This window comes from Aphis gossypii, chromosome 1 (assembly GCF_020184175.1).
Source record: "Aphis gossypii isolate Hap1 chromosome 1, ASM2018417v2, whole genome shotgun sequence".
Classification (NCBI taxonomy): domain Eukaryota; kingdom Metazoa; phylum Arthropoda; class Insecta; order Hemiptera; family Aphididae; genus Aphis; species Aphis gossypii.
Window position 1 is genome coordinate 53,195,265 of NC_065530.1, and position 144,179 is coordinate 53,339,443.

General features: G+C 30.6%; 1 protein-coding gene and 1 long non-coding RNA gene across 2 annotated transcripts; one reads left to right on the top strand and one right to left on the bottom strand.

Annotated features, from left to right (window-relative positions):
- The first annotated feature begins 2,830 nt into the window (after positions 1-2,830).
- Positions 2,831-88,930, top strand: LOC114125199 (uncharacterized). Its single transcript, XR_007603117.1, has 3 exons — positions 2,831-3,746; positions 28,753-28,859; positions 88,082-88,930. It is a non-coding gene; the product is annotated as an uncharacterized LOC114125199 (long non-coding RNA).
- Positions 88,931-127,602: 38,672 nt separating this feature from the next.
- LOC126552817 (interferon-inducible double-stranded RNA-dependent protein kinase activator A-like) lies at positions 127,603-129,581 on the bottom strand. The gene is made up of 2 exons (XM_050207838.1): positions 129,391-129,581; positions 127,603-129,309 (listed from the first exon to the last, which is right to left on the bottom strand). Exons 1-2 carry the CDS (start codon positions 129,470-129,472, stop codon positions 128,948-128,950), a joined length of 444 nt encoding a protein of 147 aa, XP_050063795.1. The 5' UTR covers positions 129,473-129,581; the 3' UTR covers positions 127,603-128,947.
- Between the last annotated feature and the right edge of the window lie 14,598 nt (positions 129,582-144,179).

Consider the following 144,179-nt stretch of genomic DNA (forward strand, 5'->3'; position numbering starts at 1 on the left):
TTCAATTTGTCGAGATTTTAACAAATATCTGAATAAACAAATGTCTTGTGTTTATTTCTTTACCAATGATGTTGCATAAATATGCATTCAAATAAATCAATATATTGATAGAGGTACGTAATTTTTAATGATTAATTAGTACAAAAATTATAATTTTTTAGTTAAAATACTTATATAAAGGATATTAGACATCAAATTTAGAGACATCTCTTAATTAACATATTTTATAATAATTTAAGCTATTTATTGAACATACCAAAAATAATAATATTAAACGTATAAATATAAATCATAGATAAAACAATTTTTAATTATTCAACAACTTTATAGACACACACACTAAATAACTGTAAAAATATCACCGTATAATGATTTATTGATTTGTAGATAATATTTATATTTAAATTAGATTAAACATAGTTATTATTTTCATAAGTATTTTAAGTAAAATACAGCATGACTATTGAGTTGTTTTAGAAGTAAAACGACTAACGAGAAGTCAAAATTTTTACACTAATACTTGATTTTAAAATCAGAATTATACCTATTTACACATTATTTACAAATAACCCATTGTTGTCTTCTGTCCAAATTTCACAGCAGAAATAAACTTCATATTTTAGAAAGTCTAAATAAAACAATTTCCAACTATTTTATGAAATTAATAAAACTCTAATAAAAAAAAAAAAAGTGGAAATGTTCATTGTTCAAATTATAATCTAATGGTAGTATGTTAATCTAATACAAGCTAATAGCCTATCTAGTTCTTTAATATACTTAATATCTATCTATTTGGAAAGTTAATGACTGTATATAGGTAATTTACATTAAAGCGGGTAAATCGACACTGGATCGTAGTAAATTATATGAAGATACCTATAATATACATATATTATGTATTATTAAAGTATACAATTCTAAATTTTAACTTGAATGTTGAAAGTTGAGTATTTACTTCATAGTTATAGCATTTAAAAAATGATTATTGATTATTTATTTAGTGCACGTAATTTTGTTACGATGCTCTTGGATTTTTTTAACAGTCGATAAGGTCATAAGCATTCAAAACATATTTGTATATATTATAAGTTATATCTAATAGTTACTTCTCTGCTCCCACATGATGATCATATCGTAGGCATTTTTTATTCAATACAATTAATGCAATTTAATAAATAATAAACATATTATAATAAAATATGATATACTATAAACGTTTCGGTCCATGCTAATGTTTAGACAGATATACTTTGTAGGCGATACCTATACTTGACGTTTAAAGTAAGTCACTACACAATAGGTATATTGCTATAATATTATCATATATATGTGTTCATAAGATAGTATGCATCGTTTTATAATAATATGGTGCGAACGCAACGTTCTTTTCGCATTTACGCGATAGCTGCAGATACGAATATTGCGATCACCAATAATAATATAATAATATAATATAATGTGCTCGTACACGGACAATACGAAACGATGCGAAATCGCGTAACCCCCTAAAAAAAAAAAAATTGTTTTTTTTCCCCGTTTTCTCGCGGGGTGCGGCTCCATGGCTGCTGCTCGCGGTCATGTCTGGCGCGTATACGTACCGCGGCGAGGGTGGGCCGCCGCGCCACCGCTCCGTTCGCTGTTCACCGCGTTTTGGTCATCCATCTTGCCGGCAATGAATCATGGGAGCGGATGATGATAATAATAATAATACACACACAATATACGGCGACTGTGCTGCTGCAGCCGCCGCCGTCGTTCGCCTCTGTCGCCGCCGTACAATGCACGATAATATATAATATTACAGCGTTTCGTCTCTGACACTGTCCGCGACTTAAGTGGTTCCCAACGCCTGCAAAAATATAAACAGTCAATTATCGTTTTGGGTTTGATTACTATACATTACGTGTACAAGATTTATACATTAATAGGTATAATATTAGATATTTTCATATATATATATAAATATATATTATATACAGACAGAAAGTCACGATACCGCGCGTCGTCAGGCTAGGAATTATTGAATTCGAAGAGGGAGAAGGCGACTCGACGCCGATCGAAACGAAAACTCATGTAAATTCATCCCTCTTATTCGGATAATATTATATATAGCCGCGTATAACAACGCGAGCGATAATATTTATATGCACAAAATAAAGATTTTTTTTAGGGGATCCCTGAAAACGTGTTAAATATAGTGAATATAATGTATACAAAACAAAAGATATTTATAACTCTTTTTTTCTAAAGAAATGTATTTTGTATAATATGCAATATTATTTTATGGTATAAGTAAAGTCGATATTGAAAACTATTGAGATTGTTTTTGGAGAAATAAAATACAACAAAAGAATATTATATAAATAGGTATCTATATGTATAAATTATACATATATCTTATATTAATTATATTGAATAAATAATGACCACAATATCTATTTTAATAAATTATAAACACTGTATCATAATTTCATAATTGTCTTAACTAGAATAATCCTATAAGCACTATTAAGTGAACTACACGCCAATTAATATAGTCTTTCTATAAATTTGTGTGTATTATACTTCGTAATATGTCATAATGTTAAAAGTTCGTCGGTGTATTATTGTAATAAATAACTAATAATGCAATTATTCAACGGTTCTGTATAGATCCACTCTGAATTTTAGAGTACAAAAAAAGTACATCAATTTTTTTCCATATTAGTTATTTTTAAGTTATTAAACTTCATACACTATCTATGCAGCTTTAACATTATCCATCGTCGAGGTACTGTATTAAATGGATCAAGCGTGTCAAATAAATAGCTAAAACGAAGTAATAGCTACTGAAAAATATCGTCGGCGGACGTTTTATTTACGTTTGTGTGTACAAAATGTTTTAGGACTTAATTTTTCACTACTAAAATGGAAACATATGTTTTACATGCTATATATAATTGAATAACTCAATGTACAGTACAATAAATCGTTTGTACATAATTCTCATCATCGTCGTATATAATAGCCCATAAATATAAATTTAATATAATAATTGCTCGGTTACGGTCTAAACGCTTAAATATATCATATAATAGTATACGATAATATGCCTATTGTCACATGAATCATATCCTGAATGGACACAACCTTTTAATTTTTTTTTTTATCGTCCTATATTAAACGTGTCACACGGAATCTCTAGAGTTTTTTTTATCCGCGAAAAAAATATTTACACAATACCTGTAGCTCGTCTTGAGAGAAGAAATAAAAACCATCCGAATCGCGGGTGGTCTATATATTATAAATGGTATAAAGAACATAAATTGTATATAATATCGAAAATATGTGACCCGATTTTTACGATTATAGAAATTATTTATTGTAATACATACACACGCACCATTCGATTTGTATTATGTTGTTATTTTTTATAAAAAAACATCGAATTTTTTTATAGTTAGTCTTTAAAATAAAAAACATTTCGGGTCGGGTAAAAATTGCACTTGGCGTAGTCGAGACTCAACCTTCCAGCGTGTCGGACAATCGCATCGGAGGACACCGTCAGACGGACGATATAATATTGTGTATACTTTTGTGAAACGTATTCGATAAAATGAAAACCTTTGCGAAAGGGCTTGAATTTCTAGTGTGAAGCTGTCTCCGGAAAATCGACATCTATGTGTACATCAATTAGGCGTATGTCTATTACTTCCGACACGTAAATACCATCGATAACAGAAAACATTTTTAAGTGGTTTTTCCAGGTGAGTGTTTACACTATTTAAGACCTTTAACTATAGGCGCGCTTTGTTGGTTTTCACTTTTTTTTTCTTGATAAATATATATCTATATAAGTATGTTCGGAATTTCGTTCGTATTTTGGACGATATAGCTTATATTATCATACTATACTACCGTCTTGCGAATTAAGGTGTTATGATGCATACATTTTATGTCATAAATCATAAAAACAGCGGTGATGTATAAAGGGTTATTTCGACTATGTTTGTTTGCCATATATTATAATATGCATATGACACGAACGCGTCTTACGACACGTCGGAATGCAAACAATGTGGCTTGCACATTTAAGTAAATGTCACACAAAAGCTAGTATATAATATACGGTAGATATATTTACATGCTAAAAAATTCGGTTTCGATCTGAGGATCAAATCGACGCTATCCCATTTATGATGTATAAAACGGCATAAATGCATAATATATTAGGACAAAAGATAGATTGAAGTGACAACATTATAATTATCGAAATTGGATCTCGTGCTCGGGTTTAGTATTCAAATAAAAAACTGTAAAAAGTAGTCAATGAATATATAATAGTATATCTATTTAATAATCTATGATAAATATATAAATTGTAAGTATCTACACTTGAAGTAAAGTACAACTATTCTGTTGCGTTTACGTTGTATACATTTATACTGCATTATAATAAGTCGGTTACTTAGTTTTTACTTAAAGTTTATGTTTTATAAATCAGATACTATGTGAATAGGCATAGATGCATAGCAGACGCAGCAGTGCAATACAACTTCAAGTGACTATATAAGATAAAATATTAATTCGTCTACTTATTTTTTGTGTCATGGGGATTTTTTAAATATTAAAAGGTTTACCGATCACCGTCCATATAGTTTCAATTATTTATTTTGATTTAACTATTTCAGTCGTTTTTATTTCGTTTGATTGCGTGCAGTAAATAACGAATACAGAACAGAGTATATATTTTTTTTTTAATTTATAATTGTTTAACCGTTTGGACAAGCTACTCTAACTATTTAACTAAATATCAATTTTTCGAATTTTCCTTGTCACTTCTAACTGAAGTTTTTCTAAGCTTTAGATGTCTGGAAGCTAAAAATTCTATTACTACTAAATCTATATTACTGTACAATTCGACACAATTAATGTAGAACTATCGTCGGTCTTTTGAAACGTTAAATTGAACAAGTATAAATCAACATATAATATGATATTATACATACATATTTGCAATGATTCGAATACTATCAATATTATATTATACAATATCGTCAACAAAAAGTTTTCAATTTCGTTTTGTAATGAAGCGTTACAAGTATATATTTTTTTTTTTGTATCAAAATATTATAGTGTATACGATATTTTATCACAATAGTCATTTTTCCGCTCGTCGAGTACGTCAATCGTGATAATAATTTACATGCGCGTTTGTATAATACATGATATTATATAAACTATAGTGCAGTGTGAGTGTATATTGTGTAGACATAAATGAATAATATTATGTACAGACATGTATTGCTTGACCGGACGTCCGGACGTTCGTGTATATTATTGTATAGCTGCTTGCATATAATATATCGGCCGGATTTTTGACCAGTAGTGCATTGGGCGTAGTGGCATAACACGCCCGGACAACGATTTATCAAAATCCGTCAATGTACTATGTATTTTCTAAATATATGTATTATGCTGCTGTATAAATATATCACGATTTCAATCGGGAATTCGCAAACGTCACGCCATAGTTTTTGATCTATGAAATATCTATACACCCAATATGCGGTGTAATACGCGAATTTCCCAGGGTTTATATTGTCGGATGCGTTTGTTATATTATTTCGCGTGAATTCGATTATTTTATGATCATTCCGGTCGACGTGGTTCGCGACGTATTTATGTTTAGGTATATATATTTATAATTTATATATTATATTATTATATAATACACGATAATTTCTGTCAGAAATACTGATTCCCGGCAACAATAATTTAAATATCACGATTACGTTTTTGAATTTTTTTTTTTTTATTAATACGTTTTGCAATTTCAGACGTTCCGAAAATATTGTAATATTCAAAAGTGATCGATACACCGGTGAAGGTTCACTGGTAACATTTGTATAGGTATAGATATTCATAATATGTATAGTGTATACCTACATGTCAGTATATAAACGTTCAAGACAATCGAATTAATTATAAACGGTAGATTACAAATAATAATATTATGTAAATAATATTATTATCCTATAATATCTACATAACGTCGCATTACAGCAGTCTGTATTAGCTTAACCAATCGAAAAATCTCGGGATTGTTTTTTTTCCGATACGTTTTGTCGACGGATAAGTACGTGAGATCGATGTATCGCGTCGATATTATAATATACCATCGTAAAACACCCGTAGAGCACGTACCTATATGTATATTATTATAATGAAGTCATTCGGATTTCCGTATCTGTAATATAATATATATATATTGTATGCATTATTGCGTTTTATTAGTTTTCGTTTTCCTGCCTACTATTACCGCATAATTTATGTCTGGTTAAAGTATATAAAGCGTGCACCCGCGTTTGTTATTGCACAATATACAAATATATATTAGACGATAATTGATTATTTGTAAATGTGGTACACTGCACGCATGTATGAATAATTCGTAAATAAAAAGCTTTCGACGGGAATGGAACAAAGTACGTGTTCGGCTAATTTAGGGTTATAATTTACGACGAGGGTGGACTCGCGCTTTACATTAATACATATATATATATATATATACATAAGTGCACTATTCACGATATCCTGTTATTATTATATATGTGCATGCAAAGTATATATTTACAACCACGCGTATTGCAATGATTGAAACCTGCAGTGTAGAGTATAGGGCGTGTACGTCAATTGTATTATTGTATAAATAGTTACTTCTTATTCATTTCATTATTATCTTTTTTTTTTTAATTTTAAAAAACTTACGGCCTTTTTTTTAGCTTTAATCTACTTGATAGCATAGTAAGTGTTTACAGTTAACTGTATATAGAATATAGGTCGCACTATGCGAGAATAAAAGCATGATGTCGTAGAACATTACTCAAATTAAGTAATATTCAGTTAATTAACGAGAGTTTTCATTTGTGAATCACATAAAAGGTATTAAAGAATTGTACCTATGATATAAATATAGAGAAGAACAAGAAATAGAGAATATCTGATGAAGGGAACACTGAGGATACATGGTTTGTTTGTAGTGCTTCATAATGTAATGCTTTTTGATGTAAAAAGCAAATAATAAAAATTTTTAGTGTTAACATCACATTCCAATATTTGAGAGTAACTATTGTTATGTAATATAGTAAATAGACTCCGAAAAATAAAATTGTACATAGTGAACGAAATAGAGAATAAAAATTAAAAATATTTTTAAATAAGAAACATAATTTATATTCTTAGCCTTTTTATTGGACACATCTAAGCATTTTAAGCGCTCTAGAGATAATTCCTAAATATAATATAATTTATGGTATAAAGTGGGTGTAAAATATTATACTTACGTTGATTATACAAATCGTTATAAACTTATAAAAGTTACTGCTTAATCAATATAAATTCGTTAAAAGGATCTTAAAAATTATTTTACATCAATAACTTCATATATTATTACTCTATTATTATCATACAACAACCACATGTGTAGATTTCTGTTTTCTATAAAAAAATTAAATACAATATGTGCTTGTAGTACTAGACGAGTGATCGTAATCCAAAATAATAAAATCACTATCTGGATTCAATGTCTTTTATTCGAGTGTAATATTAACAAATATTAAATAATAATTATACATTACGATTTCACTTCGCGAATAACTGACGTCATGAATTAATTTCAAGATTTTTGTTGCCTGTTTAGTATGCAAATATATAATGCGGGGAAAAATAATAGAACGTATAGTCGTATCCTCACGGTAGCTTAGTGCGGGATAACTCTTGTCAAAATCGTCCTGCTGGACATTTACATAATATATACAAAAATCCACTTTCCGACACGTGTGACTGCTTAATAAGTAATGATATTATAATATATCATAGCTACAGTAAAATAACATGTACCTCAGACTACAATATATATATAATATGTATGCACTGTTGGTATAACGATATAATATATATATTATATATACACGGTGAAACTTTAATTTGTTAGAAGTCTGGTAGTATTTAAAAGAATGAATAAACTGGATATGCCTTATCTGTTTTATTAAATCCTATCTTAAGCAGTTAAGACGTTTGAATCATCTTTAAAAGTTTATAAAATAGAATAATTAAATCGTGTATAAAGCTAGGTTAAGATGTTGTATGGTTCAGTAATCAGTTGTTTCTAAATATAAAGGCATTACTTGAGTAAAATCGAGTGAAGGCACACATTGGTTAAACATTTTGACGGTGGAAAATAGCTAGATTTAAATAAAATATAAATACTTAGCATATATTTTTTTTTCTAAGAAACGCGTTGTGCGTCGATAAAAATAGTATATTAAACACGCATAGTACTAAAACGAATAATATTACCTATTATATACTACTTTTAATATGGTCGTATTCAAAATAATCGATGAAAACTAATTTAAATTATAACTTTGCTATACATTTGATAGTTTTTTATAGCTTCTAAAAACTTAGATATATAAAATAGTAAACTTACATGAATATAATAATATGCGTGTTATAAAAAAAATAACGTGAGAATTAACATCACATACCTACATTAATATTGCAGAGACACTATACAGTGTACACTACAATATTTTGTAAGTGTATCAAATACTATGTATGGATATAGTTGTAGGTACTAATTACGATTAGATACTAGAATTATATATTTTGTATGTGTGTACGAAGTAATATTGATATAATTAAGACGTAACGCTTCTATGGCTCACATATTTTATATACCTATATATAATATAATGTGTATTTAAGACGTGTGCGGAAAAACAACAGGTACCTACGTAGTAATTATATTATTAGAACATTGGTTTATTTTTTTTTAATTAACTCCTACTCGATTAAGAAATCGTACTGAATATAAAATGTCTATGACCTCGGGCCATATCGAAATAACTATATTATGGACTAAGTGTACAACATCGCACTTCTTATACGTATACCTCGATTTAGGTACCAGTGACTACCGGTTTTCGTTATCCGTGACAGCGATGGCGGTGGGTGTTGAACATTGAACTTTTATTCGGAGGCGGCGGCGTCAAATTTAAATAATACAAATCACCATAGGTTGCATACATTTATACCTATTTTTTGAACACACGTAATATAGTGCCTGTTTCCAAGTATAAAATGTTTTAGTCCTGATACTCGATTGATGGTGTTAATACACTATATCTATAAATTATAATAAATAGGTAATAATATAGCACTTCCGCTTATGGTGTACCTATACGTCACATTAAATTAAAGTAGATAGGACATTAAATAATATCATTCATCGCGTCAAGTCGTTGCTGTAAGAAACTGTGGTTAGTAATTTGGTAAAAATTCACTCACAATGTTACAAAGCGACAGGCGTGCTTCAACCCGTGCATAATGATACAAGTATACTATCGTTAAAATGTATTAATTCATATTAATTGTATGGTATGTAAACTTGTACAATACTGTAGCAATAGATATGACATAGATTCAATGTTTGAGCCTAGTCCATCCTAGGGTTGTTTTATGACTCAGGTGTGGCAACTATAGGGGTGTTGTAGCACCCCCAAAGGTATCACGATCGCCTCCGATTTTACTAATATGGCTTCGAGTTTTTAGTCAATTTTGAATTACTATGGAGGATTTGTTCTCATTCTGCTCGTATCATATTATGTAATACGTAGCAGCAACGTCTCATCATCTCTCAAATTATATTTTAAAATTTGATTTCCAAATTTCGCCTATCGGCTATCCGTATGGTGCGCGTAACTAAATCGGTACAATAATATTATATAATGTATTTATACGGCATGCATTACAATCGTTGTACTGCAGTTCGACGGAAGACGGGAAGCTGCGACGGCCGCGGTAAATACCTATATATAAAAGGACTATAAGGGTAGTCGTAGAATGCAGTGAGACGTGGGTACCTACCCAAGTATAAGGTTAAAGGTGCGCACACACACACACACGATATTATTACATATTTTCGTTTTTCTCTGGACGTTTCGATTCTTATCAATTCGACATACAATGTGCGCGCAGCAACATGTGGCCCGTTAATGATGGTTGCTCACACAAACGCGCGTATAATAGATTACGTAATGCAGTGTTTGGTATATATATGATACGTATATACGCATAATACACGCAGGCTATAATATCTTCGATGCGCAATATTAATGATGGTTTAACCGCGTTATGTGTGTCACAACAACGGTTCGAGAGAGACCATAAGCGTTGTATATTACATAATACGTGCGCATATATACAGACGGACTATCACGGTCGACCGTACAGACCAGACGGACATCATACGGACTGCTATGCGAGTGTTTTCAGTATTATTATTACTGTTGTTGTTGTTGCTGCTGCCGTTGTTATAGGCAGTCTCGTGATTAATGATCGAAGTATCGTATTGTACGCCGCACACACGTAGAATACGTACGTATATATGATACGCAACAAACGCAACGCTTTATTTTATACGCTATATCTTCGTATTAAAGTAATAATATTGTGTACGAGTGTGTATAATATGTTATTTCGTACGATGTGTGTGTGTGTGTATAGGTACGGGTAAATACGTTTGCGTCGCACACCGTACGAGGGACCAGTCGATGGGCTTGGCTTTTGCGTGCACGTCTCGCCAATAATCGCTCCGGGCAATCGGTTTTCCCTCGTGTGTGTGTGCAATGTGTATACATATATTTACAAGGCTCGCGCCGACAAAGAGCTGCTCGTAGCCATTGCCGTCTTTACGCGTCATATCGTATTGTGCAGTGTGTAATACGCGGGTACGTTGTACACCGCACACCCCGGCGAGATGATGGTGGCACTCGCGGTAGCCGGGGACGCATATTTTCCATTTTTTTTCAACTCCGCATAGAACTCAAAAACTACTCATCGAAAATGTTTTCAAACATAGTCGACCTTTTAGACATTTCCAATGAAAATGCATAATGTACCTATTATGTTATACTTGACTAGATAGTACCTACCTATAAATCATAGGAATATCGTCAAGACTCCGTTATCGTCCGTTATCGTATTTATTGATGTGCTGATATATAATACCCAATAATTATATAGAAAAGAAAAATGGAAAACTATTGTAGTGTGATGAGTACCCACTCGTTATCAACGCATTCAATAGGTACCACCACAAACGCGTTTATTCGACAATAGCTCGTTACACGACATTTCTAAATATGTACACCTATACCGTATATTTATCACACGCGTCTCATCCTCGCGCACACACCGTATAAAGGAGATAATTGTACATTTTAAATGCGTTTATAAGAGCTACGCGGCAGAAACGATTTCGAGTCTCGAGTTGTTATTCTGTGTTGCATTGCTATATATACTTATAGATAATGATATTGAAAAACGAGTACCGAAGAACTACGGCCCCTTCGTGTATCGCGCGTACACTTAACACACGTAATAGGATTATGCGCAAAAGAAAAACCTCGTGGTGAAATCTCATCGCACATTTATTATCTTACACAGTTTTTGCACCCCTCAAGCGGACTTTACGAAAACACATTTATAATTCGACCGATTTGTCGACGCGAGAGTAAAAATAACAACTATACGAAGCCACAGTCGAGTGTATAATATATATATACACAGTGAACGCTGTGTTGCAGTAATTGCGTTTCGTTGTATATATAATATTATTATACTGTACACGTTTGTATAAGTATATATTATAATATTAAATATTATCCAGCGTAGACCCACATAAAATATTATGTAAATTCTGGTGTGTTAGCTGTTGAGTAGAATAACAAAAAAAAAAAAAATAAAAATCCGTTTCATTATAGTATATTTTTATGAATTATTAATAAATCCGTTTGGAATCGAATTTCACGAGTTGGATGGTAAACATAATATATGTATATACGTTTAACAATACGCTACCGACTTAAATAGTAAACATCCTATCAAGGCGCAATCGTAAACACATTATTTTTAAAAAGTTTCTCCTATACTTTACAATATTATAATAATATGTTTAGATACAAATGCGTATAATAATATAGGCTATAAATATCACATAATATTATACAGTATACATTACGGTTATATGTTTTGCTTGTTGGACAAAATATCACTCTCATAATATGTAGCTATAATATAGTCTTTGAAAAAAAAATGTACCTAATAATAAAACTTTTAACTTTACCGCTACATCTCAAATTAGTGTTGCTAAATATTTATGACCTCCATAAACAGTTTGGTAAAAAATATTTTATTATTTTTTAAATGTTATTACGTGTGTACGATGTTTACAATGTGTATTATTTTTCTATTATATTTTAATATCCGTACTAGATATTTGAGACTCGATAAAAATCTCGCGTCGTCGGGACTTGGATTTATTCAATAGAGGTTGAGTACTCGAGTGAGCCAACAAACCCTTTCCACATTTCCTGTCGTGATCTGCATCAAGGGATGCGTGGAATGAAAATAGAAATATATTATGTGTGCACCGTGTTCAAGTCAAAATACATTTTGTAATAATCGAAAAATGGTGCGAGAGTCGTCGCTGAGTTTCGTACACACGAAATGTATATAATAATAATAACAATAATAATAAGGCAAACGGCGTATCGCGAGCGGCAAAACGTGCGATTTTGTCGCGAGATTAGTTTTCCGTTTTCGGAATTGAAAAATCGACACGACCCGTACACACACACACACACGAGCGCGTATACATAACATATACACATGTATTATATATATATGATGACGATATGTGCACGTTCGCGTACCTATATATCTATATACATATTACATAGGATGTACGGCGACGTAGGATAGGGGATGTGCCCGTAGTGGAACGTATTTAAATCACGTGCGAGAGAGGGTAATCGTATGAAAAAAAAAAGTAGTAGAAAACCCTCCCTCGACCAGCGGGTGAGCGGAAGGTCGCAGAGGTGCACATAGCTCGTCTCTCGCCGGTGTTCCACCCAGCGTTTCCGGTCGTACCGCTCGCCTTTCGGAAAATGCGTCGCCGTCGTCGTAGCAGTCGTCTTCGTACATGTGTGTGTATATATATATATATATTCTATACATTATACATTATATAGTCGCCGTCCCCCGCGCGTTTTCATTTCCGGTACCCGCCGACTACTGTACCGTATAGGCCTCCGGAGGAGTTTCGACTCTTTTTGCAAAAGTGTCACGCGTCGCCGCCCGCCCGCAAATACATCACGTCTCGCTGGGGGTTTTTGGATTTACGCGCGTTTTATGAATTCTCCGCGGCCCACCACGCCGCGTGGTCTCGTCCCGGCTAGAATACATACATAACATACCCCTAGAGCGATCGTTTTTTTTCCAGATGGGATAGCTCGCTAAACACTTTTGCCCGGCCAAAGTTCGGAACTCCGTGTATACACATATTACGTGAGTGCGTGTGAGTGTGTGAATGCGCGTGTGCGCGTGCGCCAAACTATGGAAGGATTACCACCGTTTTCGTTTCGGTTAGTGTTTGTTTTGGTTTTTTTTTTTCACATAAAAATATATACATCCGCTCTTCGACGACAAAGAAACGAACTGCGGAGAAAAAAAAATCCACAAAGATAGACCTCGACAAACTCTGAAATCCGCTTAAGCCGAGGGAAGACCACGCGCTCGAACCACCCGCGTACCGTCACTCGTCAGGCGACCAACCCCTCCCACCGCCAACGACTATATTATAATGTACACGCGCCTATATAATATAATAATATATTATAATGATCCATAGTATATACCCATCCATAATATATTTTATGTGACGTATTCTAGCGCATCCGACGTCTAAAGTTATCCGCCACGATTTGCATATTATTATAGCTATTTTATATATATTATAAACGCTACTCGGCCGAAGATTGTTAGTCGTTTTGCTCAAAGCTGCAGGCCACAGACTAAGCCCGAACCGTATAGTATATACATAAAACAAAAATATTTTTTCTGCTCCAAAAAAAAAAAAAAAAACAAATAAATAAATATAATAATAAATAAAAACGTTTTTACATAATATTATAATAATATACGCTCGATTCTTATTCGATATCGATAATACAAAAGTTCCTGCTGTTGTCCACCGAAATCTAAATTTTTAAAAATTGTATTTTCTACACATAACACCTATATTATGATATTATTATAAAAGTATATTTCGATTCTGTTTTTTCTGTTTCTAGTACCTCGTTTTGTTGATTTTTAATTTTTCAGTCATTATTATATTATATTCTTCTTATTAGTATTGTAATATAATATTTTATGCGTGCATATACTGCGGGTGCCTTCTGCTTTGGAGACAAGGATATAATTTACTTTTACTTTATTACGCGAAACGAAATCTCGCCGGTTTTTACTCGAATATTTTCGTGCGCCCCTCGCGCTAGCAACGGTGGACGAGACGGGTGAACTACGCCACGCATTTACAATTTACTAAAAAGCTTTTTAAAAACTTCCACTCTCGTGCGGCGTCGGCGATCATGACGACGAGCGCGACGAAACGACGGACGAAGTAAAATTCTGTCGTACAATTTCTTAAAAAGCTTTAAGTTCTCATCCTTCGTCTACTTGTCATTCGGAGGGGGGGGTTGTTGTTCTTTTTTCTGTGCTTTATTTTTTCTTTATCGCTGTTTGTTAAAACTTTCGCGCCTTGTCTTGCCGCCCGATGGAAGATTTAAGCAAAACGCTTTTAGCTAACTATATCAGTGTATATTTTATATTTATACACACTGAAGCACAATCCTCCTACGCGGTCTACAACGTTTAACCCCTCCGAGTTAAGTCGGGCATACGCTAAACGATGATAATACATAATGTATTATATATATACGCTCATTTTAGGAATTATATTTTAATTAGATGACGTGTTTTACTTGCGCTTGTAGACATTTTTATAATATGAAAAAAATCTCTCGTTTAACTGTGTTGTCATTGCGCTAATAGCGATAAATAATTCCGATTAAGTTTTTTTCCCAGACCCCGCCTTTTCAATATTACGAGATTAAAACCTTCTGACTGTATGACGTACATAGCAGCTGTCATACATAAATATATTTTCATTTTAATACACAGTCCAGTCACATTAGTTGTTTTTTTTTTTTTTTTACTTGGCAATAAATCGAAAATTCCTATACAATTCAATGTTTTATAACTTGAAAAATACATTTTTTTATTTACCTTTGATATTTCGCGTTATATTGTGCCTTGACTATCTATGTAATCATAATCATCGTATCTGATTTATTTTTCTACTCAAATAATAAATTACTATTTACAACGATCGAAGTTTTCACTGTGTATATGATACTTATATTTACTGCTTGCAAAAGCGATTATTACGTCCATTTAAATGTACCTATCTCATTTTAAATTATAAAATAAATAAATATGTACATAATAGAAGTAAATAATAATCGAGATAAGAGATCTATACATATATTATTATAATTGAATATCAGAAGTTCATCTGAAGACTCAAGGGTAAAATGAAAAAAAATGTTGAGTAGTAATTTTACCTATTTAAAATACCTTATTATAATAACCTACTGTTTTATAAATAATTTTTATGATTGTTGTAGTTTGTAAGTAATATGAGTAAAATTGTATATAATTTATAAAGAATTTAAAAATAAATTCTGTGTGAGACAACACATATTATATTATATAAGTACATATTACAGGCCGCAAATCACTATTGTACAACGCGTGGTTTGCGATATTGCGTTCTGACTATATTAATTCACAACGTTGATATAGTTTAGTAGTTTTATAGTAAAATAAATAATAAAATGTTAAAATATATTATAATATATAATGAATGAAATGCATACTAATGAATTTATGTTAAACGTCGCAGAGCGTGTCGTGTCCACACGGTTTATGCTATAATGTATTCGACAGAACACAGTTCGATGCATTAATTCATGCTCTATAGTACATAAGAATCGCCTAGAGGGATTGACTTTTTCTTCTTACAATAATTTATACTTATATGTAATCTTAATACAATGGCAATACCCCTCCTCGCACGAACGGATACAACACGTCTCATTATATATTACCGCGAAATCCGAGTGATGTCTTAGTTATAACAAATAATAATGTTATTATTATTATTTTAATTATATATTTTTTTAATTAAATTTAATAATAATTAGTGTTCAAGAGTTTTGACAAGTGCTTCCATTGCACATATTTTATTTTAATTTATTGCATGCACGACAACGTCGAATCTCTCGGTTCTCAGCAGGTACCTACTCACGGAGTTGAGCGGAACGGAAAAAAAACCAAAATATCCAAATTTTCTATATTATGCTGAAAACATGATAATTGTATAATGACAAATTGGTTGTACAGTTATATAATAATATTAATTAAAAATCATAAATATTCAAAAAAGTCATATTATACTGAATCCCCATATAGTATAGATATTAAATATAACTACCTAATATAGTGTTATAAGTCTTAGAGTTTAGGCTATAAGATGTTAATAGAAAATTCTATGATAGTTTATGTAAGACATAAATATATATTTATTATTGATCATTCAATTTTTTAGAATCCACACTAAAATTATGTGGTATGTCGTACTATATCTTTACAAAAATTTGTGATTACAGAATTGATTTGACAACAACAAAAAAAGTCATTTTTGTAAGTATTTTTAAATGAGAATCTCTACACGAATGACTTTGTTTGAACAGAAAAATATCGAACTGTTATTAAATAAAATATTTATCCAATCACATAAATAATATAGGTAGTACATCTCCAGAAAAATTTAAATTTATCATAAAATACAAAATGTCGATAATAATAATTTAATAATAAATAATACATATTATTTCTTCTTTAAAAATTGAGGTTTTGTATCATAGTTTTAAAAATAATTATAGTAATCGCGATAGATGTAAAAATGAATATCTTCAATTGTTTCTGTGCAGAATATCATTTATGTATGTGTGTGTATGATGGTTAATAAGTATCTTCAGAAACCACAAAAGCTATCAAAACCATATTCACATATTAGGTTCGGTTGGTGCTCCCATTGATTTTTTTTTATAAGTTAAAAAACATTTACGGTCAATATAATATTTTCTTTATCGACTAGTACCTATTACATTCCAAACGACCATTAAAATTGTCATTTCCTGTTTATCTTATATTTATAAAAAAAATAGTAAAACCAAAATAATTATACAATGATTTAAAAAGTTAAATAGATCATTTCAATTTGACATATTATTTCAAACCTATGCTAATTTTACTTAGATTTAATAAAATTACTAGTAGTCCTGTTAATAATACAATTTTTTGCAATCATTAATAAATTAATTTTGTTATTTATATACCTAATATATATATTTAAATCAAGATATATAGCATAATATTATATTGTACAATATACATGTTCATTGTATAGTGTATACTGTATACAGTGTAAATTATGTTTATTTTACGTTTATTATGACTTAGATTGAAAGACACGTTTGAAATTATTTTTTTTTTTATTCGTAGATTCAAAATTAATTATACTTTTATGATGTGCGTATATGTTATTATTTATTTACTTTGTTCACATTCATAATAACTATCAAATCGACTTATAAAAATTAACGTTTTTATTATTGAAGTTCGTTATATATTTTATTGGATAAATATTTAAAATACGTAACTGTGTTATTGTAAATTTAATTGTCGAGATTAATTAGTCATTCAATAATTTATTATACTGAATAATTCTGAACCAATGATGTAATATTGAATTAAGTATAATATGCACTATGAGTATAATTATTGCATACATTAATAATTCAATCAATAAATTAATGATTGCTTTATGTAAAAAAACTGAGTTGAATATTAGTTTTTTCTTTACAGTAATTGAATTGTATACGGTGTTTATTTTATATTTATTTCCCGCATCATATCAATAACCTATAAACACGTTATAAAATAAGTTTGAAGTAACTTCTTTTCAATAACCTACACAACTTTCAAGAGAAAACAATGTTTTGACCAAACGGCCATTCCCCTTCGTTTTTTCTTGTTGGGGAATGAAATATTAAAGATATTTTTTTTTTGTTTTCCCCAAAGAATATAACACGTGTACTAAATTATGTGCCCGAATTCCGGGGGGAGTGCGTATATATAACCAAGCTGTTCGGTCCCTAGTTATAATAATATATAAAAAAATGAGGGTATGTGGGTGAGGAATCGATCCGTGGTACAAATCTCAGATGCTCAAACAAACGATTAAAATATGCTGTCATATATACGTACTTTTTTATCGATTCGTTCCTCAATCGTATAAAACATAGATAAACAATTATAGTATTTTAAGATTGGCGATCTTTTCAGTATATTGAGCATAATGTTATGCGCAACGAGGGCGTTGACTGAAGTTATTAAATGTCGAATGTCAATACGAAATGTAGGTATATGATTCATCTTTATTACATACTGCAGTTGCAATACGTAAATATTATATTACGATATAATATAATATTTTCGTAGAAAATACGCAGTCTGTGTCGTCGTCACGTTTTCGAATATGAATATATTGTATATAATATATTTTTTGTTGCCCGTTCATCCTTCATAGTCCAAGTTTAATAAGAAAAAAATATATATGAACTCGACGGGTAAATAGAGGAGATTCATAGAATAATATACGATATTGTGATACCGTCGCCTCGACTTTGGCGCAGATCGAGACAACTAACAACGGCCGTCCATTCATACATAAAATCTTGTACGTAAATACTAAATACAAAGATCACTCAATATGTTTATTATATATTTTATAACATATGTATACTGCGAGAGGGACCGAATATATCATACTTACGGGTTTCGTGCTGGCTGTATATATTATATTATATAGACATTGACCGATGTTTATTAGGTGTGCAGTGCAGTGTGCCAGCAGTATTTTTTTATTTATTTATATATATAATAATGTGAGACAGTGTTCGTCATAAACACAGCTCATTGATTACTTCGGTAGCTCGTCGCAATACGGCTCAGTCAGTGTTGTAGGTAGCCGTTCGGTTCCTTTTCTCGGCGTATTTCTTTTTAACGACGTCCTTCACACGGTAGGCGACGCGTGCTGTCGGAACGGCGCGGCGTTCAACGGTCCGAATAGGCGGCGGCGATAAAACGAATTCGGATTTCTTTTCAAGCGAGAACGAATATAATATTCGCTCGTCTCTGCTCTGTCACGATTATAATAATTTATAAGACACGAAAATAGCACACCGCAATCGTGTGACGATTTTTTTCTCCGATCAGATCTATCAAATTGCAGTATGATGCCCGTCCTCCGCCTGCCCACATTAGAATGTAATAACACATATTATTTGTCATATTGTATAGAATTTTCCCCAACCCACCAACATTTAGTCCATCTATACTATATCGGAATGTTTATTATTATTTTTATTATTATTATTATTACACACCAGAATTTAATTAAATTAAATTAATCGGTGTGTAAAAATCCACAGCTACTGCAGTAATTAAAATGTATTCAAATCAACATACACGATTAATAAATCATCAATATTTTATATTTAAATTAATATAAAATTGTTTTAAATATATGTATATAAAGGTTTTGATAAAATAACGAGATCTTCTGCTAATACTCCACATCTGATATTCACCAACGATTAGTATTTTTCAAATCATATATTAGATTGATATACCTATATAAAACATTTAATTTCCATTATACTCATAAATCTTACAGAGTTAGTATAATTATACATATAAAATATATTCACACCTATGTTCTAGTTTGTAATTTGATTTGTTTAACCAATATTACTTATTCTTATTTAAAAATAGTTACATCACATCATAATTTAATCATAAAAATCAGTTTGTTTAAATATTATATGAAATATAGCTTTAAAATATATTTGTTTAAACAACAATTCAAACTGATCGACAGATGATGTACATATCATTATTTCTATTTATCCCTACTTTACATATAACAGCCGTTTGTTTAACATTAATGTATACACACTACAGATATCTGTCGTTAAGTCAGCTCTTATACTATTACAGTATTATATAATATATACGTCACAGTCGTGTCTATTTAAGCACGTTTGTATTTCGACTAAGAAAAGTGTTTTCATTTGTCGACATAAATCCATCTATTTCAATTTTGAAAAATATAGTTGCGGTATTCGGATCGAATATGTCATTTGAAATCTTGTAAACGAAAAACGAGAATAAATTATGGAGAAGATCTCTTTGGATATAATTCAAAGTAGGTACTTATACCTATACCTTTTATGACGTGCACTGAGTATATTATTTAATAGGTGTATCGCTTCAAAAACGATTGCATTTTTTTTATAATGTTTTCTAATGCTATGTTATATAATATATTTATACAGTAGATTCTTTTTGATTCGATAGTCCGACATATATGGGACCATAATGTCTATAGTTTTTTTGAAAACAAATTAGATATTTAAAATACAGAAATCAGCTATGGATTAAAACTTATTTATTTATTTTCATTTCATTTTTATTGATTTATGTGTGTAGATGTTATTATTAAAATCACCAACAAGCTTTTAATATTTTAATATTCCATTAATATCGAAAGATTCAATTACATTAAATTATTTAATCAAAAAAATAAAATTATATTTGGATGTGGTAAAAATAGGATTGGAAAATAGGATAGCGGATTGATGGCAGTGCCGGAATATCAATACCGTACATAATCATAATATTGTATTATAACTGATGATTATTTTAAATATTTTTATCGGTCTTTTTTAATTATTAATATTTGCGTTGCATCTACTCTATAATATTATAATACAATTTTACACATATTTTGTCAAGAAAGTTTTTCAAATTAATATATATATACATATATATAATGTTCATAGATAATAATTATTATTTCAGGTATGAAAATCGCGCGTGAAGTAAAAATAGTCAACTGTAGTAGCATAGAATATACATATACGTGTGAAATAATAAAATTCCGTGCTAACCACAACGCAAAGATAAATTAGTATAAGGTTATTATTGTTCTGGTTCATTATATATTGGACAATATACTATATTGTATATTATATACTCACGTATATGTTCAGCCGTATAGTTTTACGGGCCACTTAACCACAAATCCTTGACTTTATGACGTTTGTCGGAGTTTTTCACTATGCTAAGTTAATAGAATGTACTGCAGGACTTGCACCGTTTATAGTAACCACAATTCGACAATGGCAACTGTTAAAAAGCATAAAAGATAGACTTGTGTGCTTTACTACTATAAGATTGATGTTTTTATCGGTATAGATGAAAATAATGCATTTATTTCTGTGAAATACATATAAACGGAGCCCTGCAGCAGATGCAGTGGTGTGCCGCACGTAAATGGTTATGCTGTTGAAAAGTGATTTACTTAAATTAACGACAACGATGTCAAACAGACGTCGAGGGCAGCCATTCATTTTTCTTAAATACAAAACTTAAAGACTTCATTTCAGACAATTATAATAACTAATTTGTTCACGCGTCCACCCGTTTGTGTGTGGTCCGCTTCAAACGAGGGGTGTGTCAACATCTAAACAGCCGAACAACTTTTATACATAAAAAAGATGACAAACGACTCGCTCAAAAGTCAACCGACACTATCTTATTTACAATTGTAGTGCAATTTATCTACAGTTGTTTCTGTTTTGAATGTAATGAATTTCAAAATATGTTTTCATCTTCAGCCCCTACCCATAACTCTGATAAAATATACGTATACAACATGAAATACAAATTTGTGCGGTCTTTAACATGATTCATGTAGTTAAGTTATTGTTGAACCTAGTAAATATATATATATATTATATTACATATAAATATTTTTTTCATACTGCGATTATCGAATATAAAATAATATTTGAATATAATATTATATCAATACATATATATAGGTATACAAATAAAAATAAGTTCATAAATATATGTAGATATTATTGCCAGTGGTTCAGTGCGAAATGAAAATGTGCATTGTTTGCTGTAATTCAATGGGAAAAAAGGTCTATAGTTAGGTAAAATGAAAACGCTAATATTAAAAAAGTTTTATTTTTATTCATCGGGGTGGTCTAGTGAATAAAATTAAATTAAAAAAAAAAAAAAATGTATAAATTAAAACTCGCGTAAGTCTGTATTATAATATACATTTTTTAAGTAGCTATAGGTATACTACATAAGTATCCAAGCTTTCGTAAAACGTGTTTCTTTTTAATTTTTATTATAGACCACATGGTAAATTGGATCTAATTAATATGGGTTGGCGCATATTACTAGAAAGATTATTTTTTTTTTTGAAGAGTAGCAAGCGTATCCCGACACAGCTATTTTTGTTCACGTCATGCCACCGCCACCGTGGTCGTCGGGCTGACTTTGCGTGCCAAAGACATTTCTTAGTGAGAGAGAACCGAGTTTCAGTCATGATATAGCATTAATTCCGTATTATGTCACCTAAATCTCTGGCTGGAATTACGAGGCTAGGTAATAATAGTGATGGCAAGGAAGACGAGGAGGAAGAAGAAGACGAATAGGGTTAATATGCCATCCTTCCGCTGTAGTCGTTCAATAGTATACATACCTATTTTAACCTACAACTAAATTCTGTTTCTAAATACTTGCACCGTCCAGTATTCACCCTAAATGATTCGTGTAAAGAATAAAATATGTACTCAAACACTCTTAATGTTAATATTTTCGTGAATATATGATTTTGTTTAAAACACGAAATTCAACGTACACAATATATTATAAGATTTTCAACGAGTTGTAAGTGCGTTTTTCGAGCTCACTTTTAGCCGATTTACTGCAGCAGTACAAAACACGCGCAGTGTTTTTCATTTCCGGCGCCGGCAAGCAGCATCATCGGCAGTAGCAGCAGGTTTTTCCCGGGACATATCTCGGGACCAGAATTAACGAGCTGTGATTATTTGTCCACCGTCCACTATAGCACTACGTCCGTGTGTATATATATATTATATTTAAACGGTGCGCGTAAGCACACACACACACCGACACACACCACTTCTCCACCAACCCAGTATTACTACTTATACACTCGTGCATGAATACGATGTATGCGAGTGTGTACGGGGAAGGTTTTTCCCTCGGGGTAGTTTTCCACATTTGCGGGCCCGTTGAATATGACGAGTGCGCGTGGCACAGCCTTTTGTCATCCGTTAAGCGTTTTAATGGAATTTCAGAGTCCGAACAATCCTCCCTCGCCCGCCCCGTGCTCACCAAACTCCCGTTCCTCACTTCCCCGTCGTCTCATATTCACGTTCTACCCGCGCGCCGTCCCGAGCGGCGCACCTTTTTTGAAAAAGGCAAATGTATGTGTCTGACTGTGGCCATTTGTAGCGCGCCACCACCACCACTACCCTTACCTCTACTATATAGCGCCCCGCCGCGTCTATTCCAAATATCAGACTGCTGAAAGTTTCGCCAATGTGCAGTGCGTGCGTATATTATTTTGTATATACGACTACGACTACGACGACGACGACAACAGCGGTGGCAGTGGTGGCGGTAAACCGTTGATGCAACGCGCAGTGTCGAGGGGGGGCAAAAAGTAAAACGCATCAATTTTCCCGGCGAAACCTTTTCGTACTATAAAACGGATAAACGACCCACAGGAAACAAAACATAGATTTGGGCAGGTCGAAAAAAATAAACGCTGGAAGACATTAAGTGGTGGTGAGAACACGCGCGCTGTACAGCACACATTTATATACCTATATGTATAATATATATATTACATATAGACAGTGAGGAAAAAGAACAATAGCAGTGAATTCGAAAAAAAAATGTTTAAAAGATCTGCAGCTTTGACGGTAACGGTTTTTTCCTATATCATATATAATTATGTATTCCGACCTTTGGATGACAAAACGACCAAATGGTGTCCGGTGCAGGAGACAATTATCAATTATATAATGCTACAGCATACGTGCAGTATAATTGATTATATAACACGAGCTTATTGTTATCGTTTGTATTTGAATCCTGCTTTTTCTGTAAGTTCCTATACAGAAATATAGAAAATGGTAAATAGCTGGTATATTTATAATTTTCAGTAGGTATATACTCCGTATCAATATCCATCAACAATTTGTGATATGGCTAACATACAAGTTTTATTACGTATTTCAGTATTTTACGTTTGTATTATGATTATATAAGCCTTATTATATTATTACTGTACGCATTATAAGACTATATATTATCATTATGATCTATGATAAATTGTATAATTATCATATAGTTCAGAATATTATGTTGGTATAAATAATTTAAATTTTTAAATACATATATAGGTACCCACCAATAGGTCTTGATTTTTAACTGTAAAACTACTTTAATCATATTTTTTATAACTTTTTTTAATAAACGTAACAAATATTGTTACATAATTTATGTTTTTTAGATGTATGGTCGTCAGTTATAAATATTTAAAGTTTTGTTATGACTGAATAGTGTATCAGCGTTTAGCGGTGTACCCTTCTATCGCCCTACTCTGCTCGTCTATATTTTAAATACTTACATACCTAGCTATTAAATGGAACACGCAGTTTATAGAATTGCATAATATTATGAGTAAAAATAATAAAATTCTGCATTATGCATATGAACACATATTGACTATAGCTTATATTTACTATAATTTTACTTTTGTACATTTTAATTAATTGCATTTAGAGTTTTTTAATCATGAATATATTTTGTAGTATACCTACCTATAATGATTCTTAGAAAGACTATAATTACACAAAAATTAATGAAAAAGTTTATAATAATATTATGTAATTTTTACATTTATAAAAATGACAAATATTTTTTTGACAAATGTTAAGATTATTTAAAATTAAGCTATCGTCGTATCCTTACGAGGCTACGAATTAAGGTTAACAAATTCTTATACAAATGATCGATTGTTATTATTTTGTTTATTATTATTTATTTTCTGTAACAGCTCAATCGATTTGAAATGCATCGTTGAATCTCGGAAGAAAATAATTGACGTCCAGAAATAATTCGAGTCATTTGTTCATATTTTTGAACAAAATTATTTTTGAAATTTATATTTATCATAAATACGTGATAGAAATGGGCATTAACAAGTCAATAAGTTAATTTTTAATTTATCACTTTATGAATTTTATTATTTTTTTATTTTATTAGTTTAACGTATAAGCTACTTATATTTCATATACATGTTAACTTAATTTATAATTGGAGATAAATTTAAAATTCAAACTCAAAGTTCATTAAATACAGTTTTCGTACATTTTAAAGAGTAATTTTTAAAATGTAAATAATTATACTTAATAGTTTTGCTATTTAATTTTGACGTCCCTAATAAATTATTGTCGCCCGGCTGACAAAATCATGTGTAAGAAACTAAAATTAACGCAACTCGTATAATATAATATATGTAATTAACGAGTTCAAAAACTATCATTTAACTCGACCTAGTTAAAATAAATAAAAACTATTAACTCTACGCGCACAATATTATATGTTGACTTTTTACCCGTTTATAATACGTTTTCGTTCATCTGAAAACATAATATATTATACACTGTTTTATAATATTATATAGTTAATAATAGTTGATCGGCACGATAGAACGAACGTAGGTATCACAAATACGATATTACTCGTCCGTCCGGACAGCAGCCAGTAAACACGCGTCGCTTTAGTGGCAGCTATTATTATTACATTACATTTTAATTCAACCGTAATGCGCTTTTAATCTCAAACCACAATCGGACGTCACTATGTAATATATTAATATTATTATTGTGTATACAGAAAATGTGTACCTATATTATAATTTTATACGTCATGGCGATACACCGCCTGTGATTTTAATTATTGTTTTTCTTTACGACACGTAGCTGACAACCTCGAAATACGTTCAGATCGTATACGTAAGTATAGGTACTAAGTCTACAATATTATTAAGTAGTGGTCGAATGTCGTCTTACGTACCTGTATACACGGACGCGATTTAGGCATCGTTCTCGTTCGTATAGAGCAGACACATTGGACTGCACACACATGCACGCACTAGTCATATATACCCATATACGTGTGTATAATTTATTGCACCAAACCTGAGACTTATATGATCATAACTATATATATCAAACTTATTGTATGTGCATATGCATTATGGTAATATACTAGCTAGTGCGTACTATAGGTAAGCATACCATGTACATGGTATGTAGTATTTATTACGTGTATTATATATAGTGCTTTCAGTGGAATATTGCAGAAAATGTATATATAGTATACACACGCTGATAATTGAAATCGTTCGTTTACCAGTAGGTATATCGTTATCTGATTCTAACACAGGTTTGCATCTGTGTCGTTAAAGTCGATATTTTGTTTTTTAAGTTTTTCTAATGGAGCGATTTTATTGATTTGACAATGATTAGTGTAGAAATATCAACAACAACAACAAAAAACTGACGTTTATTACCAGTAGTATCGTTTTATGACTATTTTATTGGTTTTAGTCTTCATCGGTATTGTTGTTGTTTCATGTTAGTTGCAAACTTCCACACACTAAATTGTAACGTTATATTTCGAATATATGACCATCATAATTCATAAGATTTAAATAAAAGTGGGTACGCATTTATAACTATTAATATATATTTATTTTTAATTTAACGAGTGAATCCTACAATGTCAATAATTTAGCCTTTATATTCGAGTCTTGACTTGAGAAGAAAAATATCCGATCATTTTTCTAAAATATTGTTTTGAAAATTAAAGCCATTATTGTAATACCCCGAAAAGACGTTTTTAAGGATAGCTGTATGGTCATATAATATTATATTATCTATTTAATATGCTTCATATATGTACCTATATATAGGTGGACAGCCAGTGGATATAATAAAGTTTTCTTAAATTATCTACATCAGATTATAAAAATATTTATATTTTAAATTTAATAAACTTGATCAATTACGCGATATAATAATATAATATGCTTAAATTATTTTATTTTATTTTTTTTACTTGAACGTTGGAAATATTCTGTTTTTATCGATAAAAACGATTGACGTTCAGCTTAAAAAAAATATACTATTAAGATTTTTTAACATGAATTAATGATACAAAAAAATTAAAACGTATTACGTACGTACCTATATAATTTTTCTTTTACATAATGTTATCGTGCACTGTATAAAGACTTCGCTTATACGGGACTTAATTGCGGTATACGCCGAGACTTTGAATTAATATTTCGCATGTAAATGATGGCAGACTGCATTATATTTTTATATGTATATAATACTGTTTTTTATGGTCAAATGCATGTAAAATGCATTATTATTATAAAACTTGCTACAACTGACATTAAAACGAGCGCATATTAATAATGCATAACAATTTATACGTTGAAACAAACCGTGTTACAACCTAACCAAGAACAAAAAAAAAAGTTGCTATTTATAAATGTTTTGTCGGTAATATTTCCGTGTACAATATTATAAACTATATAATATCACAGTATGACCTACTCAATTTTTCTTCATCTGGTTATGAATTGAATACATTTGTCACCATTAAGATTCACAACCTAGAAAAATAGTAAATCATGTTTATTGTAAAATGTACGGTTACAGAGTTATGATTTCGTTCCCAAATTAAAATCACAGTAGTTGTGGTATATTAAATGTAGGTAGGTACATCATTATATTATGCTTTTATTTTTGAAATGGGCAATGCACCTGCAGTGGTGATATGTTTTATTTAATTTCTCAATGAGCCGATTTATAGTTCATATATTTACGAATCGATTACAAATTACAATACAAAATATATAGTACACAGTCATAACTCGTGATATTATTTTGTACTCACATAGTATAGGTATATACTATACAGTATATTACAATCTACACAAATCATATTTACCTCTGGTAATTTTTATTTGTTGTATGTATGATAGGTATGTGATAAGTACCTATACTACCTGCCTATATTATTTACGTTGTATTGTGAATTTATGACCAATTTTTGTCGAAATATTTTGAAAAGTTTAACGAATGAGACGTTGTGATCAAAATAAGAATTTTCGGTGCTGTATCGAAATACGCTCTATACTTCGTGAACGAATTTACGGCAGAATTATATTTAATAAATATATGACGATCACAACGGTATCGACGTGATTGTATTCTGTTTCGTAAATTCTCTGCTATTTCGGAACATATTTTGTACAGCTGGCAAGATACGAATATACATATATATGTATATATAGTTACATATAATATAGCTATAATATATAGGTTATGAATGCCAGTGAGATAAGACATTCTATAGGTACAAATATTTTTGTTTTTGGACGAGCAGAGTATAGTGGGATCAACACAAATCTGTGTCACTCCATATCATTCATCATTGAAATATTCATAACTAATTAAATACTTATTCAAAACTTAGTTTTTACTATCAAAATATTTCAAAATAAAATTCTGCGTCTGAATTTAAAATCAAAACTGTACGTTGTCAATCACAAAATAAAATTTTTAATAACCTAATATTATATACTAAAAATAAAAAATAATAAATAATATAATAATACTTTCAATGTTATAATAGTGTTAGTAGTTTTCGTATTAATGAATGTCTTACATTAAAACATGTATATGCGTTTTACAGGTCGTCTGCCCCGGCCGGAACAACTGAAGCAGCAGCCACAGGCGCTCCGACCAAGCCCAGCTCGCCGCGGATATTATAATCGGATACCAATCGCTATCACACACAAGGTACGGCTAATATGCATACACACAACGCGTAATAAACGCCTATAATGTATGTATATATAAAATACATAGGTACCTACTACACGTACAATCATCTAAAATTATATATTATATTTTATGTATATAATACTTATGTGTAGTATACGTCGCCCGACTGATACGACCTCGACGCGGTCGTCTGAGAATGTATATAATAATATATTATGTATATAATATCTACTGCATCGGCCCTGCAGCCGTGTGCAATGTGCATTATATTCCATAGACGCGTAATACGTAATAAGTATAGGTAAAGATATTACGAGTGTTGCAAAAAATCGATAAATAATACAATAGCTTTAACAAATATTATATGTTTGTATATGTTTATTGGTTTTATAGATTATATTATTATGGTCAATAATATGTAGAACAAAAAATGAATCATTGAAATCCGATTTTTCGCCAATCCGTCTTGATTGTTGCGGACACAATTTATTATATTATTATAGTACCGTGCATTATCTTTATAACAAAACGCAATGAAGACGGCAGAAGTGGTACTACAAGCATATAGGTACTAATTAAACCGATTTCAATCAATAAAATAATATAATATAGTGTACAGGAAAATGAAATGAAAAATATTTGTTCGGGAAATGTATTGTATTATCTTTCTTCGAGTTCGCGTAAATAAATTAATAACTGCAGTAGGTACCTATACAAAACATTATAAACGCGATGTGATGTGCGCCTATAGAACAAAACTGCACTAGCCCATAACCCACAGGTTTATGACGTGCATTCTCGATGACTTAATTTCGAGAATGGCCAATGGGCTTAAAAAACGCAATGCGCGCAGTACTTGTATTATAATATTATTGGATTATAATGACCGAGAATATACTTATGTATATATACATATATACGCTTAACAATAATAAAACCATTATTATAGAGCTACAGATGAGTCGCAGTGTATCTCTGTGTACTCGTTCACGTCTCCCCCTGCAGGATCTCACGCCGTGGCTAAACTTTCCCATCATCCGTCCATCCCCTCTACACCGATCTGCGGTGCGGTAACCGCCGTAACCGCCCAACCGAGTTTCAGTAAGTATATAATATTATGTACAGTCATCGTGCGCGCGGTTTTCGACTGCATTAAAAACGAATAACACAACAACAATAATAATAATAATAATATTATATCGTAATAACGGCGGTGGCGGTCGTCGGCGGTGGGGAAATTGTACGTATTAAAAAAAAATTAAAAAGAAGAGAAACCAGTTCTCCGTACGAACACACAGAAATTATGGGTTCCTAAACGAATGGCGAGTGACGACCTATCGTTACACATAATAATAATATATTCATTATAAACATGTTAATAATATTATATTACACGATCGGCATGCGTCTATAAATAAGACGCAGACAAGACGTATATGCACGATGACCGTTCTTCCGTCTGCTGCATACCATCACATAATATATTATATACTATATTATTACTTTGTGTTTACTAACAAAGTTTGAATTTTTCTTTTTCGGTTTCTATAGGTACCATCGATTCCGGAATCGGTGTGCTATTTAGCTAAATTAGGTATATATATAGTTATTAAATCTATATACGATATATATAATATCTATTATAGGTACTTATATATTATTTTTCATCCTACCGTGAGATTATTACAAACACCTTTTCACGTGTGTATTTGAGGAAAATTTATAAAAACCAAATATTTACATACCATTTAACTCAAATATAGACACTACATGTAATAGGTATCACGAGATTGTAATGTATAAAACGATATAGGCACACATATCTTTTATTGATAGAGTAACTCAATGAAAAATGTTTATCTACGCATTGTCAGTATAGGTACAATAAATACCAATACATGTCAGTATGTCACGTTATAATATATTACCTATATCATACTCGTGCTATTTTTATAGTGACATACATTTTTACTTTTTATTAGAACTATATAATATATGTAATAAAATGCGTAGGTTCTTAAAAACTTATAAAAATAAACATAAATGTACTATTACATATATAAATATTTGAAAAAGGTTATATGACGAATAAAAATGGCATTGATGAATTGCTAATAACGGACGTTTCGAAAATTGTTTTGTTTTCAATATTATGAATAAGCGCTTTAATAACGATCAAGTTGTGTAAACCGATGCCATGTTTGTTAAAATTTAAAAATGATTGAATAAAAAAAAAATATTTTTTCGAACCTGACTCAAGTGCACGTTTCCTCATATTTAAATATTTACTCATAAACATTATCGAACATTAAATCACACTGTGTGTTTTCAAAATATTACCTATGTTATAGTAATAAACACAATAATTTGGCTTTAATTATTATACATATGTTGTTAAAGCGTAATTCATCTAAAACACATAATGCCATAGATATAGATAAAGCAGTATAGTAAAGTACCTTATTCTTACTATTCGTATTTTGTATTATACAAAATATATGTAAAATAATCAGACTTAAAATAAATTATTATTTGAAAATGTGAAAATGCGCAAATATTATATAACACTAAGCGTATATTTTATATACCTACACACTATCGGAAGTCATAATTACAATAATTAATATGCTGCAGTAAGTGTTTATTTGTATTCGTTATGTAATATCATATATTCAAAGTTCAACATAGATGATCTATATATACATTATTTTCGGCTCGATACCGTATCTATACCTACTATTATTAGTAAATAATACAATATATTGCTACTAAAATGGTGTAATGGGTATTACGTGACGTTTGGAATAAAATTAATCATCATTTTATATAATTAATTTTGTTTAGACTATTATAATATTATAATTATTTATTTACAATAACAATCAATATTGAACAAATACCAATAATTGTATTACGTATTATAATGAGTATATACATAGAAACATCTTTATTATTAGTTGATATAACTTACTATATACCGTTGTCAAGTACAATGAATAAAATATACATTTAAACAAAAAACAAATATGTTTGGACACATATATAAGTTTCACCAATTTCGTAGGAACAGTTATAAATCATGTGAATTCTACAGGAAATTTTTTTTTTTTTTTTTTGAACTACAAAATCATAAATTATAAACTCCTCCAGTTCTAAATTAATGTAAATAACACAGACATTATCAAAAAACCAAATCCAAATTAATTAATAAAAACTAAATTCACCAACTATAGTTAGGTATATTGCTAAGGACATTTAGTAAATTATGCTTTACTTTTTATAAGCTATATCAAAATTAAACGTAACAATTAAAAAAAAAAAATGCTAATGAATATTATTATTACTACGATGGAGCATTATAGTACCTATGTGATTATGAAAACGGATATGTACAAAATGTTATTATGTTCATTTACATCTAGGTATTAATAAAGTTATAATGGTAACCACTAACCAGCGATACAAATTGTTGGTTTTTAATTTTTCATACGTACCTATATCGTTTAAAAATATAAATATAAATACATCTCAAATCTCTGTGAACAATGCAATAAATGTTCGTTCAAATGTATTCCGACCATAAACAGGTGGAAAACGATTTGAAATTGAATTTATAGTCGCACAAACGATTTTCGGTAGACCACGCTTTAACGTTTTATTATGTATATCTGATTTTTGCTTAGCTAAATAGATAACCTATAGATAAACGATTGGACGCGTGCGAACGAAATTAAATTTGTAGGTACTACAACTATTATATGAAAAAAACTAATAAATAATAATATTACGGCTGTGTTCTGTCGTGCGCTTGTATATATTTGTATAATATCGTGATTATATTATACTGGCTACATTTTATTAACCGACGTGGTTATGATATATTGTAATATAACGTTTCGTAATATTGGTCTAATGTTTAAACGCACAGAGCAACAACGAAACGAATGCATATAATTTACACAGTATACACATTTTAATATATACACTTATTGCTGCGTGCTCAGTTGATTGATCGGGAAATAATTTAATTGAAATTAATTTTATATTCATTCATCGTTTCGTATACATATATATAATATAATATACTATATGTGTATGCGCCTCGAGCGATATTCGTATTAATTTTTTTTTATTGTTTTACCGACGACGTCCTATGGCTAGCTACTTGTTGATTATAATTAAAAGTAATATTTTACTATATTACGGATCTCCATGACACGTACATAATATATACTATATAGTTAATAGTTATAAATAGGTACTCGCAGCACGTGGTTTGAAAATGACCGTTTACTAAATTATATCATATAAAATAATATTATTTTTGCATACACCTAGGTAGGTGTGATTGTAACCTATAACATTAATTATTAGGTATTCATTGTAATCACACTCTTCTAGTGAATAAAATGGATGACGGAAACGTTTAAGCGATAGAATACTTAAACAAACGATATAATGTGATGTACCTACATTATAATAATATAATTTATAACACGGATATTTTTGATGTTTTTAATGACTTTTTTTACGGTCTACCTTAAAATATCATATCTATTTAGATGTATTATAGAGATATATTTCAATCAGAAGATGACTGTAAGGAATTATTATTCTTATCGTAATCATAATATATATTTTTTTGTTTTCCGTATAATATAATAATTGTATACATCGTACAATTTAACGATAACTCAATTTTTAATAAAAAACTCATTATATACAATCATTAAAATAGCATGCATTTTAATAGACAAATCCAATTAAATTATACAGCGTCTAAAAAGATATTTACGAGATCTATAGATACTTAGAAAACTAATTCTAAAGTAGATATGTACTGGTAAAATATTTATATTTTATGTCTGAAAAATATTGTCTTATATTTGTTTAGTGTACGTATAATAATGTAATAGCGTATAATGATAATAATAATAAAAGTAATAGTAATAGTGATAGTAATAATAATATACACTTAAGTGAAAATTATGGAGTGATGATAATCTTAAAGATCTGAGAAAATCGTATACAACAAGTAAACGTGTATTCATTGCTACAGGGCAAATAGGCAATCTATTTTTTGTATATGATTTTGTGCACGATGATTTTGTATTATTTTACCAGAAACTATTTATTATTATCATAATATTGTGGCTGAAGTGCACCTATAATATGATGTGTATATAGTTTTATATAGGTATTAATTACGATTCACATACGCTGTAATTACTTGACAGGTAAATGCATACCGATAGGTTAGGTGAATACTCTAATTATAGTTATAACTTATAACAGCTTTATGCCGATAATATAATATACCAAATAGTTAAATCTATAGACACAATTTGACGATATTTTTCGATTTAGTTAAGTTAAATATTTTTAATTATTTTTGAATTAAATGAATTGGAGTTTCGAATAAGGGATTTAGTACATTTATTAGATTAATATAAATATCATACTGATAATCTCCACCTACTTAACTAGATTAATTGAATTTACCAATTATTTTTCTTATGCAAATCATAGAACAACCTAAATTCGTTCTTCATACAATATTTTTGTTTTATTTATTTTAAGAAATAATTGTATGTGTAGTCACTTAAAATCGTATATAGGTACATTAAATGATTATAATAGATGAAATTAATTTAATGGTATTGGGGATATTGAAAAAAATATATATTGATTTTAAATTAACGTAGAGACAGAGACACGAAATAAATTAAGTAATTAAGTTAGTAAAAAAAAAATCTAAATTAACTGTCAATAGCTGTTAGTAAAAATCCTGAATACTGTAACCATTTCCAGTAGTATAAATAATAATTGTTAAATATACAGTGGTTTTTAGGAGACATGACTTCAGTATTTTATTTGGATTCGTTTTTTCTCTAACATTTTTGGTTTTTAATTTTTAATGGTAAAAAAATGACTGATACAAAAATTACTTTTTGGTACCGTCCGTGGTTACTTAAAGTCTACCTATATGTATTATAACAACAAGTAAGATTGTAAGTAGGTATATTTATCGTGGACGGGAAAACGAGTACGAAGACCATACAAAAGAAACGTCCTGTTACATGTAACTATATACAAGTGTATATATAAATTGTATTGACTATAATATGTAATGGATAATATACGTTAGATACTTAGATATATTAATATAATTTACTATATTATTGCGAACAGAATATTGTAGTGGTATCGAAGCGGACGCGTATTTTTTTATACACCTACTATTATAATTTACACGTTATTAAAAGTGGTTTTAATCGACGGTCAAAAATTGATATTATCGAATTTCGGAATGATTTATTTCGGATGTGTAAAAACCAGTCGACATAAAAAAATATAATAAAAATTCAAGTTTAATTTTAACGTATTATTTTAATCTCTGGTTGGCTGGAACACGTATGTGAGGATACGATCACGTTAAATTATAATGTTAGATATTATGTTATTGAATTATATTTATCGGTAATACATTGTAACATAATATTATATTATAATACTATATTATGGCGATTAAAAGAAATGAAAATAAAAACAAACTTTCTAAAAATATTGTCTCTGTAAGTATGTACGAATGTACCTATGTATTATTATATTATACCACTGGATACTATGTTTAGGATTGGAATACACTCATAAAGATTTCACGAAAATATAATTTCGCAACAGCCACACAATACACATAAAAATTCTTATTATATAATTATATCTATTGACGACCTTGACCTTCCGCCGAAAAACAATGGCCAACAATTTAGACGATCTTCGTTTAATAGCCAATTATAGGTATATCGAAGGTATTATGCAGTGATTTGTACGAGTAACTCTAATGCGACTTTGATTGCATATTATGTGTGGCGGCAAACGAATAGTTATTAATTATTTTAAATATAATTTCGCTTTTACTCGACGTGTTTTAATAGCAGCTATTACGCGTAGTCACAACATCATAATAATTAATACACGTTTTTATAACCGAATACAAACGCTCTCGAGACACGAGATAAGCACATTGTGCTATTATACGAGTAAACTTTATATAAAACCGAGTATTATTATTGTTACATACTTATATTATTTAAGGCCAAATCGAAACTTATTTAAATATAATTATGAGTGACATATACCCATAATATAATATGATGGAATAAAGAAATTACTGAATTTATACGATTTTGTGAAAAAATGTCTCAACTCCTAATGATCACAAATTGTTCAATAGTTTTTTATGCGGTTTTAAATTAACTATAAAATATGTAAAATGAAGTCCTGTAATGAGGGGGAGAGAATCGCCATATCAACCTAGAGACATAAATCAAATCAACCCCTACATTATCACTTTACTTATAAATCGTTGGATTCGTGTTTGATTTAAACTGTATATAGGTAATCGAAATAATATATATATGACATACCTATGAATATTACGAATTTATTAGCGCAAAAAAAATAATTTTTTAGCAATTTATTTTCAGCTACAGAATGTATTATTAAACTAATGCAATTTATAAATGTTTAATTACAGTTATTATAAAGTAAAAGGGATTTACCGGTACAATAATTACCACGTGTATACAAGTTGAATTTACATTTACTTATTTTTTAACCATAAATTAAAATAATAGACACCTGTAGTATACCTATATTTATTTATAATTAGTTGAAATATTTAGATAAGTGTTTACAATGTATGGTGAACAACTGAAATTTTCACTACAAACGCGAGTACCTATGCCTACTATTTTTTTTCCTGTAAACTGATTAGGTACCTACTATATACGTATGTCCTCTATTATTTTTTTTTTTATATATATCCGATTCGTTTTTATCATATGTAAATTATATCATGCATGGGAGTTGAAAAATTTCGCTATTCCATTAAGGCGAAATATATATATATATATATATGGAAACAGGATTTATTATACTTAGGAAAGAAAACATTCATGGTCGACACTCTGTGCATACAAACATCTACAAAATCTACAATTACTATTAGCATAGTGTATTATTGGTACTAAAGCCATACGGGTCACTTAAAAACTATTTCCAGAGCGCGGCAATAAAATGATAATGCTTATTGTATATTATAATATTATATTTTGGTTATTTTTCGGCCATATTTCGTGACACAAACCATCGTCGTCCAATTAAACGTCTATAATAATATTATAATCTATCGTCTTTTTATATACCTGCGGCAGCTGACCATATATATATATAAGTATATTATATGTTCCCATATTATATTATTATAAAGGTGTGCTTTGCAGTATAAAGTGGTCAACCCTCGTCCAAATGATTTATGGGCATTACGATATAACACGATTTGTTTCGTAAAAATGATACACATTACATATATTATATTATTATGTTTATTATTTCTGTATACTTATTATGCGCTCGTGTATAATCGCGTACTGCAGCGATACGCTAAAATAATATTGTGTCGTCTGCTTCGTTTTTTTCATTTGCACTACACGCACACACACACACGATATCGTAATATTCTGGAAACAATGTTCAGTCTTTTAGTTCAAATCCAAGTGCTATATGTATATATTATACCATCGGTTTAAGAATGTGAGGCGTGTGTGCGTGTATGGTGGTTGTGGGCAAGTGTACGTCGCTTGTTGGCGGTGGGCAGCGGGTTTGAGAAATAATTTAATCCGGTGCGGTGGCTGCTCAGGTAAAATTCCTGGGACCGGTCTTTGGAAACACGAACATGTATAGGTATATTGTAACGTGTATAATAACACACACTCATGTGCGGCCATTTTTTTTTCACCTCCTCCGAATCGGCGGCGGCGGCCATGGCGACGACCGATGAAGTTGTAATAATAAAATAACATCTAAAACCCATCGTCTCCGCGGTGCAGCACAGTGTCCCCGGCACGACCGCGCACACCTAATAAATAATATTATATATTGTTATTATAGGATGCGGAGCGAATTACACTCGATTACACAGTCATTATTGTCACCGTCGGCATAAATCGCCTATAAATAATAATCTAATACGATTATAATATCATTACCAAAATACATACAATATACATATTGTGTCATATATATATATTTTGGTACCTACCTAATATAGTCGATTCGCTTAATTCCCGAGTTGGTGTGCATATTTTTGACGATAGAAGTACTGCGGTAAAGACTTGAACGTATACAAAATTAACATTACCGATAATATTGTTATAATATAGTATTATGTCACAAACTATAATGTTATATTGATGATGTTATGGTGACGTGGACCGCGGTCCGAAAGTGATTTGTGTTTTTTGGAAACTAAAGTATCTCTACTCTTTTAATATACCTATATTAATGTTAAATACACCATTGATGGCTATTGCATAACATACAAATATTAAATAAATTCGATTATATTTTGTAAAAAAAATTATACAAGTGCGTAATTCCGTTATTCTAATATAATTAGGATGTTTTAAATTTTTCAGTGAAAACCACCATCATATTAGTTTGAAAGCGAATTACGATATAGATTTGGCATCGAAACAATATTTTCAAATAAATCAAACGTTCTATACGTTTAAACCATCATGCGATTTAAATTGACGACTAATAACATTAAAATACACCTACACGAAAACCAACTACACGGTTCTGACGCTTAAAAAAAAAAAAAAAACGTTTACCTATAATAAATGTTATATAAATAGCTATATGACTTATTATATGATACATACAGGTATTGCGGACATGTCGTTGTCAAGACATTATAAAATATAACTGCAAACATGTATATTATAATATTACTCATCTACAAACTGTATTGTAATGTTTTAATAACAAGTGTGACGTAGTCATCATTTTATGTATATGATGTATACTAGTCGGGCGCCTTATAATTTATAAACGTTCACAACACAATTCTGTGGAGTCTGAATATATATTTCTCGCTGGAAAATTCCCATGCAAGTAGCTAGGTAACTGTTACCTTCTATAATAGATTTAATTAATTAATAAGTATAATACGTAATATATACCAACACGTTATACGTTATTAACACTGCAAATACACGTATAGCAGATTTGCATGGTAAAATATAGTTACAAATTGTGTTGGCACGATTATAAGAACGTATTCAATTTGTGATTTGATTCAGTGCGTGTGTACATGACATTATAATATTATTACCTATGTCGGAATTATATCAGGAGTCGGAATCGTTCAAATATATTATCAACGATTAAACGTACTTTAAACAGTTTATCAGTTAGGAAAATATTATGTACCTTAGGTTGTACGATGTGTTAGTGAGTGTGTGTGTGTGTGTGTGTGTGTTTGTGTGTTATGAAATATGAATAATTCATGTAATTTTCGTATATAATAACGTTGTTGTAATAATCAAATTATTTTAACGGCTCCCCGGAAATAATTTCACTAACAAGCGCATCAGTATCAATTAATATTGTTTCTACACACTGCTGCAGTTCACTCATGTTTTAATAATAATTATACAATGGTTTTAAAATAAAGAGCACCTATATATCACCGAGTCAAGTAGGTATACTTATATACATATCGTGTTGTAGCACGGGTTAAACATGAACTCGATTTCGGTGGTATATATATAGTCATTAAAATAAATATATCCAAACATTTTTCGAGTATAAAAGTCACGAATGGACATGAAACAAGTACCGGCGTGTACTACAGTATGCATATTATAATCATACACGTTACAAAAATTTAATACCTATATTAATATGGACACATTCCTGAGTAGTATTAAACTTGAAAATTATAAAACTCTATTACTCGAATATTATTAGTTTATTTTTAAATTAAATACGTTTATAAAAACGTATAGTTTAATGTATTGTATAGATTCAATTGTACAATTATATTAAAATGTTATACGTCTGGTTGTAATGTTATACCTAACGTATACCTATATCTAACTAAAGTATCTATAGAAGTTACAATAATTTATAATATTAAATGCATTTCATGAAAAGTAAAAAGATTTGGTTGTTATATTTAAAAAACGTTGACTTTTATAATATTATTGAATTAATATAATATTATAAATTATAAGTATAACAATAATTGAATAATATTATGGATGGTTGAATACTTTTTTTTTTAATTTTAAAACGTCTGATACTTTAATAACAGCGTCAAGTTGGTATACATTTTGTTAATATAATTTGATTTTACCTATAAACGAACACAATATTATGTTCTTTGAACGTTTTTATCAGTTGTATAAATTTTCATTTTTGGACCGTTTCATTTTGAAACAAAACATATTATAAAAACAATAATTGTCTAATTATAAAACAAAATATTTGATTTTAAAGTACATAATATTATATACCTATAGTTGATATAGCTATTACTTAAATATTGTTATCTATACACCGCAGTAACATCATCCGTTTTTCTGTTTGGTGCGCATATAACATATTTTTCCAAAAAATTACGGATACCCGTCGACACATTTTATCGTAGACACACTAAAGGTTTGGCGTATTATTATTTATTTATACAGTGTGGTTAGTGAAGTGTAAATAATATTTCAAACGATATATATTATATACACTCTTCATAATATAGGTATCTATTTGAATGGAAACAGTCATATATTTTAAATTCCTGTGGTCCACTTTGTACGCTTCCAATAGGTTTAATCTTTACTTTGGACGTATCTATAGGTACCTATATAGAACCAGCTATAGAATATAGGTTTAAGACTTTATGGCTGAACAAGCAAATTAACAATTTATAACGATCGAGGTCTTCTAGACTTTCAAACCTTTTGAAAATATGATTAGTTGTGTTAATAGATTTTATAAGTTTATACCAAATCGAAAAATAAAAATATTTGTACAATAAATTGTATACACATTCGTGTAGATAACTGACATGTTTTACCAAAAACTAAAAAAAAAATAAATGCATTATTAAATATCACAGAATTTTAAAAAGTTGTTATAATAATATATACATAAATATTTAATTTTCAGGACTACGTGTATACCTACTACACGTATACCTTTATACATCGCAGACTGCAGTCAGTATGTTTTTATGGATATGACATGTGCAAATATCGGTCGGTGTGAAAAATAGTGATTAATTACGATCAGTGCACGTCTGCGACGACGATAAAAAAAACAACAAAAATTACTATTTACCGCAGGGAAACGGCCATACCCGTTCATACCACAGCATAGAAGTGGCGCCCACCGGAGATGATCGGAATCACGTGTGGATATATAGCATAAACTATAAGTATATATAATACACAAACACACACACATATAGATGGAAGCCATCATCGTAGAGCCGATCACTGGGTTAAAATAATATAAGCCCATGCGATATGTGCGGGTGTGAGCGTGTACTGTTCGTCGCCCGATTGAAACAATACACCTAATTTATCTCGTTTCCTGTGTACCCGTGTAACCTTCCGCTCTCGCTCCATATCTGTAGCAGCAACCCAGTTTATGTCACGGCCACGGTGGCGGCGGTCGGATTTCTGACGGCTGAGGGGAGTTCGAGGGGCGCGTAGGGGTTGACGCGGCCGGCTCGGGGTGGCGTAGTATGGGCCGCGAGCGCCGATAGGGCGGTGTAGGCGAAGGGGGTGCGCGTTTTCCCGCAGGAGGACGCTGCGGCGGCAGAGACGGACGTGCGGCGTGCCTGGGGAGGTCTAAAAACAATATCTGTCGTTGATAAATTGGATTTTTCGTGTGTACGCGCGCGCGGAAAAAAACTTCCGATAACCGATGACAATGCCGATGAGTAATGACGCGCGTCGCTATCATTTTTCATTAGCGCCCCCGAGGCAGGTGAAAATATGGAAATGGATGGAAATGAATTACGGTCCCTGGCGGATCGGTGGCGCGGCGCGGCGCGGCTATACGCGCAGCAGTGCGGCGCGGTAGAAGGGAAATAACGAAACTGAAAAAAAAACAACGTTCGAGTGATAGAACGGTACGTTTTTCATCCACTATCGATAGCACCTATATAATAATATACGGTACTCCCGTGTGTGTGTGTGTGTGTGTGTGTGTGTGTGTGTGTGTGTGTGTGTGTAAGTATGCATTATGAAAAATAAAAAATATATATTTTATAATATATAAAAATCCTTCGCGCGCGCCCCACTGCTGCAGTGACGTTCGCGTCTATGGAACGATACATCAATCAAAAATACATTTGAAAATTTGATGTCTACATCGATACGGGCGCGAGCGTATAATATAGGTACCTAAAATATACGATGATAATATTGTATACATATATACACGCTGCAGTTGTAGATATATTTGCTCGTATATCATAATATTCATAATGTACGCATTACTCAATCACGGCGAGCGCATGATAATATGATATAGGTAATAAGTCTCGTCGTGTGTATAGGTAGGTATATATTATTATTATACTACACGTTTCATAACACGACGGTATTATGAATGAAAACTATAGACTTTTATTGTGTTATAGGTCTAGAACAAATGTTGTTAAATAAATTTTCGAACTTCGGCGGTGGTTTTTTTAGATCAGTTTTTCGTCATATTTATATAGGGAGGTAAGTTGAACGCGAATTGTCATGTACTACCAATTCATAACTACCAATTAGTCTCTTATAATGTAACAGTAATTATTTCAAAAAAATTAACGGCTTTTGAAAATATATTTTTTTTTTTATATTTCATCTTAAATCATTAAGAAATAAGTATATTTTTGGCTACTTATTATCGATATCCATTTTAAAAGACAAGCTGTTTTTCCTTATTCCAAAGTAAAATGTACTTTGGAATACTGCAGTATTATGTTAACATTTGAATTTTGATGAGTAGGTTATAAACTATAAGTAATTAAAGTGTAGATGAGTAGAATGTATCCAATATCTTTTGTACACTTCAAGAGTGTCAAACAAAATTTTATTCCGCTACTCCACTCGAAATTAAACGTTAAATGCTCATAAGTCATAATATTAATAAACTCTTCGTTCGAAAATTGATTTACATACGTAGAAATACTCCGATAAAATATTATAACCAACCATATGAGATTAAAAACATATATTGTCATTGAAAAGAGTAACAAACTAAAAAAAAACATAATTTTTTCCAAGAATGTAATTATTTTGTGTATGCTACTTAAAAATAAATGTATTAAAATACATGTCTTTTACGTTAAATGGATCACCCAGTATAATTCATATTAATAATATAGATTAATAGTAACCATCTGGTTTTGAGTAACACATTTTTAATTTTAATTTTTTATACTGAGTGAATGACATTATATCGTAGTATATAGTATGTTGTGTGTGTGATCTAGAGAGAAAGAAAACTTTATGTTATTATCGTAAGTTAAATCAATCATATAGTCCATGATTAATTTTGTTTAACTTCATTTTATTATTTATAAAATAATATTTAATTACACATTAGAAATTCATGAATTTTAAATAATAAATATAACTTTTAAAAACTTAATTAAGTTTGCGATGTAGTGCTTCTGAAAGTAATATGAGCCTAATATTACATTAATGTAAATTTACGGTCTCTTTGTATTTTATTATGTTCTACTTTTAAAATCATTTTTAAGCGATTGTCACCGTCATCATGATTAAAACGAGTGATTTATGTTTTAAAATAATTATAGTACTGTATATACCCGGTATACGTGATTGCGTTTTTGGTAACGAATGGCGGCGATACAGGTCTTGACGACGCTTGAGCAGGTCAACAAAAAAAAAAAAACAACAACAACAGCGTGAATGTTTAAGCATAATGCATAAAACTCTAGACAAGTGTTTTTAGAACGATAAGAAAGTACGTTTTCATGTATTTTTTCGATAAATAGGTCAGTATAACGTCACGAAATGTGTTTATTTTGGTTTTCGTGCGATCGCATAATATAACGACTATATTATTATTATTTTAAATGTAAATATGTTTGGGATTCATATATATGATATATAACTAAGTACACGTTATATATATAAAGCGATTTTCTATTTAAATATATAGTGTGTAATTATTATTACAATCGTATGTATTTATTGTTGTTTGTATATATATAAATGTATTTATTATACATATAAATAAGTACATGTTAAGTTATGGCCACAGTAATAATTATTACATAATATACGACGGAATTTCATTGCTATTATAATTTATACTATTTTTATTTACAGTGTGTGCATAGTTATTCGAACAAAACCGCCTATAGATACAACAAACAGCGTGCCTATGTAACGAATATACTATTGTGTTTTTGCTACTGGAAAAAGTTGTTCTAACGGTCTTAATAATATTACAATCGTATATATATAGTTAACCGTAACCTTCGATCGCAAAATTATCTATTCCAAATTTCTATTTCATAATTTTTATTTCACACTTTTAAAATTTAATATATTTTTTAATTACAGTTAAAGCCGATCACTGATTGAACAATTTAACCGCAAGTGAACACAAGCTAATGATTATTTAGTGTAGTGTAATAATAATACTATATAATTAGATACACTTTTGAACCTTCCGACTCGCGGTCACGGCACAATCAAAATATCTACAAATCCCACGAACTCTACTTAGTCCACTGCCTATATACGCGCTACCTACATTATACATGGTATGTATGATGCATCTACAAATTATACGGACAGAATCCGAGCAGCCATCAGAAACTTTGAGGCTTATTCTTATGATAAATTAATTCTGACATCCTCTTTTTCTGTTTATTTATTTATTTATTTTAAGCTCTGCAAATCCAATAAGAACCGCGTTTCCGTATCATACGTTCGAAATACACTATTACAGCGCTTATGGCACGCGATCACGAACACCGTGTCTACGATGGTACCTATAATAATACCTATATAATAATTATATTATGACGTGCATGATAATTTATATCGCATTGAAGAATTCGATTTCGCACGATTTAACCGTCATCGATTGAACCGCGTGTACCTACAATGTAAATGTTATGTTGCTTGGTAGGACCTATGATAGACCTGCAGGTACACACTATGACGGAGGTCGATGAGAATCTGATGAAAATTAAAGTCACCCCCATCGTGTACACGTCTTGATTAAACAGGGGTCGGAACGAAAGAATCGTCGTGACGATCGAACCGGATTTCATGAAAAACGCATTAACTTTGAAAACCGTTTATTTCTCTGACTAAACAGTCCGCCGATATATATACGTTTGACTTTGACAAATGTTCGACGTTAAGGAATTCGTTCTGCTCGTTTGTCATCGCTTTTTTTTCCCATTCCATCTGCCGGAGCCCGGACGGATTCCCGTATAAACCTTATCGTACGAAACGAAAACACACACACGAGCGCATTTATATATAATAAATACATACGTAATACCCTCCGGTGGTATACGACACACGCACACTCGCACACATATATATTTATATATATTATTTACCGACTACTGCGTCAGTATGAAAAAAAAATAAACAAAAAACCCTCCCGCGGAAACAATGAACGCCACTCGTGTGAGTGGCGTATTTCAATAATAATAACGATATTAATATAATATAATATAATATATACGAGCTAGTAGATATTATATTATTATAGGTATTATTTGTCCCGTGACGTGCAGGGAAATCACAGCCGAACGATAATACATGCAGCAGCAAACGCACCGGATGAACCGGATAGGAAACGCTTTTGGAAATAAACAATGAACGATAGAAAAAACCGAAAACCGAAAAGACACGAAAAGTACGCTTATTGTATACATATTATAATATTATGTACGTCGGAGGAAGTAAAATATCGGCGTTGAAAAATCACTTTTATTGTGTTTAAACGTAATTAAATATGTAACGTTATATATATATATTTTTTTATTATAATACCTGTGATGGAAGTTGCGAAGGGAGAGACCGTTTCTCTCTGCTACCACCACCAGGGTATTTACCCCTCATCGTCATCACAGACACCGCCGCCCGTGTATATAAAAATTTTAAGGCTTTATTATTATTTTCTTTTTTTTTTCCGTTATTATTATTTGACCCCCTTGTTCGCCGAGCGAGAAGTCAACACCCGGAAAGTTGTAATTACCTCGACCCGATTTAATCTTTTGTAAAAGAATACTGCTGCTGCTGCCATAGAGCCACCAACACCGGCCACCTCGTGCACCGATCGCCACAGTCACCCTTTGTAGTTTTTCCACTGGGCCGGTAGTGATTTCCACCCCTAGCTATTTTTCTTAAGGTTTTTTTTTCGGTGTGTGTGTGTTTGGTGCCGAAATATATTGCATTTTTCGTGGCCATAGTTTTTCATTTTAATATTTATAAATAGGGCAGCGACAACCGCAGAACCACGCGCGCCGGAAGCCACCCCCTGATTGTTCAGGCCGAAAATGAATAATTGTAATTTTGTTTTCATTCTTTCACCTTGTTATTATTTTTTCATTGTGAATATGTGTTTGTTCTCCGAGTATAATTATTTAAGTTTAAAATAATTTTTCTAAACTAACGGACTACTGCGACTTGACGCATAAATAATTGTATGTACATTTGGTTTTCATAAACATGTATAATGCATATTTTAAACTTCACAAAATCAATACATACATAATATGATTTAATTTTAGTTGTAACACTAAAAATGTAAAAGTCATTTTTAAATGGACACATAAAACTGTTTGAATAAAATATAGTGCCATTAATAATATAGTGTTTTGCTGTGGTTATAAATGATAAGGCTTACTCATTTCAAAATGGTGTTGCGTATAGTTGCAGACGCACCTGCATTTACGTACTTCATACTTGACTACGGTGCCGGTGTTAATCAAGCAGCTAGTTTCTAGTTCTTAAATGTGTTACCATTTAGGAAACTTTGAGTCGGGGCTACATACACAGCCCTAGTATCACACACCTCATGTCCGTCCTACCTAACCATAATCGTCGAGATAAAAATAATAACTAAAATCTCTTCTATAACAAAAAAAAAAAAACAATTATTTGATAATAAAGTTTAAATAAAACAAAATATCTCGGGTGTAACGGAAAACGCTGTATTAATGCATAATACACGAATTATTAAAAATGTGATAAATTTTTGATAACACCAAAAAAAGCTGACCTCGCCGAATTTAGTAATAAGTTTTGTTTTTTATTTTTACGTCGTAGTCGTCGTAATACGGGCAGAAGTCTTTATTGTGCGTTTTGTATTCAACGTGTACAATCAAAACGCCCCTTGCCACCTCCCCTGACGCTGCCAGGCCAGACTTATTACGGCTTACGCCCGCCGGGTTGGACGGGGTACGCAAGAAGATACGATGATCCCGGCCGGGCCCCCGCGCGTTCACGAGCGGAATTCTTAAAACGGTTCGATTTTTAACACGCGCGAAACTTCATCCGTCTCTCCGGGGCTCGCGGCAACTTTGGAAATAAACTTTTTCCGCCGTCGGCTTACTGGGAGCCGGATATAAAAACGGCGGAAGCCGATTTTCGACGGAAACCCGAACACGTCGTTAATCCTATCGCCGCCGTGCGTGAGCGTGTACAGCGTTTTTAGCATCATGTACGGCATCATGTAGGTATATAGGTATAATATATTATAAAGGCAACGAACACGTGCTCGGGACGCAAAAATATATACGTAGGTATTACACACGCGGAATGACATCTGATGAGATTTTGATACGGAATTCAAGACCACCGTAGTGTCGTTTAAACAAAAGATTACGATTACATTATGTCCATTTTGACGTCTTCGAAAGGATTTATTAAAAAAAAAAAAAAAAGGATTACTCCAGCGACTAGTATAGTAGGTATAATAAAGTAAACATAATATGTATACATCAAATAAGCTAGTTTATTGAGAATAAATTTCTCAGGGTGTAGGTTTCTTAATTTTTACAAAAAAAGTTTTATCATTAAAATCTACGTTTCAAACTTCAGATCGAAGTACTGCTCAATTAACGATTATAGAGTGTCACTTGGTAAATTTTATTATCTGTCGAAAATTTATATTGGTGCTTATCAAAATAAGTTATTATAGATACAGTGAAGATATAAAAGATTCCGAAGTGTCACCATCATGACGCATTGCATCTGAGAGAATCAATATTTTAATGATATAACGTATATAAAATTTACCACCTCTAGAGGTTTCACTGGTTGCAGTGACTGAGAATAAAATATTAAAATAACGTTTGAAAAATGAGAAAACTCCATAATTTACAATTTATTTACGTATTATCCGGATGAGTGGAAAATAAGTGCTTTTTTTACTATAAATGAACTAAAAAATAAAAATTATGGTTAGGTGCAAACATTGATGTAAACATGGTTTATGACGGTTATTAATACTGTAGAATCTCATGGGTTCAATACAATAAATTGTATACAATTGTAGGTATCTATATCTTCTCATATTTCATGTTTCAACGAAAAACCATACCTTATTAGATCTAACCTAAATAATAGGTACATATTATAATATGATGCGTTGTTAAAAAAAATACTTGATATATTTTTTTTTTTGTTACATCGAGTATGAGATTTTTTGAAACAATTAGAGAGTAGATGTTAAAGAGTAAAATAAATATAGATACATACAGAATAATAATAAAATTCAATAACAAATGCCTTATACTATCATCTATAGGTGTATACATAAAAAAAAAAAAAACGATAAATTTATACCGACAACTTTTGTTTTTAAAGTCAATCAAATATGAAAAATAGAAAAAAAGTTGTAAAATTATATTTAAAAAAACATCGACGTTTAGTACCGAGCGTTTCTATCACGTCATCATTCCATATAGTCTGGTATTATAAAACGAAATGCTACAGTACCTAATAGTATATATTATTATACACGTTTAATATGATGTGCACGTTGTGTACTGCGGGTCGAAGGCAGCGGCGGCGTCGGATTGATTGGTGATGTGCTCGCGTGCAGTATAATAAAAATAATATAATATTAATATTAATTTCGTATAATATACGCATACAATAATAATATCATACATTACAGCGTTTATTATACCGCGTAGGGTTATGTGCGTCGGGGAACCCCGCCGCGGGCGCGGTGGAAAAACGTAATTCGAAATGTTTAAAAAATCGCTTTGGAAACTTGTCACTGACGGTATGAGGCGACCGTATTCTACATACGTCCGTCTGTCTTCATGCACACACACACATACCAATATATAAATATATAATATGCGTGTGCAAGAGATAACAAATGAGTTCGGCGCGCTGCGTCAGTCCCGTCCTGACGGCCGAGCGTGTACGTGCGCGCTCGATGATTGATTACAATAATAATAATACGTATACGGTATGGCTCGCTCGTATATATATATGTATACGTTTGCCCGACGGCCGAACCCATACCGACGACGACCCCTCGGGATCGCGGGGCAACTATATATGCGCTGTGCACGACGACGTCTGAGGCGGTGCGTGTGCGTCTGGTTGGGTTCGAGTGTGTGTGTGTGAACGACTACGTGTGCGTACTGTGAGGGAGGAGAGTGGAAATCCGAATCGCCATTTTATCGCGATACATATTATTATTATATACGACGTGATACATATACCCTGCGAAAGTCTGCAGGATTCGTTATTCGATCCAGATTAGAGCAGTGTATATATATTATATATTATAATATTATGTATTATTTCAGTGCATGTAGGTAGGTATGCTGCAAGTGTCGAGTTACGCGCGTGGGAGTTATCGATCACCTATGGTCACGCGCGCGCGAAAACGAATCCCGAGACTCGAATATACCTACTCATATGACATACACGATATATGCGTAAATTTAATAATGTATAGGATATACGACTCCGGAGGAACGACGCTAAAAAACCTAAATCTGTCTGATTTTCTACAAAAAAAAAAACAAATACGAGATGACCAGAAACTACGTCCACTCCCCCCTCCCCAAATATTCTAACGAACCCGTACCGATCTCCCCGTCTACGAGTCTAGTAAACTATATATAGTCAGTGTCACTATATATTATAGTATGTATATGGTTTAGGTGTAGTTTGACAGTGTACGATAAATCATTACCTATATAATATACATATAGGTAGTGCTTATATACACGATTTTATAATATAACTAGTTTACCGTCGAAAAATAAATCGCGAACATTTTTTTTTTGTGGGGGGGGATTTATGTTTTGAGAAATAGGAAACACGTTCAAAACGCGGAAACGATACTCTTCCACGGCACGACTAGGACGTAGGAAGTATACTAATAATAATTATAATATGGAGGTTTTACTCACCCGTCCAGCCGTCACGCGTTTTTGCAGGATGCTGCAGTGAAGACTTTTGCCAGCATGCATTCCGCGGTCTACTGCCGTCTGTGCTGGCTCAACTGTGCGTTTCTTATAATACACATAGGTACGTTATATAGTGATGATGTACAAGCCTCGACGAGTTGCGTTTGGCGTGCGTGGAGTTCGGTGTGTGACTAAAGTGGAATAAAAAATAAATACCACCTAAAATCGGGACCGAAATACGAAATGTACATCGGCCAGCGAGCCGGGTGCATTGCCGGGTCTAACGATGTAACATAAACGGTAATGCGTTATTTCAGCGTGTATATACGCGCGTGTGTGTGTATATGTGTGCATCACGGGCAGTGGCGACCATTAGGAAATCAATAATAATTATTACCGGCCATTAGTAAATAAATGGATCGCCGCTGCCGTCGGGTTTGCCTATTGAATTATTATTATTATTATCGTCTGGAAATATTATTATTACTATTATTATTAATAATATTGGGTAAGGTAAAGGAACCTCATGCTGTGAGTGCGTTGGGATAACGCGAGCAGCATAGCTGTGGACGCAATAGTCTTTGCAACTCGTTTCGCCGCTTATATTTTGTTTTTATTTTTCCAGCTAAAAATCGTATAGATAGTAATTAGATACCTTCATATAAATAGTATTTTTTTCATAATATATACATATTATGTGTATAATTAAGTATGCAAGTATACTTGTATAAGTATAACTCTAAAGCATTTATAGAGACTTTAGATTTCTGTCCGCGGCTTTAGACTATAACGTATTCGTAATACTTATGTCATTTTTGACTGGATGGCCTCAAAATAAAATGATTCTGTTTAATATTACGTACTTAAATGTTTTTAGTTAAATATAGTATAAGGTTTGATCAATTTTTTCTGCTATTAATACTTTTTTGTATTTTTTGTATACCTACCTATTTATTTGCAATTTCTACAAAGTATATGATTACAAAGTAATTACACACTCATGTCTCACACTCTCACACATAAATTACATCAATAAATACATAGAATATTTTATTATACATATAATATATAGAGGTATACTTGTAAGCCTTAGTCAGAAATCGTGTAAGATTATCTGATGGATATTATTGCTACCTATTATAACTTACATATTATAATAATTTATTTTTATAGCATGCTGTAGCTCTCTTCACACAAACTTTTCATGAAAAATAAAAACATTATTTGGTCAAAATACACTTAAACTTTAATACCTATTTAATTACTCATAATACCATTTTCTATATGAACAAGATTTATATATCTTAAACATTAATATCGTTTTTAAGATGGCTGGGACGATTTTTTTTGGTAAGTAACACCCAATTCAGAAATCACCGAGCTGTAAACTGTTTACTATTCTATAAAATAAATAATAATAATCTTAAAAAATATTTATAACTACTAACTGTATCACAGTATATACAGGAATATTATTCAAGAGTATATTATATGATCAAAATCATGATTGAATCAATATAATAGATTCGACCATAAAATTAAATAGTTAATTTTTTTTTTTTCGAAGAACAGATCGTATTGAACGCAATTATTCAATATTTCAAATTTTAAACGCTGTCATATAACATGCGTATACACATGTTTTGAGTCCTTTCCACGGTTTTGTCCTAATGGTTTTGTTCTAACGGTTCGACTTAATGAAAAATACTTTCACTGTGATGTATAGACTGTTTAATATATTTGAATATCTATATATATATATTTATCGGTTTTGTTAATTAATACAAATGATAATAGTAAACATTTTATTATGGCAATCAGTTCACCTTTCTTCTAATCCAGTAAAATTATTATTTTTACCGAATTCAATTAACAGCACCATATTATAATGATGAAAGAATTCCTTAAATGTTACTATCTCAACAACGATACACATTATAATACAATATATTTTTATACACTCGCCGCTACATGTACCTACATCAAGTACGTCAAACGAATGGGCTCTTGAATTCGAATTCATGTGAAGAATATATAATAATTATATACATATATAGATAGATGGCCGACATATTATCACATATCGTCTCGTCGTCTTCGCGTGTTCGGTCCTGTCGACGAGACACCAGCACAATATAAGCGGTCCGCCTTTTGACACACAAATTCCTCTTAGATATTATATTTATGATAATATTATTATATTATAGTACAGTCCCGTGTCCCAACCACAAGCACGGGACGTTAATATGGAAGACGGTTCGATGGCCTTCTCGAAAACCAGTTTCGAATTCACTTGGCGGTGGCGGCGTTATTCTTGTCCTAGTACGCTCTTCGCGCGTATCTGAATAAAAATCTCGTATTTTTTTATTTAATTTTTTTTTTTTTGTTGTTTTGTAATCGTACGAATCGTGTATTAAAATATTATTAAAATCCAAATGCACGACGATTAAAATATATATTTCGTTCTTGGGTTACGTAGAAAATCGTCTCCTTTGATAGGTGTAATATATGTATTTACATGCATTCAATGTATGGAGCTATACACGGGCATTTACATTTTATATCGTATATTATTATCGGTATACGGATCGGACGTGTGTGCATTATCATTATAATTATATTTTTATTATTATTATTATTATATTTTTTTTTATACAGTACGACTCAATTTTAATCCAGAGAGGACCAAACTGCCGTTTTACGTTACAGTTATGACATTGTTTTCGTATATTTTCACGCCGACGCAATACAGAGCAGTATGGAGCTGCATACCTACTCTATAAGATAAATTGCACAGCGGGGGGAAAGCGCACGGTAGTAACAAATTAAAAGCACCGATTTTCCGTACTGTTTTTTAAACAGGCGAATTTAATTTCCTCTGGGAAATACGATTTCCATATTCATATCTATAGAGGACGGTCGGGGTGTGTATAAATAATATTATAGTCGTCGAACGCGTACACTCGGTGGCATTGCGGCAGCAATCGAAAAGGAATAAAACGTTTACGTATATATGGTATTTTGTGCGTCCATAAATCCATCCCGGGGTGCAAATACAAAGCATAGATTGTTGTTTTGGTCAGTTTTTAAGCTGAAAATGTTCACTTATATGCACGGGACAAGCCGCCAAAGGTTACTTAAAATGATATTTACAAATTTCAAAATCTAAATTTTTTTTTTATTTTTTTAAGATATTATCATTACTTAAGTTATTTTGATTTATTTGTTCTTAATACTATTGCAGTACGCGCGATGTCCTAGTCTAATAACAATAAGCTATTCAAAGATATCAATTATTTTAAATTTTTAATACAAATTCGTAAAACGTGTTAATAATTATAATTATTAAATAGAGTACAGTCTTGTAATATAGAAAAAATAACGATAGGTACCATCATAATAATATAATATCGTACACATCATTATAATATATTATTTAGTATGTACGTCTTGGTGGACAGATATACTGTTTGTATATTAGGTATCTATCGCAGAGATTTATGACGATTTATTTTATGATTATATTAATCGAATGCGACCTCAGTGTACCTATATATCAGTTCCATACTATACACTTTACTATTATATTATCATATTCTTACGCTGCGCAGTGCGCACCTATACCGCCCGCGCACGGTCCATCACGCGGCGTCGCCTAGAGACTAGATGGGTATTCCGCGGTGGCGACGACGTTGCGATTTACGAGGACGGTGACATTCGCCGCGAGATTTATACTTATCATTCGCACACAGACACACGGCCGAGCTTATAGAACGAGAGCGTGTATATACGCATATAATAATACGTACACGGACGTCTTTGTTGCGTGTGTCCGGGTACGGAGGAGGAATTCACGGTATGAGACCACGACCGCTCGCCGGGCATACACCCTCGGACCATAAGGGTCGGGGGGTCAACTGCACGCCGCCGTAATACCTCTACATAATAGTCGGCTACCGGTGAGACGTGCCAAAATATTGGGCTACCGGTCGGCGGCGGCATTTCTGGGGTTTCGAGCGCGAATTTCGCGTCAGCCGCAACAATGTTTATGCATGTATATACACGGAAGCCGGTCGTGCCGCGCGCGAAAATCGATTACGGACATCATTACAAAGGTGTGTTTTGCAGGTATGTGTGTACACCGCCCGAGACCCGCTGAAGTGCACGCCGTACGTATTATATATATATATTTCAGTCGAAGTGTCCTTTTGTGTGTTTGTGTGTGTGTGTGTGTACAGCTGAGCGGAAATTAATGATATTCCGCGACCACGCACACCGCTCTGCACACGACTATTATAATATAATAATATACCTATCGTCCGCACTCGCCACCCGCGTGGGCGAGGTTGTCGCTACCGCCACCGCATTGCGGGCCAAATGTGTATAAATGCGACGATTCTTAATATGTGCGCCACCGCTCTCTAGATAGGTACCTACCTGGATAAATCTGTTTTCATCGAACCCTTCGAGTCTTTCGTCGCCGCACATCCGCTTCTGCAGGTACGCGTCGAAACCGTTTTAGAAATGTATTTTATCATATATGACGTAATAATATGCTGTACTCGTATACAATAGGATCGGCATGCTCCCAGGCCATGAGCTGTATAGTATATTATATTATTGCAATTGGCGGTGAGAGGACTTGACGAGAAAAATATATCGATTCAAAAATTATCATAATGTTTTTTTTTTTAACGGATTGAGAAATTCATTTAAAAAATTAGGTTTTTTGTAAATTAATATTTTCTAATACAGGACCCACGTCATATTTTATGTACTCGGCCACAAAAACGTAACTAGACAAACAATATTTAATAATTCAGCAGGAGGGTAATCGGATTAGGTAAACTTAATAATTTCTTTTTTTCATTAGGAATAGAGGCATTCATTGACTAGTCCATTAGTCTATACTCACATTTTAAACATCTTATTTTAACTGGACTGTAATTGTAGAATTTGTGATTAAAAATAATATAATAATAATTATAATACAAATAATATACAAAAAGCATAAAAAATTGTCAAAACGTAAGACAAGTTAGCCCCACCTCTTAGAATCCGACCCAATCGTACATTCTGTGTTGACGCTCATATAATAATCAGTTCGATTGTATATCATATTATTATAATAATAAATGTATACCTACATTCATGACATAACAGCAAAAAAAAAATAAATACAATCCAGCGTTTGTATGATAAACTTTTATTGATTAATTCTATTTCGGTTGCAGATATAGGTGGACTATAAAATGTAAGAAACCACAAGACGTACGCAATTTTAAAACGTAATATTTCATTTCAAAAATTTAGCTAGATAGTTAAATAGATACCGTACAGATTCGTTTGTAACTGAATGTTCGATTTTCTACGTTGAAAACTCACAAATAACGGTGTAGACAACGGTCGTGATCGCCGGGAAGATGACACGAGAAACGATAAGGTAAAAAATACTCGTATTCAGTAAGTCGTATATTTTATCGTTTGAAAAAAAAACCACTTTAACATTATTAGATAATATTATTGTACTAATAGAGACGTTTTTTTCTCACTGTGCACGGCATTAGATCGCGGGTTCAAAAGACGTGTCGATTAATTATCTAAGTCCGACCATCCGACGAATATTATAACACATTAGACGATCCAGTATAATATAATATAGCTATCGTGAGTCGACCCGCGTCGATTTCAATATAATATAAACATATTATATTACATAACATTTATTACTACGCGATAATAATAATAATAATATCATAAAACAATAAACAAATAGCCAATACTTAAGCCGTCTCTCAAACCAACAAATCATTATGTACAGCTTATGCGAGATCGTTTACAGGCGACGACGTCTTAATGACTTACGGTGTATGTATGTGGTATATTTATATATTATGTTATTACTGTAAACGTAGGGGGGATTGTTTTGGGAATGAAGCTGTGCATTGGGATTAAACAATAAAACGAAAATCCGACACTATTAATTTATTACACAGCACTAAACGATGTCACGTCACGAGTTCACCTATCTATATTATAATATACTTATACAGTAATACGTAGTGTATCGTAGTGCGTTTTTTCCGTCGATATATTATTAGTATTACACGTGATAATATTCTCTACAGGATTATTAAGATAATGTGGACACTGGGCAATTACGTGGTGTATTTAAATTATTTGGCTCAACCAATCGGTCAGTGTCCGCCGGAAAATTGAAAATGTATATAATCGATGTCCAAGAAAGCAAATGAATATACTTATATTTTCATTTTTTAAGTACCTACTTTACCTTAACTTGGAACTTAAAACGCGTTATATAAACAACATTATATAATATAAAGTATAAAATATCATGTCTCTTTCATTTCAAAAATTACTAAATTTGTGTCAAACAGTGAACGCGTAAAATGTACAAAAAAAAAATCATATTATATTTTTAACAACAACTATTTTATCTGAAAAGTAAATTATAAAAAACAGCTTAAATTTATACAAAATTCATTATCATCACGAAATTGTGTAAATTCTTTTGCAGTATAAAATTCATAACAAATTTAATTTAAAACTTAAAGTTTATAATTATTTTAATATAAGATTTCTCATAAGTTTTTAATTGAATTAAAAAAAAGCTTAGTGTAAAGCCATATACACTTTTTATAAATAGTAATTTAAGTAAAATATTAATGCATTGGATATTCGAAAGTATGCATAACTTTTTATCCTCAAAGAATTTTTTTAAATATTAACCACAGAATCTTGATACATCCCTAAGTTATTTAAGTTATAATTTTCTGTACATAATTCAATTTTTAAAATATTTATACTAATTTTAAGTTGTTCATACTTATTAAAAATGTTTAACGTTGTTCTATAAATGTTACAAAACTCTTACATCCGGTTAAAACAAGATTCCTCATAGACCGTAAATTTTAATTTTATTAAATATAAAGTATTGAAAATATTGTCACATTATTTTTTTTTGTTACGGATTTAAAACTATCTAAATTATACATAGTATGTATATTAATATATACTTTTAAATTGTAATGGCTAGAATTTTAAAATGTTGTACAAATGTCTCCATAAGGCAATCTAGCATTTTTTTTTTTTTTTAAAAAACCCTTGAAAATAAATATGTAAACATTTTTTGAAGTTGACGAAATTGGATATTTAGGCGGAAAAAACGATTTAACTTTGAATAATACATTTTAGTTATTTTAATGTAATTTAAAAATTATTCGTTTATATTTTATACATTATCTATGCTGCATACATAGGAATATATAACTATAGATACATAACTTATATATATATATAATATGGGAATGTCGTCGCGTAGTGGTCGATTTAGTCTGAATGAATGAATATCTTCGTATCTATATATGTATATATATAGCCGTTGCTGGTGCAGAAGCAGTGATTTAGGTATAAAATATATATATGCCCGTAATGCATGTAAATCAAACTTTGAGATGTATTTATATATACTATGTACATTGTACATAATGGTCTAGCATACTCTACCGAGAGAATTCGACGAATTTTAGAATAATATTCCGAGAAAGGAATATATATGTACAACGATCCGCGATGGAATTATTATCGGTATCAGAAATTTACATACCTATATATATACGTACTACACCGCCACGATTTACAAGTGTTATATATTATCACATATTATAACGCGAACGCGTTGGCGTAGATCAGTGTGATTTGCATTATTTCGTCAAAGTGTGAGTACGCGCGATTAGGATCGCACTGACAACGACGCGTACCTATACGTTAGATATAAATAGGAAAAGAAAATTTCCTCGGGATAGGTATAACACGGAACGTGTTGAGCACTGTCGTGGCCGAACGGATTATTTAAATTCTAAACCGACTGATTGACGACTCGATCATAAATATCCGGGCAACAATGTCCGTGGATGGATATCGGGGCGTGTATTAATATTTATTATTCTGAAAAAAAAAAGTAAAAATGTAAATTTTATTCCGAAAATATTATAACGTCCGTGGGTCGATAACATTTTCTCGTGAACAACGACTTTTGTATAAAACAAAATAGGTACCTGTACGTCAACTGAATAATGTGTGAGTGAAATTGATTTTCATTTAAATACAAAAACCATATAACATGTAAAAAAAAACATTTATAGATTTATATTACCTATTTAAAATTTATTATACATATTGTGAAAAGGAAAACAGTACGAAGAAAAATTCAAATCAAACGTATGGTTGAGTTTTAATTTTTTTTTTTTTTCCAGTAGGTATACTGCACAAAAAGAATACATTATATAAAACGATCAATATAATATAATCAATACAATGACATTCTAAAATACAATCTAATATTGCGCGCTCTATGTTAAATATTATTTATTTAAAAGCTGTTCAATTTTACCTTCTGACCAAGAAAAAAACTGTTTACAATAACAAATAGGTACCTATATAATCACTATAAAATTAATCTTTTATAATCAGTTCGATTACATGAATTATTTCTATATTACAGTATAATATGCAGGTTTTAATAAAATTTTAAAAAATACGAAGTTATTAATAATTAAGCTCATTTTTTCTTTGTGTCTAAAAATTTTATTTGTAGATTCGATTTACAAAATAAATGACTTGAGATACCTCTTTATGTATTTTAGGTTTGTTTATGTCATTTAATTAAAATAAATTGTAAGCATATAAAAGTTAACTTTCGCATACTATTATTTCTAATTTAATAACATATGTATTATGTATATTATTTATTTTTTATTATATTATTGTATTGTAGATAAATTGTTTAAACATTAACATAATATTATAATGTGTGTGACTGTACAGGTACAATATAGCAATACTGTTGTACTATATACGCGTAAGTTTTGTATTTCTGATAATTTTAATTAGAATACAATATACTCAATTAAATCTAAAGAATATAATATGATAGTGCAATGTATTTATAAAGAAAATATTTTAACATATAATAAATAATAATCACATTTTTTTACTCAATACTGATTAAAAGTTCAATAAAATATAATATTTTATTTTGAAAAGCTATATAAAATCACTCAAACAATATTTTAATTTATAGTTCTTATAAATTTAAAATACTAAATTAAGATGTATAGTTTCAAGGCACATAATAATACTATTTAATATAATTATATAAGTAACCTGGGAATGTCTAAGCTACGTAGTTTCATGTAAAATTAAACTGATATAAAATATGCCTATACAGTATAGTTTTAAATTTATGTATATTATAAATCATACAAAAATTTAATTTAAAAGAATGAAATAGTGCGATTTTTTTTCCGATTTATTATAAGTACGAAGTGGGTAAAAACGTTCTAATTCAATGAGTCCGGTAAACGAATTGATCGAATAGGGAGATTTTTTTCCTGGTTTTTCTTTTTTTCTTTATTTTTTGTCGACCGACAAACCCTTTTCATCCGCTGGCTTTACGTGTGCTACGCCAAAGGTTCTAAAGTAGTTTCGGAATTTGAATTCCTGCGTGGCCATTTCCCACATTAAAAGGACCCAGATGGATGTGACGCGGTACACGGACGAGAGGAGACAGGACGATGTAAAGTTCGATCTTTGCGCACAAAAGTTTCGACCTGCAGACGCCATTTGCCGGGTCCATTTTCTCTCGGGAAGCGGGCGAGCGGAAAAAAGGAGAAGGGAAAAAAATCCTCCGGTTTTCCCGGGCAGTAATCCATCAAGTGTCAAATAAGTCTTGGGTTTTTCTCCCGTTCGCTAGTTTCCCCAGCCACCACACCTCGACGCTGCGCACTTTGCCACGATATCCCTCTCACTGTTTCTCTGCTGTTACTCTTTCATTCTTCCCCCCTCTCTCTCTCCCTCCTCGCTCACCCACTCGCTCAACGAACGTCCTTTTATCCAGCAACCACCGAGAAATATAATCTATCCGGGGGCTCCCAGAGCGATTTAATCTCGTGCACGCTTTTCTTTCGGCCTGGTATTTTTTCCGCTCTCCCCAACCACTACCCACCGGCATCACACTGACGTGTATATATTATACGAACGCCTGTTATAATAATTCTGATAGTTACTTGATGGACTACGTCGACCTTTTTTTCCCGTATACTTCTTCTTTTTTCGTCTTTCCACCGTTATGCTTTTTATTTTCTTTCCTTCGAGAAAACGATAAAATTACGAACCCGGACCCGCGGCGGGGTGGCGTGAGCTTTTGCGCGACGAGCGTTTCTCGTTTATGTATACGAAAATTGCCATTTTTATCGTTTATAAAGTGCTGGGATTTAACTCCGGAACAATCCGGATTTCGTGCCTTGAGCTGCACGTATTATATATATATAATACCCTAACGATTTACTTTGATGCTCTTACTTTCTACTTTTTGTACTTAATAATATCGTTTTATAGAATCCTGAAATCATATCAACTAAGGTATATTATACAAGTAATTGTTACTGTTTAGCGTTTAACCACACACCGTTGTGATCAAATAAAAATCATGAAAATTAGATAAAATTATTATTTTTATTCACGTCCGCATGATCCTTAATTGGTAATGAATGTATATAAATTATTTACTGCAGTAATGGAGATAAAATAATATATTTATTGCAATAATATGCGGTTCATTCAGTATAATATTATATCTGTTTGAATTATTCAATTTTTATAACTTTTCAACGACAATAAATTTTATAAAATACGTAATTCTGAGTCGTTGTCCACAATAATATCATATTAATAGATTAAATATTTTATTTTAATATTAAGTTATTCCTGTTATTTGCAGATATCATATCGCAGAAAGCGTTACGGTTAACGAAACGTTTCCGTCGTCGTGCATACGTGGGACGAAATCCTGTATTAGGTCTAAACCGGGAAGATTTATAAAAATACCTATAATAATAATGTACATAAAAATATGTTAATATTATGTTATATATATCAATACGCAATAAATACAAACATTTCGTCGATATCGAATGCCGAATGTGCAACCCTGTTCAGCCACGAAACCCGACGAGCAGACGACTGTACCTATATGTACTGTGACGGGTTAATTTGCAAATTCTCCTCGCGAGAGGTTACATTAACTAGCACCAGATTAATACTGCAGTACATTACACTTCTTAGGTGTTAGTATAAAGTGGTATATTGCAGCAAGTGCAATATGCATTTAGAGGTTGTATTTTTCCGGTCGTCCAGACATCGTCGTCTGTAGCCCATCTCGCGGACGACGACAGGAACGATAATAATTGCACACGTCGTGTTATATTACTACACTTATCATATTATTATACACTGCAGTTGTTTATAATATGTATAGGTATACATTATATACGTAGATACCGTAAAGAGCGCAAGAACGTCTTTTGCGACACTATCGACAACTTCTCGCCCGCCCACGAACAAACGATCATCTTCTTTCTCCTGCAGCCTCCGGTCCATCCATCCTCGGTGGCTCTTGGTTATTATTATTATTATTGTTATTGTACCTATAGCGTGTGACTTATCCGTTCATCGCGGACAGTCGCGACGATTTATCATGCGAGTCGTCGTCGTATGTATACACGTATCGGTGCACTTACATACATTATACTAAATAATTTTATAACATACTTGCTGCATTACCTTTAAGTGTGTACGTATTATGTTTACGTACGAGTATAATAGTCGTATAAAGTGCACACTGCAGGTCGGAACCAGTTTTTTACGCCACCTCCGAACGAGCATAGGCGCACGCACGTCTCGATTAATAACGGATTTCCGTGTATACGTTTCCATTACCGAGAACATGAGAGACGCACGCGAGTGGGAGAGAGAGAAGGATTTGAAAGAGATAACGTCGGAATAAAAAAAAAAAAACGGTAGGTGTAGAGGGCGACTGAGAAGAAGACGCGGTAATGAACGGAACCCAAGTGATTTATCGTCCTTAAAAATATATGTATATAAAAAAAAATTAAACTAGGACGACATATATTATGTATGTACATAGTGGCACTGCATTGTTGTCGGGAGGTCGGGTCGTCGAATGACGCGCGTGCACACGCGGGGCTTTTCTTTCCTACATCTATTTTTTTTTTTGTCCGTCTGTTGTCTGGCGACACACGCGTCCAAGTCCGAGTGTTATATTCCTGATAACGATACAATAATAATAATAATAATATGTTTTCCGACTTCCCACCGCCGAAGAATCGTCGTGCAACTCGATTATTTCGTGTTATCGTACGCCCCTCCATCTAGCGTGACGAACGTTTAAGTCCATTTGCAACGAGATGCGTGTTTAATATTTATCTACATAAAAGGTTTTTGACCACTCTTATGGGGGATTATAATATTTAAATACCAAGAGAAAAAACACTTCACATTAAAACACTGGATGGATCGTCACTGTCATGCGTAGCTCGTATTACTATATTATAATATATTATATTACAATTTAAAATGCATTACTCCTTGGCCGTTTTTTAGAATTAAATTCCAATTGTACGCTATGATTCGACTCGGTATTACTCACCCACTGTGAGGTATTATATGATATGTTGACGGCAGTGAAGGGGTTAAATCGGTTAAGATCAAAAGTTGAATTATTAATCGACAACTTTAATATTATCATTCATATTTATATACAGTTTCTATGATAAGGATAGGTAAAATGTGTCCCGTCGAAGGCAATACTTAATTTTTTAGTAGAGTCTTAACTACATAACTTCTAATACGGGTTTTTCTATTTTAAACGATAACTTTTTCCGATTTCCATTATACAAACCAGTGACTTCTACTCGCGCATTATTTTATAAACATATTTGTTTTTCATCATAATAACACAGCTTACTTTCGCTCAGATCTGTCGACGTTACGACGTCTATATGCCGTAACGCATACCAATATAATATTATGATAAGTATAGGTACATGTGGATTAATAATTTATCGTCTTCAATATATTATTTTTAATACAATAATAATTTCTTGAACGGCACTTAATTATTATTATACAGTACATGTTGCACGCCCGACGTCCCCGTGGCTCGGGTTAATGAGTAAAACACACGGTAGTCGATTTAACACTTAACCCACAGACCACTTGTAGACAATTTACACGTAAATTCGTTTCCAAGGTTAATTAATAACGATAATAAAATATGCTGTTTTATTGATGTGTTTGATAATTGTAGGTCTGAGAAAAATTATTAACACGTCCGAGACCATACATAATAATAACAAAAATAGTATAAAAATATAGGCGAATACCGTGAAATGAAATGCGTAGGTACCCATTAGGCGCTACCAAACATAATTGGCTTCGTGTTAAAGAAAAATGATTAACTCGGAAAAACATTTATAGTTATAATAACGATTATTGCGAACAGCCGCTTATAATCTTATTATAATATATTGTCGGACTACTACAACAGCCGTTAGACACGGCACGCGGCGGCGGCGGCGGTGACGGTTGACGACGACAATCATCATTATTAACTGCACTACTAGCTACAACTACAACACTAAATAACATAACATTATAATATAAATTTAAAACTAGGAGACAGTTATTGTCATAATTTTACGGACAATTGAACGGTGATTCGATAACTGCAGTTAAACGTTATTTTTATTTTTTATTTAAATTATTTGTCTAATTTATTTTTATTCTAGTGAAACGCGTTGCCTCATTGGAATAAATGCGGATTGGAAAAGACGTAGTTGTCGTTTTATCGTGACATATTCACACATCGAACACAAACGCTTTCCCGTGGTATGGCGTTTGTATGAATTTAACGTGTAACACATTTTTTTTTTCTTCGCGATATCGAATAAAAATTACATCCGAACGGTTTGATATATTTCGAAAACGCCCATGTTAAATAACTGAAATTGATTTTAACCACAGATGGATGGAAGTCGTGCGGTGTGTGGAACGCTAGAGAGAAAAATATCACGATAATAATTACGACAAAAATGATGTTGCATTATTGTATTGTTTTGTTTGTGTTATAAATCGACCACTAAAGATTTTCGGTAAGAAAACAAACAAGCGTGTTATAAATTGTTATTACTGAGTATGACAGATTTTTGAAAAATTAGAAAATAACTATTTTGAGGTAGGTAATAATCAAGAGTTCGCAGAAAAGAGTTTTTTAACAAAATGTTTTTTTTTGTTTTTTGTTTTCTCGCGTAATCACTTAAAAATATTACAGTGCTATCTATAATTACGTATTTTGCATTCGACATACAACAGTCATCAGAGACTGCAGCAGGTAACGTAATAATATTCTGCTGAAGCGGGTTCGAGTGCATTATTCTCCTTGAACGCCCAGTACCGGTATTGCAGTCTGCAGACCTAGTTGTTTTTCAGCAAATATTTGCGACTTCCAACGCACAATTTTTCATTGTCCGGCTTCGAAATGAGAACAACAGACACAACAATTTATTTTCTTCTCGGCCAAACCTCGCTAATACCTTTAGGGCATACAATTTTCGTCCTATAATATATTTTAAGGGCCATTATTCATCGCGTACATTTCATAGTGTACCGTGTTGTGATTTTTTTAAGTATCGCGTTTCATAATTCGAACACGTAGGTATTCAATTATTACAGGCATGCAGATAGCGTTGTAATGTTAAAAACAACGTGATTTATAACGCGTTATGTACCTACGTAATAATATAACAAATCGCTTGAAAGTTTCCGATATCTGAACGAATAATATAATAATATCGTCTCGCAGACGATATTCATAGACTCCTCGTAGTAGTATATAATAATATATATATATATTAACATAATTATATTTTTCCCTCCTATCGGAAGGTATGACATAAATGCGCCTCGCTCGTTTTGCCCGCCTTATTTTCACGCGGCTGAGACGTGGCGAGTAAAATCAATTCGTTTCGGAATGTATGTAGAAGCGCCTTTTTTCAAAAGGGGCCAAGAAGACGAAATGCAGCTACTTCAGCGGGTTCACATACCGGGTTGTTCGTGTAAAGACGATAAAATATACTCAGTCCGCAACCTGCGCGAATACGACTAGCGTATACGTATTGTGACCCGACGAGGGCACTACCCGAGTCATAAAACCTATATCCACCGACCTACGTGACCGTGTAAACGCGACGTGATTATTGGACAGATGTAGGTCCGCGAAGCGTGAGAGCATAATAACGACGGCGATAATACGTAATAATAATAATAATAGTAACGACGACCGACGACGCGACTCGTCCGCCGAGTGTTTGCGTACACTTAATCGTACGTATTATAATATGTAGTGGACGCCACTTATGAGACTCACAGATATCACGGTTCAGTCGATTAATATAGAGTCAAACCCGTCTGGAATAGTCCGATCTCGTCCAAATGGTACATTATAAAAAATTCGGTTAAAAGACTCAAATTTTGTAAAAATGGTAGAAAATAAATATTATTATAGTCAAAATATGGAGATAAATTGGTTTTGAAAAGTCATATTATATTTTTGTTGGTTATTACTGGTTTCGCGATTCATTCTTTATAACGTGTGTATGTATATAACACATTTTATTGCATTTCACATTTAATAATCATATTATATGATTTCATTTTTATTTACTAATAAAGTAATAAGTAATACCTATATAGTATAAATGTATAAAATTCGTAAATAATTAAAAATTACGTTTTTCTTTCTCGCTCCGCCTATAAGATTCAATCGGTTATAAGATTCACTTTGTACACTGATCCCAAAGTGAGTGTTTATAAGCGGCGTCTACTGCATAGTATAATATCATAATACCTATGTCATACTAACTGTACTACGGACCGGAGATTTTGGATACGCGTTCACGCTATTTTGTTATCGTCATTATATTTTTTTAAAGCGACCTGTAAAACCGGACCTCGCGGCCAAAGACGGCACAAAGACGGACATTACGAGCACGTTCTTACAAGTATAATATCATAATTGTACGTGTATTTTTGTTGAGCGAGTATGTGTTTTTCAGGCTTCAGTGTACCGCTCTACAATACGCGTTCTTTTCGGATTAGCAGTTTTCCTTTGGATTTTCACACAATTTTCCTCTTTCCGACGATAGATACTGTAACGGTAGATTGTTCCGTTTGTAGCGGTCGTAAAATCGCCTTAAAGATGAGTTGCCATCAACGACATAATTGGGATGTACCAGAAATCGATCGTCTCTAGTTTTCGATCTACCGTTTTTTCAAAAAAAAATTTGTCGATCTCTCGCTAGTTACTATCATTTCTTGTGTTTTTTTTTTTACTTTGTATCGACGTCTCAAGATCGCCTTCCTCGTGCCACCGCCGTTCGAGGTTCCGTGGTGTCGTTTTAGTTGCATCGATGTAGAATTAACGGCGCAACAATAGGTCACCGTGCGATGACGAACCGAATCTAATCAGTAATAATAATATGCGACTATAATATTATGTAATATGAATGTTTATGAAGAAGTATAAAATTATTAAATTTTCTATCGGATACCTATATAAAAGAAAAAAAATTATTCTCGTCGGAAAAGTAATCACTGTGCACATACTCACACAAAAGAAAAAATGTTACCAGAAACATATATAATTATACATTCGAAACGAAATTTGTTCATTTAATAACAATGTCTTGAAGTAATAATTCTTCTTAATGATTTCCGAAAAATTAAATTTACTCACCGACAACGGACAAAATATTTAACAACTTATACGGTTATATAATCTCGTTGAAGTATATACTTACGCCATTCAAAGACATCTCATGAATCTATTCCGAGGTACTACACTCCGAATATTAACAATGTAGAACTTTCAAAATAACTAAATAATCTACCGGAGACACGACAGTTTTAAAATGTGCTCATTGCTCGAGCACCTCACATATATCATATACGACGTATAGTTATTATAACTACTTACAACACACGCGCATATTTCTACGCAATAATGTAGTATAGGTACCTAATTCAATTTAACATTTCAAGTTTCAACTCTTATACTGTATACGTATCTACGGATAATGCGGTAAAATTATACGAGCGTGTAACGATTTGTTTTTGAAATGCTAATTTTTATCTTAAACAGACTTTATACGATTTCAAAGAAAAATTATAATTCTTTATTTTCGTGTTAGGTAATGTTTTTTAATTAGGTATATCGTTAGGTACAACTGCAGTCTGCAATACAGTGTGAATCAACTAGAAACACTCAACACGCGTTATTATTACCTATATAACAAATATAATGTGATTATTTACGTTTCATTTTTCACAATAAACCGCTACGAGTTATTATGTCGAAACGGTTTTTAAAAATTCCAGCTATACCGTCGTTCAGTCACTATACTATTTTACTCGATACGACTTTGTTGTTATTTTAAATCGACAAAACGATGTGACGAATGCAACATTTGGAATGTCTGCCTAATTAAGATTTCGAGTAGCAAAAAACGTCTTATAATAACATCCGTCGACGCATACCTATTAAAAAAAAAAATAATAATAATGAAAAGAACACCCGCGTATACGCACGAGTATAATATTGTTATTATTTTGAATAGATACGAACAAATCGTCATCGCTGATAGAACTGTCACGTTTCTGGACTACCGAAACACACACTGTACAAAATATAATATACTACACGGCCAGCATACACGTACGCCATCGTATTGTTATGCGTAAAGAGTTTTAATATTGACCACACCTGCAACGGTCGAAAGAGAAAAGATCAATATCCGACGAACGTAGGTACTTGTTAATCTATATTCACAGGGGCACTTATAAGGCGTAACTAGATGTTTTGATTTTACAAATATGAAACACATTAGCATAGAGAATATAACATACAAATTATGTCGCGTGCGTCTCGTTAGTATATTATTTTTCATTATTTTGTGCCTTATTCAGAAAAAAAAAACGTACTGTCCGCGTTGATTCCTGGTTTGTGACTGCCTAATTATTTTAATTATTTGACACGTATATAAGTACCTACCTAATATTATAATGATATGTTATTATTCATGTATGGGTAATCGTAAAACGTTGTTAAAAGAAAAGTAACGATAAGGTCGACTTTTCTCCCACGCAGTAGGAATATATAACGGTTTAATATCGGACAGCGATTTTTTAATTGAATTCAACTCACGTACGTTTTAAGTAAATTTTATATACGATCACAACATTTTTAGTGGAACGATTTCAAATGATTTAGTTATAATCATTTCGTTGAATTTTCAGCATATTTATCAATATAATATCACCAATCGTATTTAGAAGTTTTAGGTAATGTGACCATTAGAGCACTAAATTAATTCGTATGTCTAAAAAAGTAGTTTAAACCAACTTTATTAAGGAAAATAAAACATTGCGTTACACAAAATAAAAAATTAAATTGAAAAACAACCTGAATTGTATTTAGATAAAAATAATAATTGTATTTTAAAATGACGTTGTATTTTTGTTTTCGTTCCGGAAAACGTTTTAATTAATATCTAAAACGATCTTTTGATCAAACGTCTTTGATTCGTCCACCGTTCTTACCCGAACCACGACCGCTACACTACAAGGAAAATATTTAAAAATAAACGTTGGCATTGTATAATTTTTAAGCTGAGTGATGGTTACTGAAATAATGTGCAGTGAATATTACGGTCGATTTTACTACGCTAGACAATATATTTTATAATAATATTATGTATTTCATTTTTATTTCAATTTTTGTGTATACAAATTGTACACAATTTTTTCTGTGGACTGAATATCTTGATTAAAATTTCTATATAAAATGCTTATTTGATTATTTAACCATAATTAAACGTTTATTGTGTGATATACGCATATATTTTTAGGATTTTATTGATTAAATATCTTCATAGTCTGTTCATAGATAATATTTAATAATCACAAGAAATAATTTTTTTTATCTTCCTACTTCTATAAATCAGTTTATTCTATTTTTTAAAATAATTTTAATTAGTAACAGTTTTTCGATGTTTACGTAATTGTAAACCTATGGTAATATAATACTTATACTTACCTAGAATATTCAAATAATACATGATATTTATACCTACTCTGTACATAATACATGAGTCTTAGAGACTATTACGTACATGAATCAAATTTGATATTTCTGGGCACACATATCAACTGATGACATACATTTGCATTTTATAAATATTTAAACGTACCCCGCAAAAAAAAAAATACAATCATTATATAGGTTGAGAAATTTCAACATTACATTTCGTTGATTGTTGATTTACAATTTATGAGTTTTTATATAAATGTATTTTGTAATCATTTTACTCAATCTTTTTTATAAAGCTGTTAAGCGGTATTTTACTTATATAAAATAAACTAAAATACCTGGGAATAAAATAAAAAATAATAGTAATTGTACACTAATGAGTAAAAGAAACTTAGTCAATTTGCAATAATGACGGCACGTAAACACAATAATTTCTCAATCAAGACTTTTTCAGTAGTGTATTATTAAATAAAATAACATTATTAACAAATGTTATGTTTATAAAAATCTATCTACACCTACAAAAACTTGATTATAAATCCAACAATATTATTTAACACACATTAGAACTCTTAGCGATATATATATATCGTTTAATATTTTACGAAAACAGATAACAGATAAACAGCGAATATATATTTTGTAACTATATATAGCAGATGAGATTTGGTTTTTTATTTATAAAACGATATATATATATATATGTTAAACAATATTTTGTTAAGTACTAAATATTTTTTCAAAAAGTTATACAGTACCTATAAGTAGATACTGTATATATTATATTCATGTATTTTTGTGGATAGTATAAAACTATAAACACAAGAATTTTAAAATAAGCTTTACGGGCATAATAAACTAGCTTTGAAGGATATTACTTTTATATATATTATATTTGATTAATGCGATATAAAGCTTCCTCATTAGTATTTTTTATAAAAACCAAATGTGGAAAAAATAAAAATAAGTTATAAATATTTTACAAAAAAAACTTTGATGTAATATTGAATATATACATTTGTAATATCATCAAATTAAAACTTAATAATTCAAGGATTCAAAATGACAAGGTATTTTCAATGAGTTGTGATACATTAATTTTTCAGCTACTTCTATATTAGTCTGATGCTTCTGTATCTGTTTAGAGTTATTATATCTTCAAAGTATTTTTCAAATATTAAAATTTCCTTTTTATAATTTTAAAAATAACCCTTTAGCTATTATGGTGAATCGTTAAAAAATAACAAATGAAAATAACTTTTTCTCGTGTCTTAAGTTATACCTATTATATGTTATTTGTAATTAAGCTAACTACAAAAAACTATCTTTTTTTAATAAGTTATAATTCATTAAATTTTACTTAATCATAATGTTCAATACTATATAAGTGATAATACTAATAATCTTATAAAGATATATTCAATCTAACACACAAATCGTCGAGATATTGTTGATGTGAGTTAACCAAGCTCCAAGCAGTAAATCATATTGCGAGTGCAATGATTTATCATTGCTTTCCAATTTAAAGACACCCACCCGTGTGGCCCACTCGATTTTTGTAAAAGAGTTTCTACGTAGTAAATATTAAAGATACTATATTTATTAACAAATATAGTGTCTTTAATATTTTTTTTCAACGATGTAACTTTTTAAAGGTTTCTTTTATCATATAGTCTTATAATTCTACCGTGTTATTGGTATACTAGACCATCATGGACAATATAACTGGCAACTGGTGGCTATATATTGTTTGAAAACATAATAATGTTTTCTTTCTCAAAAAATATAATGCTTCATTATTATCATGTATACATATTTTATAAATTCATTAATAGCGTGACTATGACTTATTAAGTAATCAAAAATTATCCAAGTACTTACAGTTTTATAACCAGAAAAGTAGGAAACTAATCCAACAAAATAATATCATAGTTATATAATATGTTGTATTGACAACTTGACAACTTTTACATTAAAAGTACAACCAGTAAAAAAAGACCGGAAATCATTTTTAATACTCAAATTGGTGTTATCGACTGCAGTTTTTTTGTAATCGAAATATCTTATAAAAAATTCAAATTAATTACTTATTAAATTATAAAAAAAGTTTGATATGCAATAACAAGGTCTTATCTCTCGTATTTTCTTCTACGGATTTTATTTTAAAATAAAACTTCTTATTCCCCGTCCCAAATAAATTGAAATATTTTATTTTAATTTTACACTTTTGAAAGCACTACAGTATTGTTTGCAGATTTGTTAATCATTTTTCATTGGAGCAAAACTGTTGAAATTTAAAAATAAACGTTGGCAGTTTAAACATGCTTGACGATAGTTGCTCTATTGCCTCGTATGACGTATATGCACGTGTGGTGTTATGACTTACAACAATGTATTTTGATTTGTTGATGATTTATATAGCCACATACCTATTCCACATACAACTGGTGAATTATTATTGAGGTAATCTAGTTATAGAATAATACTATAATTCAGTAAAGAAAAAAAAAATTATAATTTAAGTTAGTTTTAGGGTTCATGCGTCTATTAATTAGCTACTGTTATTTTTTTTTTTAAATGTCCCTGTGAAATTGTATATAATATAAAAATATACCTAATCTTTAATTTCTCATAAGACGTAAGACGATTAGCAGGTAGATAACTATAAAACCCCCTATAGAGTCGTTACAACGTTAACGATGGATTCAAATAAAATACATAATAATTAAATCTCGTTTTTATACACTTGTTTCTTAATATATTATATATACAACGGTTATCCAATAATATAGTTTTAAATTTCACAATCTTGCATGAGAACATTTTTGCGTGAATATTAAAAAAAAAAAATGATTTTTTATTGTCTAGTTATATATGAGTATTAATTTTACTAATACACGACTTGTTTTAAATGTTTTAATGAATTTTAACATACCGATGAGTAGGTATAATAAAAAATTTCTAAGCGGTTAGTAAAAAATAATAATTCACACTTTATTCATCGATTAAATTTGTACCTGACCTAATCGAGCTTATTAACTTTTACTATCGTCACGGTGCTTTTCCGAAATGGATTCATTCGATAGTGCACAAATTTAGTAGTCATCGGTTATAACGACTGGTTAGAAAATAAAAACAGATTATGGTCGCAGAGTTGTACCTTAAAATAGTAATACAAGGCACTTGCTAATAATAATTAGTAATTATGATAATTGGCATAAAATGTACCAAGTGTGGTAATAGTTTTTAATGTTTATATACGTTGATCAGTAAAACCGTAGAAAAATTGTGGAAATAAATCAAATAAAACAAAAAAAAATTTCACAAATTTGTATTATATATATTTATATTACAGTTAACAAGTCTTCGTGAGTGCTAAAATAATGATTCGTAGGTATTCATTATATACAAATTTAAACGAATCGTATATTTATTATAAAATATTAAATTCGCAACTATAGCCACCATATTTTATAACAAAAAGAAAATCATTGAATTTTTAGCACATCCTTCGTTAGAAAAGTATGCAACTCTGCAAATTGCAATTTACCGTTAGATTTGACCAATGATGTCTTTATCCAATAAGATTAGAGGCCCCATGTGACCCTCAAAGTTCTTAAACGTGATCCAAAATAAAATTAATTAAGGTACAATCAATTCTTTTTTCATTAAATAGATGTTATGTAAAATAAAAAAAGATAAATCTGACAATTTGAAGAAACATTTTTCTCATCGTGTATCGTTCACAAATAAAGCGTTTGAAATCGTTGCAGAGTTTCGAACTAGCTTGACCACTTATTATTTTCCAAATGAAAAGCGAATGCGGTTTTCGTTTTGTTAATAGAGTCATAAAAAACACAACTCCCGGTATTATATACACCAGCTATATAATGCATTATTTAAGGATAATAATATATATAAACGCGTCATGTGAAAATATGAAATGTTATGATGTTATAATGGTCGTGTGTGCATGTGGTAGAGGGGAGTGGTACAAATGAGTTTTCAACAGTGTTTTTACTTACGTTCACCGACCAAAAAAAAATAAAAAAATAGGTATACCTACTTATACAAATGATACACTAATTATTATTAATTTATAAAAGTATATTATATGTATCGGCTAGCAGTCGTTATGGTGTTTACCTATATATGCAAACGAAAAACCATTAAAACGTCATTTGAGCGAACTATGCGATAAAACATATGATAGGTTAGCGCATATATATAGATACCTACATTAGCTATATGGTGTATATTCCTAGATCCATATACAACACACACACACACACACACACACACACACTGCCATATATTCATATACTATATATATATATAATATATACCTGCGACGGTCCGTCATAATAACATAATTATTATCAACGTTGTTTTGCATTATGATTTTATTTAATATGATTATTATTACGTCACACGTAGTAGAGACTCAGCAACAGATATACACAACGCAGTCTGTGTATCCATACCTATAGTTTACGCATAGGCTGTACCCCGTAATGAGATAATAATTGTGGGTGTGCGGCGTACGAGGGGTCTTGCCGAACATGATTATTTTCACATTTGAGAAACGCGGACGCACCCGCCGTTGTTTAATAATATACGTTTTCTCTTTTCTGGCATACCTGCACTGTCACTCTGCGTGTCCGTCAATCCGAGATCTCGCACGACCTCAGGTTAAATAGCCGGACGCGACGGGAGAAAAAGCGCCGCAAAGGTGATCGCAAACCGTTATTCTTGTAACTACGATGATCAACTAGCGACCAACTGTTAAAACAGCTCACAGCGAGTGATGCGTAGTAAACAAAATCCTATATCATAAATTTTACTGCCAAAGTACGATTGCTATACACAGCCACACTATGTTGTGGTGTTGTATAATTGGACGATGATGATTTCCGAGTCCCGAACGAATAGTTTTACGAATTCGACGCTATCAAAATAACCGTGCCATTTCAATCGATCATTATTGTAAAACATTCAAATTTAATAACGATCGATCTAAAATTAAAATATTGAAATTTATCAACGCGAAAACATGATAGAGCTGACTATATATCATTATTCACTTTATAATGTTGAAACTATGAACAGTTCTATTTAGGTTCTGCTCTGCGTAAGGTTAGACTAGATGAGTTGTTATTACGTATTAGTTATTACATAACGCTTCATGTGACGAAAATGATAAATACCGGAATACAGGATAACTACTTTTGAGTCGATTTCAGACGGACCTTACAATTAAAGTTGGTATGGAGTTTAATGCGATTATCGTTAAATTGTCTTTTAGTATTTCTTTACATCAGGTTAATCGACCATAGAACTGTATAGTACATGTCCAATCCATACTTACATATGTATGGACTTACATGTTCAAAGTGTGAACCGGGGTGGTATCTTTTAAGGGCGTCGCGTTGCAGTAGAATTATAATTTTTTCTGGTTTTTAATTATTTCTTATGATTAGTCATGCTTCAACTCGGGGAAAGATCCCACGAGAAAAATTTAATTTGAAAAATGTGCTGTAATTCAAAAAGGTTGGGGAACTGCGTATAATATTATTAAACACAACATTAAATACTTATCTATATTAATATATTATCAGCATAGAACATACAAACGCTGTATAACAGCATGTAGTGTTCTATTTTAAGGTATTTATCACTGCGAGTGAGTCTACATAATACATAAATAAGGCATTATATATGCAGGAGTTATACAGATGCATCTTATTGAGATACAGACATTCATATTATTTTAAGAAATTATAGCAAAAATATCAACAATATAATTTAGAAAAAATTATTATTATAATCCGAAACCTATTATGGATACTTTAATACTTTTGATATTGTTATGGTTGTTTATATTATTTTATATTTTGAAAAGGAACAACTACACTACCAACTCTTGGCTGCATATTGTGTTTGGTAAGTTATATTATTAATTATATTTTATTGTAAAGACGTATATATGACTGATGCGTTATTTTAAATGTCGATAATAAATTATAATCTATGTGTATTTAAACGCATCGGGATTTGCATAAATTATATAATATATAAAAGTATCTCTATAAATTATGTTATTATTTATTTAACATAACGTATTACTGACTCTATAGATAGTATATATTGTTGTTTTACCGATTTTTTCCTCTTAATAACGAGCAGAAATAAAATATTTAAAAAAAAAACACCTATATTATTACAAGAGTGCGGGAATACTCGTATTTTGTTGCTTACTTTTTAAAACCATTTATATACAAAATATATAGATATTAACTCAACATACATATAATATAAATGTATCTTCTTATACAGTCAGTTCTATGTTCACCGAATGTTAGATCTCATCACGCGATAACAAATTGTTAAGGTCACAACGCCATCGTACAAAATAAATAGTACGTATACACGGGCCTGCACAGACGCTTTTGACATTAATTATTTTTGTACCCACTTCTCCCTGCCACCGACACATCAGCCGACAATTCAGGATGTCTGGAAATAAAAATATATCGAGACCCATATATATACGAATTAAACAACAGCCTGTTTAATTGCAATCAATCGTCATCGCATGATACATAGTTTCTTGTCGTCACGAATTTCATTTGACAGCATAGTTGTTCTTTAATAATGGTAATAATAATACTTGACTTTTGAAATAATGTTGTTTCCAAAAATTTTAACTGAACTATGTTTTACTGCTTAATTAGTTCATTTTTGTTTGTTTGTTTACAATTCAAATGTCAAATCGTATTACAATATCGTTGAATATTATAAATTCAAGTACCTAAATTAATTCTGCGATGAAAATATCAAATATGACATGCACCTACTATGCGAATCAAATCTATAGCTCAGTCTAAATATATTGTGTTGAGTCTATTTTAGTTTTCTTTCTTATTAGCACGTATATAATAATTTCTCGTTCATGTAAAAACATGAATGGTTAGAAAATGTTTAGAAACCAGTTTATAATAATCATACCAAACACTTAATATATTATAATATAATGAATACGTATACACTGCAGTGTATTACATAGATTTATTATTAGTATATTATTGGGGGAAGGGGGTTGGAATACAGCATACAGGTTACAAATTTTGTTTGTAATTCAAATAGTTATATTAAAATATAGCAACATTACACTTAGTTAGAAAATATTTTGATTCAAAAAAAAAAACCATAATATGATCGACGACGATTGGATTTTATTTTAATACTGAGGAAATATTATTTTCCGTGATGAAAATATGAGTTATATAAGTTTTTTTTGTGGATACAAATTATTGTTACGTAATAAGTTACATAATAAAAGAATAATTGTAAAATTTAAATCTTGATACTGAGGTAACGAGTTAGAGTACTAGTATTTTAATGATATGTAATGTAGTTATTTTAATCTAAGTGATACACTCCATGTAATAAGTAATAACCTAAAAGCTTTCGTTAAACAAACAATGCAAATGTGCGATAGTTTTATTTTTAACAGCGAGTCTTTATATTCAGTAAAATAATAATTATTTATTAAACATCTATTATAGTTTTTGATTGATACTAAAACGAACATTTATGAAAACGAAAACAATTTTCATTTTTTGCCATTTGGTTTATTGTTAAAAATAACGAAAAAAATTGCGTAAGAAGACTGCTCGAAATTCAACTGGCGGAAAATCGCAAGGGAAGTGACAACTGGGTCTGTGCGAATGGGGCATGGGTAGTATTTTATACTCGGACAGTGGCCGGAAACACATAGAAATGGCTTTTAAAATACGAGTTGAGGAATGTTTGTTTGAAAATATGATGTGTCAAATAATTAAGATTTAGTTTCAAATGCCCTATTTATTTTTGGTATTTTTAAAATTAAGTCTTAGTACACTCTTGAAAACAATGGTTCATAGTATTGTCAATTTTATGTTCAAATAATATTATAGTCAACATTTTGTTTTCTGATGAAAATGTTTTTTATAGTCTGAAGTGTGTTCTATACACCTATAGGCTCATTAGTATAAAAAATTTAAAATTGGTTAGTAAAATTATTTCTTTTTTCTTTTAGTGACTGCATTACACGAGCCTATAAAACCAGTTCGTCAAAATCAAGTAAAAAAACAATAGAATTATAACATAATACATTTTATACAGTGGTTGATATACTTATATATGTACTTATGCGGTGGACAGCACGTGATATCTCCATTTCACAATGATTGACCCTAACACACGCAGTTTTCTCCAGTTTGAAAACCGTACGCATTACGCAAGTAAATAAAAAGATCTGCTGACTTTTTTACGTGCATAAAATGTAACAGTAGAGCTGCACAGTCAAAATGAAATAACGAAATACCATTAAGCTCGACATGAGTGCCGGACAAGTAGGTCACACGTGCTATTTAAACGTTTTGGACGCAGCAAGTCCGAATGCGAAAATGATTTTTCACTGCACTCCGTCTTTGGCTCGTAAAGGACGTGTATACTGTATATATACTATTATTGTGTATACACTGCAGATTTCCTCCCCGAGGTAATACAAATATACAATATTAGTAGATTGTGGTTACATTCAAGGGATGATCCTTTTATCACAGACCAGACGCAACGTCATATAAAATACAAAATGTCAAGATATATATGTTTGTATTATTATTTTTTGATATTTAAAATCTTATTATATTTAACGTTATACTCGTATGCATATGTTGTGTGATCTGCACGTGTGTCATAATAATCACTAGTATATTTGGGAAAAGTTGATAATGCAAAATCAAATTTCAAAAAATGCATTATTTATGAAAACAGCCATTAATGAGAGAAAACATAATATACTTGCATATTATAACTTATAATACATTTCTAATATTATATTCCATGGACGATGAAACGCACTATTATTATTTCGTCTGCTGCAATGTGCGTAAGTCGTTAGGTATATATACTGAATATTTTTTTTTTATGTTATGTTTTCCATTCCAACCACGTTAATAAAGTCATTATTATCGTCGAGCACGGTCTTTAATGGCCGAATCGTGTCCGTCGCGTTCGCCCGTGCTGTTGTGTGTAGCGGCCGTCAAAACCCTTTTTCGGTTTCTCTGATTCCGCTTCCATCTCTCTCTCTCTCTGTCTCTTTCTCTCTCCTCTCTCCTCTCTCTCTTTCTCATTGTATCTGACACAGTGTCTCACTGGCACGACACCTATTTTTTTTTTATATATATTTAGTTTACTTGACGAGGTGTTGGATTAAAAAAATATATATTTAATAGAGTTGTGTACTGCGCAGTCAATATTATACCAAATATACAAACCCCGCAGTAGCTATAAAATTATAAAATCATTATCGTCTGGAGGTCGTAACTACTTTTACATAATAATATTATAATAATGTACGAGTATATATATTACCGTTATTAGGCGCAATACTTTTATGTTCGTAACTCGTAGGCGGTGAAGTATACCTACCTATGTAAAAAAACAACTTGCTTATCAATATATAAAGCGATATACACGATAATAATATAATATAAACCCGATATAATCACGTAACTATTATAATGCTATATATATCACACGTTTTAATTCTTTGCCATGTATAAATATATTATTGAAAAATAATAAAAATCGAGATCAACTGTTAACTATAGCTTTCGTCATTCTACATAGTTCGGATTTTTTCGTTTATTTTACAGTTTTATACACCAAATTATAATCTCCATAATTCGTTAAATTGATTTTGTTGAAAGATTTACGTCATTAACTATAGAGTGTCAAAGTTTGTTAATCTTGTGAATTTTTTCACTCAACTAATAACCGATTTTATTTAATTATTCATGTGCTTGAAGCAATTTTTTAAAATCAAGACTGACCCTGTTCGACTACAGCACCAAATGAGATTTCATCACGAGAACTTTTCTTAACGATTTATTTGATTGATAGTTTTTTTCTTGATTTTACTCGAGTAAAATAAATGTCCATTGACATATAATTATGACTTAGTATAACGTTCGAATGATACTACTTTCCAATTTTGAAGGCAACAACTAAACAATCAAAAGTACAGTAGAATTATTGACATATTTTACACTCCGACTTAAGTCACATTCCCTGGTAGCTGAACTAAAAACGTGTTTCTTTAGAACCGTTTATTTAAATATTCTTATTTTGATTTCAATGCAATAAATGTTACAATTACTATATTATGTTTTCTTTAATCTTCACACTCATCTCTCAACTACATCGTGTACGTCGACGTAAATTTACAATGAAGTTATTAACAGTTAGTAATACTAAATGTATTTTTTTTTTTTAACTTGTGTTATTTATCAATCTTAATATATATAATAATATATACATAAAATACAAGAATTTATTACAAAAAATATTATAGATCAAAAAAATAAATATAATTTCAATTAAAACATCAAATACGACATCGCTGCTGTGTTATTATTACTTATTATTTTAATGGAAAAAAAAATAATAACAGTAGTATTTATTATATTGTCATTACTCATAACTGTAAACAATTATTATTAATTTTAAACATATTCACTGCAGGTTGTCTTTACCGAGTTACGCTCAAAATGATTTTTACAATGTGGTAATTTATCAATGTATACTTTCAAATTTACCATCACTGCTCACAATATCAACGGTTCTATAAGGTCGCAAATAATAATATACGTGCGTGGCTGCGTGTTATAGGTTACGATAATCGCCATCACTCATGTCCATAGTCCCATTGTATGCATATAGGTAGTATAATATATTCTTGCACCTATTTTTGATCGAAATCGAATACGATCAAGATAGCAGTGAACACTACAGTTGCACTGTTTATGCTGAATTGACACAACTTAAATGTCTGATCAACAGTTCGGCGGTAGTGTGAAATACGAATAGATCAATAGTGATACGGAGACATGGCGTGATGTTCTCGATAGATATAGAAAACGGTATCAGTAATGAATATATTAAAGCTATTTCGGTCGAGAATTCAATATTATGAGATCTACTTTTAGGCTTAGATATCGCATATTTCAATCTTTGTTTGTCGGTGACTGGGCGTTACCAGTGCATGTTGCTTGGAGTATGACTACTTCACGTTATGAAGAATCATTTAAAAGTTTTTTCGCCAATTGTATACTTTGGTAGTATGGATAACTGCGGGTGTAAAGATTTAAATGAAATGCAACGCGAAGCAAGTGAAGCATAAATGATTGAAACGATATGCGACATATCGTGAAGGCTAATCCAACGTGAAAAAAAAATTAAAACAGCTTTTAAAATGTTTGAATTTAAATGTACTTATTATATAAGTAAGACTCGATCAGATTATTTATGAAAATAAATTTGGCCGAAATCCCTGCACATAATCTGGTTTTCTATACTTTTATATTATACGAGTACCGGAGTACTTACATATTTTTATGGTACCTATAAGATCGGTGTCAATTCGGTGATGAACTGGTTCTATACTGTAGTCGACAGGTACTATAAAAGTATTGTATCGGTTACTATTATGCTTATTGTTAACGATTTTCATATATTTATTATCGTACTTTACACCTGTACAAATTAAACGTAAGCAACTTGTGCATATGAGATAATAATAACATAATAATGCACACTGTTATTATAATTCCACGGCCGATATACGCACACAATATAAGCATTATAATCAATCATTTCGGCACCAGAATATGCAGGTCACGCGCGTGTTCGCGGTGAAAGAATAAGAAGAATATATTTTTTTTAAAAAAAAACTTACATGGTGGATAATTGTTTGCCATTCGATTTAATCTCATAAGAAGCGTTCGCGGTGTCTAATGGCGTGTAATCACCGCCGCCGACCAATTATATTATCTATACACACCGCGACGGTATGCCAGAACACTATATTATACATACACACCAGCACACCTATATCTAACACACAATATATATATTATTGCTGAGTTTAGGGCCGTGAGGCGTATAATATATTACTTATAGAGCGAGACGCTAACTATACATTGAGTCGTTCACACGTAGTTATGTGATAATAATAAATGTTATTAATATTACTAGCGACGTAAAGTGGACGGACGCAAAAAGGTCTGTGCGAATCTCTGCTATAATATATAGTAGGTACATATAATATATATATAATAATTGCTTTAAGATACACTCGGGTTGTTGTAGAGATTTTTAAGTCGATTCGTTCCCTTGAAAATGCAAGATGTTGATGAAGGGCGCTGTAATGATAGTACACAGAGTAAAATCGTTTTACTCTTAAATCTGTCTACTATATTTTATACTTAAGTATATAATACACTCAAGGTATAGGATTTTATATTTTGCACGAGTCACAATATATTATCTCCTGTTAACCTCGATATGAATTCCGGATGTTTAAATATATACCGATTTGAGTGTAAAAAAAATCACCATCCTATTGGTTACTGCTCCCGGTAATTTATCCGGTTTTGTAATATTTCAGATGAGTATTATATTTTTTTTCACAAAACCTTCCTGAAAGTTCTATAGGCTCGATAGATTACTGATTTCGTCTCGACATCCGATTGATATAAATCTATATATCTCTTACAAACACTTTATTCTTCGACGGTTTTCGAATAATAGTTACAATCAACTTTATTCCGGTTACATCAGTATAATATGTTCTTCTTTGTTAGGCTACTACAGTGCATGATCGTTTTCTACTCTAACTCCAATCCGTTTTGCTCCTGTTACCACTATGTTTTATAAAGTTTTGTGTGATTTTTCTATAGGAAAAATATATTATACTTCCACTTTTGTTTGATTGTATTATTATAATCTATAATACATATTTTGGTTAAGTTATGGTATACTAACATTATGGCAGTTGAGGGCTGCTAAATAGTATACTATTATACTACTATATACTATTATATAATATAGGTGTAATGTAATAAAAATTAATACATTTGTTTATTGCGGTATTATAATAGGTATGTATATTATTAATATTTTTTATATCTAATAGAAAACGACAATTATTGTTTACAATTTACTTTTATGATTAATACATTAGCAGACTTATATTTTAATAAAAACACGTCATATTTTAAAAAACGTGCAATTGATAAAAATTAAAGTAAGGATTTTAAGTGGAGGAGGAATTTTTAAAAACGTACTATTTCCATTTTACCGAAATTTTCTATACTTAATTACTAGAAACTCGTAGAAATAATCTATAAGTATCAACAATTTTGTAAAAATATACTTATTTAAAAAATGATTTAATTTACAATTTTAGTTTTAACTGTATTATTACATTTCAAATAGAAAAATTCAGTTGCAGTCTAAAAATAGCTAAAAAAAATTCATAATATTTTGAAAATTTAACCGTGTATAAATATATTATAATTAATACAAACATTATTGGTGAAAATTTCAAGCATCTATTTACAGTGATTTGTTTTTGAGTTACAGTGTAAAAAGATCAGTTTTCTGAAAACTGCTGGAAACTTCTTACTTTTGACCTCTATAATGTACCAATAATATTTAATTTGCCACCTGAAACCATCCCTAAAATTTTAAATTGAAGAATTATTTCGACAAGTTATCGTGTACACAGTCACTAAAACAAAACAAAAAAAAAAAACACATCATTGTAAAATCAATACATTCCTCACTCCGTTCAGAATCTAAAATGTATATAAGATAATTATTTATAAAATAGCAAAAGTTGTGAAGATGAAAGTCGGAGTAAGTTTCGAGCATACTAACGACAGACTTAAATAATGGCGCATTTGAATTCAGCATCTGAAATCAATTATTTTAAGGAAAAATATCTATACCTACCAATAAAATCTACTAGCCGATAACTATTTTAACATTCATAACCAACATTAACGACAGTTAACTGAAATGGTTTACGCGGCAATAAAATAAAAATAAAATAAAAAAGGTACCTATACCCATGAATAAATACTTTTATAAATAACAATCACAGTATTAAATTTGGGTCGGCCAATTTACACATAAGTATACTAATATTATTCTGTACAAAAAAAAAAAAACATATTTGTTATAATAGTGAATGCAAAAAACAATAGGTATATATAAATATAAACTCGTTTATGGTTTGAAAATTTTCCGGCGGGTGGTTGTGATGGCAATTAAAACCGTTTTATAAACCACGAGATGAACATCGTACACAATAATAATAATAATAATAATGGGCGGCCGTTTTGTCAGTAACAACGACAATAGTAATAAGTAATAACAGTGTGTGTAGGCCTTAGCCCCGGAGTCAATCAAATTGTCATTAACGGTGGTAATGCGCGCGCGGGCACAGATAGACGTGAACGGGTGTGCATGTGTGTGCTCCGGACATGATTACGGCATGGCGTGCGTTGCGTGCCGTGAGTATGATACATATATATATTATATTATATATTTCGTGTGCGTTGCCCGTAGATGATATTATTATTATTAAAAATGTACGAGACACGTCGCCGTGCTTACGAACGTTGTTATTATTATTATTAGGTATTTGTGAAAACTAATTCCGAAACGTGAACCCAAAGAAGGCAAAGGACGGGGAGGTAGCAGTGTAAGCGTAATAACGCAATATATATTATACTTCAATATACGCACGACAGCTATTTTATAGCACGTCGTTTGATCGATTCGACGTCGTCGTCGACGACTATAGGTAAACGGTTGTAGCCTGTTATATTATTAGGTAATGTTTTTTTTTTGTAAATCGTAAACACCACGACGTAATAGCTTAATGTATAATATAGTGAAAATCTATACGATAGAACTTTAAGATCACGGCCAGGCGTTTGGACGACTTTGATTCGAGCGAGTATCATCACACCGTCTATAACCATCGTATACACACAACACTATAATATGTCTATATATGTGTATGGCACACGTGAGATAATATAATAATTATAGTATTACAGGTCATATATAATATGTGGTAATATTACAGATGCTCTCGCTCGCCATTTAAAGCGGCTTGGTTCGAAAACGCGACTATGCCTGATTATGATTATTGTTCCCTCACGACCTCGCTGCAGTGCGAGCATAATATTATTTTCGGTTATTAGTAAAGTTATTACTTATACGACGTGTATAAGTGTATGTTATGGTGCGATCAGTTTTCCGTCACCCTGCACGTGATAAATATACTTACAGTGCACGACTCACGTCCCGATATCGTCCGTTCTCGAAATGATATCTTCTGCAATGTTTTACACACTCGGTGGACGTCTGTATATGAGGACGGCAAATGACTTCATCGCGGTTTATCCTTAACCCTCGGGTCCGCACTTACGAAAGGCCCACATGACGTTAATCGCTTGCTGCAACTTTTTGCAAGTCTCGTTAACAGAATTTAAAACGACGTTGTCACTCGGAATACATCACTCTGCAAATACACCACAGCAACATTCCCACCACGTGCCCAAACTCAGAAAACGCGTCCTGGCTACACTTAAATTATTATACGTTCATCGTATACGTCATACGTGTATATCAGGAAAGCGCAACAGTGTTTTGAATCGATTGAGCTTTTTTGTGTTTTTTTTTTTTTTAATTCTTCTATACACAAACAGGGCTTAATATTAAATGATCTATGAATTGTCAAATTTAGCTTCAAAAATTAACTAACTATACTTGTAGTTTTTTTAAATTTAAAGTTTAAAAATACATAATATATACCATGAAAATGAACATTTAATAAAATATAACATTATTTTTGTCAATTTGTCAATTTATTCGGTAATATAAACTAAGAAAGTATGAAAAAATACTATTAAATCAGAATATAGAGAATACGAAAACATGCAATTATAATATTCTGCAAATTAAAAATCATTTATTACTCATATACAGTCATATGGGTACATGCAACATGGTTTAGTATAATAAAAAGTAATGTATAATAAACAGAATATTTTAGACGAGTAATGTCTAAATTTCTTCCTCAAAATACCAAACATATTAAATTCACAAATCTGATAAAATCTATAAAAAAAAACTGAAATTACTATTACAAGTTAAAATTAATTATTTATATCACAAATCTTTGTTTAAAGAAAAATATCTAACAAAAATATGTTGAATTCATTCTCAATAATTATCATGATAACACTTACATTTCTATTGTGTATAATAAAAATATTGATATTACCTGCCTATTTAGAGAGCGGCTTTCTACTTCAGCTGGTTAAGTTAAGTGTGTGTCTATGATATTTATATATATTAAATTATTAGTGTGTTATGATAAGACGTGTTCGTTCTTCCTCGAGGCCTGAGCAACAGACAATGCGTCGTTAAGTTATACAACGATCTTCGTTTGCGAATTATCTGCGGTATATGCATTTCTGCATTAGTATTAATGTGTACAAATCGCACGTACACATTATATTATATTATGTGGCCTCAAGAAAGCCTCCTCACTCGGTCTGCAATATCTATATGACTTTGCCACAGTGCCATGCCATATAAATACGTTTTCTACCTGGATTGGACATCGCTGGATTAATATTATTTCATTTATTAATTTAACATATAATTAATCATCGTCTACCAGAATCAGTCATTTTGTTTTGTGTATCGTATAATATTATATATCCATCGAACAGGACCGCCTTTATTAATGGCTTCACCGAGAACGGAAAACTAGACCGCTGTTTAAAATTCGATTTGAAGGATTTCTTATCCACCGTATTCGATTTTTTAACGTATCGTTGTCGACGCCCACTATATACGATATTTTGAAATTACTACGACACTTCAGTATACGCAGTACCTATAGGTTATAATAGGAAAATAATAATAAATTAGAAATTGTAAAACTTGTTCTTATTATAGGACATAGGTATTGACATGATTATGTTACTCGTTAATTTTTTTTAGCATAATATTATATCGGTTCGAATCTACAGGTTGATACACTGATTAACAACCAAAAAATAATTTAAAGCTTAAATTTGAATTGTTGAATGTTTGATTCATGTGTCAATGTAAGTTTACATCAATTATTAAAACTTAAATTTAAAAATATAATTATTTTTGAACCTATTACACTAAAATATATTTTTTAACTTTGAAGTATGGATACGTTTAAATTTAAATTAGAAATTAAATAAGCATATAGCACACATGTATAATATATTAATATTATATTTGGTTATTTAATTGGGTATATTTTTATGGAGGTACTTTGTTCTTGATTAACTTTAAGTTGTGATTCTAGTATTTAAAAAAAAAAAACGAAAAAACTTGTATGAATAAAGTCATTTTGTATATTTCGTATACAGCCAGTGTTATTATGACAAAGTAATACATTTTTAGGAAAATTAACCTTGGATGTCAGATGACTGCGTACAAGTTTTATACATACAATTCCTAATCGATTTTTAATTAGTGTTTCGTGTTTTTAATGCTATTGCCTATAGCTATAGCTACTCAGATATGTTTACTCGTTATATAGGTAACTTTTGATTTTTAACTTTATATATACACAAACAATATCGGTATTATATATATATAATATATATATAGGGTTTAGAAATTATTATGTTTGGGTACGTATATATTATGATGTATCGACTCTTCAGAAGTCACACCTTTGTAATAACTAACATGATTTCACAGTGAAATAAACCATGATTGACGGTTGTTATGCACCAAGCCATTATTTTGCCACGGGATACTCTATAATTAAAAATTAAGACAATAATTAGAATTATACTCGTGTATCTATATATGTATAATGTGTATTATATAAAGGTATCGTATTGATGACGTTCAAACGAAACACTATTCGAAATAATAAATGTATACTTATTACTTATCTATTATATATGTTACAAACAGGACTTTAAACGGTAGTTTGATGGGCAGTATAGCAATATAATTTTCGCGAACCAATATAATCGATGCAATTATTGCATAGCACATAGCTGAATGCAATGCCATGATGGTGTGTGTGTGTGTGTTGATGATTGGCAATAATATGCCGTGGGGTGCGATTGATGCCACAACGACGCCGATACATGTGTATAATACCGAAGTCAATTAGCAACGATTCCGTTCAATTTTATAGTTATAATAATAATAATAATAATAATAATCATTTTTCGATGTCTGCGTAGTTTTAAAAATCCCTGCGACTAAATAATAAATCATACCACTTTAGAGTAACGCAATCGGGCATATAACAAAAATCAGTGGTACGTAAAACTTTCCACGGGTCGTAGCGATCAGTTAAAAATAAATTAAACAATTGAATTACATTTTAAATCAATAGCGTAAACGCAGAATAAGTGAACGAAATACAATATATTATAATTAAAAGTTTTCAAAGATATATACATTGTAAAATTGTATAATATTATAGTAGTACGCCTACACGATTCGTTTATTGTACATGACAATATGTTATTTATCGCTAGTCGTAACATTTGTGTTGCAACTCTTCTTATTACTTTATCACGTCATGTAGCGTACTATATATTATTGCGCAGTTGAACAAAAAAATTACGCGCGTACAAGACAATAGTTTAAAACACGTCTGTTGAAGATCTGTTGGTAGATTAAAAATCTGACACGATGCCAAAAATGTTTTTTGTCCTTATATAGATAAACAGCATAATATAATATAATTGGAAACATACACCCAGCAACGCGCTTTTTTTTTATCGACTTAAAATCCGTCTTGCTCGAAACAAATGACACTCCGAATCCTATTGTGATAAATATAATATCATATTATATTATGATATGTGCGTGTGTATAACATTATATACATTTGCACACGCACAAATGCGTACAATCATAATATTGTATTATATACTGGCATGATGGATATAATATACTATAATATATAGAACCTTCGTGTTGATGTTGCAGGGTTGCAAATGATGCGATGGCGACGGGGAATGGAAATCAAAAAGGAAGCGAGACAGTGGAAATCGTGGAAAATTTCGCGAACGCCATAACATAATAATATTTTAATATATTTATTATGATTAATATCGTGGTGGTTACGAGCTGCAGCGACATCCGTCGACGACCGTACACGGGAAAACCATTAGACGAAATGACTGCAAGCGACGCCGGAGGACCCGTCCGAGGCTTCCATCCACAATAATTTGTATGAATGCGGACGAGCGGTCGCACGAGAGTGCATATAATATTATATACAGTAAAAATAATAATATTCACAATTTTTTATGCACCTACCACCTATATACCTATATGATAGGCGCGCACACGTCCTGAACGGAGATAGATAGCTAGTGTAAGTTGTATTGCAGGTAACCATACATAATATACAATATTATAATAATATTATAATGTCGAAATGCAGGTAATCCCGGTATGTATATTGGGACCGGTCCAAAATCCAATTAGTGCGACCGCTGCAGGAACGGGCGTTGAAAAATCGACTGCCGTTCGATCGTACGATTGTGAGTCGAGTGTACACTCGGTTGGAGCAGCAACTTATGTTATAGCTGCAACCTCGGTCGCCATCGTGGCCTAAGATGACGTGCGTGAAGTAAATTTCCGTCGAATGCTGCAGCAATAATTGTGCTTGTGCATTATTTTTTTTAATTCGTTTCGCCCGAGGACCGATTCACAAGACTCGAAGGATTATCAATCATATTGTTATTATTTTTATTAGAAATAATAATTATGCTGAAATAAAAGTGGAAAAAATTATCGATTTATAATTTACTAACTAAAGTTTTGAACTATCTTTTGTAACGTTAACAGGTGAGTTGCTTGCTCAAAAATGCCCTGTTTAATGATCTTTTCACTGTAATTAAAATAAATGATCTAGAAAAATATTTACGAGAAAATACTATACGAATCTATGATTTTAAAATGTTATACTATTTAGCTGAATTTTGTATGGTATTTTTGTATTTACTACAAAAAAAAAAAAAAAAAACTAGTATGTAAAATAGATATTTTATACTTAATAATTATTAATTACTATGTATTATAAAATAGCCTGAAAATGTCTTAAAAAATTTGAAAAAAAATGCATATTTTAAAATGAAAAATTGGTTTAAAAATTATATCATAAGCAGTAACATTTGTGGCAGATTTTCAGGTACCTTATTTACACTTCAATAATTTACGTGTATTTCATAATAGCATAGCTTTAACGGGACATGAAATTAAGTGTAATCGGATCTAAATTTTTAGATATGACTCGAGCGAATAGATAACATTATTGATATTATTATATTTTTAAAAAGAATATAATATTATATACATAGGTACATATTATTGAGTTGTTGGAAATGTGAAACCACAATTCGATTGGTAATAATATTAGGTATTGAGCGTGGCTTCCACTAATGAAGATTGTTCTCACGTTTTAAACTAATACGATGAACCGATCAGCGGCTATATCTATAGGATGTATACGTGTTTTTTATTTTAAAAATATTTTGTTGAATTCCATAACTATAATATATAGTACCTATATAGTAGGCACGTAAATACAATACTATTTCAGTATTATATATTGTCTGTGTAACATTTATATAGTATATTCTATAGTATGATACTATTATACTATAATAGTGGTACCTATATACCATTATTATTATGATAGTTCCCATTATAAAATCTGACGATAATAATATTATGCATGCACTTCATAAAATTATTATTATATAAAATTAATTGCTATTCATAAAGTAATATTTTATATGGTAACAACTTAAAACTAATAAGACGTCATGATAAGACAAAATGAAGAACTCGTAAACAACACCACTACAGTTTTTCAAATAAAAGTTATAAGTATCTGCATTTTGAAGTATAATATTATATTTACTTGATTTGCGAAAATTACAGTAGCTTTATTAAATCATAATGGTTCTATGATTTTTCAGCTCGAGAAATTCGACAATAATAATAATATGACGATGAGGAAATTCGATCCTTTTAGAATGCGGACGGCAATGATTAAAACGGTTTTTGGATTGAAATTCGTAAGCGATAGGTTCCGGCCTATGTTAGGTGAACATGGTATATATAAGACATGGTGTTTAAAAAAAAAAAAAGGTGTTATGTCATTCATACCTCTGTGATATAATATAATAATAACAGATTATAGTAGACTGTGGAAGTATAAGTATAAACTGCAAACTCGACGACCACGGTTTTGGTCATTGAATTCACAAACATAGGTATATACATAATACATATATACTAAATTCATCTGGATCGTGGCGTTTACTGTATAAATACGGTGTATGTCTGCGAACGTTTATACTTTAGCGAATGGGCAGTTCAAATTTTTCTATAACGTTTTCCAACGTTTACTGCTATTGAATTTCCTCAAAATAGCTAACATTAAATGCAACTCGATACTTGCATCGCATTAGTTATACCCACAACGACGATGACCAATACCGCGGTATACGATAACGAATTATCGTGACAGTGCATCTGATGCACTATAGTGCACCCTAACTACACGCTTCTTATTATAATATATTGTTGTGTGTACCAGAGTGTATGTTGCTGTGTACTCGACGGCATTATATACCTATATAATATGATAATACATATGTATGCGTGCTCGTGGTCGTTACAATAATATATTTATAGAGGGGCGTTCGGTGGCGTAGGTGGCGACTTCGGCGCGGGTTCAAGGGTTAGCCGAGTTAATGGTGTTTTAAACGCGTCTCTTAAAAACCCATTAAACGACCCGGCCGGGGAAAAACTCGTTCGGCGGCGGCAATAATGACCATGTGCCGGGGAGGAGTCGGTGCCGGGGCCGCTCCCATTGGCCGCGCGCGTCGTCTTCTTCGGCCGTGAGAGAGAGACTGTCCGAGCGCGGCCGGCCGGACATCGGCGGCCCGCTGACCACCTTGACGCGTGGGTGGGGGAGACGGTCGCGGGATAGAGGCGCGCTGCAATGACCGTGGTACAGGTTATAGGTGACCGTATATAGGCGGTATAATACAGGTGCGATACATTATTGTTTATGTGTGCGTTTGGATCACAATATAACGACGATAATACGCGCAATGTCGAACGAAGTGATACTCGTCGATAGTCGTGATACGGACAGTACAATGTTATGATATTATAAAAAACGTAATACAGTGATAATTGCAGAAAATTTTATCATATATCAAATAATATTACATTTTTTTCATACATACATGACCGCAATAGTGGTCATTACCATATACTGAATAATAAGTATAGAACGATTGTCCCGAAAATCGAATAGAATAATTCATGCAGTTGTTGAACGTCTGCAGATCAAGTCAAAGTCACAACTGCAATGCGAGCACAATAACTATAGTAATATAGTATAGGAAACCTTTTTAAATTTAGTTTCAAATACACTCTCAATATTTAAGATTATACCTATTCAACACTTGAATGTTTGCAACTTATTCTTCCGGTTTTAATAAATTTGAATTAAACAAAATAATGCATTTTTAATCAAATTTAAAAAAAAAAATGTTTATCGTTTATCAGTATGTATACGACTAAATTCATATAGTGTAAATCATAAACAGTGTGTTAACTCTGATACAGTATGTATAGTACTGAATCGGAAAAATAAATAGACAGTCATGAATGTTATACATTATGTTAGTAATTATTAATAACTAATTAGTATTATAAAAGTGACACATATATGGTTATAATAACTCAACGGAATGAAAAGTGAAAGGGACCCACATACGTATAAAGCAGTAATTAAATAGATTATTAGATTTATGGGTCGAGTGTGTCCGAAGCCAAAGGTAATACTAAATATTTCTGTGGAAAGACCTTCAGTATTTGAATTGGTTTTTCTATTTGGTGATTACAACGTAGGTACCCAATATTAATTTAAAAAAATTCAAAATTATCATTTTTTATTTATTTCAGCAATTCTTTATAACTCTAATTACAGATTTAGATAGAATTAAAATTTCCAAATAAATTTTCTTCTTTTTTAATTTTTATGTATTGTATTTTTATTTAAGTTTTGACCAATAATTATTGCCAAATCTATATTCTACTATATTCTATACACATAATTTAGCGTTTTAATAAACTTTTATGTTATTTGTATTAAATTACTCATTTTTAAAGATATATTAATTTATTTCACCTGCATAATGATGAGCATAATAATAAATTATAATTAGTAGATTATACGCTAAGTCGTTATAACAATATATTTTAGTAGCGTATGTGTATGAATTATACTTATTGGTGTATTTATACTATATTTTAAACCAAAAAATATTAAAGATCTACACACAATTTTGTGTATTATAACATTTATAACATTTAAATAACTTAATACCTACATTAAATACAAACGATCTATAGGTTAATATTTCTACTCATCATGATACTCTCGTTGAAATAATTCTCGAAGTACCTACATAAAAAAAATTGTAAATTATTTAGCTACGGCCATATCTGTTAGGTTTAAAAATTATTGTCTGACATATCTTTGTTTATATTTAAAACGAAATGTACATACCAAAAATCAGACACGGATTAATGTATAGTAATTAAAATATAAGCATTTGCACAGAGCGCCAACCGTTGTGGTTGAGTCGAAAAAGATCGAGTTGCCAAAAACCGTATACGAAAAAACTAATTATTTTGATTAAAAATATATATATATATATACATCGTCGGTTTAGGTAAATTATAAATACGTTGCACGTTGGTGTGGAGGCGCCTAAAATACTGTTCTTGGAATAAAGATAGGAATATTTAGATCGACTATTATACAGTCTCTCAAAAAGTATGAATATTACTGTAGGTAATGTGATTTAACTCGGATAAAGGTGACATAGGTAATAGGGTAAGGTATCCTCCGCACTGAAAAGCGTGGAATGAGGATGAACAAATAAGCCTATATGTTTAAGAATAAACTAAAATGAGATGGAACTATACGCGCTGTATTATATGCATCAGTGGCGCCGGCTTCAGATGAATCGCGTTACGTCTTTCGCAGGATAATAACGATTCTTCGGCGGTCGAACGATTCGTCGTCGTCTTCGTCGTCGTCGTCGGTCGATCAGTGTGCTCCGAAAAGACGGTATATATATATTTACTTTTTTTTCTCCTCCTGGCACATAGTATTTATGTATACGCGTATATAGTGTATTTATATACATGTATACGACGAATCGTCGATATAAATTCGCGAGTACACCGCCGCCGACCGATTTGTAAACGTCCGAGGCCGCAGCCAACATAAATCAAACGGGAAAGGTCGCCGCAACGCTCGAGCTCCCCGCGACCGAACTGCACTGCGGGTCTCTCTCTCACGCCCTCTCCACAAGTTCTCGTTCTATCTCTGTTTCTCACTCCCTCTATCTTCACGGTCCGTCGTCTAATAATTACAACCGTCATCATCGTTATACGCCGCTCGTTGTTATTTCGCTGATTTCTATAAATAAATACATATCAATATGTATATATGTGTAGGTACTCATCACTTAGCATTATTCAGGTACTTTTTTTCCGCGTCTGTATATACCTGGCAATCTCCACACATGAACAAATTTGGATTTAAGCTGAAATCATTATTTCACCTAGCGTCTTATTAGCTTACAAAACACATGCCACCGTAAGGACGTTCGGAGAAATCGAAGAAAATCCACACGTTTGGTAATAAGTGTAAAAAAATTATTTTAATTGTATAAAACCGAATTCTATATGCACGGGTTCCAAAATTATATCTACTTGTATCATACCTATATTATAACTTAACAAAACATGAGTGTATATAATATATGTATACCAATATTATTTTCTTGATACAGATATAAAAAAAAAATTTCAATATGATTGAAAACCCGTTCATCTACGCAGACTTACTGACACTGTACAGAATAAGTTAAAATATATATTTGTAGTTGATATTTTTAATATATTTTAATGAATGATATACAATATCATCATTCATTATATTATGTAATTCTTTGATTCAGGTTTTTCAATAATAATTTATAAAACAACTTTTATATAAATATGGCATATTTATAAATTTAAAAAAAATAACACTTTAAATAATATTTATTTGGAAATTAAATTTTTGGACATTTTGAAATAACAGCCGTTTTTTTTAATTTTAATTTTCAAAGAAATTAAAATAAAGGTATTTAAATAAAATAAATTAATAATTATTGAATATTGATCAAGTTAGAGCTCCAGTTAAGTTTATTGATAGTTTTCAGAATAATATTTTATTTCAAAAATATAGACCATTCAATTATTTTTTAATTGTGATACATGAGCACGATATATCGACTTTTAAAACTAATTTATAAAATATATTGAAAGCTCAAAGTACTCATAATATTTACGAATTATTTATAAAAATTCTGCATACAATCGAGATTTATTTATATAAATGCATTTAAATTTAGAATCACAACTGGCTTTACAATTATTTTTACTTAGTTTTAATATTCTATTTTTCACATTATTTAGAAACATAATATTTAAAAAAAAAAGGCATTTTTAAAATATTTAAATTATATTCCACATATTTTATTTACACATTTTGTTTAAAATAGTACATCAAATTGAAATTTTTTCTTATAATAGATAAATGATGAAAAAAGGAATTGATTTGTTTTAAACGGAGACACTTAGAGGGTAAAGTAATGTATGGGTCTTTTGGAATTCATTCATAATTATATAATTATAATATAATAATATTGTTTCGATTGACTTTTTTGGTTTTATTGAAGGTTGTACATCGTATAGTGACAACACTTCGTTTTTCTTTCATCGGGATTAAGATTTTTGGGTCACAATTATTAGAAATTATAATAGATTCATGTTTTCGTAATTTTAGCTGGACTTAAGTTTATTCCATAATAAACCTACCTATTAATTTCCAGCGTCTGTAACGACCGAATGCGTAGGCGTTCATGTGAAATGGTCATTAAAATAACATAAAAATGCAATTCCGGTCGAAGGTGTAAACGACATTCTCTTAACCCATCATATTATAATGCATTATATATTATATATAATATATATTATTATGTATTAGATTGAAGCGGATAGTTTTTATGCCTAATTTTTTTTTTTTAATAGGTTCGTTAAGTGAAGCCGGTATTTTTCTACCGTCAAGAGAAGAAAGTATTATATATTTTGCTATGAAGTTCGACGCTATCAACTAAAAATTATAGGAGGTGTAACTAACTATATAGGTAGGTAATTACTATTGCGATTGTTCATTATTTTTGTTTTATTATTGTGCAAGTCACAATGTCATATTTTATAAAGCTTTCACCACGTTTTAGCAAAAATTATGTATTTACTTTCACAAAACACAATTATTATACGAAAACATTGCAATTGTTCCGGTATAAATGTAGTACACTAATACAATCGAAACGTTTGAAAATAAATACACATTACCTATATACATGTTATTATATACTGTAGAAGTGATTGATGGACGTTGATGAATTTACGAAGGCAGAGCAAAAATATAACATTTGTACACTGCACAGTTCACACATAGATACATACGTGTGCGCCTGTGCAGTATCTATATGATTTATCTGAAACTTTAGACAGGATATAATATATAGTTAACGTTGCGATTTATTTTCAATCATAAAAGTGACATGGTTGCCGCGTAGCGAAACCTCATTTATCATGTTTAACGTAGTTTTGCGGGGTTGTTATTTGAATTTCTGTAAATGAATGCATTTTAATAATCCTACTTAATTAATAATAAAAAATGATAATAATAATCATAAAAAAAATTACATTATCCTTACTGACATTGCAGTAAACACGCGTGCAGGATACCCCACAAGTTTTTCTCAACCGGTATACGCACACGCCCTAGTCGTTAATCAAACACGCTGTTACAATAATAATTTGACTAAAGTATAAAACAATCTCCATTCGCCCTTCAACGAAAGTTGACCGCTGCTGCACACACCGACTGTGAGTTAAGTTGATATACCTATACTATGTTAATAGCATAATATCTGCAAGTATGAAGCAAGTTTTATTATTCATTATATAAATACATATAGTAGGAGTGAAGCTATATTGAATAATTTTTTATTTTATTTGGGTGTTATTGTCGAAGTCAAATCGAATGATAAAAAATCAAATTTAGCGAGTAGGTAAAACAAAATAACAAAAGGAGCCCCGTCAAGGTATTCGCATACGAATTGCAGTCATATAATTATTGCTATATTATAGTCATCGTGATCTGTACAATATATAATATTTTAAAAAAACCCTACAACCGAAGGTCAAATATTAATTATTATTATCGTTATGCCACCTAACTTTGGATACGGCGAGGTACAATATAACTTATATATTTGGGTTTATATAACAATAATAATAATATTATAAATCGGTTACCGAATAATAATATTATTCTTAACGACGAACGCCATTAGTTTTCCTCGGCGGGCGATTTTTCTATATTCCCTGCTCGCATTCGCTTCTCCGGCCTTCGCGGTGGCAAAGGTATACACTGTATTATATATATAATATATATATATATTTTTTTTTTTATAATTAGTTTTCTCTTGCCGGCGCGCAACCCCCAAGAGCCCTTCTAGCCGCCGCCGCCGCCGTATGCTTCTCGTGCGGCGGTGTATGCGCGCACGACTGTTGATTGATGCCGGGCCATCAGTCAGCGACTCGAGCGAGCGACCGAGCCCCCCTCGGCGTCCCGGCCGACGACGCCCTACTCCGCCCACGGGGCCCGCTCCATCGGCGGTTTTTATTTTATCGCCGCCGTCGACCGACCGAATTAATAATAACCACCACTTCCACCGCCATGGAGTAAATAGTACATTTTTTTCTCTTGCAGCCCGCCACCTCATAATATCATATTAGAAAATAATAATAATATGATATTATATATACGCGCTTTACATTATAAAATATGTTTATGAATAATAGGATCGACACAAATACCTGCAGTAATCATCGTGATTGGTTTATTGTTCCATTTGAAAATTTGTATAAACATCTATAGTTTATGAATATGTTTAAAAAAAAGTTTACATTACATGTCACATCGGGCTTTTTATAAATAGACCTGGCATTCTGTAAAAATCCCCGATAATTTATTATAAAGAAATGCTTAAGTAATAATAATTCATACACTTCCTAAAACTTCCCATTACGCACTGAACCTACTCACTCAATCATGAGTACACTCATCGGCACCTACATGGTAAATAGCAAAGCATTTACCGACTTGAAGGCTTTTTTATTTTCTCGCGGATTGTAATCAATTTCAAAAATAGAATAATCATATGGGTATTCTTGAAATATTCATCAAACTTACCTATGTTATGTTAATATTTTTTATAGATAATAATATAGGCTACATCTACTTAAAATCGTTTTTCGTTTACAATGATTTATAGTTGAATTCAAATTTAACACAGTGTCCTACTCAATGACATGGTAAACCCAACACCTACTGTACTTACAGAATAATGGTACCTACTTGTCCACTTTGTTAAAAAGACGTGAAATCACTATTACCGACTATTCTCTCGGCGATCAACATTTTATATTTCGTAAGAGAATAAACTACAAGATATACTGCGTTTAATTAACATTAAATACCTGAAATTTCTGATTGTAATTTTATAGGTACTTGCATTGGTAGGGAAATATTTAAATCATTATATTATTTTAAAATATTGAATTTTTAAGTTTTTAACTACGTTGTATTAATTTGATATCATTAACACTATCTTAAATTTAAGTATTGGAGTATTTTTTTTTATTTATACTCTATTTTTTTTCTTATTATTTTATGTTGACATTATGATTCTCAACTTTTTATCATTCAAAAAATCATTGTTCTGAACGGCCAATTAAAATTGTTTGCTTTTTTTTTACAACTTATATTTTCACTTAATATATATGTATATTTTTTTTTTTTATCACTTAAAAATGATAATGTTACATTTAAATATTAACGATACGACTTTGGACTTATTTGCAAAAGTAACCAATATTATCACGAAGAACATTTATTTTGACAAAAATGATTGTGTTTGTACTGACAAATAAGATTGGAATTTAAAAAAAAAATCACATCTTTAGACGTGTTTTATTTTTGTCGAACATCATCAAACTAGCTGTACTTATTATTGCGCAAATATCAATAAGATTTACGGCGTAGGACGTAGGTACGTATATGATTTGCGTCATATATTATATTATACATAGGTATTATTTATATACTGCAGATATCTTTCGTTCACAGTTAATTTTAGCCTACGGGTTTTTGTTGTAATATGTTATGATTCATTTATGCATGTCCGACGCACGAAAACTGTCAAGAAAAGACTAGTTTTCTATTCCATCGGAGATGAATAGATGATATATAATATAGACGTAGAACGCCAATTAAAATCAGTGCTTATGTGCACACGTGTATAATACCTGTTACCTGATACGTGGCTGACAAATCACAATATTATCATTTTTTTTTTCTAACAAATTTATAACGATGATTTTTTACGGTGTCTGCAGCTTAATGCTCAGTCTCGTTCCATCGTAAAATATAAAATAAAATAATACATTATTTCGTCTGTTTTTAACGAGATGCATGAATATTGGTAGCTGCACTTATTATCTATCTAGAAGACGATTACTATTATAAATATATTTTTTATAAACATAAAATCATCAACTAAATTTCAGGTAAGGCGAATATATGTATACAGCGTATATTGACGTTATATTAGCGTTTATATAAACTGTTTACCAGCTAATATATATAAATATTGTCTTTTCTTAAAGCACATTATTTGTATAGCCACGTATCACCAAAAAATACGCATTAATTACTATATAAAAGTGTGAAAAATATTTTTGTTGACTACAGTCTACAGATGTGCTTAAACGTAAGTAACTGTATTATATCATTATAAACAGGTGCTCTCTATATATAAATTATAATTACTTATAGAAAATAATTAAATAATTAAATAAAAATAATAATTATTATTAAAGACACCTATTATTTGAATATTTGTTTGAGTAGTATTTAAAATGAGTATTAAGTACCTAATTAAATATTAACATATATATTGACATTACACATTAATATTATTATTATTATTAATAATAAATTATTTTATACGTTAATATGTTATTAATTACATAACAAAAGAAAATGTCGACGGTAAAAATAATATTATATGATAATTGGTGTGACATTTAGAAACTGCTACGTACTTGGTACTTAAATTTCAAACAAATATAAAAGTATATGCATAATATATATTAACCGTAATTAGATTATCTAAAGATATATCTTCTAGATAACGTAGATATATCATCTGCCCATAGCTTTGACATCCGCTCATCATGCATACAATTAAAGATCTCGAAGATTTCGTACGCTCACGCAATTACTCCAGAATCTATACGGTTTGAAATTGTAGTTGCATTGACGTAAAATTTGTGTTGATATTACACGGCAATGATGTAATGTGTAGTGAGCAAACACGTAAATGATTGATGTGCATTGAACTTAAATAAACTAATTAAAAATTGAAAGTTGGCCGATAATTAAACTCTTTGACCTCTTTTAGTGGGAAACGCGTCGACAGTTCTCTGAGCACCGAAAACAAGCCATAATATAAATTACATATGTTCGATGTATAAGTATAAGTTCGTATAGTCAGCCACAATTCCCTTGATCTAAAAAAAAAAATATAAACAACCATCTGTATATACTCAAAACAACCTGGCAAAAGTATAATATACATATTTTATGTAATATACCAGTTAATATTATTATCATTCCTAATTACTACGAATTAAATCATGACAAAAAAATATAATATTCGTCTACCTAAGAAATAATAGTGATAGTTATAATATGATAATTGAAATATAAGATACAACAAACTATTAACCAGAATACAAAAATTTCGAAATAAGTTATCACTATGCGGCACATGGTTAGAACTTGGACCGGTTTGTAGATTTTAGCATATCTGTAATACGCCGTGCAATCGATAAGTAAATTCGTAACTTAGGTAATCTTAGAGTAAAAAAAAAAAAAAAACAATACAAATTATTCAAAATGGTTACTACAATATAGCACACACGCACGTTTTGTGAGTTTTCGTCGACACTACAAATGTTGATCATTACGCTCATATTGCTCTCTAGACGACGATAAAATAATGATAATTATAAAGAAACCCGTAAATAATAAATACAGTTAAATCTAAACCTGCAGCATCAGGTGTAAACACATATAGTATTATTATTTACGATACATCGCGTGTGTAACCGTACAGCAGTACATACGTTCGTATATTTTATATTATATATTCATAATGTATGAAAATTAACGAAGGATGTGTCATTACACACGTGGTGAAGCTACTTACCGGTAAGGGTGGGGGATGAGATTGGCGGAGAAAATCGCGCATCGCTTCGCCGAAGCGGTTTCTTCGCCGGAAAACTTTTAATCACCGGCCGTTTGCGCGCGCGCCAACAACAAGTCTCGCAAGTCTCATAAACGTCCACTGCCGCCACCGCCGCCGATGTCGATTAGCGCCGCGAGAAAGATCCGCTGACAGTGGAAGCGGAGACAGTGCGATGGCAAGATGCCTCGAGACGGTGGAGGTGATGACCGAAAATAATGTCTTTACCACCGCGTGCGGCGGCCACGGTCGTCGGTCGCGATTATTTTAATGGGAGCCGTTAAGATCGCGAGTCGGAGGGGAGGGAAACTCGGGCGCGTTTAACGCCCCTTCCTCGGTTCGGCCGGCGAACAAAAGGGTTGAAGAGGGGTAGGCATGTGAGCAGGCGATCGTTTTACAGCCCGCGCGTACGCGATACAATAATAGTTGTAGGCGTAAAGCTATAGCTCGGCATGTACACGCAGACGTACATGTATGTATATATGTATTATATAATATATATATCTACCTATATATAATGTATTACGCTCACATAATCGACAAACTCTTTGGAATTTCACCGAAGTAACGTGAGACCACAGCTGACTGAACTCCGGTCGTTATTACAGTATACCATACGTATATAATACTATATATATGTACGTGTATACTTACACGGGCTGCAAAAGAGCGCCTTACCGCGGCGGTGTGTGGCTTCAGCGGGACGATTAAGTTCCGTGGCTCGGCGATAATCGTTTTACGGTCAACGCGGTGAAAACTAGACGAATCTCCTGTCGCGGGAGTATTTCACGGAGATACGTGGATTATACGCACGTATAGGCTATAAACAAATGTGCATTTTATATTGCACTTTCAGGGTACAATAAACCTAATTCAATTTGATTAATATGATATTTTGGCGTTGGGTCTACGCAAAAAAAAAAACCCATATAATCGTGAAATGAAAACTAGAAAGTCAACTTCTCACTTTCAAAAGCCACTAGATGAATACCTATTTTACAAAAAAAAAAAAAAAATCAAAAATCAAGTTTATTTTTCGGTGGAGCTCACATTGTTACTATGATACATATAATATATTGTTGCATTTTTTTAATAGCATTATATAACTGGAACTACTAACGATTAAATAAACCAACGTTTTTTTTAATGAACAAGACCTAACGAGATAGTTATGAGAAACATATATTTTACATCTTAAATTTGTGCAGTTGAGCTAGTGTAGAAAAATGTTTGTATTCTATTACTGAAGCAACATCATACACCTATTATAAAATGTTTAGTATAAATGCATATACTTAATAATTTTGTATAATAAAAACGGTGATATATGATAGATACCTAAATAATATATTATGTGTATTACTATAATCTTACCTATACATCATGAATTATAAATATGAATAACAATATACATATTATACAATAGCTACAGGAGTGCAGAATATGTATACGAATAACAACCGATTTGATACATAATACTATTATAAAAAATTCATGTTACTTTTTTTTATTATTACGTCAATATTACTCTGGCGGCACAGTACGTGTGTGATACATAACGTAATATAGCGGCTATATGTTGTTTAAGTCGAACATTTATATTAAAGGCATCTGCGAACAGCCCGGTGCATGGCAGGCGGTGCGCATTTACCGCCTTTTAAATGTAATCTATTATAGTATTATACCTACCCATCTAGCAATGAAAGCTTTTAGGTACGATTTTGCTTCTTATAGGTTATTTCAAAATACATATAGGTTTATAGTTTTAATCATCAAATGTTAAATAACACAGTGATATTTAATGCCAACTTTTATTATTAATTCCAATATGTAACTACAATAAGTCGACTTTATTCATTTTCGAGTCAATTTCAGGTAATAATTTATACATCACAAGAGTTCGATTAGAAAAAAAACACATATTTAATTATACGGCTCCGAGCTCGTGAATACAATAATTGTAATGGTCTTATCATTATATAACCACACTCAAATACTACTATAATCTACCTACTTATAATATTTATGTTAAGATTATATACCATTTAGAAATGTAACTTTAAGTGTAACTGCTGGCTCCTGCACATTTTACTAGATTTTAGATATCAGAAAGTCATAATATCTGCAGTACACTACTATTTCTATATGTAAATAAGACACTATATAATGCAACTTTTGTATACTTACCTAATTTTACCACCTTATATATTTTGTTATCTTTTAGTGGTACGTAGATATATTAATAATTTGAATATTTTTCATATAATTATTACTTCATTTAGAAACACCTATACGTATATAACTAGAAATGTGTATAAATTATGATATAAACAAGTAAAATAACTATTATTGCACTATGATTTCATAAGACTCGTTTGTAAAGCAAAAATTGTTCATTCCGATATTACCCCTAGGCTATTCTAACATGAGCTTTACGACGTAACAATGTGAAGCTGAAATATTGAACGTTTTGAAAATATTATTTACTGATTGATATATTTTTGACTATATAGTTGTTACTGCCATAAATAGCCTAGGTATGTATATATAGTTTGCATATGCATTTCCAAAGTTTCAAAATTATAGAACAATTATTATTTGTATGAATTGTTAGAAAATATTGTATTACGGTTTTTCTATGGAAAAAAATGAAAACTATTATTGATTTGTTATGCGGTTTTGAACCTATATATTTGACGATCGCCCATACCACGCAACCTTTATAGTTTCACCACTGTTCGTAATAACATTGTTATTTTGTGTATTGATAAAACTGCGTACCTATACATAACTATTATAACTTCTACTCATGAGTTTCAGGTCAGAGTATGGAAATAATAACATCGTTACGATCGGAGCAACCACAACGTCAAGATGAAACTAAAATACCTCAACGTTTTAAATGCGTGTTGCATGTTTATTATATAGGCGGCGATTTTTACAAAGTAAAGAAAAATCGTCGAGATAACGTCAGTGTCAGCGATCGAGTCCTTATAGCTTGTTGTAGACCTTCCTATATAGTGTCTGTAATGTAACACAGGTACATCCTGTTGGAAACGAACATGCGACGTGGATAGTATAGGTACCTGGTCATCCGCGGTAGTCGCGTACTTACAATTTAGTCCTGAGAGGCGGTTCGGCGACTGACAAATGACGTCGTCCATAAAAACCTGTTCGGCTGGCGGACCCAATCATCGATCAGCAGCTTAGATCGCACACACATACATTTATTATAACATTATTGTACATAATATATATATACGTACATGTATGATGTACGTAAATATATTATATAGGTATATGTATTATACATGCGCGTCCACACACTAATTAAACGTTTGGTTTCTCGATGAAATTTTCGAATTCTTACATAGATGACTTGCGCAGGTATATATAATATTCTTTCCACATATCGCGCTACTCGAAGCCGATCTGACTCGTTTGATTTTTCGGTTAAATGAAACAGAAAAAAAAAACAAAAACAAAAAACAGTCCAACTGAACATTAATTATAAACGAGACTGTGGTGTATAGATACGCGCACACGCGTTTATAAATTTATCATATATATGGTGACTAATGGCTGCGGAGAACCATAAAACGAAATCTTCGGAGCTGTACCTATAGGTACGCACCGCAACAAAAGGCAATTTGATTTGATTTTTTTTTTTTCCAGTACACCAGGTCTGTGATCCACTGAATAATATGCGTACACTTCTATATAACTACTGCCTGCTATTATGTATTAACCAGCCCATAGTTAAAAGGCGTATATGAGCGGAGGAATTCAGCTGCACCGACTGACGCGCTGACTCCCGAGGCGGTCTATTACTGCTGCTTCTTCACTCGCATCGCAGCAGCAACATCGGAGATGAAACGCAGCCACACGACGCGTGATTGATATATGACGTGACAGACGGAGTCTATTCGACGGGAACTGACTTCATCCAATATAAAACGTATAATACACGGCTATAGTTATTATTTTATTATTTCTTGCAGCTAGAGAGTTATATTAATTTTGTTATTATTTATTTTTACATACCTACTGCTACGGTGGTTATAGCTCTCGGGACGTTTCTCATATTGTTGATGAAAACGAAGAATGGTGTACGTGCGATTTATGTGCAATATTACATATATTATCATTATATTATTATAATATTACCGGTATTCTACAGATCGCGGACTAGGTGCATTTTTGTGAAGTTCAAACCAGTGATGGATCCGACGGTGGATAAGGTTCCACGATCGCCAGCGATAATACGCGTATATCGAATAATCTTGTTATCCGTGTTTTTATTTTATTTAAATTATACATATCACAAAATAAGTCGTCGTTTGGGTTATTAATATTATTTAACGACCTCTTGATTTTGTGTTTTTATCTTCACTCCGAATCAGTAAGTATATATAATGCCCAACCTATACCCAATGGTAAACAATGTATATAGTATTATACACGATATTATGTCTTCAAACTCATAGTATATTATAATATTATACTTAAAAAAACAACTCAAGTCTCAAACGGACCGAAATATACACCGCCATTTGTAATAGTAATAGACTGTATTTGTATTATAATAACATGTGCATAGATATGTACATATTATGGCTAATATATGTTCTATTCGTTGCTTTCGTGTTAATTGTATTTTTTTTTTTTTTTGTTTTCATTTAGTTATTACATTTCCGTGAGAGAATATATAATGTAATACAGTGTAATACGTTATCAAACGATAATAATATACCAATTAACTCCCGACACAAACGAAACAACCCGCGCGTGAATAATTAAACCGTTCGTTATAATTAAACGCGTGCAAAGAATATATACACGAATATATATTATAATATATACGTTGTGCGTAAAACACGTTGACGAATTAAATCTCATTATTCACTTTGAAAACTCTTTGTATCCTCGACGTGCACGTAAAATGACGTACGGTATGTACACGAATATTATACGTAACGATAATATCAAAAACCGAAAGGAAAACAGTAAGAGGGAAGCTCGCGGAATATATTCAGCTATATAGTAATTGGTAGTTTTTTTTAATTTTCCGTAAAATTCGTTTCTCGCGTATCGCATGCCTCGCATATATATTTTATTCAGGTATACTAACGTCGTATAATTTCATTACGTTTATACATGGAAAACCAAAACGCATTTATTTTGAAGGGTGCGTTAATCGTACAAAGCAATAAATAAATACATAAATATAGCTATATATTTACATCACGAGATATTGTGAAATTTTCGAATTATTTAGCCTACAGTAACTATGGTAGATATGTGTATAGGCAATATTGTTATTTCGTGATAAAAATAAAAAGGAATAGTATAAAACGCAAACGTGAGGTAACATATTATATGACCGAAATGCAACAATACAATATACCTACAATAAGTTCGCGCGTTGTGTTTTCTCCAATTGTTCTTTGCTTTTTGGAGCATAACAATACGCGTACAGCACAGAGTAATATTATAATGATATATATACGCTTTGATAAACCGCTGCATGCGATAATAACATATTATATTATAATATTGTGGATATGGGTAGGAACCTATGTATTGTCACACGTGGTGACGACATCTGAGTATGAGCGATGAGCTGACGAAGGGGATGGAGACGCGCACAACGAGTTCTACTGTTACAACACGCATGCAGTGCGAGTCTGTGCAACTCGAGGGAGGTTAAATACGTGGGCTGGAGTATTATTAAATTATTTTAAAATAATATCTTTTTCTGTTTTTACATCCTTTAAGTCTACGCACGCACATACACACATTATATATATATATATCATATACACATACATTAGGTGTATCTGTGACTGAGCTAGGTCGTTGTTATACTTATTTACTTATATTTCATCGGACGATTTAGTTCAGGATGTATGTATAAGTAAGCGTCGGTAATGCTTGTACGACATTTGAACGTTAATTAGGCGGTTGTATATTTATAAGGCACGGATCGAGTTTTAAACTAAAACGCACGATCATCGCGTATATATTTATTAGATATATATACTATATACCTGTACTTGGAACTACGAGTATATATAGCACAAAAGACCTGCAGGCTGAGTATAATTATCGCGGCATTTGAACACGCGGATATATCGAAAATTACCCAACACACGTACCTATATACAGTATGCACGTTCATCGTCAATAATTACCACCAGTTTATATTATATACCTATACATAATATTTTGTAAATATTCTTGAAAGTCATGGGTCATTAACGTACCTACTTGTAACACGTCATATAAACAGTCACTTATAAATAAGTTATATCAACTGATCACGACCACGGATAATGAATAATATATTAAACTTAAAAATTCTGCCATAACATTATGACAGTACGAAACTAAAATAATTCAAATATTCACATAACATTATGTAACATTATTGCTATGCATTCGTGAATATTTTTTTTAACGTAGTAAACCTTTTTCAGTATAACGACTACTTATTTTTTAATTTAAGAAATATAAAATTTGAAAAATTTCGTCCTTGCAGTTGATCAATAATAAAACCATATATTTATAGCTACCTATATGACTATATGATTATTCAGCTGCGTGGTATAACTATAATAGTAGCATACACGATTTTCGACTTACAATATTTAGTGTAAATGAAGAAGATTATTATAGATTATTAAAACACGACAGTCAATATTGTAATATAAATTGTAGTTTTGTGAATCCGGTGAATGATGCTCTATCATACGAAATATGGAGCTTTTATAAACAAATGAGAAGCCAAAAAATAAAACATTGTGTTATATATATTATATAGATTAACTGAAACTATATACACTGAAAGTTTTTTTTTTCAGAATTCACTTTATTATACTATTTATGCAGGATAACGGGCGATCCAATTGTTTCGAGTCGTATGAAATTACTGGCCTTTTTAAATCGGACACTGGTGACTAATAATAAATATATATATATATATGAAATAATAGAAATTATTGTAATGATTAAATAAATACTAATCTTCTATTTTTGCGTTTCTCTGCTTAAAAAAAAATTTTAAATCTAAGTTATTTTTAATTAATCTAAACATGCCAAAATTATTCATTAGTTATATAACAATGTGTTTAATAATTTATTGCGAATAAATTTTTGCAATACCATTAATTAGATATGCAAAACATATAAAGTTGAGATTACAATAAAGAATATAATATCCCACGTATTCGACGTAATCAGTATTATACTGCTATTATTTAACTGCCTAGCAAATAATAATAAAAATATTATATAAAGTTAGTTATCTAGGAATTACAGTAAACAATATATTATATCATGAAAATAATTTATTTTAAAATTTATATTTGTGTATAAAATTATAGAAGTAACGAAAACTCAATTTAAAAAACACAATTTCCGTATATTTAGAGTCAACATGTACCGATGACTAGTTCAAAATATTAGTTTTATGTATTTGTATTAGTTTATCGTTGTTACGAAAAAAATGTATTTATTAATTTCGTATGGTGAGAAAACAATATTGTAATAGAATATACATAGATAGGTAGGTCTTTAACCCTTTTCGTTGTGCGCCGTACCCATGTATGTAGGTAATGACGTCTTATGACACTGTTGAATCCATGCAGAACGATTCGGATATCTAAACACTATAGGTACCTATACAGTATACAATATACATATATTATTATTATAAAATCAATGCCATTATAAAATAGGCGTTGTTTTATGTACGCATGTCGCATATATTATATATTATAATAAAGTATAATATTATTATAGCACTGTAGGTACCTTCCAGTAGCTCCCGCTGTATACCTGCTACATAGATGCTTTGGTCCGATACGGTTCTTTTCGTCTCCCGAGGGGGTCCGAACACCATATAATAATAATGATATCATAATGATAATAATATATAATACACATTCTGTCGATGGGTCCGCCGCCACCGTTTAAATTGAGACGTAAACCGTTTCGTGTGCTTAGTTGTTTTTGTTTTGTTTTTTTTATTCTACACAAGAACAATGGCGACATTAAATCGGTACAAACGGCCGTCCGCCGAGGAGGTCAGATGGAGAGAACGGTGAATTTGGATGGAGGGAGGATAGAGTAAGAGAGAGAGAGAGATAGAAAAAACACTGTGACTTAACTTATTGCCTGCCATTATCAAACGACAGTGTTTTTAAACGACTGTACAGCGGCGGCGGCTGTGCCACACGACATCTGAAGATTAACGACGAACGATCAAATCAAACGTCGATACGACCGTGTCCGGGGCAAATCTTTGGGGGTTCTACCGGTGCGGGCTTATATTTTATTTTCGTTTCTACTCACGGCCGCGGCCGCCACCGGCTGGTAGTCACGATAGTCATATGTACCATGTATATATATATATAATATATTATTGTATAATATGTTTTATATATATATATTTATGGACGACTTCCACGAACCCTTCCTTCCTCACCATCACATCCAATTGAAGCAATCGAAATCTCCCCAGGTCGACGTTATAATATAAAATTCTGTTCCCGGTGTTCACTGATCATATACAGGTATAGGTATAGATTTAAAAACAAAATACGAATTTATATTCTGAACGAAGGTAAAAAAAAAAATCAAAAAAAAATCCAATAGCACTCCACGACAAAATAAGCACGTACGACATTCTACCAACATTATGGGTTTATCATCAAAGTTAATAGGTAAATTAACTGGTAACTGGTAGATGATTTGTAATTTATTACTCATGTTTTTAAATGATTCAAATTTATTTATGAAACGTAAACTAACACCTAAAATATATCACTTATAATAAAATAATAAGAGTATTAATTGTTGAATTTCAATTTTGTTGAACATATATAATGTAGTCGATGTTTTTTGTAATACGCAATGACATTGCTGTCAAATTTGTTACTGAGAATTAAATACTTATATTGTGGATGAAAATGATTACATGCTTGAGTCTTTGAGTATATTTGTGCGATTTTAATCTAATTTAACTCTACGTCTAAAATTGGCTCAGTTATGTCTAATTATATTTATATGATATATATTTACTATATTTTTAAAATAAAATACAGTTATATCGTTATATTTGTAACCTATTTGTCTGTATGGTATTAATGTTAATTTTTAGTATATTTTTCGTACTGTACAATAATGTACTATAATATGTACTGTCTAGTGTCTATAGGTATACTACCTACTTAAGTATTAATATTATATTGGTACAACTCTGTTGCAATAATATTTTGTTTTTTTTTCGAAATGAAATATATATATTATACAGGAACCTACTATTCGCAGTTTTGAAGGTCAGTCGTAATATGTGTCGTTATAGTAACGATATATTATGACTTATATTATTATATTGTATTTATTTCTTCTAACATATCATACGTGTGGCAATAAACTACTGCAAGTTTGCATGTTTTGAAATAAAATATAGATATATATTCTAACACAAACGTTACATGATATTTAATACTACTAATGACATGATCGTTAAACCATAATTATAGAATAAATGTATAAAAGGTCGTTTGGTATATTACAAGTTATCTATGAATTTGAAATTTACATATCATATTGGTATTGAGTATATCATAATATGTAGGTAGTTTATTGCAAATGACCAATCATTAATCTACTTACCCACAAACGCACATTCAGTTAAATATATATTCTTCTCACATTCATATATTAGTTCATATAACGCATATTAAATATGCCTAATTCGATTTACCGTCTGTGATATTATTGAAATAAACGCAGTTGATTAATAAAATTATGGATTTTTTTAAAATATAATGTATAAAGTTCATTAAAATAAAAAGTGTTATTCAAACATTATTATTGTTTGATAAATAATTTTAATGAAATTGACTGTATGTTACATTTTACATGAACTTACATTACATGTTTATATTACCTTGGTATAAACTGAAAATAGTCTTGGTATTGAGATGAGGACATTATTTCAAACGGGCAATTTGACGTAGATTAATTGTTTTTTCCTACCAATCGATCAAGTTTCAACATTTTAAAACAATAATTTCATTCATATTGATGATGTTTTATTTACTAGCAAAATGAAATATTATTAACTACATCTAACTGCAGATCCCGCGCGTGAGAAATCGATTGTTCAAAACAAAATCCGTTCAGAAAAGTGTCATGACTACAAATTGTTCCAGTCAAAATAACAAATCACTCTTTTCTACTATGAACAAGAACAAAGGGAATTCCAAATTCAAAAAGTATTACACGTCTTTAAAAGTATAATATAACATAATTAAATTAGTATTTTAATAATCTTTTTTTCCGAATGATTTTGATAATTCGTTCGAAAATACGCTGCTACTTATACCTATTATAATTGTATTACAATAATACTACAATAAATAAAGCCTTAACAATAATTACTATATTTTAGGTGTATATCAGTTAAATATCACTTGACGGGGAGACGTTTTTCTAACATCAAAAGCAATAATAATATACTGCCAGTATTAATTATTACTTCCAACACACAATTGCTCATGTCTCGTAAGTAAAAAAAAAGTCATCGACATTACTATTATGTCACTTATACGATTTGGTATACTGTGAGAAACTGAGAACACAAATTTAATATTTCGTCGATTCCACTCGTTTATATTATACGTGCAGAGTGGTAAAAACGCTAACACACACACACACACACATATAATATTACTGGCATTACTGCTATATCGTTGCGAGTTGCACGTTCGCGCGAGTTTTATATACACGAAATAACGACGTCTCGTTAGACGACGATCAAAACTACGGTAAGTGCGGCGGGGGAAGGCGGCGGAAGACGTTGGATCTCAATTTCTTGCGAGGCTAACTCCTCGTGCGAGAGGCAACTCGAAACCGTCGGACTGACGGGAGCAGCGCGGGAACGCGGGAGTGCGGAGAGAAGACCTGCAGCAACTTTGGCGCGGACGCTTCGAACTGTGAATAAATTACCATAACAATTGAAGGATATAACGATTCCTGAGGGCTATACACAAAACAGTATAATATATAAATATATATATATATTATATTGTGTGTATAAATTGAGAGAAGGAGAGAGAGAGAGAGAGAGTGACAGTGCAGCGACTTTGTATATATCCATCTACGTTGCGCCGCCGAGTACGTCTGTTTTCGCGCGCGCGACGTCCCGAGGGAATCAATTTCGAGAATTCACGCGCGTTGGCAGACTTGATTAAAAAGGTTTTGTGCACAGCATCGGTACAGAAGCGGAGGCAGTAGCGTTTCGGTTTTCGGAGTACAGCCCAAACAACGACGGCAATGATGATGATGATGATGACGATGGTGGTGATAATGACGAAGACGACGATAATAATAATAGTAAAAATATTCTTTTATTTCATATTCCTCGCGACCAGCTCCATCGCTATAACTATTATACACTTCAACTTTTATATTAGGTATAACAAAGTCGTTTCATAGTGCGATATATAATATATATAAGAAGATAATAATATTATACTCATCTGAGTAGCGGCGTTTCACTTTTCGCAAGTCAGTCGTGTAAGTATAGACACGGACGTAAACGCACGTCACAACTTAATATTATGTAAATTTATATTATAATTATAAAATATTTACTTAGTAGACTTTTACAGACGCCAACGGATATTATGTGTACCTACGAGTATAATAATAACGTAGTCGAGGCGTTTTGTTTAGGCAGCCCCAGGGACGTTCAGGAGTGTTTCGGCACCGAGTCCGAATATAAAACGTAATACGGTGGATGGGCTCACAGGATAGCGCACGTTATACATAATTATATTGCTAACGATGTTACCGTCCTCGACAGAAACACGAGGCGTCGGATTCATTATATTATTGTAATAAACGTCCGGCTAGTGTTGTTCTGGCTGAATGTCCCTTAATATAATAAGTGTAAAACATCCTAGGTATCCTGGAGTACGAGTGCGAGGTACCCAAGTACGGGAAAAATTAAGTTTCATACCGTATTGCATAAGCTCAATCGTAGTATTATTGTTTTTCCTAGATTTTGGACTACTTTTATTATTATTATTAATATTCCTTTGATTTTATATTGCTATTGGTTGCACCAATTTTTCTCCGTCAACAGCTGCTGCAGTGTCCAGATAATATCCGATTTAAATAATACTATGGAAAATTCCAAAAACTATGACGTTCTGAAAATGAAATTACAAATACGCTAAAAAGACGTATTCTTCATCATAAAATAGAACTATGTAAAAATGTTTTACTATTTTAATTGAATTATGTTTTTATTCTTACACTAACGTTATCGTTATACATGTCATGTATACATTATTTAAATATTTATAAATATTGAAACCTAATAATTTATATGAAATTATAACCTATAATGTTAATCATAGTTAGGTTAAATCGGTGTTATTATATTTTGTTTACGAATATTACCGTTAGCCGTTAGATTAGAGTTGACTAAGAAGGATAACTACTGTTATGATCAAAAAACCCTAAATAGAGGTATTATATAAATAAACTACTTATAAAGAAAAGGAAATGCGCAGCGCTTATACAACCAAATCACTTCAATGTAAAAAAGCGCTTTTTAAAATTGAGTTTTTTTACTCGCCGTAACTATTTAAACGTCGAAAACGAATGCAACGGCTTTAAGTGAATATATAATGACGTGTATAATAATATTCAAACATTGTAAATTGTAATATAGTTAACGTTTATACAGAAATATTGTTGTACTCTTACCTCGAGACTATCGAATATCGATAGTATAAATAATATAAATAATTATTATTAACATTAGCAAATAATAATTTGTATGACAGTAATAAAAAATAATATTACGACTTACGAGAGGTGTATACTGTATATACTATATAGTATATAATAATTATATACTACAATAAATTAGTATTGATATTATATTATATTAAGATCATTAATAAAAATTGAAAATAATCAACTTAACCTAACCTAACCTTTGAAATGAAATTTAATAAACATATGACGGTAGATAAAACAGATAAATATATATATATATACACATAATATTATAAATATTTATATACATACTATAATGGTGGTAAATAGTCAAAATATCAAATTAAACTAAACAGTGTTTGTATGTGAGCATGAAAATTATGTTTCAAAATGTGTTTAATATGCGTACGTATTCATATTTATAAAATCTAAACATTGAGCATTGATAATAACTCTTTTCGTAAACCAAAACCTTATGATATCGTAATTCATCAAATTACGAAATAAATAATCTCGATGGTACGCTTACGCTTATACGGTTTAAATATAGGAAGCGTTTTACAAGTAAAATAAAATTATCGTTAAAATAATGTGGTACGGTTTTGTAATATGTAAACATTATTACATTGGTTTAGTTAATATAATAATATTTTTTTCTTATGGATCATTATTCTGCATAAACAATTTATTTTATTTTAATTTTTAATTTTTAGGTCCTTAGTATGGTAGATAAATTTAAATAAAACACAATCATACTACCTATTATAATAAAAAAGTCGTTTTTAAATAATAAAAATTTAAATAAATTTAAAAATATTAGGATGAAAGCAAAATTACATATTTTTCAATAGGATAACATGGTTGTTTCTACGTCTATATATAAGGAGTAATATTACATTATAATAAATATAATATTAATTATTGATTTATTTTATTTTAAGTAATAAAATTATAACGTATAATATACATAATACATATTGTTGTGTACTTGTACATAATATGAGGCCTATTTTTTTTTCTTTTCACAGCTTGAATTACGATGTGACTAATATTTTTCCATCTATGACGTATGCGCAACTTAATGATCGCAGAACAAATTTATTGTTGTTATTAAATTTACAACAAAACTTTATGATTTGTGTAACAATATCTCCCGAGTGTATTTGGAATCAAATCATAATAATCATATACTTCTATTATGTATATTATACTTGTATTTTATCATGATACACCATACCGTATAATTTGTAAATTTTATTTTATTTTATATTGCAACAGAACGAATGAGATTGCATCATAGTAATTATTATTTACTAATATAAAATAATCATTTGAAAAAAAAAATCAAAATATTACAATTGCCATATTTTAGGGAAACAAAACGATCAAGGAACTTTATAGTACTAACCTTACCTATATATCACATTGTACCTATTAAATGTAGTTTTGCATTAATTTAAATATACAACTAATTTATAATGTCATAATGCATTATTGCATACGCCAATATTGTTTTCAAAATTGTTCGCGATTTATAATGGTTGTAGCCGCAATAAGAATTGTTTTCCCAAAAATCAACTGTTGTGAATCTTATTAGACCAAATTAAAAACAATAATTTAACGAATTAAAACATAATCCATAGATTGTATTTGAATGCATTTTATAATCTTCTAAATAAAATCCCTTTGAATAGCCCCAGTGACAAAATAGCATATCGTTGCAAAAATAATATTATACAGACAGTAATGTGGATATTAGATGGTAAGGTTGGGCGTATATACGAACTAAAATCCAATTCCAAGCAACAGCGCAAGTTATTTTAAAAATAACACTGTCGTATGTTTCCATACGTATAAATTCGGTATAAAACACGATAATATTTTAATTTCTATAACAGAATAATATAGATGGAGATTTGTTAAAACGATATGATATAGGTACTCTTCAAAACGTATCAGCGTTTCGGATCGCAACATTATACTATATTATAAACAAGTCTTTTTTGAAAAAAAAAAATAATAATAAAAAAGATATTCAAGTATAGATTTCGAATCTATTACGCGTTCTTTCAAACCGTCCAAGAATATTTTTAATTATTTCATTTCGACTCGGTTGACACAACAACTAAATAATATAGTATTTTTTTGTAGTTATTGTGACTAATAATTCAACGTACATATTACAACTTAGACATGTAGGTTTAAACAATTTCTACCTTTGAAACACCAATTATACATTCATTAATAAGGGTATAATTTACAAAATATTACGATCTATTGTATCTTATCCGAAACTATTACACAAAAATAAAATAAATGGAAAACTAATTGACCATTGAAAATTTTCAAATTAATTATTTTCGTTACACTATATTATCTTATTTTAAAATTAAAGTCAAACAATTTTATTATTATTATTTTTTTTTTAAATGTGTTAATTTAATATATTATAATATAGCTATATACCTGTGAAAGGATCAGTCAAGTATCTATCGGGATTGAGATTCTCAATATTTCTCAATTTGAGAAATAATAGCGATAGAAAAAAAAACCCTAATAATAAGGATTAATATATTTCGTAATAAGTATATAATTCTTATAACGATATCATTTTTTGACCAAAAGAATTTAGTTACTATACAAAAAAATGTATTATTTGTGTATAATAATATTTCAAACAAACTATAATCGCATAATATATTATACATAATGTTACAAAAGAAAAGTTATACACATGCGCGTAAAATATTTAAACTTGAGACGAGTTCACGCGTCCAGGAGAGATTTCATTAGGAAAATATTAAATTAAGTATTCTACCCGCATTAATTATGAAACTGATAAAATAATATAAAGGGTCCGCGGGTATAATACTATATAGGAACCAACATTTTTCACATTCCTCGTCGTCGCAACGCATTACTGTCGGTCCTCGTGTGCTTACATTATACATATATTACTATTATTCTCTTTTTGTCGGGTAAGTTTTTTCCTCAGTTCTAGTCGATTAATTTTTTCATTTTTTTTTTTTTTTTTTTGTCACCAAAAGTCTCCATTAGTATCATTTATATATATACATATATACATATATTATGTATATGCGCTCTCGTTTTCAGCACAATTATTTTCTACAAAAATAAATAATATACACGCGCGCGCGCACAAATAATAATACATATATAAATATGTATATACAGAATACACACACACGACCGGGTCTAACGTGGCCGGGACCCTATCGGCCCACATCTCGCCGCCGCCGCCGCCGCCGTTCCTTCTATGTTTTTCCAACCGTAATGAATGGCTCGCATTAGCGATATTAATGGTAGCTCGTAATTATTATTTATTTCGAGTAAAAACGAAATACGAAAAAAAAAATTAAAATAAAGAGAGAAAAGTAAAAAATAAAAACGAAGGGTACGAACAAAAAAAATAAAAAATACAACAGAAGCAAAGCAAAAGATTTTTAATTAAAACGTGTTTGGATCAGCATACTTCCACATGACGTAGGTATACATAATATAGGTAATATATAAATATGTATTATGACTGTATAGACTGTTCTGCAACGCGCCACATACGCGTACTTATAACACCATATTTATATACAAATCGAACTTGGTGGTGAACTAAACGAGTAGTCGTTAATCCGTTCGACAGCGTACCGAGTGCTGTAGTACATATATACGTTTGTCCATATCGCGATAATATATCATACGTGTTTTTATATTTATGCACATTGTTTATTAAAATATAATATATATATATGTGCGTGTAGGGACTTCGACTTACAAGAGTACGACGAGAATTAATAACTGTGTAAGTCGTGGAAGCCGTATGTTGTACCTACACATATAGTATAATATATTATAAAGTACCTATATATGCGTGTATTGTGTATATATTATTATTATATTACGTATACCTATAATATCGCATTAACGTAATAATGTGTTTGGTTTTTTTCGTAGAGATTACATCGCCGATGAAAGAAGGTACCGATTTTTTCACTCATCCGGCTAATGCAAATGCATTTACATTAAAACCCCATCATGCACATTTGTGTATAGGTACGAATAACTCGTTTAACTCTGTGCGATCAACTCCCACGATTTCCAAAGGCGTCGCGGAAGAGATTGACAGTAAATTTCTGTGAATACCTACATTAAGTGTAAAGTTAATAAAATTAAATGATAGAATAAGCGTTTATAGAATAGAAAAAACACGTGAGCTAGTTAGATACCTAACCTGGTAGCTATTTAGACGTATTTAAATATATATTCCACACATATTTGTTTCTTTTTATTTATGGAAATATTTTTCAGACATATCATATATATTATATTTATATATACGTATTGCATACTGCAGTAAGGTTTTATGATTTCGATTTATTTTTAAAATTTTAAGTATACGCTAAAAATGCTGTATCTGTTTTTTATTATACATATATTTCACAAACACATAAAAATATTTAATACAATACAATAATATTGTCCCATAATTATTATGCTAACAAAAAAAATAATTATTTTTAATTAATCTTATGGCCGCAATGTTCATTTTTTGTACGATTTAAATATTTTGTAACTATTTTTACTAAATAGTTTCCAAGTTCTTAAGCATTATTTTAATAGCACTTTTATAAAATAACCCATCGATGAATTAAACCGGAAACGTGATTAAACGCAATTTTATGTACCTAAATAATTTATTATTTAACGGAAAATTAAATCTTTTAATATTTATATTGTTATTATAGTTATTACATAATTTAAGTTTCCTTAAAGTTTAAAATCATTAAACGGTTAAACACATTCAAACTATTTCACAAACCATATTCAGTGTTAAATAATTTAATATGTTAAATAGCTTATAATCATTGTATTAAGACGCTAAGTAGTGCTATTGATATATTGGTTTTACAGTGTTATGTGTTTTTCTAGAATACAAATAAGAAAAATATGGAGTGCTGTTAAATCGTTGTATGGTCAATTATTTTAAAACACTTACTAATACATTATACTATGCGATTAATATTTTACTTGGTATTATTTTAATCAAACATTATTTTAGATTAATCTCATTATTATTCTTTCCAAGTATTCGTAGCACGTCGTAGGTCAGACAATTTTTTATCACTTTTTGACCGGTTCAAAGGAAACATTAATTAAATTTTACGTCTCCGTATGATATAAGATATCGTTGTATTTTATCTATACGTATATATTTCTATTAAACATAAGAAATAATGAAATCATAACGTTGAAATAAACACATTTATAAGGCCTATTAACGAAACGAAATGGTTCGACTATACGACGCTTAAAACGATTGAATAACAGTATTTAACATATTTTTTTATTGTTGATAATGTTATTATATTATTGATACGTCAATGGTCTACGACAATATTCGTTAGGTTACGTCATATTTATTTACAGGTATATGAATTTCAACGTTGTACACGAATTAAATAAAAAAAAATAATAGAGTATTATTCAACAGGATTCTTAACAACAGTCGTGTCACGGATAACATTCATTTTTATACTATAAACTATTATTATACTTCCTAGTTTATTATGGGTATTATAATATTATCGCGTGTATGAATCCCATACACGGCCCATGTCTATCAAACTATTCGTTCGAAACGAGCAAAAGTATCGGCAAACTATTATAGGTTCGTTCCTACAATATTATGATCCAATATCGCACAGATGTATCCTTTAACCGTGCTGTACGCTTAAAGACAATTCGCATTTTGATAAACTCGTAAAACATACGTTGCAACATAAAGTGTACCTAATATACGTATGATAACGATTAATAAAAGTCATCGAAGCAAGCGGAAACGATTTGATAATAGGTCAATAATTGCAGGTATCGGTTAACGTTGTTATATCACAATAAATTATTAAAAAACAAACTTTGACATACCAAAAAAGGACTAATACCTCGCATAATAAATATGCAGATTTAGTGTACCAGCCGGACAGGTAATAGAGTATTAACGAAGGAGAAATAAATTTAAAAACAAATATTATAATATATAATGATGTCGGTAATGTACATTTTTGTACGTTTTCTGTCTTTACGCTTGTTCTGCGCATAGTGTTACCCTCGTTTGTCCGAGTGGGTTGCGTTTTTGTCCTTCGGGCCAACAGATCGCACTACGAGGGTGAGTTTCGCAACACAGCGAAATATCGTTTCTGCGGCCGAGGACAGAAAATCAACACAATAGCTCTACCCGTTTCGTCATAATATATATAATTCAATAGTTCCACGATTAAGTTTTTATAGATTTGGGTTATATCGTACAGTAATTGAATAAATTAGAGAAAATAATAGAAGAATAGACAATTGTATAAATAAATGTGCGTATTTAAATGTCGTATTGCGATTAAGACATACCAAATTAAAAAGGATATTTGTTAAAATATATTTTTTTTTTATTATTATTTGTTAAGCGACTCGTCGTTCGCTTAAATAAATATTTTCAGTTATATTTCATTAATAGCCATTTATTTTAGCAAATACGTATGCCTTATAATTTATTTTATTTATCGTCTTCTAATATATGAGTATCTAAATACATACAAATTCTTGCGTATAACTGTACTTGAAATTTCTACAAAAAATAGAAAAATAAAAACAATGTTTTTTTAATTTAACTAATAATTGAAATATTACGAATTGTACAGCGTAGTAAATCATTCAATTATTTTTCGTGTTATTCATAATAACAAATTCGTATTTCACGATGCCTCAATTTAATAAAATATGTCATTTAATTTTAAATTTAGAATTCCATCCCTCATTATATAATATATTCGTGTAATCTACAAAAAAAAGTACATATTAGATAAAAACTTTAAATATATATGTATTATTTTTTAATTTAATTTTAAATTATATAATTTCATCTTACATTAATAATTGCTGTTTGTGTATTATAATTAACAATTATGGTAAATTATAATTTGTTATTTTCAATGAAATTAAAAGTCGTACATTTTAAATAATGTAATAAATTGGTGTTTGAAATGTCATCAAGATTATTTTTACATTGGACGTCATAACTCATAACAGTAATAATTTGAACATAATGTTTCTCGAGTATGTACTTAGATACCACTGCGCGCAGCATTAGAACAAAAGTAGTATTTAAATAACCGTAAAACTATAAGTTTACATTTTTTTCTATAATAAAATGTTATAATTGCAATATTCTGTTTTCATTTCCGCTTTTTCCCATGATCTACGACTATTGCGAGGTAATAAACCGTGAGTCCGTGAATAATTGTAGTCTGTAAGCTTCCAAAAATGTTAATAAATGTACTATTTTTAGATTTCAAACTTATAAAAATAAAATATGTATAACATACCTATTGTATAAGTAGTAATTATAGCGTATACGGTGGTATTGTGTAACTGATAGTTTAGAATTAAGTATAAAATATTTAGCTTAAAAAAAAAAAGATCAATAAACAACAATTTGTTGTAGATGATTATACACCTACATCCAGCTTTATTGTTACACTTATGGACTAGTTTCTTTTTTGAGTTTTAAATATTAATGGTATTCAATTTAATGTAAAAAAATAATATGTAACAACACATCTAAAAATGATTCTTAGAATGTTTGATTTTTTTGTGGAGTTTGATGATATTGCCTATATTAAATAGGCAAAATTATACAATATTGTTAACTTATTATTCAGAAAATAGTACTATACAATATACATTCATTTATAGATTATTTTAAATAATAGTAAAGTAATTCAAAAAAATATTTTTTTTCTTATATTTTTAAAAATGTTTTTATAGCTTATTCAATTTTTTTGCAATTCATCTATGCTTAGGTCAGTTTTCTTTAATTGTAGGTTTTATAGATGACTTTTTTAAACATATTTATTATTATTAAAATAACTATGTTTATAGATGCTCTTTCTTCTTCATATGAGCTTGTAATATATATACTTTTATAGATCGTAGGTAGATATTATTATTGTTATTGTCATTATTCACGCAAACATACCAATAAGAGACGTAATTTATTGATAATAATCTATTATAAATATCTGATATATTTTTAATGAACAATGAATAATTTATAAATGAAATAAAATTCAATAATTCAGATAATTCATTTTTCAACACTCATTAGTTTATAATTCCATACTTGATTGTTCTTTAAACTATAATATAACGCATAAACATATTTCCAAAAAATATTTAACTATGCGTTTAAGGTCAACAACAATACATGGGTAGGAAGTTATCTGACCTGTGACGTACTATGAATATTTTGAAAAAAATAATAATCATGGTCGTCGTATTTTAGATTAGAAAGGCTACAACCAAATTTTGGAAAAATTTAAATATTTATATACCTATCAGTTTACAATAAAATATATTTTGTTAATTTTATTGCAATTATTCAAAAAATAACAACGATAGACTCAATTTTTTTATATATATATACTTATTTATATTAATATGCTATAGCTAATATAGCTAATTTTCAAATCATGTTGGATCTCTTTAAATAGTAGTCAATATTCATATGCATTTGAAATTTGAATTTTTGTTGATAATATGTTTCTTTTTAAGTCAAAAACCTTGAAAATCAAATACAATTTATCTTAATATAACATATCGAATCATACATTGTAACTATACATCATTAAAACTATGAACTGCAACATTTTAACCAACTGTATTGTAGTTAATTATTTATCTAATTTTAAAGTTAAAAAGCTTTACCCGGAACATGTAATAAAATGTTATTCAATACCTATAATAGGTATTAGGTCATAATTTTAAATATACACACAAACATTATTTTTTGATTATAAGTTTTACTTTTGATAAAATCTATCATTTAAACTAAAAAAATAATTATTTTTATGTTAACGATGTTATTTATAACTTATTTTGTTTTAATTCAAAAAATATTAATCATAGAGAATTGATAATATTTTCTATTCACAAAAACATTGTTAAAATATTTAGATTAATTTTTAATCAATATTCGTTTATACCATGAGTCATGAACCTATACACTATTTTACGGATAGATATAGGCATATTATACGCATACACTGTATACGTAAATGGTATTGACTCATATACCTGGTCATATAAAGTTATTATAACAATGTAATATAATAAAATATAAGTAATATTTTCAACGAAAACTATTTCAACTTAACGTATTTCGTACTTATAAAAAAATAGATTACTAACATTTGTATAAAATATCTTTAGAAATAAAAGAACTAAGAAGTCAACCATCTTCACTCAGACAGTCAGACCTAATCTAAAATCATTTACAATTGAATTCAAATTTAACACTAATTAAAATACAGTTTCTTTTAATGATGATTTTCAATCAACTACTATGCATTATCAGATTTCGGAATAAGCTTTTTCGAGTTTTATTTTTTAAGTATTCAATTATTCTATTATATAACTACAGTATATAATATTTAAACTAAACGTTTTAAAAAGATTAAACAGTAAATATATATTATAGATAAATAACTTTTACTGAGACAATGAAAAATAAAGTATAAGAAATAATTTGTGTGACATACAAATAAATATGTATTTATACGAGAACCAATTAGCCTGTATCAAGACCCAGGTTCCCAGGTCGCACTTTCCTCCTTTGAATAGAAGTGTATAGTTTACAACAACGCGTGTCATGTAATAAATTATGTTCTAGTCGCTGTACAAGTTATTAAATCTCCCTTATCGAATAAATCCTTTTAAAATTCAAAACTTAATACCGAGTTTTTCTATAATGAAGGTATAGGTTTTCTCAAAAAAATCTGTGTTTGTTTAGTTCTCCTTTGATCGCATCTGATTGTGTTATAAATTTGATTTAGTTACATTTAAACCAGCAAGCCATATTATAATATTCGTGTGATTTTTATGTAAACGATTTCATAAATTTAAACTATGGGCAAGTACACGATTCAATTAGTGACCCTAGTCCAGTGATCTCCATTAAACAGCTCTTTAACACATTTTGTGTAATCCTTACTAAAATTGAAAAATTCTATATTCTAGGTGAGTTAAATAAAATACTTATTTTGTGGTTTTATTATAATATATCATCATACAAAATCTTTTGTTTATAATATCATCTTATTGTTCTTACGTTTTATTCTTATTTACCGCGGTCATTAAAAATGTAACTGGGAACTATGCGTTTTTATACTCACGGGAGAAAAAATATCAGAGGAAAATTTTTGTTTTTAGGTCGATATTATCCAAAATCAAATCGATTCACCACATAATATACCTACGGCTGAGAGTAACTTAGAAAGACTTTTGAAATTCTACGAAGTAAGTTTTTTAACATATTCAGGTATTCCATATAATATGGTATATTATACTATACCTATATTATTTAGTACCTATACTATTATTTTTAGACGATTTATAATCTAATAGCACATCGATATACTATAAATATATGACGTCGCCCGGGCGGCACACAACTCGGGCTGTATATAGGTACGACGACGGTGGCAATTAATTCGTGTCCGCCTCTATCCGCGGCGATTGATGTGTGGCGCGTTGGCGTATATGCGTTTTGATACATCGATGTGTGTGTGTGTGTACGTACCGTTAACAGCGTTCGCCAATTAAAGGCACTTGTCACACTTGTCAACGTCCGCCGCCGCCGCTCAATAATACGGGCCGAAAACGCTGCTTGATCGATAGTTACCACTCGCGTGATTTTCAATGACTTTGCATGGGATATATGTATATTATATATATATTATTGTACACCTATATACTGCACCGAATTCTACTGTATTATGTACGATACGCCCACGGAGATGGCCTATTTCGGTTTGTGAATTACACGGTACGCGGCGGTATATCTTGAGCAGCGTGAATCCGTAAATCGATCGCGGTCGTGGCGGTTAAAAAAACCTATTGACACGATGGGCGACAACAATATTCATTCAGAAAAACACAATATCTGACTATAATCGTAATCACACGCGGCTGGTGCAGATACGTCCGACTTATAGGAGTTAATTTAAGACTCGGATGTAAAGTAACCGCATAGTAGCAGGCGACTCGTATATTGACTCTGTCGAGAGAGTCTTCTCCGACAATTTCTATCACTCAGTACCTTCATCATTAATCGTTACTCTAATTTACTTATTGTATACAACTAGATAATGTGAGTATTCGATAAACGACTTTTTTTTTAAATACCTAAATAAAACAATATGGGACACAATATAACTACCATATAAATAGGTATATGATATATATTATTGTACTTGTATACACTTTAAAATGTCTATACTATTATGAAAAAATAATAATTATTATTAGACAAATACAGATACATATTACGTTTGGTACTGTGGCAATCGAGTTAAGCTAGTATGTTATTTTTCAGATTATTCAATCATTAAGACAAATACATTTTATGTCAACATTTTAAGAACATATGAAATTAAATCGTTGAAATTCAATAATGCATTTCCTTATTTGCACCTGTACATATAAAGTTACAAAATATCTACAGATCATGATCTAGGCAGTATATCGATAATGAATAATGATTACATGAACGTGATTTATAATTACTTTAATATTAAATTATAATTATTATACCCACCATTATAAACTGTTATAGTGTGTATACTATGACACTATACGATATATATATATTATAGTATAAGATAGTGTATAGTAATATTTAAAATGTTTATGTTAATTTAGAAAAATAATTTCCAATGACCTAATTACATCATATATAATAGATAATATATTTTAAAATTTTACCTAATATCCCGAAGTAGGTATAACATAGCCAGTAGGCTGTAAGTAATATGTAGACAGTAGACAGACACTATACATCATTAAAGACTAGGTACCTACATAAAAATGTTCGAACGTTAATAATAATAATAATTAATAATATAGTAAAATCAATAAATAATACCATCCTAAGGAGGCAATTAATAGGTACAGTTAAGTGAAAACAAAATAATTAAATTAAACTGCAAGGAAAAAAGATAGTACATACCAAAAATAATAAGTAAATAAACGTCAATTATTTAAACTAAAAATACAAGTTTTAACTCAGTATAAAAAAAAAATTAAAATTATTTATTTGATTACACATTCTTGGTAAACGATACACCGACTATTATTAAAATAACTGTTTTTACCTGAGATATATAAAAGAAGGAATATGTCTGGAATTGAAAGGTGAAACTTTAAAATCAATTTTTTCTGATGATTCCAGGCAGTCATCATAACCATTTAAGATTTTATAAAAAAGTATTACATCAACTACTAACCACCTGGTCTTAAATTACTTTACGCTAAATATTATGTTTAAATAAGTGAATTGATTCTCTGGAATAGCATTCCACACATTCGAAATCGTGTACCCTTTATTTTTATTGCTATTAACATATTATGTTTTTTATAATTCACATGCCACGAATTTGCTTTTTATGTCGGTTATCTATTTTATACTCCACAAAATGGTTACTCATTTTATTAAGCATATTAGCCGCTATATTAATGGATGTAGACTATAGTAATAGAGCGGTGCACCGCAAGATCTATGTGACTGCGGTTTATAATGTTTCCGAGTCGTCCATTCTTTACTTTACTTTCCGTTGGAGATGGGCCCGTCAGGACAATGAAGCAAAAACGTATCAAATCTTCGTTGAAATAAAATAAAAATATGAAATTGATATCAATATAAGAGTCGACAGAATGGCAGGACCCGTCACGGCGCGGCAGCTCGTCCATTTCCACTGAGCAAAACGCTCTCTCCTCTTCTGCGGCATTTTCAGATATACACATGCAACCGTCGCCGCACTTTTTACGATTCCATCAATTTTATTCAACCCCTCGACTCTCCCGTCATCTTTTTACGTCCGTCGACGTAACAACTCGCAGTGCTGGTAGTGCCGGCGGCAGCGTTGGCAGACAGACAAGACCCTTCTCTTTTCGGGTGGGTTTTTCATTTTATTTTTATAAAGCTCGGCGTGTAAGTGTACACAAAAGAAAACCCCTTTCAAAATATTTTCGCCGCTAAACACAATAATTGAAAGGTATACATATATATATATATGCGTATATATATACATGATATGTGTGTGTGTATACGAGTATATATTATAATATATTATACTAAAGTGGTGGCGCGTAAACGTCATCGCTGCCACTGCCACCTCCCGAGCAACTATAATAATTCGCATATACGATATATTTCGTACATGTATATTGTACACTACTCTTCGCCTACTCTATCGCTTTTGCGCCAGACAATATAGGACGAAAACACTGTTTCGAATGAATACTATAATACAAACATTGTAACAATATCGTTATTAAATATCAGGTTAGGTGTCTCTATTTAACAATCAAGAATATTGAACGACCGAATAGAGAATAGTGTTAAGAAAAAATTATTTGAAAAAAAATAGATTATGAATTTTCGACAAAATTGATTTTTTATATAGTTATAACTCAAAAACTAATCAGTGTAAATACTTGAAATTGTTACCTAATATTTATATTAGGGTTATATATATACTATATATACAGTTAAATTTTCAAAATATTTTGACTTTTTTGAATTATTTATAGACAACTGAAATTTTCGATTTTTCTAAGTATTTTTTTTTTTTTTTTTTGAAGGATAGATAAAAAAATGTTGGTTGCTAAAAAATACTTAAAAATTTAATACAAAATTTCTTATAACTCGTTCTTATTGTAGTTAAAAACAAAATAAAAAATCGTTAGCCATCATATTTTATTTATAAGCGTTTAAAGTTCAAATTTTTACTAGATATGTTAAAATTGTGAAAATTTACAAGTAATTTTATAGTTGAAACTTCATAACATTTTTTGTATTTATATCTAAGGTTAGGCAATTCAACATTAAGTTTTCCTTAAACTTTTCTTCAAATAGCTATAGAGAAAACTCTAATCGCCATAATAGGAAAATTGTCATGAGCATTTGAATTTTAAATTTTTATGTGATCGCCTAACGATAACTACTTATGCTCAACTAATGACATAAGTGCATTGATTGATAGATCTAAGAATTTACATATTTTCCATCTAAAGAGCAGTATTAAATGATTTTACGAAGTGTCTCATTATATTTTTTATTTATTTTATTATATTCTTATTATTATAAGTGTACATTATATTTTTCATTCATTTTGTAATATTCTTATTATCATAAGTTTACATTATATTTGTATAAATACCAACGTGTTTTCGATTGAAATATGCCCACTTTTCTACACAAGCAAGTCTGCTTGTTCATCTATGTTTACTTGTAACTCAATTATTAATTATAAATATTTGTTTTATCTTCCTGTGCACTAAACACAATGTTTTAATTGTGGTTTTTTTTGAAAATTGGTCTTCGAGTTAGGTTAACTTAGAGTGACTAGTTTTAGAAAAATAACGGAACAATAATTTTTGGTTTAAATACGCTAAAAAAACATACACATTTTAAAGATTTTAATGACATTTTTTATATTTTATAGTTACAATCAAAATATTTTTTAATTACACTACCTTGAAAAATTAAGTTGATGTCGATTGCTCATCATGTCTTTTATTAACTATTGTGCAGTTACAAATCTATATTATAATACATCAAACATTCTTTAATCCAACCATTATTGTGCCGTAAGTCGTTACTGTACTTTTGCGATCAACTGATCAAAACTGAACTGAAGTTTTGGTTTACGTGTTAACTAATTTTTCAGAATTATAATTGATTTAATGGTAGAACTAGATGGCGATTTCTTGTCATCTATCTATATCACATTAGTGACAGAAAAATGTTGCAATTGCAAACTAACATTTCACTAATGTGTACGGACAGACGACAAAAAATCACCTTCTCGTATAATTTTGAAAAATTAGTCAACTAAAACTATTAAACGGGATCAATTGATTGCAAAATTACAGTAACGACTAACGGTGCAATAATGGTTAGATTAAATAATATTTGATGTATTTTAATACAGATTTGTAACTGCACAATAGTTAATAAAAGACATGATGAGCAATCGACATCAACTTAATTTTTCAAGGTAGTGTAATTAAGAAATATTTTGATTGTAACTATAAAATATAAAAAATGTCATTAAAATCTTTAAAATGTGTATGTTTTTTTAGCGTATTTAAACCAACAATTATTGTTCCGTTTTTTTTCTAAAACTAGTCACTCTAAGTTAACCTAACTCGAAGGCCAATTTTCAAAAAAAACCACAATTAAAACATTGTGTTTAGTGCACAGGAAGATAAAACAAATATTTATAATTAATAATTGAGTTACAAGTAAACATAGATGAACAAGCAGACTTGCTTGTGTAGAAAAGTGAGCATATTTCAATCGAAAACACGTTGGTATTTGTACAAATATTAATGTACGCTTATTTAAAAAAAAAACATTTAAAAAACAGCATTTTTAGCTTCTTCATAACACATTTACCCAGTGCTTGAGCAACATCTTAGCCGCTTGTTTTTTCGCCATCTTTTTATTTTTACCTACACCTTCTGATACAAATGGCCCAGCAGAACATTTTACTGTATAAAAATTTTTCTGATTTTTTGTTAAACCTTTGATGCCTTGTTTATACTCGTACTTCGGTAAGTCCCATGCGCGAGCCTGGCATAATTCTTGTAATGATCCAATATAGTTTATGAATCTTGATAGTTGAGTACTACAAACAACACATTGTTGATCGGTCGAGGGTAATTCCGGGTTGTTGGAAAATTGTGCTCCAGCATCATTTTGTGTTTCGGTCAAGCCGCATTCATATGACATGCTTTCTCCACCTATGAAATTTATTGTGTAGATATTATAATATGGTAATTGATCTACCACGAAGAGTATCTTATAATATACTATTGCTTTACCACGTTCAGCCATTATTCCACAAAGACTGTAGTAAGACGATACTAATTCACCGTTGGCTTCAAATTCACGAAGTTCCGCCATTGAATTCAATATATTAAATGTAATACAACAATACGTCTTAAGCTGAAAATGTATACTATGAAATAATATATATACTATTAATCTGTTTTTTTGGAAACAAACTATTCACATAATGTTACCGTAGAAACAATAAGTACAGGTATAATATATATTTTATATTATATTATTAATATATTTATTTTTATATAGCGATTGAGCTATGATGGTAACGTGATCTGGCCAGCTGGCTATTGATAAATGTGAAACATAATATTCACAATTTTTCTTTTTATAAGGCGTTTATAGTTAAGTTTATAGTAAAATTGAGAACATTTACAAGTAATTTTTAAGTTGAAAATTTATAAAATTTGTTGTATTTATATTTTATAAGGTTAAAAATTCAACACTAAGTTTTCCATAAGTGATCTTTCAAATAGCTATAGAGAAAACTTGAAATATCATTATAGGAAAAATTGTATGTGTCATGTGCGAATGTGCGATTGAGTTCTACATTTTTACGAGATCGCGAACAATAACAATTTATGCTCAAATGATTTTAAATATTTGGTATTATTCAAAAAGTATAAGTCGTAGATACGAGATACTTAAAAATTTCACTAGTTATTTAGATTGATATTTTCTTCACATAATTTTAATTTTCAAAATATTTCGCTTATTTTAAGGCTATTTATAAGCATTTAAAATTTTCATTTTTATTTGGTTTTTCTTTTTTTTTTTTAAATATTGATAACATTTTTTTGGCTGAGTCAAAATACTTGAAAATTTAATACGAAGTATCTCAAAAGTTAGTTTTATAGTATTCAAAAATTATAAGAACACACGAGCATAATTATTTTAATAGTGTTTGAAGTCCAAATATTGATAAAAGTTCGTCAAAATTATGAATATTTGCAAATTATTTTGTAGGTTTAATTCATTAAAATGTTTGTATAAATGCTAAGAGTTGAAAATTTAGTACAAGATTTTCCATAAATTTTGCTTTCAATAATTATATAAGAACTTAAATTTTGGAGTATTCTGTCCATTAAAAGATAAACCACCATTTTCACCGCCCAATTTAAAATATAATATATCCTAGGCTGACAAATCATCTCCGTTTAGAATCGTTTTTCGTATACAATATTACTTAACATTGGATTAAAAATTAACACGTTTATTATATAATATATTAATTCTTGATTTATTTAATGGGTCAAATCCACATTCATATGGTACTAAATTATAATTTTTTTTATATAACTGTAACATGTCACAGTTATATAAAAAAAATTATACAAGAAAATCAGATAAAGAAAATAATACTTACAGTAAGTACAGGTGATCAAAAAATTTATCTTTTGTTATATAACGCTAATTTATTTTGAGTTATCTATATCTATACTACTTTATAAAATTAAGTCGCTTTTTTTTGTCCGGGCTAATCTCCGAAACTACTTATTCAATCGTCGTGCAATTTTTTTTAAATTAAAGAGAATGTCGGGGAGCGGGTTTATAGCATAAATTATGGACCTAACTCCTGTGAGTTATAGATTTAGAGACAAAAACTGAGTTACATCGGTGGCGCCCTATAGCAGATAAAAATATAAATAAAAATATAATATAAATAATAATACAAATATCGATAATAGCAGGGCTTGAAATCGATTAATATCGATAAAAATCGAAAAAAAAAATATTTTTATATTCTGATTGATATACATTTTTTATTATAGATACTGAGAACTTCAGAGTAAACAAATATAATAGTTGGCACATTATTCATTTTGTTTTGAAACTTTATCGTTTTATGTTACCTATGTACTTTTTCAATTGTTAATAGAAGTTAAAACCGTAATTGATTGTACTATTTATTAAATTATTTACTATTTATTTAATTGATTGTACTACTTTCATTTTTAAAATGCCTCGACGAAAGTTAAACATTGGTCGAAAAAACAAAAAAAAAAAAAAGTAAAAATATACAATTTTATTTATAAGTTTATTAGCTGACCCGGCAATGCTTCGCTATTGCAAGATTTCTCAGATGTATGTAAATTGTGTATGTACATTTTGTAGGTATAACTATGGATGGAACAAAAGATGAATTATGCCAGTATTTTGATAATTATTCAAAGACTTAAAAAATTTCTTTATAAACAACGTAATAAACTTTTTCTGGATCAGGGACAAAAATATACAAATTAAATTTGGATGTCACACGTGACAGGGCGACGTATAGTTAACCGTGAGAAAAACATTGAACGCTTAGGTCAATTCCAGCAACGTTAAGTGTTTGTCCCTGTGCCTTATTTATAGTCATTGCAAATGCTAATTTAACGGGAAATTGAATACGTTTAAACTTAAAAGGTAAATCTGAGGGTATAATTGGTATTCTTGGTATTAAAACAGTTTTTCCATTACCACAGCCTGTTAATATTATGCACTCGAGTAATGAACTTGTAGGATTTCCTATAAAAACTGATGGGTCATTTTTGTAATCCACCGTTAACACATAGTTCATAGCAGAATAATCTTTTCTCGACCATGAACCTCTGTCATTAACAACATCATCATTATTTGTTTGTCGTTCTCTACGTACTACACGCTTTCTTTTGGCATCATTCTAATAATCATTATAATCAAAAAATCTATCTTTTGTTATATAACGCTAACTTATTTTGAGTTATAAACTTATAAATTAGTTAAATATTTTTGATTAAATTGTAAGTAGGTACAATGTACATTCTAAAACATTTTAGTATACTTCCAATATCGATTATAGATTATATTTCATAAATAAAATTTAAAAACGCTTGGAAACTACGACAAAATACGGCTGTTGATTATTTCTTAACCACTATTATTAATAAAATATTTGTATAATATGATTTTTAACTATATCAAACTATTATTGATTTTATTACTAATTATTAGATACTTATGTTAGTTTATTTGATTTTAAAAGAATATGTTAAGAATCCTGGTTATTTTCCTATGTCTTGAGGCCCATAAGCAAATATTATATACCATATAATATTATTAAGCTTCTGCAATACGAATAAAATATATAATAAAAATGTAATAATAATAATATTTAGGTATAAAAATTATGTTAATAAACTTAATTCTGTGGTAGGTATAGACATATAGACATATTAAAGTCGTATAGATATTTTATAATAGTAACATAATAATTGTATAATATTAATTATTTCTCAAGGTGTATGATATTTCTATTAATGTTTAGACGATGTACATGTGAGAGGCTTGCGAGTAAACAGACTAATGTACGTAAATATAATTCGAATATAACGATCAAAAGTCAAAAACCAAACAGATATCGGTTAGTGTAAATCATAGTGTACTTTTGTTATAAACACATTTCTGTTAATAGTCTGTTATTGTTGTTATTGAATTGTTGTTCCGTTTTATTTTCCGAGTAAAACAGAAAAATTTCACATCCCTATCTCTATAGAATATTTAAACCATCGTGTTTTCAAATGAAACTCTTTGCCACAACAGTAGAGTACCCGCGAGGTCGCAAAGGCAAAGGATTTTAATCCCTTCGAAATCTTAATTAACTCTTCAATAGCATTCCAGTCGCCATCAATAATACGTATTATTACATAGTGGTTTAATACGAACAGAAGTAATTAATTAGACCACCAGTATCACCCTTCATCCGAATCATTAATCTAACGAAGTGTGATACGTATATTATTGCCTATCATAGAATGGTATACGTGACGACCACGCGATTGATATAATAATGACCTATTTTATTATTATAAAATGTTCAATTTTCATATTATGTCTTTAAATCATACGGTGCAGTTATTACCTAAGTCTGGTACAAATAACTGTGCGCCGAAAAGTGCACACGAGCGGCGTGAATCGAGTGGGAATCGAATGGTCGTGTTTAGGTATATAATCTATATACATATAGGAGACGGCCCCTATTCACTCATCAACGCCCAGACCAAACCGCTGGGTCTAGAGACTTGAAATTTTGTACAGAGGTTCCTTAAGCAATGTAAGGGCGCACTAAGAAAGGATTTTTCGAAATCCACATTTTAAAGGGTTGCTCAAACGGGGATTTTGAGATTTACGATGGAAATTTTGTTTTTAATTTTTGTTTATAAATTGTTGCTATAACAACTTGATTTATGTGTTAACACATTTATCACTTTATTATTACAGCTAATTATTATGTATAAAAACATGATAACATGAAGTCGTAAAATACCCTACGCATTTACGCATACACGAGGACAAGGTGTTTTACTTATTATTTTCGAATATTTATTATTAATGCGTCTTCATATGCGCACCCCAGTTTATGTATGGTTATTTTTAATTCTTATCTAAAATTGTTTGAATTTTTACAAATTAATAAAAACTAATTAATATGGTTGTCGAATGTGAGCTGGTGGCAGCAGGACAATTATTGTTGGTATTTATTGAGGTGTACCTCAATGATGAACTGTATGAAAAATTTGGATCAGAAAGTAACCAAGATTGCAAGTTAAAGCTCTGCACAAAAATGTAATAAACGCTATAGTTATCACTGGGAGCGCTAGAGGAGATATAGTTTTAATCCCGAGAATTAAAAAATTCCAACTGATTATCCCTTTGAATTAAAAAGAATACAATTCCCACTCAAAGTTTGCTTTGTTATAACTATTAATAAGTCTCAAGGACAATCATTGAGCATGACAGGGATTGACTTGAGAGAAGAATGTTTTTCACATGGACAGTTCTATATCACATGTTCTAGAGTAAGCTCTGCCAGTAGTTTGATTATTTTAGCCCCAAAAGGCAGTACCAAAAATACTGTTTATAAAAAGTTATTGAGATGAATAAAATATTTCAATATAAATATATTTTTTTTTTGGTTTTTATAACACCATAATGTTAAGTATTTTTTGCCGACAAATTACAATATTACAATACATGGGCAACCAAGGATCAACATAACATCTAAAAGCAGACTGTAATAAATATAAAAACTGATAAAATAAAAGTTATAGTAGGTAACACAAAAAAATGTACAAGGGCAAAGCCGGGTTATTCAAGATTTTTGAGAATCAAAACCTAGGTTAGGATTATGTATTAATTGATTATATTAATCTACCGTATTATGTCAAACTTAGTATAACTTTGATACTTTATTAGAGTTAAATCATACACTTACGTACAAATACCAATAGGTCCGCGATCTACCGCAGGTAGATTGCCTACCTGATAATATACTGCTGCGAATCATAATTTTTATTCCGGGCAACAGAAAACTTAAGATAAATCTAGAACATCATCCATCGAATATTAAATAACGTATTGAACAAAGTCTGAGTCATAAGGAATTGTCATTTTTAACGGGCAACGAAATGCAAAACATGAAGTAAGCAATACGAAGTCTGCTGGGTCAGCTATTATTATTATTAATATAATATAAAAAAAATCTCGGTTTTCACCTGAGGTGACTTTTGCACGGGCAACGCCGGGTGGGACAGCTAAAATTTACGATGGAATTTTTGTTTATAAATAGTTGCTATAACAACCTGATTTAAATGGTGATACATTTACATTTAGTCATTTTTGTCCCAAGTGGAAGAACAACCAATGTAGTATTATATAAGGAGGTGCTTCAATAATAATATAAAAATATAATAATATTCAAGGCCTATAAATGTATATGTTATCAATGAATTTACAAGTGCTATGTTTATAGCAAAACATACTCATAGGTACACACACAAAATTAAATTGTGAATTCGACGTAATATTAGCACTATCAATACGATTAAATTAAAAACTCACACAATATACGAAAATGCAAAAAAAGAAAGTAACACACGGGCAACGCCGTGTCGAGTCAGCTAGTATTATTATATAGGACAAATTCGAATAATTTAAAAAGGGCGAAAAATGTCAGAAAGAAAGGATTGTAGGGCATCGCATTATTGTATACGTATAATAATAACCGTATAGGGAGGGGATAACAATTATTACATTGTTATCATCTATCCCTGCTGCACCTCCCCGTCACCCATCAAAGGACCATGTAGAGCGCTATCGCGTATACTTAAATATATCGTATAATAATAATAAAACACGTATACATATTATATGCGGGAAACCGCGACATTTTCGGGGCGGTGACCGGTGATTGATGGACGCGATTTTTGCGAATGGTCGTATTATATATATATAATATGTATCATACACGTCGCCCGTCCCAATGTACAATTTACACCCAATAATATGCTAATAAAAACCCGTTGCAGGCTGCGATGTACATAACGTTCGACTGCGCTAATAGAGATGTCGCACGTTCGAAACCTCCTCCGACCTTGCAGTGTAAAAGCCGTGAGCACATATTATATTATTATGCATGATATACTTTATAGGTACCTAACCTACGTGACGTATGTAGACGTTACATTTTAATAAAAAGGCAGTTTTTCGTCATATGCGATCAAACAAATGACGCTATTGGAGGGATGGGGTGAAATTTACGTGTAGTACAATACCGCGATATAATGTAGCCGGAGCAACAATGCGATTGTGATTATTAATAGTGTTTCACTGTTTCTATACGAACGAGTGTGAACGCTCTACTTAATAATATATGCAAGCGGATTTCGTGAATCATAATCAAATGTATGAAATTGTGGTTATCACACACATGAGTTGTATTACTCGACGTAACACGTCTTCGCCAACCAATCCTTAATTTGGATCTCTAACATACATATATTCTTATTTTACTTAACTTTTAATGTTATACACATGTATGTATACATAAATAATTGTTCTTTGCAACACAAAATGCATGTCATATCCATCTCTTATATTATAATATGACTAAATAATTTATTGTTTCAAATAATATATAATATATAGGTGCATGATAACTTGATGACTCGAGTATTTCATACGAAAAACTGAATATTATCCTTTATTTTAATATAATTGACCATATTATACTTAACTATAATAATACATTTGGGAAATAAAGTTCAAAACTTTGGTGAATTATTAAAAGTAAAAATAAACAGCCGGGAGCTAAAAATTTAATTTTTAACCTGTTGATATAATCACATGCCCAATGAAATATTATATATTACACAGAATGATTCACCAATTATGCACTTCTACCCTATATTTCTTATACTAAAATGGAGTTATTTTTTGAAATGCCCATTTTCTATAAATTGTTATGCAGATGTTTTTTTTTATTTTTGAAATGTTGATAAATTTAAATTTAAATTTGAAATAGTCGTTTCTGTTTTCTTATAAAAGGCGTATATTAAGGATGTACTACAGTCTTTAAAATGGTTAATAAATATATGTTTAAATAATAAACATAGATCTAATATTTATTATGCTTGGACTATTTTTATTTTTTTATTGATTATAAATTTCAATAGATTAATAGTAGTTATTAAAATGTTTATATTACTCAAATGCTCATGTACTAAATGTCTTGTCTAATATATTTCGTAAGTATAAACAATTTATGATTTTTTAAGACCCAGACTATTGATACGACCGTTATTCTTCATACTCTAAGTTTAATAACTCGGAATCTACTCATTTGAATTTTGATTTTGAAATATCAAAATTTAAGAAAAAAAAGTTACCTGAAAATTTACCAAAAAAAAAAGGGTTCATATCTCCACTGCAAAACCATCTTTAAGTGGTATACAAATCTCAAATATTTAAAAATATATTCTTCAAATTTATTTAAAAATTTCAGTTATCAGATTTTGATAAAGTCCATTATTAAAGAAAAAAGAGGGTGGACGTTCTCAGTGAATCACTCTATACATCAACACATGGTTTATTTTAATAGCGATAACTTTTATAGGAATGTCGAGTTGGAAAAAACCGATCGTAGGACCTAGTAATACGTATACGGCTAAAGAATTCATATTATTATTGTTTACCATATAGTTTGTATAATATGTATGTATAACATAACAAATAATGTGTGTTCCAGACGGCCACTGCGGTTTTCGAAAACGGAAAGGATGACCTTTTTGTGAGATAATGCGACGTGCGCCCCGCGGAGGAGTCGGTCGGTCGGCGGGCCGATATGGCACCAATAAATCTTTATACCCTGCGGAAGCCGACACGCGCGTTATCCGAAAGTAAAAAAAAAAAAGTAAAAAGACGTTTAATTCTTCGCGGTGGCTACCGCAGTGTTGATTTTTCATCATATTTTTCTTTAACGTATCTATATTATACTTATCGGATGTATATAGTTTTTTTTTTTTTTTTAAATATTTCATATACAATAGTGATACACTTATACACTGTAGTAAGTAATGGTTTTTATTATTTTTTTTTTTTTCAGCAAACAGGGAATTTAGATACGGTGGACGGACCTTAAATGCGGTGCGTATGGCATCCGAACGTCCGACGTGATAAATCGATTTCAATAGACGTTTTCGCAATTCCACCGTCGCCCGTGCACGCCTGCTCTCAGCAGTCGTACATTGCAGCCGCACAATGATATAATTGTGTTTTCTGTGTCGGTTGACAATGTTTCATTATTATTTCGGGGAGCACATTTTTTTTCTATTTTTATTTTTTTTTATGTCTTTTCGAACGGCTAAATCCAAATTATATATATTACATTATTAATACTGCTATGTATGCTACTAGTTTCGGGAGCCGCCGACTCAGCCCTTACCGCCGCCCACCACACGGCGTGCGATTTTTTTTTTTACGTGTACATACAATACGACCAATGTCAGCCCGGCGACTGCACAGCATTATAATATATACGGTGGACGCGCCATGTGCGTAAGGTTTTCGCTCTATTTCATCTCGAACGTTTCCCGAATAATTTACACCACATATGGCGGCAGCGGTGCTTACGGACTTAACGGGCTATTAGGCCAGATCGATTTCCCCGTCGCAATTGTGTGCTTTACTCTCGCTAGCGTGTGTGTGTGTGTGTGTGCGGTTTTCGCTTTGTGTTTACCGCGTAAATTGCCACCGTCAACGAGTCGATTGCAATATGATTGAAGTAATATATATATGCGTGTGTATTACAATAACAAAAAAAAAATCGTTGCTTAAGCCGTCACCAAATTGATTCGAATCCGTAAAATACGCCAAGCCGAAAATATTATACATATACTGTAAGACTGTCCGATTTTCTGTACATACAAAAATATTATAATTCATAGGTTGTCATATTGAGAACCTAAATGTAATAATAATATTAATGGTATGCGCACTACACACGTATATAGTTATATAGTATCTATCTATAACCACATATATACCTACATCGATGTAATTACCAAAGTATCAGTATACAGTACATTCAGGTGTATATTATTATTGGTCCTTTTATATTATACTGTCTTGATTCGATAATATTGTATGCTCTGCGTATCCTGCAGCATTTTTCTAACTGCGAAACTGCAGGTTGCGTGTATAATTTAAACGAACGTGCTTTATGGTAAACAGTGCAAAATTAAACTATCATATCAATATATAATAATATTATGTATTATTATACTTAAACAATATAAACATATATAAATATATATATATATATATAAATATTTTATTGATTTATATAAAATAGGTAGGTACACATAATATAATATATAAATACAATAATATCTGCTCCTTTATGTAAAGAATTATAATATGAATGAAGGAAGTATGCCTATAAATTATAATGTATATATATATATATATTTACATATTTATAACTGCAGCGATGTCGTACAGGGTGCATCGGTCACGGACGTTATTATCATGTTTTTTTATCGTAAAACATTTATATTCGATATGACAAAAATTTAAAAACCTACCAATGCGGATATTCTATATGCACCTCCGCTATTTTTATAAATCTTAGAGGATTGGTTACACGCGTACAATATATAATGTAATATTATGTTATATATGCGCTATCCATTGTTAATAAAACTATTCAATCGCAATCGTACACATGATATACTCGAAATGTAATCTATACGGTATCTACATAATAACACAATAAACGCATATCGAACCTAGGTGTCGGATACAATGTACGACCGCGTGGAGTGCAGTGGTCGGTAAATGGCATTGTGTAATTTTTGGCGGTTGCATAACTATATATATGTATAATACTTATACATAATAAGAGTTCTGCTACTGCTACTATTGCACACGTCAACTGATCACTGTACAGCTCACTATTTTTATTTTTATTTTCAAACCCGTGTGCGTGTGTGTGTATATATTTTTTAAATAATATGTATTATACATGTACCACAAATACCAGATGTTCATCGGTGGACGAGCGAAAGACGTGTCTTACAAATCACGAGAATCGACGAAGAGAAAGAAATCAACCTGTAGGTCAAAGTGCACTGTATACACTGCATAAAATTAGATTTATATAAATTAAATAATTTTTAAAAAAAAATTAACATACTACATAGCAGTAATTAAATAATGTTAACGCAATATTATAAAAATTAAACCATCCGTAATTTTTTGTATATTATCGTAAAATAAATAATGGATTAAGACTTTCGAAGAAGTATTAAGTATAAAAATTTACCTCATATTAAAAACTATGGAATTTTGAAGTAAATTCCAAAATCAAAGTTTATTATATTTTATTTATCAATATTATTTTATTTTATTCCTATTGCCACTACTAAACATCCATAGAAATTATCTACATTTTTACTTCTTACTAAAGAGCTGTTCCCAACAACCTTAAATGAAACTTGAAATAAAATTTTTTTATGTGTGTGTGTTTGTGTGTATATATATAATATATATAAAACGTTTCAAGATCTAAGAAATAAAAACACATATTTTACCATTTTATCAGTTTTTCTCTTTCTTGTCCAATCAAAAAAATACCTGATGATCACTCTTATATTCGATACATATAGTAGCTATATAAAATGTATATGTACGTATAATATCCCGCACGACCAACTAAATCGACCAAGAATAAATAATTCAGTTGTATATATCAAAGCGGTCCGAATTCCCATCGAAAGGTTTCACTGAATTTAGCTGCCACAGTGTCGGATTCATATCTCTATTTAACCGAATCGATTTTAAAACGCATCTTTTAACGAGTTTTTAAAATTATATACCTGTAGTACGCTGTATTAAAATAAATCTCCGTAAAAATAGTAAATTTAATTTCTTTATTCTTATACCGCGATTACAATTTGACTTCAACATTTTTTTTTTTTAACTCGTCTCATTATATAGGTACCTAATAATATTAAACATATTTATGGTTCATTCAAAATCTCCATTTGAACCAGTCTGACATAGTAACAGGTAAAAATGTATACTACATTTAACTGATATGTACGAAACACATTGATTTGAATATAAATTGTCACACTATCTGGTACGTCACGTTTTGTCGTCCGTCGACCGGATCCCAGCAAACACACTATAATATACTGTGTCTATAGTTTACGACTTAACTCATAATAATATTATGTTATTTATTATTAAAAAAATTAGTAGATAAGTAGAGAATAATTCATTAATAACTCTAAATTAATATGGCTTGGTAGTGAATAATACCAAAAAAAAAAAAAATTCTTTAAAGTATGGAAATTAATAATATTTATTGTATGAATAGAAATAATTTAAATAAATACGATAAAATATAAATGTTTGGTGGAAGTTTGTTTAAAACCGTTAGTTGAATGAAAATATAAGTGTACAAGTGTTTCGATATATATATATATATATATATATGTATAGGTACTGCTGAACGTACAGATATCTTATTGAGGGATGTTCTTATTCCGAGTGCCATGCCATGCCAGTGCGATTGATTTATCGTGGCATGTTCAGATAAACATTACGAAAGGGTCCAACATACCACTTTCTTTCTTTTTACTACACTCTATAATGGAAATACTTCCATTCAAATTACAAGACCCTTTCAAATAAATTACTAAAAACAATGTGGCGTTTTCTCATTTTTACTGTCAAAACAGTATTCAAATCACCATTGCCCGTCTCACCGATGTTAACACATTATTATTGTCATTAGTTTTTTAATTTTTTAAACCAAAATATTGACGTTTTAAAAGTTTAAAACCATAATCCTTGTATTGTTAATTTAATATTTATTATTGTTGTTGTTGACATAATTATTACCTACGTGTGCATTATAAACTATAATTATAGGTGTAAACTGTTGAGCGGTTATTTTCAATTCGTCCCCATTGACACACTTTACATAATATAGCTAATTATCAGCGTATGCGATTTAATTACAATGCAGTGAACCCTAAAGCAATAAATGTCAACTGGCATGGGGGAACTAATAAACATAAGTACAGTATAATTTACATATAAACATATATATATTATACAATGTTTGTATTTACGAATAACGATGATTATTCGTATAGTTTTCGTGGTATTCAGACAAATATTACACTGATTATAAACTGTTACGACTGTCGGGAATATTGATAATTAGATTTAAATTTTTTGTGACATCCAATTATCTCTAACAATAATAAACTAGATAATATAATGTGTAAAGTGTAATTGTTTTCGCAATTTCCACCGTTTTGATATACACTGGGTTCTAAAAATAATAAAAATTTAAAAAATTTAAAAATTTAAAAAAATATATATCTAGGTATGATTTATTCCATATTTAAATGAATGAGTTTACACAAAAAATGTCTAACTTTAGTTTGTATTATATCTATATCTACTTACTAGTTAACTTTTTTACACTATATTTAATTTTGTACCTACTATAGTATGCGTTGCAGATAATTCATTGTTTATATTCGACACTGAACGTTTATGATAAGCCGTTAAAAAAATAAAAACCATTAAGAATATTGTTTGTTTTCTTGGAAAACACATGTGTGAACAATGAATGTAAACAAATGTTTTAATCATACTATAAATGGCTCGCATTTCGCAACAATGCAACACTAATATACTATTATAATATTATGTGCATTATATACTGCAACTGCACATCAAGATGATGTCCAAAATGAGTTTTAAGAATTAGTCCTACAATCTCATCATTACAATGTGCGTAAAACATCATTATATTTACTGGTATAAGCGAAGGAAAACAGACGTTACATAGACACATAATATATTACACTTGAAAAACCGCTGCAGTCTGACCCGCAGTGGGCCGCGTCATTATATAATAATAATTATCCTGAATATTTTGACCGTAGGCTTGGAATATTTTTCTATAGGATTGATATTGTGCGCGTATAATAATTACTGTAAATCCGGGTATCGAGCTAAGAGTAAATGTATAAATGTATAATGTATATCGGTACGAGTCCTTGGAAATGTAATGTTCATATTATATTCACATTACATTCACAGTAGCGACATGCGTTTGAACGTACACTTAAATGACGATGTACCAACAGGTAGAGCTCCGAATGTTAAAATATTCTAAGACAAGGTATACGTGAAAATGTACCGATACTACCTATCGACAAATTTTAAAACAGCCTTGAACAATGTTCGTGCCAATAAGAACGAGTCGTAATATAATCATATACCTATATAAAATTGCACGCACCCGGTTACTTTATTATAGTCAACACCTCCGTATACCATGCATCACTTCATGACGTACTTGTACAGATTTAATACAAGGTGATCCATTTAACAGGCTACATTGCTACAATAATTTATTTAGTGAATTTTGGTTTGGAAAAAAATGTACACATTGTAATCAGGTATGTTACCTGTATGTTTATACGTTATGCTGCTACTTACATAAATTTAGTTAAATCGGTATGTGTACTTAATTAACGTTTAATAATTGTTCAAAGTCCAAATACGTTAAAACAAAAACTTAACACTAATGAATAAATTTGGTGAATATAATATATAACTATTTGAGTAAGGGATTTTTCGTTTGATATCAATGTTAACTGCATATCTTTGAACACTCCGTTGATATAATATGCGGTATTGTCATAATACAGACAATAATATTACTCTTAAACTATATAACAATTAAATACTGTAACCGTATACATATAAATTAACAGTCGAATCACAGTACATATAATATATAAGACACTGCAAACACCATCAGTCTTATTAAAGAACGCGACGTACATTTATATGTATTTTAATAAGAAAGACAAGGGTGGTGTTGTCTCGGTATTGAGATCGACCCTCATCGCGTCGTGAAGTAATGCTATACCAACAATAATGATTATAAATACGTATACTCGCTGTATATACATAGTATACCTATATATATATACTGTGGTGCGCTAATAATAATAATTGAACTCGACCCTTGGTCCAATTTCCGTTTTCTCCCCACGCCCGAATACTTTTCCCTCCACCGAATCGCGTGATGATGTTACGGCACCGTGGTCAAATTGTCAACAAGTCTTCGAATTTCGATTCGTTTACATATACAATAATATATTATATACTTATTAGTTATTACTTTCAATTACATTTATTCTGAGGGTCCGCGTGTGCGTGTGATAATGACTACCTTTACAACTTACTGTAATCGGGAGAGGGGCTGTCCACTATGATACCGATAAACGTATGCAAATCGTATGTTAAGTCCACTGGGACCCTAATTAATGAATCCTATTCAAATCGAGTGAATACAGAGGTCGGACTGATGGAGATTTACAGAGCTTTCGCGATAACGACGAAATCACCACCCGAACGAAATTCATTTAAT

What these genes read in the sequence shown, in the direction of transcription:
- LOC126552817 (XM_050207838.1), bottom strand. Translation starts at nt 129,472, where the DNA reads ATGGCGGAACTTCGTGAATTTGAAGCCAACGGTGAATTAGTATCGTCT. An exon ending in TGGAATAATGGCTGAACGTG is followed by an intron (nt 129,310 to 129,390) that starts GTAAAGCAATAG and finishes TAAATTTCATAG; the next exon opens with GTGGAGAAAGCATGTCATAT.